Genomic DNA, 144179 nt, shown 5'->3' with positions numbered 1-144179 from the left:
AAAGAGCTCTGATATAGCAGGAACCACTAAATTATGAAATTGCTAAATTGGGAATTGTATTTCAACCCAGAACAAGAAATGTGCTTGAACGGACACTAAATAACTCGCCCAGCTACAGCACTAGGGACAGATTTAGCTGGATATAAATTTGAGGCCTAGTATTTAGGCGCTGGGTGACCGGTATGGATTTAGTGACAGAATTAGACTGGGATATGGCCAAAAAATGAACAGACTATTGCTGGTTAAATGCACTTGGTGTGACAGCTTCACCCTGATGTAGGCTTTAGCCAAAAAACAACCACACCATTGAGGGTTAAATGCACTTGGTGACAGGCGCAGCTTGCCCCTGATTTTGTATATGGCCAAAAAATGAACAGACTATTGCTGGTTAAATGCACTTGGTGTGACAGCTTCACCCTGATGTAGGCTTTAGCCAAAAAACAACCACACCATTGAGGGTTAAATGCACTTGGTGACAGGCGCAGCTTGCCCCTGATTTTGTATATGGCCAAAAAATGAACAGACTATTGCTGGTTAAATGCACTTGGTGTGACAGCTTCACCCTGATGTAGGCTTTAGCCAAAAAACAACCACACCATTGAGGGTTAAATGCACTTGGTGACAGGCGCAGCTTGCCCCTGATTTTGTATATGGCCAAAAAATGAACAGACTATTGCTGGTTAAATGCACTTGGTGTCACAGCTTCACCCTGATGTAGGCTTTAGCCAAAAAACAACCACACCATTGAGGGTTAAATGCACTTGGTCGCAGCTTGTGCTGGCGCACCACAAGACACAAAATGGCCGCCGATCACCCCAGAAAAATGAGACTGACAAACGGTCTGTGCAGCCTAAAAACAGTGAGCAATTGAGGATCAGCAGCTCAATGATCCACAGCTGCAGATCGATCAGTTAATCAAGTCCTTTGGAGGAGTTAATCTGCCTAATCTCGCCCTACTGTCGCAGCCGCAACCTCTCCCTACGCTAATCAGAGCAGAGTGACGGGCGGCGCTATGTGACTCCAGCTTAAATAGAGGCTGGGTCACATGGTGCTCTGGCCAATCACAGCCATGCCAATAGTAGGCATGGCTGTGATGGCCTCTTGGGGCAAGTAGTATGACGCTTGTTGATTGGCTGCTTTGCAGCCTTTCAAAAAGCGCCAAGAAAGCGTCACAAAAGCGCGAAGAAAGCGACGAACACCGAACCCGAACCCGGACTTTTACGAAAATGTCCGGGTTCGGGTCCGTGTCACGGACACCCCAAAATTCGGTACGAACCCGAACTATACAGTTCGAGTTCGCTCATCCCTAATAGGGACCCCTAATAAAAGTTGTTTCAAGGTTTGGAGAATTATACTATATAGGTACAAAAATGTAATATAATGTAATAAGGGAAGATATACTATATAAAAGATTTTACCAAAAATAATATATAAATATGGCAAGGGTAATGGATTGATATAAAAACATATATATATATATATATATATATAGGGCCCCCTGATAGGGGTAATTTCATGATTTGGGGAGTTATATTGTATAGATGATTTCATAAATCTACCAAAATATGGGAAGATATAATAATAATTTAATAATGATAATTTCATGAATTTAACACAGATATGAATATGACGAGGGCAATGGATGTATGGATAAAAACATAAAAATATATAAATAACTATGAAACGTATAAAATCTTTATATAATGATAATTAAAAAAAATAAATATATATATATATATATATATATATATAAATAAATAGATAAATAAAAAAAGAGGGGCACGGGTGATTGATACATTGGTGTAGAGGAACACAGAAGGGAGGAAAATATACCTATCATGATTATAAAAAATATATAAACAAAAAAATCCGTAAATAAAAATATATGTATAAATAATCAATATCATTAAATATAATCTTTTCCAAAATATATGAAATATAGAATATAAAGAAATATACACATAAATAGTCAATATTAACTATAATTAGATATAATCCTTTCCAAAGTGTATGGAATATAGAATATCAAGTAAAAATGATATGTCATTTACATCTTCAGATAAAATGTATGAAATGGTGTATAGACAACTCGTACAAAATTTTCTCAGGTAGATGTTAACTTTCTCGGTGTAGAAGCTAGTAATTAGCATATTCTAAGGCCTCATTTAGACCAAATGGGGAAAGTGTATTCAATTTATATATCCAAAACATCTCCTTTCTTGATAGTGTCTGATAGGATTGTGGAACCCATTCTAACGGAGTCACTTTTAGGCCCTTAGAGTCACCCTCATGGTACAGTGAAAAATGTTTAGATACACTATGTGTGATCACCTTCCGTTTTATGTTCGAGCGATGTTCATTCATACGCTCCCCTCAGAGCCTGTATAGTACGACCCACGTATAAAAGCTTGCAGGGACACTCTAGTAAATAAATAACATAGGAAGTATTACAATTCATTACTTGTTTTAAGGGAATCAGTTCTCTTGGTGGCGAGAGGATCAGTGTTTTTCCACAATATATCATTGGACAACACTTACACTTTCTTGAACCACATTTAGATGATCCTACATCGCTCATCGGACCTTTATAGTCTGTTTGTTTAATTTTCTGAGGTAATTTAGGACATGAGGGTACTAATATATTTTTTAGGGTTTTTGCTCTGCGAAACGTTAAAATAGGAGCTGATGGGATTGTTTTTTCCATAATTGGATCTTTCAATAGGATTTTCCAGTGCTTATTGATTATCTTCCTAATATCTGCGTGGCGATTATTGAAATTAGTAGTTAGGCTTACATTCGTATATTTTTGTTGGATTTCTTTTTTTGTAATTTTTGTAAGGCTCTCTTTTTGGCTTTCTTTCAATATTCTAGCTTCAGATTCCGATATTAATTTATTAGGATAGCCTTTCTCCTTAAATATCTCTTTCAGAATGTCTAACTGTTCTTTCATAGTAGCATCATCACTGCAATTTCTACGGATCCTTTTCATTTGGCCGTAGGGAATATTAGTTTTCCATCTCTGATGGTGACAGCTTTTAAAGTTAAGATAACTGTTCGTGTCGACTTTTTTAAAATGGGTTTTTGTGGTTATGGTTTCGTTGATGATCTCTATGTGTAGATCTAAAAATATGGCCTCCATATTGTGGTGGTCTACAGTAAACTTGAGGTTCCATTCATTGGTATTTATTTATCTACATAAGAAGTCAATTCCTTTTCTCCCCCATCCCAAATTAAAATAATGTCGTCGATAAAACGCTTATAAAACAGAATGTTTGGATGTGTCAAAAGTCCAAAGTCTCTCTCAAATCCCCCCATAAATAAGTTTGCGTAAGCTGGCGCGAATTTAGTCCCCATTGCCGTACCTTTTTTCTGTTGGTATATTGTGTTCTGGAAAGAAAAATAATTGTGTTTAAGGATAAAGTCTATGGATTTTAGTATGAATGATTTTTGTGTAATTGGCATCAGGGGATCTAGGTTAAGAACTTTTTCTATTTCTCTAAGCCCTAAATTGTGTGGAATATTGCTGTATAACGAGCATACATCTAGTGTGGCCCACAAGAAATGATTTTCCCACTTTAGAGTTTCCAAAAATGCCAGAAGGTGTGAAGTGACTCGTAGATAGGACGGTAGATTTAGAACATATTTTTGCAGGATTCCATCTACGTATTCTGAAAGATTGGTGATAAATGATCCTATGCCCGAGATGATGGGCCTCCCTGGAGGTTCTGTAAGGGACTTGTGTACTTTGGGCAGAAAATAAAATCTTGCGGTAGAGGGATAGTTGGTCTTAAGAAAGTTTTTTTCCTTCTTGTTTAGAATACCTGAATGGAAACCCTCATCTATCAGTGTTCCCAGTATCTTTTTGTATTCTGGAGTGGGGTCGTATAGTAAGATATCATAATACTCTTTATCTGCAAGGATACATAGGGCTTCCTTTTCGTAATAGCTGGAATTCATAATAACAATGCCCCCTCCTTTGTCTGCATTTTTTATCACAATATCTCTATTGTTAGTGAGGGTTTTAAGTGCTCTGGTTTCCCTTTCGTTTAGATTTTTACCGCCCATATCTGGCGGAACTTTTGAGACATTTTCTTTGAAGTCAGACATTACTAAATTATAAAAAGTTTCAATGTGTGGACCTTTGCTGTCCAGTGGATAGAAATTTGACTTGATTCTAATATTGGGTATAATTGGGGCAGTGGGTGTTTGGTCCAAATTAGGTTCTTGGGATTTAAGAGTCGGATCTCTAGGTTGTGTATCTATCTGTAGGAACTTCTTTATGGTGAAATGTCTATGTAAGGTTAGTTTACATACACAACCTAGAGATCCGACTCTTAAATCCCAAGAACCTAATTTGGACCAAACACCCACTGCCCCAATTATACCCAATATTAGAATCAAGTCAAATTTCTATCCACTGGACAGCAAAGGTCCACACATTGAAACGTTTTATAATTTAGTAATGTCTGACTTCAAAGAAATTTTCTCAAAAGTTCCGCCAGATATGCGGCGGTAAAAATCTAAACGAAAGGGAAACCAGAGCACTTAAAACCCTCACTAACAATAGAGATATTGTGATAAAAAATGCAGACAAAGGAGGGGGCATTGTTATTATGAATTCCAGCTATTACGAAAAGGAAGCCCTACGTATCCTTGCAGATAAAGAGTATTATGATATCTTACTATATGACCCCACTCCAGAATACAAAAAGATACTGGGAACACTGATAGATGAGGGTTTCCATGCAGGTATTCTAAACAAGAAGGAAAAAAACTTTCTTAAGACCAACTATCCCTCTACCGCAAGATTTTATTTTCGGCCCAAAGTACATAAGTCCCTTACAGAACCTCCAGGGAGGTCCATCATCTCGGGCATAGGATCATTTATCACCAATCTTTCAGAATACGTAGATGGAATCCTGCAAAAATATGTTCTAAATCTACCGTCCTATCTACGAGACACTTCACACCTCCTGGCATTTTTGGAAACTCTAAAGTGGGAAAATCATTTCTTGTGGGCCACACTAGATGTATGCTCGTTATACAGCAATATTCCACACAATTTAGGGCTTAGAGAAATAGAAAAAGTTCTTAACCTAGATCCCCTGATGCCAATTACACAAAAATCATTCATACTAAAATCCATAGACTTTATCCTTAAACACAATTAATTTTTCTTTCCAGAACACAATATACCAACAGAAAAAAGGTACGGCAATGGGGACTAAATTCGTGTCAGCTTACGCAAACTTATTTATGGGGGGATTTGAGAGAGACTTTGGACTTTTGACACATCCAAACATTTGTTTTAATAAGCATTTTATCGACGACATTATTTTAATTTGGGATGGGGGAGAAAAGGAATTGACTTCTTATGTAGATAAAATAAATACCAATGAATGGAACCTCAAGTTTACTGTAGACCACCACAATATGGAGGCCATATTTTTAGATCTACACATAGAGATCATCAACAAAACCATAACCACAAAAACCCATTTTAAAAAAGTCGACAAGAACAGTTATCTTAACTTTAAAAGCTGTCACCATCAGAGATGGAAAACTAATATTCCCTACGGCCAAATGAAAAGGATCCGTAGAAATTGCAGTGATGATGCTACTATGAAAGAACAGTTAGACATTCTGAAAGAAATATTTAAGGAGAAAGGCTATCCTAATAAATTAATATCGGAATCTGAAGCTAGAATATTGAAAGAAAGCCAAAAAGAGAGCCTTACAAAAATTACAAAAAAAGAAATCCAACAAAAATATACGAATGTAAGCCTAACTACTAATTTCAATAATCGCCACGCAGATATTAGGAAGATAATCAATAAGCACTGGAAAATCCTATTGAAAGATCCAATTATGGAAAAAACAATCCCATCAGCTCCTATTTTAACGTTTCGCAGAGCAAAAACCCTAAAAAATATATTAGCACCCTCATGTCCTAAATTACCTCAGAAAATTAAACAAACAGACTATAAAGGTCCGATGAGCGATGTAGGATCATCTAAATGTGGTTCAAGAAAGTGTAAGTGTTGTCCAATGATATATTGTGGAAAAACACTGATCCTCTCGCCACCAAGAGAACTGATTCCCTTAAAACAAGTAATGAATTGTAATACTTCCTATGTTATTTATTTACTAGAGTGTCCCTGCAAGCTTTTATACGTGGGTCGTACTATACAGGCTCTGAGGGAGCGTATGAATGAACATCGCTCGAACATAAAACGGAAGGTGATCACACATAGTGTATCTAAACATTTTTCACTGTACCATGAGGGTGACTCTAAGGGTCTAAAAGTGACTCCGTTAGAATGGGTTCCACAATCCTATCAGACACTATCAAGAAAGGAGATGTTTTGGATATATAAATTGAATACACTTTCCCCATTTGGTCTAAATGAGGCCTTAGAATATGCTAATTACTAGCTTCTAGACCGAGAAAGTTAACATCTACCTGAGAAGATTTTGTACAAGTTGTCTATACACCATTCCATACATTTTATCTGAAGATGTAAATGACAATGATAATGATCATAATTTTTACTTGATATTCTATATTCCATACACTTTGGAAAGGATTAAATCTAATTATATTTAATATTGACTATTTATATGTATATTTCTTTATATTCTATATTTCATATATTTTGGAAAAGATTATATTTAATGATATTGTCACGGCTGAGGATGGGGGAAACCCTCAGCCGTGAGATGCCAGGTGTTGTAGTGGCTACTCGGCCATGAGCACAGGATAGGGAGCAGGTCACCTCCTACAGCATCCCTACCCTGACCCTAACTCCTAACCTGCATGGGCCGACCTTTAAGGTAGGAGGTCCCATGCGCAGGAACCTCGGAGCCCTATCTTACCCTCCGCAGATCCCTGCGCTAGAAGCTGGGTAAGACGACCTACTCCTCCTTGACACGGAGGATCAGGAGTCTCAATGGCCAAGCTGTTGGGAAAAGGGGGACAGAAACAGCAATATGGAAATGGCAGGCGAACAGAAGTTCACCAACCTGCCACAGCCTTGCTGACTGGATCCCTAAACAGACAGGGATCCAGAACCGTATGCTGCACAGACACATATGAAAGTCCCAACAGAATAACATCCACCAACAACACACAGATGACAAAGATAGCAACAATACATTTTACCATCACATACACCTATGACCACAGTGGTGGCTCTCACAGGCAGAATGGGAAACACAGGAGGCTGCTCCAGCTAGCAAGGCTGCAGCAACCTACTGAGCCCTGCCAACGCCCCAGACTATATAGGCCAAGAAGCCACACCCACAGTCGGACACACCCAGTGACATCACACACGCACACATTGGGAAGGGAGTTAACCCTACAAACACCACAGAAGGGAAACTCACATAAAAGGGAAAGTGTCCAACAGAACACACTGTGGCTGTTACCGCTGGCAACGACATGGGTGGCAGCCGTCCAGGGAGTCAGCCCGAGGGCCGGGACAGTGCCACCACATGTACACAACAACCAAACGTCGCCACGGACAACCACAGTGCAGGGAATGATGTCCGTGCGCACACAAACATAACTCACAGTGCACACCAGACATACAAACAAAGTGCATCCACACACGCACACAACTCCCCGGGAACCACACACAAAGCTGTTGTCCGCGGCAACCGCACTGAGGCCAACTACATTATGCCTCAGCTGCGGTTGACACAACAACCACAACCGCGGGCAACTGTATGCGGCTCCCAAGGAGTCACGACCATGACCAAGGGTCGTGACAGATATTGATTATTTATACATGTTTTTATTTACGGATTTTTTTGTTTATATATTTTTTATAATCATGATAGGTATATTTTCCTCCCTTCTGTGTTCCTCTACACCAATGTATCAATCACCCGTGCCCCTCTTTTTATTTTTTTATTTATCTATTTATTTATATATATATATATATATTTTTTTTTTTTTATTATCATTATATAAAAAAAGATTTTTTGAAGATTTTATACGTTTCATAGTTATTTTATATATTTTTATTTGTTTTATTTGTTTTTATCCATACATCCATTGCCCTCGTCATATTCATATCTGTGTTAAATTCATGAAATTATTATTATTAAATTATTATTATATCTTCCCATATTTTGGTAGATTTATGAAATCATCGATACAATATAACTCCCCAAATCATGAAATTACCCCTATCAGGGGGCCCTATATATATATATATATATATATATATATATATATATATGTTTTTATATCTATCCATTACCCTTGCCATATTTATATATTATTTTTGGTAAAATCTTTTATATAGTATATCTTCCCTTATTACATTATATTACATTTTTGTACCTATATAGTATAATTCCCCAAACCTTGAAACAACTTTTATTAGGGGTCCCTATAAATAATTTTAATTAATCTGGTAGGAAGTAGAGATATATATATTTTTTATACCTCTTCTCCCCCCAGATCCCATCAGCAGGCGACTGGCAGAATGAGCTGGACGCCGACATTGCAAGGCGTCCCTCCCCCTTTCTTCTCTCCCCATGCCGGTGCGTTCCATTAGTTGGAGCACACAGGGACAGGAAGTGACGTTCCCCTGAGCCGGCATGCGTTCCACAAAACCGGAAGTCGCGGCAGATACGCGATTTCCGGATTCTGGATGCGTTCCACCGACCGGAGGCGGTGTTTGAACGCGATTTCCCGCTCTTTTTTGTCCCCTGAGCGCGGGATTTTGAGACATTGGTGAGAGGAATCTATTTAACATGTAAGTTTATTTGATTTTATGTATTACTGAATACCTTGCTCCTGAGGAAGGGGTTTTGCATAACCCCGAAACGCGTTGAGCCTTATTAAAGTACTTGAAGAAACCCATTTTAAGAGTGAAGACACTAATTTTCCAATTGAGGACCGTGAGAAGCAGACTCGGCCGGGGGGGGTACTGTCTCAGGTAACTTGCATTACACCTGTTTGGCAGCCCCCCAGTGAAGTGAGTAAAAACTGCCCTTTTTTGATTTACTTGTCTTCTCAAGTGAATTACAGCGACCCAGGCCAGGGGGGGTTCACTGTCCTAGGTAGTTGCGACACCTGACCTATGTGACAGCCCCCCCAGTGAAGTGAGTACCTTAGTTCACTTCAAAATACTAAACACTGATATTTATTTGTGTTTCTCTTACTTGGGGGGGTCACTGTTACAGGTGCATTTATACCTGTTTGACAGCCCCCCACCAAAGTAAGTTATCATTTATTATTATTTACGGCTATCGCTGTTTAATCGTCTTTTAGGGATATCGCTATATCCCATTGCGCTTTTGTACGTAGTTTTATGTTTGTGGGGATTAAGCGCTATCTATGTGTATCTAGAAGTTCTGAAGGTCATCAACATTATAGACCAAATTTTACACATAAATTCATCTTCTCGCTACCTAAGTGTTTAACCTGGTGTTAACACTAATCATTTTCCTTGTGTGCAGCCTCCCCTACCACTGTTGTCCTTACTACTCCAACAATTTATTTTTATTTTTTTCTCTCTCTCTTATCTCTTCTCTCCGCCTTCTTTTTTTCCCCTTTAGAAACAATATTCCACATTTTAATATCTCCTAGCCCCATCACCGTTGGCGCCTTGCGAGTGGGATTTTCCTTGTTTTAAGGTCTTCCTAACCTCCTTTCTTTTTTCTGTACTTTTCTGACACCTTAGAGCAGACGATAACTCTGGCTGTTAGGCTAGACCCACGTATTAGGGAAAGATGAGAACATCCGACCTTTCCACAGGTGGTGGTCATGCCAGACTCCTTACCCATGGGAGTCAAGGTAGAGAATTATCTTGAAGAACGCATGCAGCTTGGAATGACCAGAAGAGATCAGAGACGTCTAAGGGGGTGCCTACTTTTATTCCAGAGAATCTGACCACTGGGTACGACAATGCCCTAAGACTCCTCTCTCCCGAAGATCATCACGGCTGGACATCTTGAAGGTTAAGGTACTCCCTGAAGTGGGTAATAAGAAAGTATTAGTACCGGTGATTATTTCTTTATATAGGTTCTTGTAAGGGTTCCGGGAAGGCGTTTATTGACTCGGGGTCTGCTTCTAATTTTATTGACCATATTTTAGCACTTTCCATTGTGGTACCCATGTTGTGTCTTACTAACCCTGTCCATATTATTGGCATTGACTCTACTCCTTTGGTGGGCGGAACTGTGGAATTTTTTACTCTTGAAGTAACCTTGACCGTGGGGGCACTTCATACTGAAATTTGTTCTTTTTTATACTAGAAATTTTACCCGTGGAAGTAGTTTTGGGCATGCCTTGGCTCCAGATTCATAACCCAGTCATTAACTGGTCCACGGGTGAATTAGAGAAATGGGGACTAATGTAATGTAATTCATACTGTCTACCTGTTATTTAGGCTGGAATCACTGCTGAGTTGAAAACTGTAGATGCCCTATCCTGGAGTTTTTGTGCTTTTCAACCTCCTGATACTCCACCAGAACCTATATTACCAGCAGGTGTCATTGTCGCTTTGGTCTCCTCCGACCTGACAACTGAAATAACTGCGGGACAACACATGGCTCCGGTACAATATCCTGCTGATAAATTAGTTGTCCCCGGTCATTTACGTCTCTGACTGTTGGGCGAGTGCCATAATTCTGTGTTTAGTGGACATCCGGGTATTAATGCTAACAAGGAACTCATCTCCAGGTTTTACTGGTGGCCCACTTTGTCAAGAGGTGTCCACTTATATGTGACCTCATGTGAGGTATGTGCCAGGTCCAAGACTCCTAGGTCCTAGTCCGATGGGTGAGTTGCGACCGAGTAGACCTTGGTCCCATATCTCCATGGATTTTATCACCAACCTACCAGTTTTTGAGGGTAAGTCGGTGGTATGGGTGGTTGTTGACAGATTTAGTAAGATGGTGCATTTTTTTTCCTCTATAAAAACTGCCCAATGCTAAGACCTTGGCCTCCCTGTTTGTAGATCATGTGGTACGCTTACATGGAATTCCAGAGAATGTGGTTTCAGATAGAGGCGTTTAATTCGTCTCAAGGTTTTGGAGGGCTTTTTGTCATAAGTTAAATATCTCTTTGTCTTTTTCTTCGGCCTTTCATCCTGAAACCAAAGGTCAAACTGAATGTTTGAATCAATCTCTAGAACAATATTTGAGGTGTTATGTCTCTGACAACCAACATCAGTGGGTAAAATACTTGTCTGTGGAGTAATTCGCCATTAACAGGTGATTTCGTCTACTGGTATGTCTCCTTTCTAGGGATCGACCAATATAGATTTTTTCGATACCAATAATCTGTGAACTTTCAGGCCGATAATTTATATCTCATAATAAATATTATATTAGTTGGTAGTCACTGAGGTGGTGGAAATCTGCATTTGGCACTAGTATATTATAAATGTAAATTATAAATGAATAAAGCCCTTAGTTGGTAGTCAATTTATAATTTACATTTATAATATACTAGTGCCAAATGCCAATTTCCACACCATCCCCACCCTCCTCAGTGACTTTATTAACCCCTCTCAGACCTGCGATCAGCCCTTTATTAACCCCTATCAGACCTCAGATCAGACCTTTATTAACCCCTATCAGACCTCAGATCAGACCTCTTTAACCCCTATCAGACCTCAGATGAATACAATAAAAACCTCCTCACCTCTCCTGCGCCGCGGCTCCTCTTTATCTCCGGGTCCGGAGTCTTACTCCCTTGTGTTCTCCGACTCACGCTGCACAGTCACCTGATACCGTGCAGCGTCAGGTCATAGTGCGTTCAATACGTCCTGACGCTGTACAGGGTCAGGACAGTGCAGCACGGGCCCCATCAAAGAAGACCAGGGAGGGTGATTATCAGAAGCGCTTGCTGCGCTTCTTCCTTAATGGAAGTGCTCACTAGTATTCGCTTTATACGCATTATCGGTATATCGGCAAGGTTAGATGCCGCTAATGTACAAAATCCTGAATATCAGCCGATAATATCGGTTCTTCCAATAATCGGTTAATCCCTACTCCATTTCTTTTGTAACTTGATTTTCATCCGCAATTTAGTTCAGTTTTGCTGGTCTCCTCGCAGGTTCCTGAAGCTGATGTAGAAGTTAAAGAACTGTGCACAGTCTAGGCCTAGGTTCAGTCGAACCTGAAAAAAACTCAGGAGATTCAAAAAGTTAAGGTTGACAGGAGGCGCTCGCAAAGAGTGGATTTTGAGTTGGGAGATAAAGTGTGGTTGTCTACCAGGAATTTGTCTCGGAATGTACCTTCAAGTAAATTTACACCGTGCTTTATTGGTCCGTCTGAAATCATTAAAATCGTGAACCCTGTATCTTTTAAGTTACGGCTACCTGACTCCTTTCGTATCCATAATGTTTTCCATAAAGCATTAGCCAAAAATTATGTACCACCTGCACACCCTACTCAGGAATCTCTGCCGCCAGGTTGCCAGCCAACTAGAATTCAAAATTTCTAGAATCCTTGATGTGAGAAAGGTCTGGAATTCGTTGCAATATTTGGTTCACTGGAAGGGTTATGATCCTGAGAGGTCTTGAATACCAGCTAGCAAGATGAATGCTAAGAGGTTGGTAACATTTTTTAATTTAGCTCACCCGGAGAAACCCACTCCAGTGATTATGGGTCCGGTGGCCCCTCGAAGAAGGGGGGGTACTATCACAGGGAGCCGACAGCGCGCTCTTTATTCGCAGCACCACCGGCATCCCGCACATACAGCGGAGCATGGACGCAGTAGGCGTCACATGCCTCCTCAGCGTGGCCGGTGTTCTCCGTCCGCTGGACAACGAGCAGCAGGGGATCTGAGCGCTGATGTTAATGAATCGGCGCTCAGCTGTGTTATGAGCAATCAATCAGTCACATGACGCTGGCCACGTCACGTGACTCAGCTGTAGGGGTTATTTAAACAAGCAACCTGCTGGCCACAGGTTGCCTGTGATTGGTCTTGCTACCCACACCAGCATTTAGTATTGCGCCTTTCTGTGTGTGTTTGAACTTCGGCTCTGTTTTTTACCTCGAACTTGTGTTCTCCCTGGAATTGACATGATATCTTGGCTTCTGACTCCGGATTGTGTTTTAACCTAGTTATTGTATTGCTCTCCTGTACCTGCGTGACCTCTTGGCTTTGACGTTGGCTTTCTCGTCGCAGTCGGTTAGGACGGGCCGTGCAAGTAGGCAGGGACAGAGATGGGGTGGGGTTTAGGGTTGCACTTATCCCTACCCTCTGTTGTGACAGCTGCTGTCTGAGAGTGAGCTGTTCAAAAGGACATCCTCCCTGTGTCCGTCCAGGTCCTGCACCGGGTGGAGGACAGGGAGTCTGAAAGCTGGACTGTCCCGCCTAAAACTAGACCTCTGGCCACCCTAGGGGCAGGCAGCTGTGGAGGTCACAGTTAAGGGGACAGTCCACTATGGAGGTCAGTGTTAAGGGGCAGATTGCTGTAGGGGTCACTGTTAAGGGGACGGGGTGTTGTGGAAATCACTTATAAGGAGATAGGGTACTGTGGAGATCAATAATAATGGAGCTGCCGCTGTAGAGGTCACTGTTAAAGGGGCCAGCTGCCATGAAGGTCACTGTTAAAGGGGCGAGTGCTGTTGAGGTCTATATTAAGGGGACAGGGAACTGTGGAGGCCACAGTTAAGGAGGTGGGGTGTTGTGGAGGTCATATTTTAAGGGAACAGAGCTCTGTAGAGGTCACTGTTAACCCCTTAGGGACCCATGACGTACCGGTACGGCATGTTTCCCCAGTCCTTAAGGACCCATGACGTACCGGTACGTCATGAGTTTAAATTGAGATTGTGGCGCCCCAGGGGTTAATCCGCACAGGATGCCGGCTGAAATCATTCTGTCACAACGCCTGGGGGGGTCATATGACCCCCCGTATCGGCGATCGCAGCAAACCGCAGGTCAATTCAGACCTGCGGTTTGTTGCTATTTCTGATCGCCGCGGTCAGAAACTTTAGTGTGGCACAAATCTATAGTGATCACCCCCCCTGCACCCCTGCATGATTTTAGCCTGGTGGGAGGTGCAGGGGGGGTGTTGCGGGCGGTGCGGGAGGCGGGCGGTGCGGCAGGCGGGATCGCGATCCCCCGCCCGCCTCCCGCCGAATAATCGTTGGCTTCTAGTGGGTATACCAGGGTGCCAGCACATTGCTGGTACCCTGGTATAAACAGCTGACATCTGTGAATGGATGTCAGCCGTTTAACCCTTTCCATACAGCGGTCCGTACGGACCGCTGTATGGAAAGAGTTAACAGTAAGATGCGGCTCCCTCCCTCTCCCATCGGGGGGCTGCTGTGCCTTTGCAGCCCCCCGATGGGAGAGGGAGAGAGCCCCCAGACAGCCCCCCGAAGCCCCAGTCCTTACCCTTCCCCGTCTGCAAAGTTGTGGCAGACGGGGAAGGTTCCCATGGCAACAGGACGCCTGCTCAGGCGTCCTGCTGTCCATGGTGCTGAACAGATCTGTGCTGAAAGCATAGATCTGTTCAGTGTAAGTAAAATACAGTACAGAACCCTATATAGGTTCTGTACTGTATTATGCAGACACCAGACCCACTGGATCTTCAAGAACCAAGTGGGTCTGGGTCAAAAAAAAAGTAAGAAAAAGTGAAAAAAAAGTGAAAATCAAAAAACACATTTATCACTAATTAAAAATGAAAAAAATAAAATTCCCTACACATGTTTGGTAACGCCGCGTCCGTAACGACCTGATCTATAAAACGGTCATGTTACTTTCCCCGCACGGTGAACGCCATAAAAATAAAAAAAGAAAAACTATGAGAAAATTAAAATTTTGCCCACCTTACTTCCCAAAAAAGGTAATAAAAGTGATCAAAAAAGTCGCATGTACGCCAAAATAGTGCCAATCAAACCGGCATCTCATCCCGCAAAAAATGAGACCCTACCCAAGATTATCGCCCAAAAACTGAAAAAACTATGGCTCTTAGACTATGGAAACACTAAAACATCATTTTTTTTGTTTCAAAAATTAAATCATTGTGTAAAACATAAATAAAAAAAAGTATACATATTAGGTATCGCCGTGTCCGTATCGACCGGCTCTATAAAAATATCCCATGAGTTAACCCCTCAGGTGACCACCGTAAAAAAATAAAAATAAAAACGGTTTAAAAAAAGCAATTTTTTGTCATCTTACGTCACAAAAAGTGCAATAGCAAGCGATCAAAAAGTCATATGCACCCCAAAATAGTGCCAATAAAACAGCCATCTCATCCCGCAAAAAATGAGACCCTACATAAGATAATCGCCTAAAAACTGAAAAAACTATGGCTCTTAGACTATGGAGAAACTAAAACTTTTTTTGTTTTAACAATGAAATCATTGTGTAAAACTTACATAAATAAAAAAAAAGTATACATATTAGGTATCGCCGCGTCCGTGACAACCTGCTCTATAAAATTACCACATGATCTAACCTTTCAGATGAATGTTGTAAACAAAAAAAAAAACGGTGCCAAAAAAGCTATTTCTTGTTACCTTGCCGCACAAAAAGTGTAATATAGAGCAACCAAAAATCATATGTACCCTAAACTAGTACCAAGAAAACTGCCACCTTATCCCGTAGTTTCTAAAATGGGGTAACTTTTTTGGAGTTTCTACTCTAGGGGTGCATCAGGGGGGCTTCAAATGGGACATGGTGTAAAAAAACCAGTCCAGCAAAATCTGCCTTCCAAAAACCGTATGGCATTCCTTTCCTTCTGCGCCCTGCCGTGTGCCCGTACAGCAGTTTACGACCACATATGGGGTGTTTCTGTAAACTACAGAATTAGGGCCATAAATAATGAGTTTTGTTTGGCTGCTAACCCTTGCTTTGTTACTTGAAAAAATATATTAAAATGGAAAATCTGCCAAAAAAGTGAAATTTTGAAATTGTATCTCTATTTTCCATTATATCTTGTGCAACACCTAAAGGGTTAACAAAGTTTTTAAAATCAGTTTTGAATACCTTGAGGGGTGTAGTTTCTTAGATGGGGTCACTTTTTTGGAGTTTCTACTCTAGGGGTGCATCAGGGGGCTTCAAATGGGACATGGCGTCGAAAAAACCAGTCCAGCAAAATCTGGCTTCCAAAAACCAAACGGCGCACCTTTCACTCTACGCCCCGCTGTGTGGCCGTACAGTAGTTTACGGCCACATATGGGGTGTTTCTGTAAACGGCAGAGTCAGGGCAATAAAGATACAGTCTTGTTTGGCTGTTAACCCTTGCTTTGTTAGTGGAAAAAATGGGTTAAAATGGAAAATTAGGCAAAAAAATGAAATTCTCAAATTTCATCCCCATTTGCCAATAACTCTTGTGCAACACCTAAAGGGTTAACAAAGTTTGTAAAATCAGTTTTGAATACCTTGAGGGATGTAGTTTATAGAATGGGGTCATTTTTGGGTGGTTTCTATTATGTAAGCCTCGCAAAATGACTTCAGAGCTGTAGTGGTCCCTAAAAATTGGGTTTTTGTAAATTTCTGAAAAATTTCTATATTTGCTTCTAAAGTTCTAAACCTTGTAACATCCCCAAAAAATAAAATATCATTCCCAAAATAATTCCAACCTGAAGTAGACATATGGGGAATGTAAAGTCATCACAATTTTTGGGGGTATTACTATGTATTACAGAAGTAGAGAAACTGAAACTTTGAAATTTGCAAATTTTTCCAAATTTTTTGTAAATTAGGTATTTTTTTATGCAAAAAAAATAATTTTTTTGACTTCATTTTACCAGTGTTATGAAGTACAATATGTGACGAAAAAACAATCTCAGAATGGCCTGGATAAGTCAAAGTGTTTTAAAGTTATGAGCACTTAAAGGGACACTGGTCAGATTTGCAAAAAATGGCCAAGTCCTTAAGGTGAAATAGGGCTGAGTCCTTAAGGGGTTAAGGGGGCTGGTTATGTGGAAATCACTGTTAACGAACGCAAGGGCTTTAGGGATCTGGAACTGCTGCAAATAAAAAAAATCACTGCAGCAGTTCCACATGTTGTTGTTCTTTTCACAGGAAAAGCTCTGATCCCAGCAAGCAGCACAGAACCTCTCTGCATGCAGTCACCAGCTAGAACGGCTGCCTGCAGAGGTTCAGCCCTTTGCTGTGCTGCTATAGGGCTGCCATTGGCTGAGCTGACAGAGATGCCAAACACTGGTGTCCCCTGCCTGATCTTGGGGGACACAGGTGCTGACTTACACCCCCGCAGCTCCATAAATGGTTAAAAAACTATCTGGAGCTGCGATGGGCCGGTCTACAGAAACGGGGCTGCAGGTAGGTGGAAATACCTCCCTATGTCCTTCGTAAAAATGGCTGCCTGCAGTGCAGAAGAGTCATCATACCCCGGTAGCCAAGTGATTTCACCTGGGGACCAGGTGTACATTGCGCTGTAGCTGTAGGGCGCTGGGACTTAAGTCATAGCCTGCAGCGCCCTACAGCTATGGTGCTGGTATCCTGTGAGTTTAGCAACCCACAATAAATGGCATTTGTCCATGGTGTAAATGCTCAAAAAGCATGGTCAATTTGTTTGTGGCATCAAATTCCTGTATACCTGAAAGCACCGTTATGTAGTAGCTCAGTATAGAGTCCACGGGTGAGTTTTATCAAAACCCCCTGTGCCAGAATTTTTGTGCAGATCTAATTTTGAGGCAACATTTTCAGCTTTTTGCACCTTCTCTGTCACAATCACTATTGTTAATGCTAGGGCTACACGACAACATAATGGTGTCACTGTGACAACAGTTGGGAAAAAAAAATAAAAAAATCGATCCAAGTTGGATTTTTGTGCGACTGCCGCATCACGGCATGTTGCAGTGCAACACCATTGACTATCATTAGAAGAAATGCAGCGGTACACAGGTGCGACGTGTCTCCGTGTACTTGTACACTTTTTATCGCAACCTTCACCAGCTCCAGGCATGCACCTCTGCACTGGAGATAGACTTGATAAATCTTCCCCCATGGCTGCAGTGTCTGGACAGGGGTCTCCAAGAACAGCAGATCCTTTGTGATCAGCACAGCAAACATCTGCAAAAATGTATGCCAGCCTTAATCTTTGGTACCGGATATACCACAATTAAGGCCAGAATCACATTTGTGCTGTAAACTCTGGCATTCACTGTATACGGTGTATATACTGACTTTCAGTCAGACAACAAAAATATTACACAACTTTTATTTGTCCGGACGAAAGCCTGCACATATGCTGCAAACCGACAGGATCCCATTACAGTGGTGGTGTCGGCTATGCTGGATACAGTGAACTCCGGCAGTCTGTTCCTCCGCCGGAACAGAATGCTAGACTTCACAACGCAGATACGGCGCAGGAGTCTGTCACTAGCAACCATCCTATTAAACTAGGGGGTACAGACACATAGGTTTAGGGCACCCGATTACAGCACGGTTTGCCTTTTCTTGATAAAAAGCTCTATTCAAGAGTATTGAGGCTTTGTCCTAATATGCAAATCACATGTTTGGCCGAACACGGATTGCTATTGCTCTCATTGCACCAAAGCTCTGTTCCTTTCACTAACACTTCATGGTTCTGCAATCAAAGTAGGCTGGTCACAGAGAGGGTCCTGACGCAGAAAGGGAGGGTGGGCACATTAAGGAGCAGAGTTTTGGTGCAACAAGAATGGATGCCTGAAGTTATACGTTGCTGGTGACAGACTCCCTTTAATTGTTGTGTGTGTCATGCCATGAAATCTACACAAGCTAGGAGCGAGCACGGATTTCTGGTCTAATTTACACCAGTTTCTTTTCATAAACCACAATAAAATGCCCATTACTGCCTAGACCCCTATCCAGGCGCAGAGAGATAACTAAACTACAGAATTTCCCCCCCTAAACAAAGACTAATTTAACCTTTTTAATAAGGTACTTTTAAATCATAATGGTAAGTTATGAATAAAATATTTACTTCTATCTAAATTTGCTAGAGATACTTTTGTTTAAACTTTTCAGACTGCCGCTATATTCACCATCTGATGCACACACAAGGTAAATATACAGAAGCACTGGAATTGTCTGGCCTGAGATGTGATCGCTATACTTTGCATATGATACCGTTTATCCTGTTTTGGTGCTTTTTAAAATAATTATAAAACTATATATATCTACGACTCCAATGTGTTATGAAGTAATATTTTATTACAACGAAAAAAAATATTTACACTTTACAACGTATTAACACCTTAACTCCTTAAGGACCGGGCTCATTTTCACCTTAAAGGGGTTCTGCACTTTGTTTTAACCGATGATCTATCCTCTGGATAGATCATCAGCTTCTGATCGGCGGGGGTCCTCGGGTATCGGACCCCTGCCGATCATCAGTTAAAACAAAGTGCAGAACCCCTTTAACCCCTTAAGGACCAGGCTCATTTTCACCTTAAGGACCAGGCCATTTTTTGCAAATCTGACCAGTGTCACTTTAAGTGCTGATAACTTTAAAACGCTTTTACTTATACAGGCCATTCTGAGATTGTTTTTTCGTCACATATTGTACTTCATGACACTGGTAAAATAAAGTCAAAAAAAATATTTTTTTTGCATAATAAAATACCTAATTTACCAAAAATTTGGAAAAATTTGCAAATTTCAACGTTTCAGTTTCTCTACTTCTGTAATACATAGTAATACCCCCAAAAATTGTGATGACTTTACATTCCCCATATGTCTACTTCAGGTTGGAATTATTTTGGGAATGATATTTTATTTTTTGGGGATGTTACAAGGCTTAGAAGTTTAGAAGCAAATCTTGACATTTTTCAGAAATTTACAAAAACCCAATTTTTAGGGACCACTACAGCTCTGAAGTCACTTTGCGAGGCTTACATAATAGAAACCGCCCAAAAATGACCCCATTCTATAAACTACACCCCTCAAGGTATTCAAAACTGATTTTACAAACTCCGTTAACCCTTTAGGTGTTGCACAAGAGTTATTGGCAAATGGGGATGAAATTTGAGAATTTCATTTTTTTGCCTAATTTTCCATTTTAACCCATTTTTTCCACTAACAAAGCAAGGGTTAACAGCCAAACAAGACTGTATCTTTATTGCCCTGACTCTGCCGTTTACAGAAACACCCCATATGTGGCCTTAAACTACTGTACGGCCACACAGCGGGGCGTAGAGTGAAAGGTGCGCCGTATGGTTTTTGGAAGCCAGATTTTGCTGGACAGTTTTTTTGACACCATGTCCCATTTGAAGCCCCCCTGATGCACCCCTAGAGTAGAAACTCCATAAAAGTGACCCCATCTAAGAAACTACACCCCTCAAGGTATTCAAAACTGATTTTACAAACTTTGTTAACCCTTTAGGTGTTGCACAAGATTTAATGGAAAATAGAGATACAATTTCAAAATTTCACTTTTTTGGCAGATTTTCCATTTTAATATTTTTTTTCCAGTTACAAAGCAAGGGTTAACAGCCAAACAAAACTCATTATTTATGGCCCTGATTCTGTAGTTTACAGAAACACCCCATATGTGGTCGTAAACCACTGTACGGGCACACGGCAGGGCGCAGAAGGAAAGGAATGCCATACGGTTTTTGGAAGGCAGATTTTGCTGGACTGGTTTTTTGACACCATGTCCCATTTGAAGCCCCCCTGATGCACCCCTAGAGTAGAAACTCCAAAAAAGTGACCCCATTTTAGAAAGTACGGAATAGGGTGGCAGTATTGTTGGTACTAGTTCAGGGTAGATATGATTTTTGGTTGCTCTATATTACACTTTTTGTGCGGCAAGGTAACAAGAAATAGCTTTTTTGGCACGTTTTTTTTTTGTTATTTACAACATTCATCTGACAGGTTAGATCATGTGGTAATTTTATAGAGCAGGTTGTCACGGACGCAGCGATACCTAATATGTATACAATTTTTTTTTTTTTATGTAAGTTTTATACAATAACTTCATTTTTAAAACCAAAAAATGGTTTAGTGTCTCCATAGTCTGAGAGCCATAGTTTTTTCAGTTTTTGGGCGATTATCTTGAGTAGGGTCTAATTTTTTGCGGGATGAGATGACAGTTTGATTGGCACTATTTTGGGGTGCATATGACTTTTTGATCGCTTGCTATTACACTTTTTGTGACGTAAGATGGCAAAAAATAGCTTTTTTTACACCGTTTTTTTTTTTTTTTTTTTACGGTGGTCACCTGAGGGGTTAGGTCATGTGATATTTATATAGAGCCGGTCGATACAGACGCGGCAATACCTAATATGTATACTTTATTTTTATTTATGTAGGTTTTACACAATGATTTTATTTTTGAAACAAAAAAAATGATGTTTTAGTGTTTCCATAGTCTAAGAGCCATAGTTTTTTCAGTTTTTGGGCGATTATCTTGAGTAGGGTCTCATTTTTTGCGGGATGAGATGACGGTTTGATTGGTACTATTTTGGCGTACATGTGACTTTTTTGATCACTTTTATTACCTTTTTTGGGAAGTAAGGTGGGCAAAATTTCAATTTTCTCATCGTTTTTATTTTTTTATTTTTATGGACGTTCACTTGTGCGGGGAAAGTAACATGGCCGTTTTATAGATCAGGTCGTTACGGACGCGGCGATACCTAATATGTGTAGTTTATTTTATTTTTTTAATTTTTATTCAGTGATAAATGTTTTTTTTTTTATCTTAACTTTTTTCACTTATTCTTTTTATTTTTTGACCCAGACCCACTTGGTTCTTGAAGATCCAGTGGGTCTGATGTCTGTAAAATACAGTACAGAACCTATATAGGTTTCTGTACTGTATTTTACTTACACTGAACAGATCTATGCTTTCAGCACAGATCTGTTCAGCACCATGGACAGCAGGACGCCTGAGCAGGCGTCCTGTTGCCATGGGAACCTTCCCCGTCTGCTCAGTTATGGTCAGAACTTCGCAGACGGGGAAGGGTGAGGACGGGGCTTCGGGGGGCTCTCTGGGGGCTCTCTCCCTCTCCATCGGGGGGCTGCAAAGGCACAGCAGCCCCCCGATCGGAGAGGGAGGGAGCTCCCTCTTACTGTTAACCTTTTCCATACAGCGGTCCGTACGGACCGCTGTATGGAAAGGGTTAAACGGCTGACATCGCATCAACGATGTCAGCCGTTTATACCAGGGTGCCAGCAATGTGCTGGCACCCTGGTATACCCACTGTACACCAACGATTACGCAATAGGAGGCGGGCGGGGGATCGCGATCCCGCCTGCCGCACCGCCCGCCTCCCGCAACGCCCCCACCGCCTGCGACACCCCCCCTGCACCACCCGCCGCCATCAAATCATGCAGGGGTGCGGGGGGGTGTACTATATTGATTTTAGGCACTCTAAAGTTTCTGATCCCCGCGGGATCAGAAACTGCAAAAAGCGCAGCAAACCGCAGGTCTGAATTGACCTGCGGTTTTCTGCGATCGTCGATGCGGGGGGGGTCAAATGACCCCCCCCTGCATTGTTACAGGATGCCGGCTGAATGATTTCAGCCGGCATCCCGTTCCGATTAACCCCCGCGGCGCCGGCATCGCTATTTAAAGCCATGACGTACCGGTACGTCATGTGTCCTTAAGGACTCGGGAAACATGCCGTACCGGTACGTCATGTGTCCTTAAGGGGTTAAGGACCAGGCCATTTTTTGCAAATCTGACCAGTGTCAATTTATGTGGTGATAACTTTAAAACGCTTTGACTTATCCAAGCCATTCTGAGATTGATTGTTTTTTCGCCACATATTGTACTTCATGACAAAAAAAATACCAAATTTACCAAAAATTAGCAAATTTCAATTGTCACTATTTTGGGGGGGCATATGACTTTTTGGTCTCTTGCTATTACACTTTTTTATGATGAAAGGTGACCAAAAAAATAGCTTTTACGCACCATTTTTATTTTATTTTTTTGACTGTGTTCATCTGAGAGTTGTACAAGGCAACCTGTACCAAGTAGACCACAACTTTTTTTTGTACCATGAACGGGTTTTGCGCATGGCTTTATATGGCTTGAGGACTTGATCAGAGGACAGTACAAGGATATCCCTTTTGTACTTATACCGGACCAGCAACAGGTTTCCACTGGTAAGGGCACGGGTCTCACCCCTGGGGATAGGTACCTGGAGTGGGGGGGTAGTGAGGCCGCGTTGATTTTTCCGCACGGTCCCACAAGCAGAAGTGGATCTGGCAGCGAGGGGTGGGGAAAAAGGGTATACTAGTATAAAAAAGTTATCCATGTACAGGAGGTAACCCTTATCTAGCAGTGGGTGCATAAGATCCCACACAAGTTTCCCGCTAACACCCAGAGTGGGGGGACATTCTGGGGCTTGAATTACGGGAATCTCGCCCCTCGTACACACAAAACTTGTAAGTGTACCCTGAGTTTGTACAGCTTCATGTCATACCTCGCCTGCTTAGAGGGAACATACTGGCGGAAAAGGAGTCTCCCCTTGAAAGCAATGAGAGGTTCATGAACTGCGAACTCCCAAAACGTCCTCATCTCGGCTACACTGACCGGAGTCCAGCCACCAGCCCTAGCCAAAAAGGAGCCCGGGTGTTGGAGCAAACGAACCTATACATCCAACAGTTCATTGCTCACCATCAGGTTCACAAAGTGGTAACTGAAAGAAAAAACAAAACAAAAAAAATAGTCATAATCAGTGAAGCCCACTGTGGGAATCTGGATTCCTGCTTGGCCAACAAAATCAGGAATCACAGGCTCAAAATGCTGTGGGGTACACAAGACAAGTTCACCGGTAGGGGGCTCAGGTGGACTTAACTGGTGGGCCAGAAAACTAGTAAGAGCCCCAGAGCGGCTCATACTAGTGTTGGCCACAGGGTCCCTAGCATGGTGGTCCCCTGTCTACGCCGCCTTGGGGGCTCATAATCATCGCTAGATGATTACTCGGATGACAAAAGGAAAGTGGGGTCATCCTAGTCCTCACTGGGGCTCTCTGAGTCGGAGGCAAGCAGGGCGTATGCCTCCTTGGCCGAGAACGTCTGGCGCATCATAGGGGAGTGTGTGTGTGCATGTGTGGAAAACTTCAGTGTGCGGGGGACAGGCATTCACAGACTTTGCCCTACACCTAACAGAAAAAAATACAAATAAAATAAAAATAACTACAAAAATTAGAAAATCCCCAAAAGTGTAAAAATAAAATAAAGAATTGCGCCCCAAAAAAAGTGTGTGTGGGTGGGGAGACAAGCTGCAGCACCCCTGGGGGGGGGGTCTAGGGTCACACAGCTGAGACTACTTTCACACTTGCGTTTGGGGCTCCGCTTGTGAGGCCCCGAACGGATCCATTCATTCCCAATGCATTCTGAATGGATAAGGATCAGTTCAGAATGCATCAATCTGGCTCCGTTCCGCCTTCATACCGGTTCGGTTTGACGTTGACACAATATGGTGCAATTGCAAACGGATCCGTCCCCCATTGACTTTCAATGTAGGAGTCAGGAGTCCCTATTAATATACCATCAGATCAGAGTTTACTCCAATCCGATGGTATATTTTAACTTGAAGCGTCCCCATCACCATGGGAACGCCTCTATGTTAGAATATACCATCGGATTTGAGTTAGATTGCGAAAACTCAGATCCGACAGTATATTCTAACACAGAGGCGTTCCCATGGTGATGGGGACGCTTCAAGTTAGAATATTCTAAGAACTGTGTACATAACTGCCCCCTGCTGCCTGGCACCACCTGATCTTACATGGTGGCAGTGGCCACAGGCTAACAACCCCCCTTCACACCCCCGCCCCATCATTGGTGGCAGCGGAGCGGCATTGCCGATCTCAGCCAGGACGCTACTGCAGTCCTGGCTGCCATGGTTACTTAGCTTTTACTTACCTGCGCTGTCTGTGGCCGTCTGGCGCTCCTCCCACTGGTAAGTGACAGGTCTGTGCGATGCGCCGCATCCCCATCACCATGGGAACGCCTCTGTGTTAGAATATACTGTCGGATCTGAGTTTTGACTCCGATCTGAAAAAGCTGTTATGCAGACGGATCCGCACCTAACTCAAGTGTGAATGTAGCCTGAGTGCTGTGGACCCCAGACACCAGATCAGGTGCTACAGCACAGTAAACCCCCCCCCCCCAACTCTCCCTGCCTAATCTACTTCTCCAAAAATCACTGATGTGTGCCTGATGGACTGGTATGAGCTGGGAAAGGAGCTCCGGCAACTCAAAACTGCCGCTTCGCCTGCCCACCGACCAATCAGCAGCGATCCAACTCTCAGGATCGCAGGACGGCGATTGGTGGTGTGTTATCACACAACCGATCACCGTCCTATTCCGGGTTATTGGGGCACCAGAGACCCGAATAACCCGGAAATGCAGCAGAAAACATATGTGGGCTGCCATCTTTTTTCACAAGTCCGGCGAGGCACAGGTAAGCCCTTACCTGTGCCTGTGCACGAGCCTGTCTGAAAACAAGTGCGGTCAGTGGGAGCAGGCAGTTCCGAGTTTCAGACCGGCTAGCGGCACAGGCAAGGGCTTACCGGTGCCTCGCCGGACTTGTGAAAAAAAATGGCAGTCCGCATATGTTCGCAGGTGAACAATGCCGAACTGGCCATCACTGCCTTACATCACAAAAATTGCAACACCAAGCGATGAAAAAGGCGTATGCCCCCAATAATAGTACCAGTCACCTCATCCTGCAAAAAATGAGACCCTAAGACAAATCGCCCCCCCCCCCAAAAAAAAGTGCCTCTCAGACATGACAATAAAATATGATTTTATTTTTTTGGCCTAAAAAATGCTATTATTGTGTTAAAGTGAAATAAATAAAAAGTAGATGTTAGATCTCGCCATGTCCGTAACAACTTGCTCTATAAAAATATCACGTGACCTAACCCTTCAGGTGAACGCTGTAAAAATAAATAAATAAAAACGGTGCCAAAACAACCAATTTCTTTGGTCACCTTGCCTCAAAGTGAAATAATGAATGATGCACAAGACGATTGGCAGAAAAATAAAAAATATGGCGTTCAGAAAATGGAGACACAAAACAATTTTTTTTATTTCTTTTTTTGCAAAAATGCTTCTATATGTAAAGCCTCATTCACACGTCAGTGTTTCACGGTTGTGTGCTGTACATGTTCTCTAAGGACAGCACACGTCCCTATTCATTTTAATGTGTGTATTCACATATCAGTGTGTTAGCGCAGTCCGTGGGTCCATTTTTTTAGCACGGATGCATGCCTTATTTTGTCCGTGTTCACATAGAAACATAGAATGTGTCGGCAGATTAGAACCATTTGGCCCATCTAGTCTGCCCAATATACTGAATACTATGAATAGCCCCGGGCCCTATCTTATATGAAGGATGGCCTTATGCCTATCCCATGCATGCTGAAACTCCTTCACTGTATTTGCAGCTACCACTTCTGCAGGAAGGCTATTCCATGCATCAACTACTCTCTCAGTAAAGTAATACTTCCAGATATTGCTCTTAAACCTTTGCCACTCTAATTTAAAACGATGTCCTCTTGTAGCAGTTTTTCTTCTTTTAAATATTCTCTCCTCTTTTACCTTGTTGATTCCCTTTATGCATTTAAAAGTTTCTATCATATCCCCTCTGTCTCGTCTTTCTTCCAAGCTATACATGTTAAGGTCCTTTAATCTTTCCTGGTAAGTTTTATCCTGCAATCCATGTACTAGTTTAGTAGCTCTTCTCTGAACTCTCTCCAAAGTATCAATATCCTTCTGGAGATATGGTCTCCAGTACTGAGCACAATACTCCAAATGAGGTCTCACTAGTGCTCTGTAGAATGGCATGAGCACCTCCCTCTTCCTACTGGTAATGCCTCTCCCTATACACCCAAGCATTCTGCTAGCATTTCCTGCTGCTTTATGACATTGTCTGCCTACCTTTAAGTCTTCTGAAATAATGACCCCTAAATCCCTTTCCTCAGATACTGAGGTTAGGACTGTATCACTGATTTTATATTCTGCTCTTGGGTTTTTACGTCCCAGGTGCATTATCTTGCACTTATCAACATTACATTTTAGTTGCCAGATTTTTGACCATTCCTCTAGTTTTCCTAAATCCTTTTCCATTTGGTGTATCCCACCAGGAACATCAACCCTGTTACAAATCTTTGTGTCATCAGCAAAAAGACACACCTTACCATCGAGGCATTCTGCAATTTCGCTGATAAGATATTAAACAATATGGGTCCCAGAACAGATCCCTGAGGTACCCCACTGGTAACAAGACCATGGTCTGAATATAATCCATTGACTACAACCCTCTGTTGTCTGTCCTTCAGCCACTGCCTAATCCATTCAACAATATGGGAGTCCAAGCCCAAAGACTGTAATTTATTGATAGGCCTTCTATGTGGGACAGTATCAAAAGCCTTACTAAAGTCTAGATAAGCGATGTCTACTGCACCTCCGCCATCTATTATTTTAGTCACCCAATAAAATAAAATAAATCAATAAGATTAGTTTGACATGATCTCCCTGAAGTAAACCCATGCTGTTTTTAATCTTTTAATCCATGGGATTTTAGATGTTCCACAATCCTCTCCTTAAGTATGGTTTCCATTAATTTCCCCACTATTGATGTCAGGCTTAGTGGCCTATAGTTGCCCGATTCCCCCTTACTACCTTTCTTGTGAATGGGCACATTTGCTAATTTCCAATTTTCTGGGACAACCCCTGTTGCCAGTGATTGGTTAAATAAATCTGTTAATGGTTTTGCTAGTTCGCCGCTGAGCTCTTTTAATAGCTTTGGGTGTATCCCATCAGGCCCCTGTGACTTATTTGCATTAATTTAAATTTTAGACAGATGACTTAGAACCTCTTCCTCTGTAAAGACACATGCATCAAAAGATTAATTAGTCTCTTTCCTAACTGAGGTCGTTTTCCTTCATTTTCCTTTGTAAAAACTGAACAGAAGTATTCATTGAGGCTCCATCACGACAATTATAGTCTATGGGTCCGTGAAAACCACGGACGCCATCCGTTCTGCATCTGTGTTTCACGGATCATTAAGAAGAGATTCTTTAAAAATTATTTTTCAACTGTTCAGTGTCAGTGAAACACTGATGCAACACAGACAGCAAAAAAACGGACACACGGATCCATTTTAGAAACTACACCCCTCAAGTTATTCAAAACTGATTTTACAAACTTTTTTAACCCTTTAGGTGTTCCAGAAGAATTAAAGGAAAAGGAGATTACATTTTTAAATTTCACTTTTTTGGCAGATTCTCCATTGTAACCATCTCAGCCCCCCTAGCTTAACCGCCTCCGGACCGCCTAACGTAGATGTGCGGTCCAGAGGCGGCAGCCCTACGCAGAGTGACGCATATACGCGTCATCTCGCGAGGGCCGAGATTTCCTGTGAACGCGCACTCACAGGAACGGAAGGTAAGCGAGTGGATCTCCAGCCTGCCAGCGGCGATCGCTCGCTGGCAGGCTGGAGATGTGATTTTTTTAACCCCTAACAGGTATATTAGACGCTGTTTTGATAACAGCATCTAATATACCTGCTACCTGGTCCTCCGGTGGTCCCTTTTGTTTGGATCAACCACCAGAGGACTCAGGCAGCTGTGTAAAGTACCACAAAACACTACACTACACTACACCCCCCCCCTGTCACTTAACCCCTTATGAGCCCCTGATCACCCATGATCACCCCATATAGACTCCCTGATCACCCCCGTCATTGATCACCCCCCTGTCATGCTCCGTTCAGACGTCCGTATGATTTTTACGGATCCACGGATACATGGATCGGATCCGCAAAACACATACGGACGTCTGAATGGAGCCTTACAGGGGGGGTGATCAATGACAGGCGGGTGATCACCCATATAGATTCCCTGATCACCCCCTGTCATTGATCACCCCCCTGTAAGGCTCCATTCAGATGTCCGTATGATTTTTACGGATCCACGGATACATGGATCGGATCCACAAAACACATACGGACGTCTGAATGGAGCCTTACAGGGGGGTGATCAATGACAGGCGGGTGATCACCCATATAGATTCCCTGATCACCCCCCTGTCATTGATCACCCCCCTGTAAGGCTCCATTCAGACGTCCGTATGCGTTTTGCGGATCCGATCCATGTATCCGTGGATCCGTAAAAATCATACAGACGTCTGAATGGAGCCTTACAGGGGGGTGATCAATGACAGGGGGGTGATCACCCCATATAGACTCCCTGATCACCCCCCTGTAAGGCTCCATTCAGACATTTTTTTTGGCCCAAGTTAGCGGAAATTTTTATTTATTTTTTTTTATTTTATTTTTTTCTTACTAAGTCTCATATTCCACTAACTTGTGTCAAAAAATAAAATCTCACATGAACTCACCATACCCCTCACGGAATCCAAATGCGTAAACATTTTTAGACATTTATATTCCAGACTTCTTCTCACGCTTTAGGGCCCCTAAAATGCCAGGGCAGTATAAATACCCCACATGTGACCCCCACAAATTCTATGAACTCGCCATGCCCCTCATTGAATACCTTGGGGTGTCTTCTTTCCAAAATGGGGTCACATGTGGGGTATTTATACTGCCCTGGCTTTTTAGAGGCCAAAGCGTGAGAAGTCTGGGATCCAAATGTCTAAAAATGCCCTCCTAAAAGGAATTTGGGCCGCTTTGCGCATCTAGGCTGCAAAAAAGTGTCACACATCTGGTAGCGCCGTACTCAGGAGAAGTTGGGGAATGTGTTTTGGGGTGTCATTTTACATATACCCATGCTGGGTGAGATAAATATCTTGGTCAAATGCCAACTTTGTATAAAAAAAAAAATGGGAAAAGTTGTCTTTTGCTAAGATATTTCTCTCACCCAGCATGGGTATATGTAAAATGACACCCCAAAACACATTCCCCAACTTCTCCTGAGTACGGCGATACCAGATGTGTGACACTTTTTTGCCGCCTAGGCGGGCAAAGGGGCACATATTCCAAAGAGCACCTTTCGGATTTCACAGGGCATTTTTTACACATTTTGATTTCAAACTACTTACCACACATTAGGGCCCCTAGAATGCCAGGGCAGTATAACTACCCCACAAGTGACCCCATTTTGGAAAGAAGACACCCCAAGGTATTCTGTGAGGGGCATGGCTAGTTCCTAGAATTTTTTATTTTCTGTCACAAGTTAGCGGAAAATGTTTTTTTTTTTTTTCTTACAAAGTCTCATATTCCACTAACTTGTGTCAAAAAATAAAAAATTCTAGGAACTCCCCATGCCCCTCACGGACTACCTTGGGGTGTCTTCTTTCCAAAATGGGGTCACTTGTGGTGTAGTTATACTGCCCTGGCAATTTAGGGGCCCAAATGTGTGAGAAGTACTTTGCAATCAAAATGTGTAAAAAATGGCCTGCGAAATCCGAAAGGTGCACTTTGGAATATGTGCCCCTTTGCCCATCTTGGCTGTAAAAAGTGTCACACATCTGGTATCGCCGTACTCAGGAGAAGTTGGGGAATGTGTTTTGGGGTGTCATTTTACATATACCCATGCTGGGCGAGATAAATATCTTGGTCAAATGCCAACTTTGTATAAAAAATTGGAAAAGTTGTCTTTTGCCAAGATATTTCTCTACGCCACAAGTGACCCCATTTTGGAAAGAAGACACCCCAAGGTATTCCGTGAGGGGCATGGCAAGTTCCTAGAATTTTTAATTTTTTGTCACAAGTTAGTGGAATATAAGACTTTGTAAGAAAAAAAAAAAATCATCATCATTTTCCGCTAACTTGTGACAAAAAAATAAAAAGTTCTATGAACTCACTATGCCCATCAGCGAATACCTTAGGGTGTCTACTTTCCAAAATGGGGTCATTAGTGGGGGTTTTCTACTGTCTGGGCATTGTAGAACCTCAGGAAACATGACAGGTGCTCAGAAAGTCAGAGCTGCTTCAAAAAGCGGAAATTCACATTTTTGTACCATAGTTTGTAAACGCTATAACTTTTACCCAAAACATTTTTTTTGCCCATTTTTTTTTATCAAAGACATGTAGAACAATAAATTTAGCGAAAAATGTATATATGGATGTCGTTTTTTTTTGCAACATTTTACAGCTGAAAGTTAAAAATTTAATTTTTTTGCAAAAAAATCGTTAAATTTCGATTAATAACAAAAAAAGTAAAAATGTCAGCAGCAATGAAATACCACCAAATGAAAGCTCTATTAGTGAGAAGAAAAGGAGGTAAAATTCATTTGGGTGGTAAGTTGCATGACCGAGCAATAAACGGTGAAAGTAGTGTAGTGCAGAAGTGTAAAAAGTGGCCTGGTCATTAAGGGGGTTTCAGCTAGCGGGGTTGAAGTGGTTAAACACCCTTAACCCCTTAAGGACACAGGGCGTACAGGTACGCCCTTGTGCCCTGGTACTTAAGGACACAGGGCGTACATGTACGCCCTGTGCATTCTCAATCACCGCCGCGCGGCCGGCGGCGATCGGAACCCCGTGCCTGCTCAAATCATTGAGCAGGCACTTGGGGCAAATGCGTCGGGGGGTCCGGTGACCCCCCCATGTATGCGATCGCAAAAAACCGCAGGTCAATTCAGACCTGCGGTTTTCTGCGTTTCCGGGTTATTCGGGTCTCTGAAGACCCGATAACCCGGAACAGGATGGTGATGGTGGTGTGATTTCACTCCACCAATCACCATCCAGCGATCCTGAGTGGTGATGGTGACATCACCACTCAGGATCGCTTTCTGATTGGTCAGGGGGCGGTGCGGCGGCAGATTCAAAAGAGGCAGGCGCCCCTCTCCTCCTCCTTTTGTGTTCCAGCGCCGGAGGAGAGAGGAGCTGCCTGCTTGTGTCCACCATCGCTGCCAGCACCCCTGATCTGTGCCCCCAGGACCCGATCTGTGCCCCAGCACCCCATCAGGTACATAGGGACAGCTAGGGAAAGTTTGGGATAGGCAGGGAAAAAAAAGGGAAAGTTAGTTTTTTTTTACTTTTTATTGCATCACCCTAGTTAGGGTGTCTGGGGTCCACAGCACAGCTGTGTGACCCTAGACCCCCCAGGGGTGCTGCCACTTGCCCCCCTCCCCCTGCCACTTGCCCCCCCCCCCCCACCTTTTTTGGGGCGCTTTTATTTTTTTTTTATTTTTTTTTTTTTTGAGTTCGCTGACTGTGACCGGCACTTAGCGTCCGGCCACTGTAAGCGCATCGCACACCCCACCGCTGATCAACTTCGGACGGTTGATCAGCAGTTTTGAATTTTTTTTCCTCACTTTTTTGCCCTTTTTTTTAGTTAGTTTTATTTATTTTTTTCTGTTAGTTTTAGGGTGAGTTCGTGAACACCCGTGCCCCCTCACACACGCACACCAAATAAAGAGTTACACACACGCACATATACACGCAGACACACACTCCCCTATGGCCCGCCGGACGTTCTCGGCCGAGGAGGCATACGCCCAGCTTGCCTCCGAGTCCGAGAGTCCCAGTGAGGATGAGGATGACCCCACATTCCTGTTGTCATCCGCATCCTCCTCATCATCTAGCGATGATGATGAGCCCCCAAGGCGGCGGAGACGCCGCCAGGCGGAGCAAGGGGACCGCCATGTTAGGGACCCTGTGGCCCACACTAGTACGAGCAGCTCTGGGGCTCGTACTGGTTTCCCGGCCCACCAGTTAAATCCACCGGAGCACCCTGCCGGTGAACTTGTCTGGTGTAGCCCAGAGCGATACGAGCCCGTGATTCCTGATTTTGTAGGCCAATCAGGAATCCAGATTTCCACAGTGGGCTACACTGAATATGACTTTTTTTGTCATTTTTTCAGTGACTCACTGGTAAATCTGATGGTGGAGCAGACGAATCTGTACGCCCAACAGTTCGTCGCTCAACACCCGGGCTCCTTTTTGGCCAGGCCCGGTGGCTGGACGCCGGTCAGTGCAGCCGAAATGAGGACATTTTGGGGCCTCGTGCTGCATATGGGCCTGGTCAAGAAACCCAGTGCCAGGCTGTACTGGAGTGGGGACGTCCTATATCAGACCCCACTTTACAGTACGGTTATGACACGCTCCCGGTTTGAGGCCATCAGGAAATGTCTGCATTATTCCGATAATGCAGCATGTCCACCCCGAGGTGATCCTGCCCATGACCGTCTGTACAAGATACGGCCGGTCATCGATCACTTTGGGGCCAAATTCATGGAGGCCTATGTACCTGGAAGGGAGGTCGTGGTTGATGAGTCTCTCATTGCGTTCAAGGGGAGACTCATTTTCCGCCAGTATGTGCCTTCCAAGCGGGCGAGGTATGGCGTGAAGCTATACAAAATTTGTGAGAGTACCTCAGGGTACACTTACAAATTTCGTGTGTACGAGGGGCGAGATTCCCGGATTCAACCACCAGAATGTCCCCCCACTCTGGGTGTTACCGGGAAACTCGTGTGGGACCTTATGTACCCACTGCTGGATAAGGGTTACCACTTGTACGTGGATAACTTTTATACCAGTATCCCCTTGTTCCAGTCCCTTGCCGCCAGATCCACGTCCGCTTGTGGGACCGTGCGGAAAAATCAACGCGGCCTCCCTGCCCACCCCCTCCAGGTACCCATCCCCAGGGGTGAGACCCGTGCCCTTACCACTGGAAACCTGTTGCTGGTCAGGTATAAGGACAAGAGGGATGTCCTTATGCTGTCCACAATTCATGGTAACGGCATCACCCCTGTCCCTGTGCGAGGTACCGCGGCAACGGTCCTCAAGCCCGATTGTATCGTCGCCTACAATCGGTATATGGGAGGAGTTGATCTCTCGGATCAAGTCCTCAAGCCATATAACGCCATGCGCAAAACCCGGGCATGGTACAAAAAAGTTGCGGTCTACTTGGTGCAGGTTGCCATGTACAACTCTTTTGTACTATCCCGAAGCGCTGGCAGCACAGGGACATTCCTCCAGTTCTATGAGGCAGTCCTCAAGGCCCTGATCTTTTCGGACCGGGAAAGAGCAGGCCGGAGTACCTCGGGAACTGTAGGCGCCCGGATCGTCCCTGGCCAACACTTTCCAGGTGTGGTCCCCCATACTGGAAAGAAGGGACGAACCCAAAAAAAGTGCAGAGTGTGTCGCAGGAGGGGGATACGGAAGGACACGACTACTCAGTGCGACACATGCCCCGATCATCCGGGCCTCTGCATTGACGGTTGCTTCAGGGAGTATCACACTTCCATGGAGTACTAAATTTATATCCCAATTTAGGACTGACATGGGATAAAAAAAAAAAATGGTTCTCAGACTTGAGACACCCAAAAAAACTAAAATAATTTATTAAAAGTAGACATAGGTATTGCCGCGTCTGTAATAATCTCCTCTATAAAAATGCCCCATGACCTAACCCCCCAGATTAAGGCTGCTTTCACACTAGCGTTCGGTATTCCGTTCGTGAGCTCCGTTTGAAGGAGCTCACGAGCGGACCCGAACGCAGCCGTCCAGCCCTGATGCAGTCTGAATGGAGGCGGATCCGCTCAGACTGCATCAGTCTGGCGGCGTTCAGCCTCCGCTCCGCTCGCCTCCGCACGGACAGGCGGACAGCTGAACGCTGCTTGCAGCGTTCGGGTGTCCGCCTGGCCGTGCGGAGGCGTGCGGATCCGTACGGATCCGTCCAGACTTTCAATGTAAGTCAATGGGGACGGATCCGTTTGAAGATGCCACAATGTGGCTCAATCTTCAAGCGGATCCGTCCCCCATTGACTTTACATTGAAAGTCTGGACGGATCCGTACTAGGCTATTTTCACACTTAGCTTTTTTTTGCTAAAATAATGCAGACGGATCCGTACTGAACGGAGCCTCCGTCTGCATTATTATGGGCGGATCCGTTCTGAACGGATCCGCCCGAACGCTAGTGTGAAAGTAGCCTAACACGGTCCAGAAAAAAAAAAAAGGTGCAAAAAAAGTTTTTTTTTGTCACCTTACATAATAAAAAGCAAGCGATCAAAAAGTCATATAGCCCCCAAATTAGTGCCAATACAACCGTCATCTCATCCCGCAAAAAATGAGCCCCCACATAAGATAATCAGATAAAAAAAAAATTGAAAATGACTCTTAGACTTTAGAGATACAAATTTTTTTTTAGGGTATCAAAAAGGATAATATAGTCTAAAACCTAAATTATTGTAAAAAAAAAGTTGACTTATTAGGTATCGCCACGTCCGTAAGAATCTCCTCTATAAAAATACCCCATGACCCAACCCCCCAGATTAACACAGTAAAAAAAAATAAAAAATAATAGGTGCAAAAAATTTTTTTTTGTCACCTTACATAACAAAAAGTTTCATAGCAAGCGATCAAAAAGTCATATAGCCCCCAAAATAGTGCCAATAAAACCGTCCGCTCATCCCGCAAAAAATGAGCCCCCACATAAGATAATTGGCTAAAAGAAAATTAAAAAAATTACACTTAGACTTTAGAGATACCCAAAAAAAAAAGTTGTATCAAAAAAGATAATATAGTCAAAAACCTAAATAATTGTAAAAAAAAGTAGACTTATTAGATATTGCCGCGTCCGTAAGAATCTCCTCTATAACAATATCCCATGACCTAACTACCCAGATTAACACGGTTAAAAAAAAAACAAAAAAACGGTGCCAAAACCGCTATTTTTGGCACTTTTCCATTTCAGTCCGTTTTTTCCGGTAAGAAAACAAGGGTTAACAACCAAACAAAAGTTAAAATTTATTACCCTGATACTGCAGTTTACAGAAACGCCACATTTGTGGTCGTAAACTGCTGTATCCGTAAAAGGGAGGCTGCAAAAGGAAAGGACCGACATGGTTTCTGGAAGGCCGATTTTGATGGCCTTTTTTATTGACACCATATCCCTTTTGAAGCCCCCCTGATGCCCCCCTAGAGTAAAAACTCCCTAAAATTGACCCCATCTAAGAAACTACACCCCTCAAGGTATTCAAAAATGATTATACAAACTTTATTAACCCTTTAGGTGTTCCTCAACAGTTAATGGCAAATGGAGATGAAATATCAGAATTTCAATTTTTGGTAACCTTACCTCACAAAAATGTAATATAGAGCAACCAAAAATTATATTTACCCTAAAAATACTCCCCCAAAAAATGCCACCTTATCCCGTAGTTTCCAAAATGGGGTCACTTTTAGGGAGTTTCGACTCCAGGGGTGCATCAGGGGGGTTGAAACAGGACACGGTGTAAATAAACCGGTCCATAAAAATCAGCCCTCCAAAAACCAAACGGCGCACCTTTCACTCTACGCCCCGCTGTGTGGCCGTACAGTAGTGTACGGCCACATATTGGGTATTTCTGTAAACGGCAGAGTCAGGGTAATAAAGATACAGTCTTGTTTGGCTGTTAACCCTTGCTTTGTTAGTAGAAAACATGGGTTAAAATGGAAAATAAGGCAAAAAAATGAAATTTTCCAATTTCATCCCCATTTGCCAATAACTCTTGCGCAACACCTAAAGGGTTAACGACGAATGTAAAATCAGTTTTGAATACCTTGAGGGGTGTAGTTTCTTAGATGGGGTCACTTTTAGGGAGTTTCTACTCTAGGGGTGCATCAGGGGTCTTCAAATGGGACATGGTGTAAATAAACCAGTCCATAAAAATCAGCCCTCCAAAAACCAAACGGCGCACCTTTCACTCTATGCCCCGCTGTGTGGCCGTACAGTAGTTTACGGCCACATATTGGGTGTTTCTGTAAACGGCAGAGTCAGGGTAATAAAGATACAGTCTTGTTTGGCTGTTAACCCTTGATTTGTTAGTGGAAAAAATGGGTTAAAATGGAAAATTAGACAAAAAAATGAAATTTGCAAATTTCATCCCCATTTGCCAATAACTCTTGCGCAACACCTAAAGGGTTAACGACGAATGTAAAATCAGTTTTGAATACCTTGAGGGGTGTAGTTTCTTAGATGGGGTCACTTTTAGGGAGTTTCTACTCTAGGGGTGCATCAGGGGTCTTCAAATGGGACATGGTGTAAATAAACCAGTCCATAAAAATCAGCCCTCCAAAAACCAAACGGCGCACCTTTCACTCTACGCCCCGCTGTGTGGCCGTACAGTAGTGTACGGCCACATATTGGGTATTTCTGTAAACGGCAGAGTCAGGGTAATAAAGATACAGTCTTGTTTGGCTGTTAACCCTTGCTTTGTTAGTAGAAAACATGGGTTAAAATGGAAAATAAGGCAAAAAAATGAAATTTTCCAATTTCATCCCCATTTGCCAATAACTCTTGCGCAACACCTAAAGGGTTAACGACGAATGTAAAATCAGTTTTGAATACCTTGAGGGGTGTAGTTTCTTAGATGGGGTCACTTTTAGGGAGTTTCTACTCTAGGGGTGCATCAGGGGTCTTCAAATGGGACATGGTGTAAATAAACCAGTCCATAAAAATCAGCCCTCCAAAAACCAAACGGCGCACCTTTCACTCTACGCCCCGCTGTGTGGCCGTACAGTAGTTTACGGCCACATATTGGGTGTTTCTGTAAACGGCAGAGTCAGGGTAATAAAGATACAGTCTTGTTTGGCTGTTAACCCTTGCTTTGTTAGTGGAAAAAATGGGTTAAAATAAAAAATTTGACAAAAAAAAGAAATTCTCAAATTTCATCCCCATTTGCCAATAACTCTTGTGCAACACCTAAAGGGTTAACAACGTATGTAAAATCAGTTTTGAATACCTTGAGGGGTGTAGTTTCTTAGATGGGGTCATTTTTGGGTGGTTTCTATTATGTAAGCCTCGCAAAGTGACTTCAGACCTGAACTGGTCCCTAAAAATGTCGTTTTTGTAAATTGCTGAAAAATTTCAAGATTTGCTTCTAAACTTCTAAGCCTTATAACATCCCCAAAAAATAAAATATCATTCCCAAAACAATTCAAACATAAAGTAGACATATGGGGAATGTAAAGTCATCACAATTTTTGGGGGTATTACTATGTATTACAGAAGTAGAGAAACTGAAACTTTGAAATTTGCTAATTTTTCCAAAAATTTGTTAAATTAGGTATTTTTTGGTGCAAAAAAAAATATTTTTTTGACTTCATTTCACCAGTGTCATGAAGTACAATATGTGACGAAAAAACAATCTCAGAACGGCCTGGATAAGTCAAAGCGTTTTAAAGTTATGAGCACTTAAAGTGACACTGGTCAGATTTGCAAAAAATGGCCTGGTCCTAAGGTGTAAAAAGGCTGTGTCCCTAAGGGGTTAATGACCAGACCACTTTTTTTTTTTTTTTTTTTTTTATATTAATCTATTTTTGCAAAAAAAGTCATTTCACTTTCGGTTGTAAAATTTTTCAATTAAAACTACATTTCTATACAAATTTTTCTTTCAATTTATTGTTCTACATGTCTTTGATTAAAAAAATGCAATAAGTGTATATTTATTGGTTTGGGTAAAAGTTATAGCGTTTACAAACTATGGTGCAAAAATGTGAATTTCCGCATTTTGAAGCAGCTGTGACTTTGAGCACCTGTCATGTTTCCTGAGGTTCTACAATGCCCAGACAGTAGAAACACCCCACAAATGACCCCATTTTGGAATGTAGACACCCTAAGGTATTCGCTGATGGGCATAGTGAGTTCATGGAAGTTTTTATTTTTTTGTCACAAGTTATTCCACTAACTTGTGACAAAAAATAAAATTTTACATGAACTAACCATACCCCTCAAGGAATACCTTGGGGTGTCTTTTTTCCAAAATGGGATCACATGTGGGGTATTTATACTGTCCTGGCATTTTCGGGGCCCTAAAGTGTGAGAAGTAGTTTGGAATCCAAATTAGTAAAAATGCCCTGTGAAATCCTGAAAGTACTCATTGGAAATTGGGCCCCTTTGCGCATCTTGGCTGCAAAAAAGTGTCACACATGTGGTATCGCCGTACTCAGGAGAAGTTGGGGAATGTGTTTTGGGGTGTATTTTTACATATACCCATGCTGGGTGAGAGAAATCTCTCTCTTAGGCCTCATGCACACGACCGTTGTGTGCATCCGCGGCCCCATTGACTTTCAATGGGTCCGTGGAAAAATCGTAAAATGCACCGTTTGGCATTCGCGTCCGTGATCCGTGTTTCCAGTCCGTGAAAAAATATAGGACCTGTCCTATTTTTTTCACGGACAACGGTTCACGGACCCATTTAAGTCAATGGGTCCGTGAAAAATCACGGCTGCACACAAGATTGTCATCCGTGTCCGTTTTTTCCTATCATTTCAAAGGCAAACTTGACTTAGATTTTTTTTTTCATGTCCGTGGATCCTCCAAAAATCAAGGAAGACCCACGGAAGAAACAACGGACACGGATCACAGAACAATGGAAACAGTTTTTGCGGACCACAAAAAAAAAAAAAACATCCGTGTGCATGAGGCCTAAAAGTCAACTTTTCCCATTTTTTTTTTTAAACAAAGTTGTCATTATAGAGAGATATTTCTCTCACCCAGCATGGTTATATGTAAAAATACACCCCAAAACACATTGCCCTACTTCTGAGTACGGCGATACCACTTTTTTGCAGCCAAGATGCGCAAAGGGGCCAAATTTCCTTTTAGGAGGGCATTTTTAGATATTTGGATTCCAGACTTCTTCTCACGCTTTAGGGCCCCTAAAATGCCAGGTCAGTATAAATACACCACATGATACCCCATTTTGGAAAGAAGACACCCCAAGGTATTCCGTGAGGGGCATGGCGAGTTCATAGAAGTTTTTTTTTGTCACAAGTTAGCGGAAATTGATTTTTTATTTTTTTTTCTCACAAAGTCTCCCTTTCCGCTAACTTGTGACAAAAGATGCAATCTTTCATGAACTCACTATGCCCATCAGCGAATACCTTGGGGTGTCTTCTTTCCGAAATGGGGTCATTTGTGGGGTATTTATACTGCCCTGGCATTTTAGGGGCCCTAAAGCGTGAGAAGAAGTCTGGAATATAAATGTCTAAAAATGTTTACGCATTTGGATTCCGTGAGGGGTATGGCGAGTTCATGTGAGATTTTATTTTTTGTCACAAGTTAGTGGAATACGAGACTTTGTAAGAAAAACAAAACAAAAAAAAACAATTTCTGCTAACTTGTGCCCAAAAAATAAAAATCTTCTATGAACTCGTCATGCCCCTCAAAAGTGATCTTTTTATAGCGCCGCAGCAATTTTACACGTTTTTGCAGTGATCAGAAAAAAAAAAATTCTGTCACTGCGGTGGGGCGGACTGAACGCAAGTGTGCGCACAAGATCAGGCCTGATCGGGAGAACACTGCATTGTTTGTAGAGCCTATAGAACAGTGATGGCGAACCTATGGCACGGGTGCCAGAGGCGGCACTCAGAGGCCTCTCTGTGGACACCCGCGCCTTGGAAAAAGTCTATGGTGTACCAATATGCTTTAGACTTTTCCTGCCATTCATCAGCACAGGACGCACTATGAACAGCACAGGCAGCACACTGAATGTAGGCTAATAAGCTATTATAGCTAAATGATAAAGTACATGGAAGATATATTATATTGGTATTCAGGTTAAATTGCCGTGTTGGCACTTTGCGATAAATAAGTGGGTATTTGGTTGCAGTTTGGGCACTCGGTCTCTAAAAGGTTCACCATCACTGCTATAGAACATGTCCTATTCTTGTCCGCAATTGCGGACAAGAAAAGGCATTTTCTATATAGTTCTGGCAATGTGCGAATCCGCAAAATGCAGAAAGCACATTGCCGGTGTCTGTGTTTTGCGGATGCGCGGTGTCCGTGTTTTGTGGATCCGCAAAACACATACGGACGTCTAAATGGAGCCTTACAGGGGGGTGATCAGGGAGTCTATATAGATCCATGGATCCGCAAAATACATACGGACTTCTGAATGGAGCCTTACAGGGGGGTGATTAATGATAGGGGGGTGATCAGGGAGTCTATATGGGGTGGGGTGATCACCCCCCACGGATCCGCAAAACACATACGGACTTCTGAATGGAGCCTTACAGGGGGGTGATCAATGACAGGGGGGGTTATCAGGAAGTCTATATGGGGTGATCAGGGGTTAATAAGTGACAGGGGGGAGTGTAGTGTAGTGGTGCTTGGTGCTACTTTACAGATCTGCCTGTGACCTCTGGTGGTCGATCCAAGCAAAAGGGACCACCAGAGGACCAGGTAGCAGGTATATTAGACAATGTTATCAAAACAGTTAGGGGTTAAAAAAAATTAAATAAAAATCGCATCTACAGCCTGCCAGCGAACGATCACCGCTGGCAGGCTGTAGATGCACTTGTTTACCTGCCGATCCTGTGAACGCGCGCCTGTGTATTGTGCTGTATTGAACTGTCAGTGCCTTACACTGTAAGACGCTGACAGTTGCCTAGGAGACCCAGCCCTGGGACTGGATCACTTGGGCTTCCGTAGCTGGCAGTCTCGATGCCTGTACAAGGCATCTGGGCTGCCATAGCAACCATCAGGTCACTGCAGCACGGGCCCCGATAGGGATGTACAAGCTGCCGCAAACCCCCTGTATGCCGCGGTCAGTGTGACCGCAATATACAGGGGGTTAATCCGCCGGCATCAGCGTTTTCACCGATGCTGGCAGATACAGCAGAGGCCCGGCTGTCAGTATCAGCCGGGCCTCTGCTGCTGATCGCGGCAGCATGTGTGGGGCAGCCGGTTAACCCTAGGACGAGAATGCTCGTCCTAGGGTGTGCACATCTGGGTGGATGAATGCAGTCATATGACATTGCTCCAAGCTGATCTGCCGCACTAATACCAGGAAATGCTGGAAACAAATGTATGTATACCTAAGGAACCTGGCTTCTCAGTCCAGAAGTAAGAGTGCACTGTGGTTTGTCCTCTGTGCACTCAGTTGCTCACTTGCATAAAATATATATATATATATATATATATATAAATAACTTTCTCCACAATAAAGCAACCAATCTGCACTACTAAAAGTATTGTTTGAATCATCAGGATCAAACCTATCAGGCATTGTTCTTCTTTGTAGAAAGAAAGCGGGCGGCACTCACCTTCGTGAAGATATAAGATATTCCTTTATTGCCACATAAAGCAAGACACACGCGGCACCAGAGCTAGGAGGCATTGTGCATGGCTTAATAGGGTTGACCGTGCTGACATATGCCGTTAAAAAAACAAAACATGTCACCACAGAATGCAGTGCAATCTGCAGACAGCACATTATTAATACATTACCGGATAACCACTTTGCAACTATTCTCTTACAGGCCTTTCTGACCAAGCGTTTTTTCAAATTTTTTAAATGGTACCACTGAGTTTTTATGTTAGAAATTTTATGGTGTTTTTTTATTTATTTTTTTGGCATCAATAACTTAGCTTTATTTTCTGGGTCAGTAGAATTACAGCGATACCAAATTATACACGTTTACTAGTTTTGCACAATAAAAAAAATCCTTTTTTTTAATAAGAATAAAATATTTGTTATGTGAGGGCTTGATTTTTGAGGGACTTGTATTTTTCATTGTTATTGTTATCATTTTGGGGTACATAACCCTTTTTAATCGCTTATTAAATAAAATTTTGGTTGCTACTAAGCAAAAAGCAGCAATTCTGACTTTTTTACGGATTATTTATGCGATATTTGTGTAGTGCGGGTTGTTAGACAGGGTGATGCCCAACATGTAGGGTAGATTTTATTTAGCAATTTTTCCATTGAAAAATGTTTTTTCAATGGAAAATAAAGCATATTTTTTATTAGAATATTTTTTATTAAATATTTTGTTATTCTTTAACTTATTTTATTTTTTAAACCATTTAATAGTGCCACAAGGGGACTTTAACAGACGATCTGTTGATCGCTTCTAAAATACAACCCATAGCAACCAATCAGATTCCACCTTTCAGTTTTCTCAGTTCCTTTGGTTGCTATGGGCATTCTAATGTCAGTGCTATACAGAGAGGTGCAGCCTGCTGGGGAACACTGAGCTTGCATATACTGTACACACATCAGCACCCCGCAATCTCATTTGCAAGGTTCCAATGGGAAACAAAGGGAGTCCGCTCCCTCTGTAACCACTTACATGTGGCGAGCGTCTTTGCCTGCCGAATGTAAGGGGTTAAACAGCCTGGATCAGCACAGTTTCCTTTTTTTTTTTTAACCAAGACGACAAAGTTGGAAATCATACTTTTCCTCAGTCTGCAGCAGCTTGCATGGCATTCTGTAATAAATCAAATCTCTGCAAAACAGGCGCCATGTGCAGCGGCAAAGTCCTAAGGAAACAAAGTCTCTTCAATAACAGGAAAGGTTACATAGAGAGCAGCATTCTGCATAACTATCTGAAGCATAATGCACATATGATAACATGCCTTTGTGACCACCAATACACCTTTTTACCTTGGTCATGGAGGGGCCTCAGGCTGGCTCAGTCTAAGCACTGCCTGGGTGGACCACAGTGACAGGACCTTAGCTTTCAAGTTCACTGGAAAAAAGACAAAAAAAAAAAACTGAGCTGTGACTGCTTCACGTTAGGAAAAGATGACAATTACTTAAAGGGGTTGTCTGGGTTCAGAGCCCATAATTTCACCCAGGCAGCCCTCCTGATGCTAGCATCGGAGCATGTCATGCTCCGATGCGCTACCTTGCCCTGCACTGGATTGCGCAGGGCAAGGGCTCTTTTATTTACAATAACACACTGCTGGGCCGAGGCTTCCGCCCAGCAGTGTGTTCGGTGACGTCACCGGGCTTACGGCTGGACGGAAGCCTCCGCCTGGCAGCCCCATGGAGAGTCCACTACGTCACTGGAACGCCAAAAAAATGCCTTTGCTCTGTGCGATTTAGCAAACTGCTCCGATGCTCTAGTCAGGGAGCTGCCTGGGTGAAAATGGGGATATGTTCGGGTTCAGCTCTGAACCCGGACAACCCCTTTAACGGTAATTTGATTTTCCTCTCGCCTCCACAGCGGCACAGTACTACTAGATTACCCCGCCTCCCTAGGGACAGGAAGCAATGTGGAGATCTTTAAATAGCCCCCTCCCCTTACCTGCTCCAGTTAATAACCAAGAATTGATGCAAACAACTTATTTTAAATATTCAAACAGGTAAAGTTAACAATATCTGATACCATTGTGGATACATAGATGTGGGGGGGGGGGGGGACTTATGTGCTGCTGTGGAGGCTAGAGGAAAATCAAATTACTGTTAAGTAATTGTCACAGAGAAGACAAAAAAAATATTAGTAGGGTGGGACTACTGCAGATAACACTCTGCGAGTGAAGGACAAGTCCAGATGCTTCATGACATCTAACTGGTAATGCCTATAAAAGGTGGAAGGCAGATACAGGTGGTTGCCTGCCATATTTGTTCTAAAGGAACATGGGCTGATTCTGTCCATAAGGCTGCAACAGAACGAGTTTAATGGGCTTTGAGACCCTCAGGAGGCTTGATGTCCTTAGCGTTGCAGTACATCACAATTGTTGACCTGATCCACCTGCTTATGGACGTTTTGCTTGCTGCTTGCCCCTTACTGGCTCCTGAAAACTGGACAAAGAGCCGGTCCATCTTCCTGAGGGTTCTAGTTGCTTCAAGGTAGGTCAAGACACATGTACAGACATCTAGCATATGGAATTGAGCTTCCTTCTCTAAGCCTGATGGAGAACAGAACGATGGTAGCGATACTTCCTGTAGACAGTGAAATGTTGAAACTACCTTGGGCAGAAAAGAGGGAGAGTGTTTAAGAACTTTTCTGACATATCTTATAGTTAAGTAAGGAGGTCTGCATGAGAACGCCTATATTTCTCCCACTCTCCTGGCTGTTATAATAGCTACTAGGAACACTGCTTTAAAGGACAGCATCTTCAAGGGGATCTCTGATAATGGCTCAAAGGGAGGTCCTGTTAAAGGGGTTCTCAGGGAATTAAGAAAATGAAAAAACCTAAATATTACTTTATTATAAATATATTCCCAAATATCTTTCATTAGTTATAATGGCTCATTTGTCTGGGGAGCAATTAGGAGAAATAAAATATCTGCCGTCCTACACACAAAACCTGCCCTAATCACATATGCAATATTTTTCACCTGATGAAGGGGATTCTATCCCCGAAACGCGTAGTGTGGTTGCAATAAATATATCTGAAGATTCATCATCCTCATCTGGTTGGTTCCTTGCACCGAGTGATGCTCCTTTCTTCCACTAATCACATAGCAGGACACGGCAACAGCCCCACCTCCTCTGCACTTCATGTCTCCTCATGAACTCCATTGAACTATTAAACTGTATTCAGGATGATAATCCCTGGCAAGCAGAGTAGAGAGGAGGATGAGCCAGCTCTTTACCTCAGTTTTGTGAAGTAACTTGTCCTCCTGTGTGAATAGGACAGGTTTTGTGTGTACTAATAGGACCGCGGCTATTTTAATTCTCCTAATGATTGCTCCTCAGACAAAACGAGTCAATATAACTAATTAAAGGTATTTGGGAATATATTTATAATAAAGTAATAATTACATATATTTTTATTTTCTTAATTCCTGGAGAACCCCTTTAACCGCTTCCTGACCGCCTAACGCAGGGATGCGTCCTGCGGGCGGTCGGGTTGTTCCTCTTCGGCGCGTCATCTCACGAGACACGAGATTTCCTGTGAGCGCGCTCAACTGGTTTACCTTCCGATCCTGTGATCTACAGCCTGCCAGCGGCGATCATTCGCTGGCAGGCTGTAGATGCAATTTTTTAAACCCTTGAAAGGTATATCAGACGCCGTTTTGTTAACAGCGTCTGATATACTTGCTCCTCTTGTGGCCCCTTTTGCTTGGATCGACCACCAGAGGACACAGGCAGCTCTGTAAGTAGCACCAAGCACCACACCACACCACATCACTTATTAACCCCTGATCACCCCATTTAGACTCCCTGATCACACCCAGTCATTGATCACCCCTCTGTAAGGCTCCATTCAGACGTCCGTATGCGTTTTGCGGATCTGCAAAACACGGACACCGGCAATGTGCTTTCTGCATTTTGCGGATCCACACATTGCCAGAACCATATAGAAAATGCCTTTTCTTGTCCGCATTTGCGGACAAGAATAGGACATGTTCTATAGGCTCTACAAAAAAAAACAGTGTTCGCCCGATCAGGCCTGATTTTGTGCACACACTTGTGTTCAGTCCGCCCCGCCGCAGTGACAATTTTTTTTTCCTGATCACTGCAAAAACACCGTAAAATCGCTGCAACGCTATAAAGATCACTTTTGAGGGGCATAGCGAGATCAAAGAAGATTTTTTTTATTTTTTTTGCACAAGTTAGCGGAAATTGATATATATTTTTTTTTCTTACAAAGTCTCATATTCCACTAACTTGTGACAAAAAAATAAAATCTCACATGAACTCACCATATCCCTCACAGAATCCAAATGCGTAAAAAAATTGTAGGCATTTATATTCCAGACTTCTTCTCACGCTTTGGGTCCCCTAAAATGCCAGGGCAGTATAAATACCCCACAAGTGACCCCATTTTGGAAAGAAGACACCCCAAGGTAATTCGTGAGGGGCATGGCGAGTTCATGTAAAATTTTATTTTTTGTCACAAGTTAGTGGAATGAGACTTTGTAAGAGAAAAAAAAATCATTTTCCGCTAACTTGTGCCCAAAAAAAATTCTAGGAACTCGCCATGCCCCTCATGAAATAACTTGGGGTGTCTTCTTTCCAAAATGGGGTCACTTGTGGGGTAGTTATACTGCCCTGGTATTTTAGGGGCCCTAAAGCGTGAGAAGTAGTTTGGAATCCAAATGCGTAAAAAATGCCCTGTGAAATCCTAAAAGTACTCATTGGAATTTGAGCCCCTTTGCGCACCTAGGCTGCAAAAAAAAGTGTCACACATGTGGTATCACCATACTCAGGAGAAGTAGGGCAATGTGTTTTGGGGTGTATTTTTACATATACCCATACTGTGTGTTAGAAATATCACTGTATATTAAAACTTTAAAAAAAAAAAAAATTATACAAAGTTGTCAATTTACAGAGATATTTATCTCACCCAGCATGGGTATATATAAAAATACACCCCAAAACACATTGCCCTACTTCTCCTGAGTACGGCGATACCACGTGTGACATTTTTTTGCAGCCTAGGTGCGTAAAGGGGCCGAAAGTCCAACGAGTACCTTTAGGCTTTACAGGGTTGCTCACAATTTAGCCCCGTCCAAAACACCAGAACAGTAAACACACCCACAAATGACCCTATTTCGGAAAGTAGACACCCCAAGTTATTCACTGAGGGGCATAGAGAGTCCGTGAAAGATTGAACTTTTTGTCACAAGTTAGCGGAAAGGAAGACTTTGTAAAAAAAAGAAAAAAGATAAATAAATAAAAAAATTCTATGAACTCGCCATGCCCCTCACGGAATACCTTGGGGTGTCTTCTTTCCAAAATGGGGTCACATGTAGGGTATTTATACTGCCCTTGCATTTTAGGGGCTCTAAAGCGTGAGAAGAAGTCTGGAATCCAAATACCTAAAAATGCCCTTCTAAAAAGGTACACATTGGAATTTGGGCCCCTTTGTGCACCTAGGCTGCAAAAAAGTGTCACACATGTGGTATCGCCGTACTCAGGAGAAGTAGGGCAATGTGTCTTGGGATGTATTTTTACATATACCCATGCTGGGTGAGATAAATATCTCTGTAAAATGACAACTTGTATTAAAAAAAAAAAAAAAATAAAAGGGAAAAGTTGTCTTTTACAGACATTTATCTCACACAGTATGGGTATATGTAAAATGACACCCCAAAACAAATTGCCCTACTTCTCCTGAGTACGGCAATACCACATATGAGACTTTTTTGCAGCCTAGGTGCGCAAAGGGGCCCAAATTCCAATGAGTATCTTTACGATTTCACAGGGCATTTTTTACGCATTTGGATTCCAAACTACTTCTCACTCTTTAGGTCCCCTAAAATGCCAGGGCAGTATAAATACCCCACAAGTGACCCCATTATGGAAAGAAGACACCCCAAGGTATTCCATGAGAGGTATGGTGAGTTCATGTAAAATTTTATTTTTTGCCACAAGTTAGTGGAATATAAGACTTTGTAAGAAAAAAAGTAAAAATAAAATCATTTTCCGCTAACTTGTGACAAAAAATTTAAACTTCCATGAACTCACTATGGCCATCAGCGATTACCTTAGGGCATCTACTTTCCGAAATGGGGTCATTTGTGGGGTGTTTCTACTGTCTGGGCATTGTAGAACCTCAGAAAACATGACAGGTGCTCAGAAAGTCAAAGTGCGTAAATTCACATTTTTGCACCATAGTTTGCAAACGCTATAACTTTTACCCAAACCAATAAATATACACTTATTGCATTTTTTTTTAATCAAAGACACGTAGAACAATAAATTTAGAGAAAAATTTATATAGATATGTAGTTTTAATTGAAAAATTTTACAACAGAAAGTGAAAAATGACATTTATTTGCAAAAATGTCGGCCAATTTTGATTAATATAAAAAAAAGTAAAAGCTCTATTAGTGAGAAGAAAAGGAGGCAAAATTCATTTGGATGGCAAGTTGTGTGACCAAACAATTAACCGTGAAAGTAGTGTAGTGCAAAATTGTAAAAAAAGTGGTCTGGTCATTAAGGGGGTTTAAGCTAGGATAGCTGAGCTGGTTAAGGCAGATAATACAAAATTTAGGTCCCAAGGAGGAACTGTAAGCCTGACTTTCTCCGAACTCCTTTAACCACCTCCGGACCGCCTAACGCAGGATCGCGGTCCGGAGGCAGCAGCGCTGCGCAAAGTCACACATATACGAGTCATCTCGCGAGATGACGCGCTTAGCCGGCCTGCACATGCGCATCGCAGGCCGGCAAAAGTTAGAGGGGGGGTCACGTCACCAGCCTGCCAGCCAATGAGAGTTTTTTTTTTAAAAATCACCATTCAGAAGCCAGTTAACACATCATATTTGTAAATATGATGTGTTAAATGGATTCCCTGCTCCTCTGCTGGTCCTTTTCATCGGTTGGTCTCAGCAGAGGAGCAGGCATCACAGTGAGTAGCACCAAACACTACACTTAGCCCAGATCACCCCCTATCACCCCAATTAACCCCTTGATCACCCCTTCTTGCCCCTTTCAATCACTAGTGAAAGTGAAAAAAAGTGATCAGTGTAAACTGTCACATTTTTTTTTTCCCACTGGTATTGACTGTTAGGTTTTAGGGATAGTTTAGGCCCCTTGTTTAGGTAGTTTAGCGATCGTTTAGCGCCCATCCCACCGCAGTTACTTATTTGCTGATTAGCATATCGCTAATCAGCTTTTGTACTTTTATAGTATCTTTAAGTGATCAAAACTGATCACAGTCAGATCTATAATAGTATTAGTGTCACCTTAGTTTGCCCCCCACCCAAAACGCAGTGTTTGCCCGATCAGGCCCGATCGGTCGCCCACACATGCGTTCACCCACACCCGCCCCAGTGACAAAAAAATATATATTTTTTGATCACTGCACAATCACTTTACAAGCGCTGCGGTGATAAAAAAAAAAAAAATCAGTTTGGATATTTTTTATCAACCGCAGCGGCCTCCGGTACTTCGCTAGCCTCCCATTTGTAAGACAGGCTTGCTTTTTTTCTTGGGTAGTCTCAGGGAATACCCCTAAATTTAGTAGCCCAAATGTCAAACAGGGGGTATTCTTCTGAAGAGGCCTACAGGCTTCTGACCCAGTCGGATGAGGAATGGGAACCCTCATCTGATGAATCTAGCGGGTCAGAACATGAACCTGTAGAGAGCAGTCTGACACAAAGTTCGGACGAGGAGGTTGAGGTCCCTGATACCACCAGGCATGCCCGGCCCAGTGTTGCTAGACCACAGGTTGCGCAGGATCCGCTTCAAGGGCAGCAGAGTGGGGCTGGCGCTGTCGGATTACATGGTGAGGCATAAACCAGCAGCGCAGCCCTCCCTGGACCTAGTACCAGCACTGCCATACAACATGGTGAAGTGGCAAGCACCAGAAGGGCAGTTGAAGCTGGTACGGTGGCACGTGCAGTAGTTACACCGTCGCAGCCACCGCACAGACAGGCCCGTAGACCCCCTAGAATCCCTGAGGTGCTGGCAAATCCTGATTGGCAGTCCCCAACTTCAGCCGCACCATTAGTTCCCCCTTTCACCGCCCAGTCTGGAGTTCAGGTTGAGACAGCTCAGATCGGTTTGGCCCTGGGATTTGTTTGAGCTGTTCTTGACTGCGGAGCTCTTGGACTTAGTTGTGGCAGAGACAAACCGGTATGCCACTCAATTTATATCCGCAAACACGGGAAGCTTTTATGCCCAGCCTTTCAGGTGAAAACCAGTCCAAGTTTCCGAATTAAAAAAAAAATTCTGGGCCTTCTCCTCAACATGGGTCTAACCAAAAAGCATGAATTGCGGTCATATTGGTCCACGAACCCAATTCATCACATGCCCATGTTCTCTGCTGCCATGTCCAGGGCACGATTTGAGGCCATCCTGCGTTTCCTGCATTTTAGTGATAACACCACCTCCCGTCCCAGAGGCCACCCAGCTTTTGACCGGCTCCACAAAATTCGGCCCCTCATGGACCACTTCAACCAGAAATTTGTAGATTTGTATACCCCAGAGCAAAACATCTGCGTAGACGAGTCCCTAATACATTTTACCGGGCGCCTTGGCTTCAAACAATACATCCCAAGCAAGCGCGCCCGGTATGGGGTCAAATTGTATAAGCTCTGTGAAAGGGCCACAGGCTATACCCACAAATTTCGGATCTATGAGGGAAAAGATCAGACCCTGGAGCCGGTCGGCTGCCCTGACTACCTGGGGAGCAGTGGGAAGACAGTCTGGGACTTGGTGTCACCCTTATTTGGCAAGGGGTACCATCTTTATGTGGACAATTTCTACACAAGTGTGGCCCTCTTCAGGCATTTGTTTCTAGAACAGATTGGCTGCTGTGGCACCGCGCAAACTAGTTGCGTGGGCTTCCCCCAACGGCTCGTTACCACCCGTCTTGCAAGGGGGGAGAGGGCTGCCTTGTGTAATGAAGAACTGCTCGCGGTGAAATGGAGAGACAAGCGTGACGTTTACATGCTCTCCTCCATTCACGCAGACACGACAATCCAAATTGAGCGAGCAACCAGTGTCATTGAAAAGCCCCTCTGTTTCCACAACTATAATTTGCTCATGGGAGGGGTGGACTTCAATGACCAGATGTTGTCTCAGTATTTAGTTTCCCGACGCACCAGACGCTGGTATAAGAAGGTGTGTGTATATTTAATTCAATTGGCTCTGTATAATAGTTTTGTTCTCTACAGTAAGGCTGGGAGAACACGATCCTTCCTCAAATTTCAGGAAGAGATCATCGAGAACCTCCTGTATCCAGGAGGTTCCGTGGCCCCATCCACCAGTGTAGTTAGCCGTCTACACGAGCGACGTTTCCCCAGTGTCGTTCCTGGTACCTCAACCCAACCGTCGCCCCGAAAAAGATGTCGTGTCTGTAGCAGGAGTGGAATAAGGCGTGACACCCGCTATTTCTGTCCTGACCACCCTGCCCTATGCTTTGGAGAGCGTTTCCAGAAGTACCACACACAGGTACACCTAGCATAGGGATCACATCTCACAGGACAGGCACACAGGGCTATTAGGGCCCATTCACACACAGCTGCTGCAAACCTCTTTCACCTGGGACAAAGTGCATAACGCACTTCGCCACATCTTTGGGCGATTTGCGCTTTGCACATTGTCCCATGGGGAAGGAGAGGTAAAAAACAAACAAAAAAAAAAACACACCAGTAAGCAAAAAAGTTAACGTTCAGTTTCAAAAGTTAAATAAAGTTTATATGTTCTGTTCTAAAGTTATTATAAAGTTAATAAAATTTATTGCGTTGCGGCCTGGTTTTTTCTTTTTTGTTTTGTTTTTACCTTCCAGGTGGACCAACCGATCGACTAGCTGCAGCACTGATATGCATTCTGACAGAAGCATTGCGCTGCTGTCAGATTACACACAAGTCGGTGTATGCGGCGCTGCAAGACGAGATTTCTCCTCTGCAGTAAAAGATACGTTTGCCGAGGCATATGAGCTGAGGAAGTGGCAGTGTTCATATGCTTTGGCAAACACTTTGTGTATATAAAAAAATATAAAAAATCCCGGCAATGATTTATTCATCACATCGATTGATGTGACTGGAGAAATCGTGTTTGCCAGGGCATACGAGCTAAGTGGGTATGGATGTTGGGCTGAACGAAAAAAAATAATCTCATTACCTGTATGCTCAATATAAGGAGAATAGCAGAAACTCCTAATGCTGGCCATACATGTAATGATTGCGGAGACCCTCAAATGCCAGGGCAGTACAAACACCCCACAAATAACACCATTTTGGAAAGAAGACACCCCAAGGTATTCGCTGAGGGGCATATTGAGAGTCCATGAAAGATTGAAATTTTGGTCTCAAGTTAGCGGAAAGGGAGATTTTGTGAGAAGAAAAAAATAAAAATAAAAAATAATAAAAATTATATATATATATATATATATATATATATATATATATATATATATATATATATATATAATCAATTTCCGCTAACTTGTGCCAATTATTTTTTTTTTCTATGAACTCTGCATTTGGGCCCCTAAAATGCCAGGGCAGTATAACTTCCCCACAAGTGACCCCATTTTGGAAAGAAGACACCCCAAGGTATTTCATGATGGGCATAGTGAGTTCATGGAAGTTTCTATTTTTTGTCACAAGTTAGTGGAATATGAGAGTTTGTTAGAAAAAAAAAAAGTTATCATTTTCCGCTAACTTGTGACAAAAAAAATAGAACCTCAGGAAACATGACAGGTGCTCAGAAAGTCAGAGCTGCTTCAAAAAGTGGAAATTCACATTTTTGTACCATAGTTTGTAAACGCTATAACTATTACCCAAACCATTTTTTTTTACCCAAACTTTTTTTTTATCAAAGACATGTAGAACAATAAATTTAGCGAAAAATTTATATATGGATGTCGTCTTTTTTTGCAAAATTTTACAACTGAAAGTGAAAAATGTCATTTTTTGCAAAAAAATAGTTAAATTTCGATTAATAACAAAAAAAGTAAAAAGGTCAGCAGCCACATGTACTTTAATGGTACTGACTTTTAACCCCTTATCTAGACCTGCCTGAAGGAAATCTAGGATAACTGACAAATTTAAAGGTTTCTGATCTTCCTAAACTAACTTTAGAGAATTTTAGAAAAGCTTCCCAGGCTCTACGATATATTTTAGATGTAATGGGAGTCAGATTACTTAAAATGGTGGAAATTACCGCATCAGAAAGACCTTTCTTTCAGTAAATCCCGTTCAAGGTCCAGGCCGTCGTCAGGCATAGCTGTACTGTTCTGGGATGGACCAAAATTCCATCTTTGCTGAAAGAATTTTGAAATCTTTTTTTCCTATTAGTAACCTTCTCCAAAATATCATCTAGAACTGCGCCGAAAAGTGTATCCCCCTCACAAAGGATACCAGCTGCATCACCCGAACATGACCATAAACCATACCGCTCTCCTAGTGGCATTAGAGAGAGCTACAGATCTTGCAGCCAGCTTTACAGAGTCAGGGTCCATTCACACATCCAGGGTGTATTGCGAATCCGCAATACACCCGTACGGCACCTCCATACAACTGCCTACTCTTGTCCGCAATTGCGGACAAAAATAGGACATGGTCAAATTTTTGGGCGGAGCTGCAGCGCGGAAGTTCGGGGCCGCACTCTGGAAATACGGATAGCACATAGTGTGCTCTCCGCATCTCTTCCGGCCCCAGAGAACGAATGGGTCCGCACCTTCCCGATATTGCCGAACAGATGCGGACCCATTTGCGGACGTATGAATGGACCCTCAGCTGAAGCATCTGCCAGGAACTTCGCTGCCTGTTTTAACATAGGCAAAGATGCAATTATATTTTCTCTTTGAATTCCTGCCATTAGATGTTCCTCCATCTGACTGATCCAGATGGACATGGAATGTGCAGTATAAGTGGCTGCTACACTAGGTCTAAATATGACCATTGAAGCTTCCCAAGATCTTTGTAATAGGGCTTCACTCTTTGTCCATTGGATCCCTAAGAAGACCGACATCCTCAAAGGGGAGGCAGACAAGTTACTTTTTAGGGCATTTATCCCAGAGGATGGCATCTTCTGAGAAAGGATACTGTTTTTTTTTCTCTGGGTCCGCCCATTTTTTCTTTATAAGTTTTGTAATTTAAGAACGGAGAGGGAACACTTTCTCGCTTCCCTCAATCCTTTAAACATAAGGTCTTGAACTGATTTAGGCTGCTTGGAATCCTCTATGTTTCACCCTTTCAGGCCCGGAGTTAATTTTTTAGTTTTGCGCTCCCCGCCTTCCCAGAGCCATAACTTGTGTTTGTTTTAAAATAATTTTTATTGGTTTTACAACAGTTAGGACGTACACTCGTGTGCACTTCCGGTTTCAGTGCACTCAGATGCCGTGTTCAGGATTGACCCCCGGCATCTGAGGGGTTAAATGTCCACGATCGGCATTACTGCTGGTTGCGGACATGAGCTACGGGTGTCTGCTAAAAGAAGCAGGCGGCCTCCCACTCCATGAAATTCCTCCTCTTGAGGGTCTATTTCAGAAAGAGGGGATAACGCAGCAGAGGTGGAAGGTTTCTGACACATGGATGCTATCCTGCAATCCAATATAAGAATACATCTGATACAGTACAATCAAATGGGAAAAATCAAATCAAACAATAACAAAGAGAAACAAGGAGGGAGGTAGAAAGGTCTGAGGGAAGGCAACTATTATGTTACAGAAAGGTAGTACTGGGTCCAAAGTATTGCAACAATATCACTGATATTCACAAACCATATTGCTATTCTTTTCAGTTTGAAAAACCTCTATAATTCTTCCAAGGTTTCCAAATCGCCTCAAATGTGTGTGGTGTTCGGGCTTCCCAGTGAGCTATCTGCTCAAGGCGGTACAATTGATCACATCTATTAATCCATTGTTTTAATGGGGGTATCAGTCTTTTTCCAGTAAACTGGGATGAGTATTCTGAATGCTGCCAATAGAATCTGACTCAACCTTTGCGTGTCTCTAGGGCACCTGAAATCCCCGAACACCCCAAAGAGGCACACCTTCGGAGAGACCGGAAAAGGCAGCTTACAAACCTCAGAAATGACATTACATATCTTACGCCAGTAGGAAGCAATCCTAGTGCAGTTCCACCATAAATGGCTGTGGGTGCCTACAGTCATGTGAAAAAATTAGGACACCCTTTGAAAGCATGTGGTTTTTTGTAACATTTTTAATAAAAGGTTATTTCATCTCCGTTTCAACAATACAGAGAGATTAAAGTAATCCAACTAAACAAAGAAAACTGAAGAAAAGTCTTTTCAAGATCTTCTGTAAATGTCATTCTACAAAAATGCCTATTCTAACTGAGGAAAAAGATAGGACACCCTTGCCCCTAATAGCGAGTGTTACCTCCTTTGGCTGAAATAACTGCAGTGAGACGGTTCTTGTAGCCATCTACCAGTCTTCGACATCGGTCTGAGGAAATTTTACCCCACTCCTCAATGCAGAACTTTTTCAGCTGTGAGATGTTTGAGGGGTTTCTTGCACGTACAGCCCTTTTCAAGTCACCCCACAGCATCTCAATGGGATTCAAATCTGGACTTTGACTTGGCCATTCCAGGACTCTCCATTTCTTCTTTTTCAGCCAATCTTTGGTTGATTTACTAGTATGTTTTGGGTCATTGTCATGTTGCATGGTCCAGTTCCGCTTCAGCTTTAATTTTCTAACTGATGGTCTCACATGTTCTTCAAGCACCTTCTGATACACAGTAGAATTCATCGTGGATTCTATGATGGTGAGCTGACCAGGTCCTGCTGCAGCAAAGCAGCCCCAAACCATGACACTTCCACCTCCATGCTTCACAGTTGGTATGAGGTTCTTTTCTTGGAATGCTGTGTTTGGTTTACGCCAAACATGTCCTCTGCTGTTGTGTCCAAATAATTCAATTTTGGACTCATCTGTCCAAAGAACATTATTCCAGAAGTCCTGGTCTTTGTCAACTTTATCTCTGGCAAATGTCAGTCTGGCCTCGATGTTTCTCTTGGAAAGCAAAGGTTTCCTCCTTGCACACCTCCCATGCAAGTTAAACTTGTACAGTCTCTTTCTGATTGTAGAGGCATGTACTTCTACATCAACAGTAGCCAGAGCCTGCTGTAGTTCTCGAGATGACACTTTAGGGTTTTTGGAGACCTCTTTTAGCATCTTGCGGTCTGCTCTTGGGGTGAACTTGCTGGGGCGACCAGTCCTGGGCATGTTGGCAGTTGTTTTGAAAGCCCTCCACTTGTAGACTATCTTCCGGACAGTGGAATGGCTGATTTCAAAATCTTTTGAGATCTTTTTAAATCCCTTCCCAGACTCATAGGCTGCTACAATCTTTTTTCTGAAGTTCTCTGACAGCTCTTTTGCTCTCACCATGGTGCTCACTCTCACTTCAACAGTCAGGAGCACACCAAACTAAATGTCTGAGGTTTAAATAGGGCAAGCCTCATTCAACATGCAGAGTAACGATCTACTAATTATGTGCACCTGGTGTGATATACCTGTGTGAGATCTGAGCCAATTTAAGAGGGAATACATGTGAGGGTGTCCTATCTTTTTCCTCAGTTAGAATAGGCATTTTTGTAGAATGACATTTACAGAAGATCTTGAAAAGACTTTTCTTCAGTTTTCTTTGTTTAGTTGGATTACTTTAATCTCTCTGTATTGTTGAAACGGAGATGAAATAACCTTTTATTAAAAATGTTACAAAAAACCACATGCTTTCAAAGGGTGTCCTAATTTTTTCACATGACTGTATGTCCCGCTCACATCTCCAGCAGTTTGGGCTGCATTCAGGAAACATGCGGTCAATTCTTTGTGGCGTATAGTACCATTGAGTAAGTACCTTATAGCTATTCTCTTGTAGTTTGACACACCTGGACACCCTATGAGGAGCCTTCAGGACACTATGTATTTCCTTTGCTGAGAACTGGATATTTAGCTCACTCTCCCATTTTGATATGAAAGAAACCTTGTCCGGGCGTGATAGGGCCAATAGAAGGCTATATAATTTAGATACTTTTCCCTTTGAGTCTTTTAATTGCAGAGCCATTTTCTCAAAAACGGATTTTTCTAATGGTACATTGAGATTTTTAAGGTGGGATTTCATAAAGGGAATAAAATGAGCTTTTTGGTAACTTGAAAGGCATGCCACCGTAGGGTGTTTTTCCAGGTCTTCGAAAGTTGGGACATCATTATCTGGACATAGCGACAAAACCGGAGTGGCAACAGCTTTGGCTCTGTCAGATATGGTTTCCCAGAACTGGGTTGAGGAGTGGCAAAATACATCCCGAACTTGCATCAGGGCGAGATAATTAGTTAATAGATGTTTTTTACATTTAGAGTCTTTCCACATGTCCAAAGAATATTTAGTGATGATATTATATGTTTGTAATTTAGCATGTTTTGGGGATTGGTCCAAGAAAATGAGGGAGTGAAGTGGGAGATTTAACATACTATCTTCTGTAGTTAGGTCAAACCGTTCTGAATAGGGTCTTAGGCATTCTAGGCATCTAAGTGCAATGACTGCCTTATGGTAGGTATATAGATCTGGAATACCAAGTCCCCCGTTCCTAGGGTGTTGCACCATAAGAGTGAGAGGTAGCCTACATCTCTTACCACCCCATAGGAATTTTGATAAGATTCCTTGCATTTTTACAAAATAAGCCTTTGGGATTGGTATTGGCAATGCTTGCAGATAGTAAAGAACAGTGGGCAGCAGTATTGTTTTAATCAGTGTTCTTCGCCCGAACCATGAAATAAATGGAATATCCCAAGAACCCAACAGATCCTCTAAACGTTTTGGCAATGGTTGGAAGTTGTCCCGAAACAAGTTTGAGAAGTCCGGGGTCAAAGTTATCCCTAAGAATACTATAGATTCATTAGTCCATTGAAAAGGGGTGGTTTTTTGTAAAGAGGCCATAGTTTTCGCCCTCAGGGTCACATTTAGGACTGTGGATTTAGATAAATTCACCAAAAAATTGGATAGCGAGTGGTAGGTCTGGAGAGTAGACATAATTGCTGGAAAGGCTGGGTTGGTGATAAGTAGGAGTACATCATCTGCGATTGAAGAAGCTTTTCTATGACCAATACAAACAGTAAGGGAGAAAGGGGGCATCCTTGGCGTGTGCCGTTTGAGATTGCGAATACCGGAGATAGGGTGCCATTCACCAGGATGCACGCTGTAGGATTATAGTACATTGCCATAACCCCACGCATGAATGTATATGAGATTCCAAAGTTTGACAACGTTTGAGTCATAAAGAGCCAATCCACTCTGTCAAACGCTTTCTCAGCGTCCATACTTAATATAGCCAATGGAGAATTGGATTTGGTAGCTATTTGTATAATATTTATAACCCTGATTATGTTGTTTTTCCCTTCCCTACCAGGTATAAAACCCACCTGCTCAGCCAAAATAGAGCCATAACTTTTGCATATGATGTAGTGGGAAGCGGGAAATAAAAATTCCAAATCCGGTGAAGTTGCTAAATAAAAGCAATTTCACCAGTTTTACTTTATTTTTAAATTTACGACGTTCGATGTGTGATAAAACTGACCGGTTATTTTTATTCTACAGGTCAGTACTAATCCGGCGATACCTTATATGTATCGTTTTTCTTGCGTTTTGAAAAAAAAATAAAAATTGAAAGTAGGACAAAAAATATTTTTTTTTTTTGTCCCCATATTTTGACCCCTATAACTTTTTTGTAATTATGTGTACAGAACTGAATGGGGAAGGGGGGAGTTCATTTTTTGCAGGGTGATCTGAACTTTATTTATACCATTCTGGAGTATGTATGACTTTTTGATCACTTTTTAATATTTTGTTAGAAAATGAAGCGCGCAAAAACGGCGAATCAGCCATTTGGACACTTTTTTCTGTTTTGCCGTATGGGGAATATTTTATACTATGGGCGTTTTGGCACATCGCGACACCCATGATGTGTATTTTTTTTAGTTCTTTTATTTTTGGAAAAGGGGGATGATTTGAATTTATTTTTTTACACTATAACAATCAATCATCTGATTGCTATTATCATAGACTCCAATGCACTTACATTGGAATCTATGATGATTTTACTACTTTCCTATGGAGCCCTATTACAGGCAAGGGCTCCATAGGAAATACTATGCAGCAGCCTCCTGTCATTCATAAAGACAGGGGCTGTTGCATACAGGCTCCGGCTCCTCTGATCGCCACATGGGGGAGCCGAAGCACCACTGAAAGTGTGCACTTCCGGTTTAAGTGCACTCAGATGCCGTGGTCAGGATTGACCCCCGGCATCTGAGGGGTTAAATGTCCGCGATCTGCATTACTGCTGGTTGCGGACATGAGCTGCGGGTGTCTGCTAAAAGAAGCAGGCGGCCTCCCACTCCATGAAATTCCTCCTCTTGAGGGTCTATTTCAGAAAGAGGGGATAACGCAGCAGAGGTGGAAGGTTTCTGACACATGGATGCCATCCTGCAATCCACTGCGCTGGTTACTTGCTCCTTGATTATAGTTCTGATATTGTCTAATAAAGAGGGCGATTTTTCAGATAGTTTATCCAGACATTAGGAGCAAAGATTCAATGCGGAGTGGACGTGCCTAAGGCTCAAGAAAATAGGGCACAATAGGGTGGTACGTCCTAGCTCTTTAATAGGACCAAAAGTGCTTAGTGATTAGAGGCTCACATTTTATAGTTTTGCTATGGTAGGCACAACTCTACTGTAGTCATATCAAACAAAAAAAAAATAGGTGCCTTTGGGTGTGCAGCCGCAGGATGAAGATCCAATGTAGAAGGTTGTCTAGTCCCTCTTCACTGACCGTTGCATAAAAGACTGAAGAAAATGGTATTACTTACCGGTAATTAGATTTTACAGAGCCCATGACAGCACCCATGAGCATCCCATACTGCACGGGTGTTGTAAAAAAAAAAAAAAAAAAAAAATTATATATATATATATATATATATATATATATATATATATATATATATATATATATATAATATAAATATTTTTACAACACCCGTGCAGTATGGGATGCTCATGGGTGCTGTCATGGGCTCTGTAAAATCTAATTACCGGTAAGTAATACCATTTTCTTAATTCTTTTATGCAACGGTCAGTGAAGAGGGACTAGACAACCTTCTACATTGGATCTTCATCCTGCGGCTGCACACCCGAAGGCACCTATTTTCTTTGAGAGAACCCCTTTACCGAAGGAAGGATCACCAGAAAAGTTCGAGTCCAACCTATAGTGCTTAAAAAAGGTTGAAGGGGAACACCAGGTTGCTGTCTCATAAATTTTCTCAATAGGAACCGAGGACCTCTCAGCCCAGGAAGCAGCCACCGCCCTGGTCGAGTGGGCCCTCAGGCCCACCGGGGGAGATAACCATGAAGAAAGGTAGGATAAGGAAATGGCCGACACGACCCACCGAAATATAGAACTCTTTGAGGCAGCAGAACCTTTGTTCCTCCCCTGAAACTGCAGGAAGAGTGAAGAAGACTTCCGCCAGGAAGAGGTAGAGGACAGATAGGCCAAAAGGGCTCTCTTGGCATCCTCTGAGGAAGGATTTTGACAGAGAGTAGGAAGAATCTCCTGAGAGCGGTGGAATTTGGTAGCGACTTTTGGAAGAAAAGCCGGGTCAGGACGGATGATAACTTTGTCCTCTAAGATTAAAGTGTACGGAGGGTTGATGGAGATGGGTTGGATCTCACCAATCCTGCGAGCAGAAGTCAAAGCAATCAAAACGAATAGCTTAAGGGCAAGATGCTTCATTGAAATAGAATTAATGGGTTCAAAGGGGGGGGGGCCTAGATAAAGCTTTAAATACCACCTCTAGACTCCGGGGGGAGGTACCACTAAAGAAGACCTCTCCACGGCTCTAAAAAACCTGGAAACCCAAGGGCTACTGGCTATGTTGTGATTAAATAGAACAGACAGGGCAGAAACCTAAACTTTCAGGGTACTGACTGATAGACCCATTTCTAGACCCTTCTGAAGAAACTCAAGGATAGAATGTAAAGGAGCAACCAAAAGAATGTTACTTAACTGGATCTGGGCAAAATTTAAGAACTTGTGCCAAACTCAGCTATAAATCCTTACTGTAACCTCTTTCTTACTTTTTAGGAGGGTAGAAACTAAGGCATTTGAGAAACCTTCCTTTTCTAATAACCACCTCTCAAAATCCAGGCCGTTAAGTGTCCCTGGACCGTTGGAAGCACCCAGGGATCGGCGATTGACATGGTCCGGAGTCCCGTGAACCAGGACTTCCTGGGCCAGAAGGGGGCAATTAGGATTACTGTGGCCCGCTCTTCCGTAAAACCCGGGGAATCAGGGGAAGAGGGGGAAAGGCATAAGCCAGGCGGAAATTCCACTCCTGCGTCAGGGCGTCTATCCCACAGAGGGATCCCGCGCTGCTCAGGGAATATAAATTTGGCACCTTCTTGTGGGTAGCAAATAAGTCAATTTCGGAGATACCCCAAAGATCTACTATCCTCTGAAACACAATAGGGTCTAGGGACCATTCCCCCTGGGACAGGGTATGGCGGCTCAGGAAATCCGCCTGTTTGTTTTCTACCCCTTTGATGTGGACTGCCAATATAGAGGTGCATATCCTTTCTGCCAGACTCAGAGTGACATAAGCTTCTTCCATGAGAGCTCTGCATCTTGTCCCTCCCTGTCTGATTAAATAGGAGACTACAGTCCTGTTGTCTGAAAGAATCCTTAGGTCCTTTCCTTCTATCTTTGGGAGAAAGGCCCTCATCGCAAGGCTGTCCGCCATCAATTCTTTCAGATTGGAGGACTCTGCTTTTTGTAGAGGTTGCCAACGACCCTGGAAGGAAGTTCCCTGAATGTGGGCACCCCACCACCAAGGGCTTGCATCTGTAGTCAGGCACACTAACCTGTCCGTTCAGAGGCCGGTCATGTGACTTTAGGAGCGCTCCACGGCCTGCTCACAGCCGGAGCCGCTCCTCTACCTCCCCCTGGTGGCCGGCATCTTCATCCACATAACACGTGCCGCCGTCTCCAGTATCCCCGCACATCGATCGCCCCCTCCGGAGCTCAGCTGTGCTTCTGCCTGCCAGCGCACCACCGCTACTTACCAGGGATCGCAGGTTAGTGGGGAGCCACAAGAGGAAAGGATCCAGCATGTTGATACTGCAGGCTTCCCATCAGAGAAAGGAAACCACACTGAAGAGGAGGAGTATGTCCGCCCATTTTATCCTGCAGGTTTCCTGTCTCTGTGGGGCGGATCCTCCTCTCTCCGGTGGTGCTGTCATGGGCCATAGGGAAAATACTGCTTTTGGCGCTCCAAAACCAATCAAGGCAACTTGAGTTTCAAAACTTCTCTAACATGCTCACAGCAGTCGTTACACATTTCCAGGAGTAATAGAGGAACAAACTATCAAAACTTGTCGAATTCAGTACAGGTGTAATTGGAAGAGTTGATGGTCTAAATAAGGTTTTCACATGGAGTACTACATATGGTAGTTTTCTCATGCGCTGCACTGGGATCCTCAAGTTGCCTTGATCAGGGTTTGGAGCGCCAAAAGCAGAATTTCTTCATTAGGAGCAGAGACTTTTTATGTCTAGGTCGGAGATAGACTTTTCTTGCATATGGAACACTTTTTAATATGCTGAGATCCTTCAGCTGCCTTTTGAGCATCCCTGACCTATAATCAGGAGGAAGCAGCAGATAGCTAAACTAAGAGAAACCCCACCACCTTATGGTGTATTAGCATCATATCACCTCCACTGAGTGAGCAAATATAAGGTCACCAAGATACAGGGGAGGAGGATTCACCAGGCTGAGGGCCTTTGTCAGTTTTGCAGACTTGCACATGTTATCGGACTCACTGGGCCTCGACATCCCGAAGAAATGAGGAGACACTGCCAAGAGTCCTTTCCCTCCAGTTTTTAAACCGCTTGTTGCCTAGGGGGAAGTGACTGGTCCAGCAGTGCTCCTTGAGATCTCGAGCCCACCAAGAATCTCGTTTGCCCTCGCTCATGTGACCCGGCGTCCTCTTGCAAGATTTCGCACGGACGCTGCCCGTGGCAGCTTCCACCTGAGGATTTATGCCAAAGCCCAGGAAGGGCCGCACCACAAGCCCCGTCTTTGACTTTTCAGGACGGAGATAATACTGCAGCATGCCGCAGTTTTATCGCCGTCCAAAATTCTGGAACACTTGCCGGATGCAGCATTTTTCCCATTGACATGCATTGGGTGTTCCAGCTAAACAGATCTGGCATTGCGGTCTGCGCATGCTCATACCGGAAAAAAAAAATTGAAAAAAAAAAAATGCCAGATCCGTTTTTCCGGATGACACCGGAGAGACGGATCCAGCATCTCAATGCATTTGTCATACGGATCAGGATCCTGATCCGTCTGACAAATGCCATCAGTTTGCATGCGTTTGACTGATCCGAAAGGCAGTTCCGGCGAAAGAACTGCCTGCCGGAATCCTTTGCCGCAAGTGTGAAAGTACCCTATATTCACATCTCTGTGCTTTCTATTTTTATGTTCTATCAGATGATCAGAAGAACTAAAAAAAAATGGTTAAAGGGAGTCTGTCACCTACATAACATGTTTTAAACTGATGATATAGCTCTGTGGGAGGCAGATCCATAACACTGATGGTACCCATGTTTAGTTTTTCAGAGCCTCCAAAGTACCTAAAATGAAGTTTTAAAAATATGCAAATTACCTATCGCAAGTGCCCAGGGGTGGAGAGTGTGCTGCAAGTGCCCAGTGCTCCCTGCCTTACTTGCTCCTGTCTCCCCTCTGTATCGTCCGGCCAGCCCTGTATCCTTGCTGGGTCATTTTTGTCTCCAATAATCCAGAGCCTGTGCGCTTTACTGCCGGTGTACGTAACTGGCGCATGCACACGGCATATCAGTATGCCTCTGCCCACAGTGGGCAATGTACTGCGCATGCCTGGACCCGGCGGTGAAGCGAACAGGCACTAGATTATGAATGGTGATGAGAATGACGCCGCAAGGATACAGGGCTGGCCGGACGATACAGAGGAGAGTCAGGCGCAAGTAAGGCGGGGAGCACTGGGCACTTGCAGTACACTCTCCACCCCTGTGCACCTGCGATAGGTAATTTGCATATTTTTAAAACTTCATTTTAGGTACTTTGGAGCCTCTGAAAAACTAAACATGGGTACCATCAGTGTTATGGATCTGCCTCCCACAGAGCTATATCATCAGTTTAAAAACATGTTATGTAGGTGACAGACTCCCTTTAAAATAAAAAAAATAAAAATCCCAATTATGGGCAGTGAAGCTCCTGCCTACTGTACTTATTGATTCAGATGAGCTGAAAGCTCAACGAAAATGTGAATCCATAACGCGATTCTTCGATAACCCGAATTTTAGACGCCAAACTTAAAACACAAGTTCGCTCAACATTAATGCCCCCAGAATACACCACATGGCCCCTACTCATAGATTTACACCCCGTAAAGACCCCCCATGTCCCCAGAATAAACATGCGCCCTCGCGCACAGATTTACACCCCATAAAGCCCCCATACACAGACCTGCACCCTCGTGTCCCCAGAATACACATGTCCCTCCTCGCAGATTTACACCCCATAAAGCCCCCATACACAGACCTGCACCCTCATGTCCCCAGAATACACCATATGTCCCTCCTCACAGATTTACACCCCATAAAGCCCCCATACACAGACCTGCACCCTCGTGTCCCTCCTCACAGATTTACACCCCATAAAGCCCCCATACACAGACCTGCACCCTCATGTCCCCAGAATACACCATATGTCCCTCCTCACAGATTTACACCCCATAAAGCCCCCATACACAGACCTGCACCCTCGTGTCCCTCCTCACAGATTTACACCCCATAAAGCCCCCATACACAGACCTGCACCCTCATGTCCCCAGAATACACCCTTGTGTCCCTCCTCACAGATTTATACCCCATAAAGCCCCCATGCACAGACCTGCACCCTCGTGTCCCCAGAATACACCACATGTCCCTCCTCACAGATTTACACCCCATAACGCCCCATACACAGACCTGCACCCTCATGTCCCCAGAATACACCACGTGTCCCTCCTCACAGATTTACACCCCATAACGCCCCCATACACAGACCTGCACCCTCATGTCCCCAGAATACACCACGTGTCCCTCCTCGCAGATTTACACCCCATCCCATATTACACAGATCTGTCTGTAATCGCACCAAATTCCACTCCACCACCCAGATAGCCTGGAGTCCATGAGCCCCACTGCCCCCGAGTGCTTCACATGCTCTCCTTTCCTCCCCAGACCTGCACCCTGATATATGAGCTCCATATGCTGCCTCTCCTCTGTGTAGTCCGGGACGCACCACATCCTCCCTCACAGGGCTGCTTGCAGGCACGCAGCCCCTCCTCCTTCCACAAGCTCCTGCAGTCCGTGTTTGCCAGCGCTTCTCTCATTGGGTCATGTGACCACAAAGGAGCATGTGATCAGTGACGTCACGACCCTCCTTCGAACAACTCCATTCTAGCATCTACAAACCTCCATTCGGGAGGCATTTGTGCCTTGACTTTTGGAAGTGTCCTTCTTTGTGGTAGAGGAGCGGCTCCTGGGATCGTCCTCAGGAGTTTCTTGCTCCACGATAGAGCACTTGTCAGTCTGGGTGCAGCTGCTTGTAGAGACCCCTCTGAAATAAGTTATGCTTTGTGCTGCTCATAAATCACCATGAATGTGCTAAACGACTCTTGCGTGTCCATTAAAGACATTAAGACCGGGCAGAAAAACTTAAATGTCATCTTTATTGTCCTGGAGATAGGTAAGTGAGTGCCCCTCGTGTAGAGGGCCCGTGCTTAGCAGACACGTGGGCACAGCTGGCATCCCTGGCTGCAGCAGTCCAGCTGGGCCACCACTGCTGACTGCTCTTCTGGCTCATCAGACTTGTATTTCTATTACTAAATTCCAGTTTTGTTTTTCATGTCCATTTTTCACACAGGCAGAGTTACAAAAACTAAAGATGGTCATGAAGTGAGGTCCTGCAAGGTGGCAGATAAAACGGGCAGCATCACAGTCTCAGTGTGGGATGAAATTGGAAGCCTTATTCAGCCAGGAGACATAATTCGCTTAACAAGAGGGTATGTGACAAAACCTGGGAGGTCCGAGGCACCAGTGATAAAACCTGGGAGGTCCGTGGCGCCAGTGATAAAACCTGGGAGGTCCGTGGCGCCAGTGATAAAGCCTGGCAGGTCCTTGGCGCCAGTGATAAAGCCTGGCAGGTCCTTGGCGCCAGTGATAAAGCCTGGCAGGTCCTTGGCGCCAGTGATAAAGCCTGGCAGGTCCTTGGCGCCAGTGATAAAGCCTGGCAGGTCCTTGGCGCCAGTGATAAAGCCTGGCAGGTCCTTGGCGCCAGTGATAAAGCCTGGCAGGTCCTTGGCGCCAGTGATAAAGCCTGGCAGGTCCTTGGCGCCAGTGATAAAGCCTGGCAGGTCCTTGGCGCCAGTGATAAAGCCTGGCAGGTCCGAGGCGCCAGTGATAAAGCCTGGCAGGTCCGAGGCGCCAGTGATAAAGCCTGGCAGGTCCGAGGCGCCAGTGATAAAGCCTGGCAGGTCCAAAGTGCCAGTGCTTGGTCAGTAACTCAAAGTCACATAGATCATATTAGGAAAGGAAAAATCTCTTCAGAAACATACATTCTGCTGGGTGAAAGTTAAAGAGGACCCCAAGAAAACCTGGGGGATTCCTATTTTATATTATTATTTCAGATTCCCTAATGACTTGTTTGTGAAGTATGTTTAAGCTCTGGCTTAGTGACCGTGACCTGCGGGAGACAGAGATGGTGACAATACAGCAAGGCCTGTATTGTGGTGTGTCCCGACTCCTGACTGTCCGAGATGTGATAGTGCTTGGGCCCCATGGATTTCCTGGGGATGGGGGTGACTTTGTTCCCTGCAGTATTGTATGGTTATGTGTAACCTTTTCTTAAAGGGTTTTCCCATCTCATCCATAGATGGTATATCCCCAGGATATGCCACCAATGTCAGCTGCGGGTCCCACCGCTATCTCCAGAATGGGCCCCCAAAAGTGAAGGAGAGTTCACCGCACTTGTATGGATGCACTTCTGTGGAAATTTTGAAAATTGAGTAAGCACGTTCAGTTATTTTCAGAGATCCCATAGCGGCATCAAAAACGGCATCAGAAAAGCGCAACGTGTGGCCTTACCCTTAGGGCTCTTTCACACGAACGAGTTTTCCGCGTGGGTGCAGAGTGCATGATGTGAACACATAGCACCCGCACTGAATCCTGACCTTTTCATTTCGATGGGTATGTGCACATGAGCTTTTTTTTTTTCCACTCATCAGATCTGCTTTGCGTGAAAATCGCAGAGTGTTCTGTATTCAGCGTTTTTCACGCAGCCCTGACCCCATAGAAGTGAATGGGGCATCAGTGAAAAACATATTGCATCCGGAAGCAAGTGCGGATACAATTCGTTTTTCACTGATGGTTGCTAGGAGATGCTGTTTGTAAACCTTGAGTTTTTTTTATCACGCGCATGAAAAACGCATCAAAACTCATTGCACTCACACGGAAAAAAACAGAACAATTGCAGACAAAACTGACTGAACTTTCTTGCAAACTGGTGCGCGTTTCACTGAAAGCATATGAACCTAATCCATCACGCTCGTGTGAAAGAGGCCTTAGACTACCTGCTCATACTGTGGATTACGTGCATTTTTTTTGTGTGTGGATTCTTGTGCAGAAGACCCTCAACGTAATGTAGAATCCGCACCGTGTACGAGATTAGACAAATCTCATGTTCACTTTGCATTTTAATCCATGCGGATTTTGAAATTGTGCGAGTTTTGTTTGTGCAATGCAATAGTGAGATGTGCGGCAAATCCGCAACACAACCAGCAAGTAACACATGCATTTTTTGGGGCAGATTTGGAGTGGAAACTTACAGAAATCCACATGCACGGCCACCCTCCATTCATTTCTATGGGAGCGCTGAAAATAGCCGAGCAGATCACTTGGCTATTTTCGGAAGTCCCATTGACATTAATGTCAAGGGAGGAGGGTGGCCGCGCATGCACAGTGCCCCCTCCAGGACGGATCCGTTTTACAGCCCATAGACTTCTATTATGAAGGATTGAATAATGGAATGCCTCTAAAGGCATTCTGTCATAGAATTGCGTTATGGTCTGTTGTAACGCAATTCACCTTTTACCAGTAAACGAAGCGTGAACGAATTTCAAAATATGAAATTCGCTCATCTCTAATCATAATCATTGCAGACTGGGCCTGGAAAAGAGTCACTGCCACCTGAGAAGAGTCCTGGTTATTCATGAATTCCTGCCCACCTGCTGATGACTGACCGGCTTCTACCTAGTGTTCTCAGCAGATGGGCGGGGAGTGCAGGAGATTATGAATAACCATGATGACTCTTCTCAGGTAGATTTGACTCTTTTCGAGGCCGGGGCTGCAATGATTATGATGCTGGTTCTCAGCAGCCACTTACTTTTAGCTCATAAGTGACACACCGCTGCAATCAGCATTTCTGTCACTATTTTATGCTGCCCTCAGTGACGTCAGCATAAAGGTGATTCAACGTAACAGGCGGTGTTTCTCTATGAAAAACACAAAAGGTGCATCATAGGGTAGTACAGTCCAGATAAATAAACAAACAAAGTGCTCCAAATTGGAGGCTCACCTTAATGGGTTGTGCGATCAATAGGCACTGAAGGCTTGAAAGGGGTGTAATGGGTTCCCAGGGCAGATGGTCATGCAGCCAGGGATGTACGCATTTCCACGTAGGGATGCCTGGAATCTCCAAGAAGGCGGATAGATTCAAATAGAAGGAAGAAACTCCCACGGCGCAAAAGGGCCAATCTTTGGTGACGACACACAAACTTGATTTAATAGCTTAGCAGGTGGTACCACCTGCTAAGCTATTAAATCAAGTTTGTGTCGTCACCAAAGATTGGCCCCTTTGCGCCGTGGGAGTCTCTTCCTTCTATTAGCATAAAGGTGATGACAGGTTCCCTTTCACCACCTCCCATCCGCACGTTGAGTATAAGGCCTCTTTCACACGAGCGTGTCCAGATGCGTTGCGGCAAACCCGCGCAAGTAGGTACCCAATTGCAGTCAGTTTTGACTGCGATTGCGTTACGCGATAAAAACGGGAGTGCAATGTGTTTTGCACGCGCGTGATAAAAAACTGAATGTGGTACCCAGACCCAAACTTCTTCACAGAAGTTCAAGTTAGGGTTCAAGGTTGTGTAGATTGTATTATTTCCCCTTATAACATGGTTATAAAGGAAAATAATAGCATTTTGAATACAGAATGCATAGTACAATAGGGCTGGAGGGGTTAATTTTTTATTTATTTTTTTAACTCCCCTTAATCCACTTGTTCGCGCAGCTGGCATCTCTCCTGTCTTCTTTGAGGAATAGGACCTTTGATGACGTCACTACACGCATCACATGATCCATCACCATGGTAGAAGATCATGTGACGGACCATATGATGAGCGTAGTGACGTCATTAAAAGGTCCTATTCCTCAAAGAAGACGACAGAAGAGAAGCTGGGCTGCGCGAACAAGTGGATTAAGGTGAGTAAAATTTTATTTTTATTTTTTAACCCCTCCAGCCCTATTGTACTATGCATTCTGTATTCAGAATGTTATTATTTTCCCTTATAACCATGTTATAAGGGAAAATAATAAAGATCGGGTCCCCATCCTGATCATCTCCTAGCAACCGTGCGTGAAAATCGCACCGCATCCGCACTTGCCTGCGGATGCTTGCGATTTTCATGCAGCCTCATTCACTTCTATGGGGCCCGCGTTGCGTGAAAAACGCACAATATAGAACATACTGCAATTTTTATGTTACGCAAAAGTGATGCGTGAAAATCACCGCTCATGTGCAAAGCCCCATAGAAATGAATGGGTCCGGATTCAGTGTGGGTGCAATGCGTTCACCTCATGCAATGCACTCGCGTGGAAATCTCGCCCGTGTGAAAGAGGCCTAAACGTCCGGGAGGTGTATCTATATTTCTGAATAGGCGTTTCTGAATGTCCATTCAGAGATTGCAGCTGCATGCTAATTGTGCAGCTGCACGCTAATCGTGCAGCTGCAGATCGGGTTGCCTGCTGTCAGTGACAGCAGGGCAACCCTTAGAGAAGGCAGGGACAATTCCCAGGTGTCCCTGCCTTCTAGATAGCTGTATACACAGCGCTCACATGCGCTTCCTGTTCCGGCGCGGAGGTCATGTGACCGCCGGAGTCAGGTGAGTGCAGGAGCTGGCGGGTCTTTCACAGACCTCGATTAGCCCTGCACTGAGGCTGTACAGCGCTATATAGTGCTGTACAGCCTTTCTGGGGGGTGTATTTCCCCTGTAACTGGGACTACTATGTCGGCCCCAGTTACAAGAGAAATCAAGAAATCAGTAGTGGAAAAAAAGGGGAAGTTTAATGTCCCCCAGAGGTTTTGTATGACCTTTATGGGGGACGAAAAGGGTAAAAAAATAAAAAATAGGTTTCACATGTTAAAAATAAAATCTCCAAGTAAGAATAAAAAAAATATATATAAAAATAGACATATTTGGTATTGCCGTGTCCGTGATGGTCAGCTCTATAAATATATCACACGATCCACCCAGTCCGATAAACACCATAAAAGAATAAAAATAGAAACTGTGTAAAAAAAAAATATGCCATTTTTGTCACCTTACATCACGAAAAGTGCAACACCAAGTGATCAAAAAGGCGTATGTCCCACAAAATGGTACCAATAAAACCGTCACCTCATTCCGCAAAAAATGAGCCCCTATATAAGAAAATCGCTCAAAAAAAAAACAAAAAAAAAAACTATAGCTCTCAGAACATGGAGATACTTTAAAACATAATTTTTTTGGTTTAAAAAATGCTATTATTGTGTTAAGTTTAAATAAATAAGAAAAAGTATACATATTAGGTATTGCCACGTCCGTAATGATCTGCTCTATAAAAATGTCACATGAACTAACCCCTCAGGTGAACACTGTGAAAATAAATAAATAAAAACTGCTAAAACGACCAATTTTTGGGTCACTTTGCCCCATAAAATGTTATAATGAATGATCAAAAATACTACCAATAAAACTGGCACCTTATCCCCTAGTTTCCAAAATAGGGTCTTTTCTTCTGATCCCTGCCGTGTGCCCATACAGCAGTTTATGACCACATGTGGGGTGTTTCTGTAAACCGCAGAATCAGGGTAATAAATATTGAGTTTTGTTTGGCTGTTAACCCTCTGTGTTAAAGAAGAAAAAATATTAAAATGGAAAATCTGCCCAAAAAGTTACATTTTAAAAATTTGATTTCCATTTTCCTTGAATTAGTGTGAAACACCTAAAGGGTTAACAAAGTTTGTAAAATCAGTTTTAAAGGGAACCCGTCACCGGGATTTTGGGTATAGAGCTGAGGACATGGGTTGCTAGATGGCCGCTAGCACTTCGGCAATAACCAGTCCCCATAGCTCTGTGTGCTTTTATTGTGTCAAAAAACCGATTTGATACATATGCAAATTAACCTGAGATGAGTCCTGTATGTGAGATGAGTCAGGGACAGGACTCATCTCAGGTAATTTGCATATGTATCAAATCAGTTTTTTGACACAATAAAAGCACACAGAGCTATGGGGACTGGGTATTGCGGATGTGCTAGCAGCCATCTAGCAACCCATGTCCTCAGCTCTATACCCAAAATCCCGGTGACAGGTTCCCTTTAAGTAACTTGAGGGGTGTAGTTTCTACAATGGGGTCATTTATGGGGATATCCACTATGTAACCCCCACAAAGTGACTTCAGACCTGAACTGGTCCTTAAAGGGTTTCTACCACTCGCTTTGCACCCATTTCGTTTTCAGACACTAGTGATCCGCTAGTGTCTGATGTACAATACAAGCTAAGTATTATCTTATTCTGTTCGGCCGTTTTGTTTAAAAAAGCACTTTTATATTTATGCAAATGAGCCTCTAGGTGCTATGTGGGTGTCTTTTCAGCACCTAGAGGCTCCGTCTACCTTCATAAACTGCTGCCCAGCTCGTTGCTCCAGCACGCCCATCTCCTAGTAATTTCGATCCTCCCCCTGCTTCTGGCGTCTGAAATCTCGCGCCTGCGTTCGGTGGCATTCGGCGCAGGCGCAGTGGAAATGTCTGAGCAGGGAGCGGTCAGACATTTTCACTGCACCGAATGCGTATGCGGACAGCACATTCCGGCCCCATTGAAAATGAACGGGTCTGCACCCGTTCCGCTAAATTGCGGAACAGGTACAGACCCATTTTACGGACGTGTGAATGGACCCTTAGACATATTGGAGTAGGTCAGTACACTAGACGCTAGGGGCTGTTTTACTGTGCAGCAGATTTTTATTTTTATCTTCCTTGAGCTATAACTTTTTTATATTTTCATTCACATAGCTTATTTTGTGTGGGACAAGTTGTACTTTCTAATGCCACCATGTAATATCACATACAATGTAGTGGAAAGCGGTAAAAAAAATTCCAAATTCCTCCACAGTTTTACGGGCTTTGTTCCCACAGTGTTTTGTTTGCGGCAAAACCGACCCATACCACATATGTATAGGTTTTTTATGTCTAAATAGTGTAAAAATAAATTAAAACTTTTTGATTACATTTTCGGGGTAATAGAAGCAATGAAAAAATGGCAGTTACGCCATTTGCCCTATTCGAAAAATATTTTTTTATACTACTCATTTTATCCACTTGATTGCCCAGCTGGCATCGTCTTTTCTTCTTCTTTCAGGACCTGCAAAAGGACCTTTGACGTAATCGCGCTCACCACGTGGTGAGCTCGGTGACATCAGCGCAAGTCCTGCTGAATGGAGATAGAAGATCCTTCTATCTTCATTCAGCAGGACCTGCGCTGACGTTGCCACGCTTACCACGTGGTGAGCGCGATTACGTCATCAAAGGTCCTTTTGCAGGTCCTGAAAGAAGACGATGCAGGTTGCGCGATCAAGTGAATGAGAGGAGTTATGTTTTTATTATTTTTTTTAACCCTCAAATGACATTGTACTTAGCATTCTATATTAAAGAATGCTATTATTTTCCATTATAACCATGTTATTATGGGAAATAATAAAATCTACAGAACACCAAACCCGAACTTCAGTGAAGAAGTCCAGGTTCGGGTCTGGGTACCATATTGTTTTTTCTCACACGCGTGCAAAACGCATTGCACTCGCGCAGGAAAAAACAAAACATTGGAACGCAATCGCAGATAAAACTGATTGCAATTGCGTGTCTACTTGTGCACCCTGAACGCATCCGGCCTTCACCCTCGACGCTATGTGTAAAAGAGGCTTTAGGAGTCCGGTGGGTGGCCTTGCTCAGAGATGGCAGTCAATCACTGGTCGGGATTCTCCTAAGCATAGAATGAGCAGGGATTTAAATTAATAAGCTACACTTTATACTGAGTCAGTATAACACAATTCATAATTGACCGAAAAACTCAGTTTTTATGTATGGACTGTGCACTGCATGGTGTTGATATTTATGGGCGGTTGCTCCATTCTTGATTATTGGTTTAAATTTTTTGGGGTATAATGAGTCAGTATATATCAACCATATTGGCTTGTTCAGTTCTGCTTTTGGCAGATCAGACATGTTTCATAGTTCCTCCAAAGGCTTCTTACCCACTGCACTGTAATAATACATAGCTGCAAGTATGTAGTTGGGCCTCAGTGACATACTACAGTTCTATGATGGTGCGGGCTCAGGATCTGTGTCTGTGCCATCACTTGCAGGTGTTAGTTGTATCATACCAAAAACAAATAATGAATACATTTCCGCTCACCAATTTATGTCCATACTTGGTGTCCAGAAAAAGCTGATTTGGCAACAGGTTCAATGCTTCTCTAATAAGGCAAAAATGTTGGCACCCAAGCTGAACTATTAAAAATCATTATTTATTGAAAAGTCAATTTAATTTATTTTTTAACATGACACAGAGCCCGAGTCAAATAGTTGACATGTTTTGAACCTAGTGACTCATAGTCCGAATGAAAGGGGCAGCTCATAAAACTTTTTTTTCCAATTCCGCCCCCTTTGTAATTGTTTTTCCAGCTACCCACTACACCATATGTAAAGTAAACGGTGCCATTAGAAAGTAAAACTTGTCTCGCAAAAAACAAACCCTTATATGGCTATGTGAACAGAAAAATCAAAAAGGCTATGTTTCCAGGAAGTCTGGGAGCGAATAATAAAAAATCCTCTGGGATTAAAGGGGTTAAACAGAAAAATCTGCACCAAAAACCGCGCAGAAGACACACCAAAACTGTGATAAATAGTGCAGATTTCTTGGGTGTTTTTGACATGCGTGTACAGGTAGCCTCATAGGGAGGAGTGGTGCAGCTGCTGCTGTGTATCCAGGCAGGATCAGGGAAGCAGACAGTGAAGTACATTCCAGCGGGTTTCCCTATTATGGCAGCCTGGCATGAGTTAGCACATGTTAACAGGGCACACTAAGCCCATTCTTTGCGAAAAGAATGGCTTATTGTTTATTGCTGAACTGTAAGACCTGTACTGACTGGACTCTGCATGGACCTGTTTAGTTTCAATAAGTTTTTACTTTGGTTTATTCCATATAAATGCAAGCAAATACAAAAGAATAAAAGATAAATGCCTATAATAACCTAGACAAGGTCTGGTGTAAGCTTTCCAAACTGTAACAGGTAGGCATGTTCAGCGAGCATTAGCTCTGTTGGTCTCAGCTTGTCAACCTATGTGTGAACTTGTGGGTTTGTATAGAAAGAAGGACCTTTACAATACAGGATCCGAAAGTGGGAAGGCATGGCAGCCACTGATTATGAGACTGGATTCTAGATTCAATAGTAGGGGAGTAAAATGTGGCCACGGGAAGAAAAACGCGCTCATAGGGTAAATAAGTTAAAAGATGATCCTCCCAAAAAACAGGAAGAGTGGTACTGCTCACCTGTTGTTTGTTGCAACTGAAATGGAGGTGAATAAGAGTGATTACGTGTCGCTGGTTGGTGCTGCCGATTGCGTCCGCGTTCCCCTTTGGCCGGGGCCAAGCCGCCGTCTGGGTCAATGAACAAGGTATATTTCCACTGGACTTGGGGGTCGAGTGGAGGGGTGGACCGTAGGCGCAAAAACTCAACCAGAGTTTTTTTTACAAACAAATCGTTTTTTTTATTGTTATCGTGACAACGCGTTTCGGGGTTCTGCAGACCCCTTTTTCAAGTCTAAAAAACATATACACACAATCGCACAAATTAAGAACACACTGATGGGCCTCAGGTTACAAAAATGTATGATAAGAGATAATAATAGATAATAAAAAATGATAGTAATAATAGTGATAACATGCTCAAGGGTACATAAATGCGTAAATGCAAATAAATCAATGGAATAAGGAATCAATAAATAGAGATTAGAGAATAGATATGAATTGTAAAAACAAAACACAAAAAAAATGTAATAATATATATACTGCTCAAAAAAATAAAGGGAACACTTAAACAACAGAATGTAACTCCAAGTCAATCACACTTCTGTGAAATCAAACTGTCCACTTAGGAAGCAACACTGAGTGACAATCAATTTCACATGCTGTTGTGTAAATGGGATAGACAACAGGTGGAAATTATAGGCAATTAGCAAGACACCCCCAATAAAGGAGTGGTTCTGCAGGTGGTGACCACAGACCACTTCAGTTCCTACGCTTCCTGGCTGATGTTTTGGTCACTTTTGAATGCTGGCGGTACTTTCACTCTAGTGGTAGCATGAGACAGAGTCTAGAACCCACACAAGTGGCTCAGGTAGTGCAGCTTATCCAGGATGGCACATCAATGCGAGCTGTGGCAAGAAGGTTTGCTGTGTCTGTTAGCGTAGTGTCCAGAGCATGGAGGCGCTACCAGGAGACAGGCCAGTACATCAAGAGACGTGGAGGAGGCCGCAACAACCCAGCATCAGGACCACTACCTCCGCCTTTGTGCAAGGAGGAACAGTAGGAGCACTGCCAGAGCCCTGCAAAATGACCTCCAGCAGGCCACAAATGTGCATGTGTCTGCTCAAACGGTCAGAAACAGACTCCATGAGGGTGATATGAGGGCCCGACGTCCAAAGGTGGGGGTTGTGCTAACAGCCCAACACTGTGCAGGACGTTTGGCATTTGCCAGAGAACACCAAGTTTAGCAAATTCGCCACTGGCGCCCTGTGCTCTTCACAGATGAAAGCAGGTTCACACTGAGCACATGACAGAAGTGACAGAGTCTGCAGACGCCGTGGAGAAAGTTCTGCTGCCTGCAACATCCTCCAGCATGACCGGTTTGGCATTGGGTCAGTAATGATGTGGGGTGGCATTTTTTTGGAGGGCTGCACAGCCCTTCATGTGCTCGCCAGAGGTAGCCTGACTGCCATTAGGTACCGAGATGAGATCCTCAGACCCCTTGTGAGACCATATGCTGGTGCGGTTGGCCCTGGGTTCCTCTTAATGCAAGACAATGCTAGACCTCATGTGGCTGGAGTGTGTCAGCAGTTCCTGCAAGACGAAGGCATTGATGCTATGGACTGGCCCGCCCGTTCCCCAGACCTGAATCCAATTGAGCACATCTGGGACATCATGTCTCGCTCTATCCACCAACGTCACGTTGCACCACAGACTGTCCAGGAGTTAGCAGATGCTTTGGTCCAGGTCTGGGAGCAGATCCCTCAGGAGACCGTCCGCCACCTCATCAGGAGCATGCACAGGCGTTGTAGGGAGGTCATACAGGCACGTGGAGGCCACACACACTACTGAGCCTCATTTTGACTTGTTTTAAGGACATTACATCAAAGTTGGATCAGCCTGTAGGATCACCTCGGGGGGGGGGGGGGGACGACGACAATCTGCATTATCGGAATAATGCAGACATGTCTGGATGGCCTCAAACCGGGGATGTGTCATGGTCATACTGTACAGTGGGGTCTGGTATAGGACGTCCCCACTCTAGTATTGCCTGACACTGGGTTTTTGGATTAGACCCATATGCAGCACAAGGCCCCAAAATGTACTCATCTCGGCTGCACTGACCGGCGTCCAGCCACCGGGTCTAGCCAAAAATGAGCCTGGGTTTTGAGCGACGAACTGTTGGGCGTACAGATTCGTCTGCTCCACCATCAGATTCACCAGTGGGTTACTGAAAAAAAAACTAAAATAGTCAATTTCAGTAAACCCCACTGTGGGAATCTGGATTCCAGGATTGCCAGCAAAATCCAGAATCTCAGGCTCAAAGTCCACTGGGGGACACCAGCTAAGTTCATCGGCAGGGGGCTCCGGTGGACTTATTTGGTGGTCCGGGAAACCAGTACGAACCCCAGGGCGGCTCGTACTAGGGTGGGCCACAGGATCCCTACTATGTGGGGCCCCTGGCTCCGCCTGGCGGAGTCTCCTCCGCCTTGGTGGCTCATCGTCATCCGATGATGATGAGGAGGATGCGGATGACAAAGGGAACGTGGGGTCATCCTCACTGGGGCTCTCGGAGTCGGAGGCAATCTGGGCGTATGCCTCCTCGGCCGAGAACGTCCGGCGGGCCATGGGTGTGTGTGGGGGCAACGGATGTTCGCGTACTAAAAAAGGAAAAAAAAAGGGGGCAAGTGTTAGGGAAAAAAAAAATCGCGAATTAAAGCCATGACGTACCGGTACGTCATGGGTCCTTAAGGATTCGGGATCCATTCCTTACCAGTACGTCATGGGTCCCTAAGGGGTTAAGGCCCCTTTTACACGGCCGAGTTTTCCGCGCGGGTGCAATGCGTGAGGTGAACGCATTGCACCCGCGCTGAATCCGGACCCATTCATTTCTATGGGGCTGTGCACATGAGCGGTGATTTTCGCACATCACTTGTGCGTTGCGTGAAAATCGCAGCAAGCTCCTCTTTCTGCGTTTTTCACTTAACGCAGGCCCTATAGAAATTAATGGGGTTGCATGAAAATAGCAAGCATCCGCAAGCAAGTGCGGATGCAGTGCGATTTTCACACACTGTTGCTAGGAGACGATCGGGATGGGGACCCGATCATTATTATTTCCCTTTATAACATGGTTATAAGGGAAAATAGCATTCTGAATACAGAATGCATAGTACAATAGGACTGGAGGGGTTAAAAAATAATTTAGCTAACCTTAATCCACTTGTTCACGCAGCCGCCATCTCTTCTGTCTTCATCTGTGAGGAAAAGGACCTTTTGATGACGTTACTACGTTCATCACATGATCCATCACCATGGTGATTGATCATGTGATGAGCGTAGTGACATCATCAAAGGTCCTTTTTCTCACAGATGAAGACAGAAGAGATGGCGGCTGCGCGAACAAGTGGGTTAAGGTGAGATTTATTTATTTATTTTAACCCCTCCAGCACCATTATACTATGCATTCTGTATTCATAATGCTATTATTTTCCCTTATAACCATGTTGTAATGGGAAATAATACAATCTACACAACCTTGAACCCAAACATGAACTTCTGTGAAGAAGTTCGGGTCTGGGTACCACATTCAGTTTTTTTATCACGCGCGTGCAAAATACATTGCACCCGCGAGATAAAAACTGAACAACAGAACGCAATCTCAGTCAAAACTGACTGCAATTGCGTTCCTACTTGCGCGGGTTTGCCGCACTGCATCGGGACACATCCGGACCTAATCCGGACACGCTCGTGTGAAAGAGGCCTAAGAGGCGTGTATCTCTTAGAAATTCAGCTGCATCTTAGGAACTGTTTGCATCACATTTTTCCCTATGTTTAACATATATATATATATATATATATATATATATATATATATATATATATATATATATATATATATATATTGGGAACAAAGGATGCAAAAGCATCATATTGATTCTGTTTAAATCCTGCAGAAAAAAGATTGGCCAGTACTACTTATGCAGAGATTCTGCGGTAAGGATGTCTCCAACAGTGCTTGTAGCTGCATACGGCTCTGCTATGTACATAAAGCCTAAAACGTGGTGGTCATCTTGTGACTGTAGGACATCTGCTTGGGTCCTGTCAAGTGACATTCATACTTCTTTCTGCCATTTCATGATGGGGGATATAGATCTGTCTGGTCAGCTATACTTGCACTCTCTCCTCATAATGAGTAATAAGCAGTAACTGTCGGACACCCTGTAGTTTTATGGAGTAGTCCTTCAAAGCCTTGAATATTTTGCTGTTGTGTCAGATCTGAATTCCTGGTTTTGTTCAGCTTTTTGAGAGAAACTGGATCCAGGGGAGGAAAGAAATCTTTTTGAGAAACTGGATTCAATACAGTACAATAATTTCTATTTTTATTTAAGTGTACATGTTCTTGTTTATAGTGCTTTTGTATCTTTTTTTTTTTTTTTTTTCTTTATCTTTTTAAGGTATGCATCAATGTGGAAAGGATGTCTAACACTGTATAGTGGAAGAGGAGGGGAACTTCAGAAAATAGGAGAGTAAGTACATGTCTTCTTCCTTCACCTACCATCGCCTTGGTGATGTTTTTTCTTTTCTCTAACCAAACCAGAAGCTCTTCTGTCAACACGGCGTGTACATGGTGCCAGTTTATTCTAAAGCATTTCTGTAACCTCTGGGAATAAGCTCCAGATATTCATTTATTACATGTTTTTTATACAGTACGTATGAGTTACTTGTCGCTCAGTGACTTTCATCACATATATGTAGAAACAGTTTACCATCTGCCATATTGTGAGAAACAAATGTCTCAGTATAATGTAGTAGCAAAATTATATAAAAATGAGCATAAGCCACAAAAAGTGGTATTGCAGCGTTATTCAGGGTATTAATAATGTTATTTAGTATTAAAGCGCCATTCATTACATGTAGCTGTATGAAAAGGGATGCACATACATAATTTAAAAAAAAGTACAATAAGAACGAACAAGACAAGTTACAAACTGGTACAGAAGGAGAGAGGACCCTGCCGCAAGGGCTTACAGTCTACAGGGGTGTGTGATTATTGTCTGATAAATTGGAGGGGGCGGTCTCCTGACATTTTGGCAGGATTGGGCTACAGTCTTGCTGTCTCTCACCAGTGCAGTAATATGCTTTGCAATATCCCATGTAATCTCTATGGGATTGCATGATATCACATATGTATAATTCCATAAACCCAATTAAATATCCTGCAGATATCTCCAGTAGCATATTGAATATGAGATTATGATGCAAGCTTACATAATACTGCATCTTAAAGGGGTTGTCCACTTTCTTATATTTTCTAATATAAGATCAGCAGGGTCTGAATCCCGGCCTCCCCTGTTAATCCTGTGAGGGCTGCATTCTCTTCACTGTTACCTGCTCGCCTATCTTGAGGGTAGGTCGTCAATTTGACAAAAGCAGAAAACCCCTATTAAGGGGTTGTCTCATTAAAACAACTCCTCTTCTATCTGCAGGATAAGAGGATAAGTGTCTGATCAGTGGGGGGCCAAGTTTTAGGAGCACGTGTCGACCTCAAGAATGAATGCCTGTCTACCGCTTCATTCAAATGAAGAACACAGTCAATTTTCTTGTGATCGGCACTCCGCCGATCAAACGCATGCTCTATCCCAGGGATGCTCAACCTGCGGCCCTCCAGATGTTGCAAAACGACAGCTCCCAGCATGCCTGGACAGCCTACAGCTATCAGTCTACAGCAAGGCATTGTGGGAGTTGTAGTTTTACGACAGCTGGAGGGCTGCAGGTTGAGCATGCCTGCTCTATCCTGTGGATAGGAGGCAAGTTGTCCTCATGGGACAGCACCTTTAGCAAGCCTGAGTTGACCTGTTATTTTGTGATTACCAAAGATACATATTTATTGGGAATGACACATCTACAATACAAGGTGCGGTCTTGTCCGCACAGTTTATGTGCTAGTTCAACAGTGGGATTATTCTCTCCCATTGCATGAATAGAATAAATATAACTGAATGCTGTGCATGGGACATAGGCCCACTAAAGTACATTGCAAGGTCAGTCATAGCAAATGCTGACTGCACTCACTCCTGTCTCTGTTCCTGGTTTCTGACGTTTAATGTGCCTGGTTTGTGACTAGACTAGCCTCCTGTTTAGTTTTGCAGGGTACTCATGTTCCTGCTGTGCTGGTTTCTTCTGAATAAGAAGCACAATACATGCGTAGGCAATAAGTTACCGTACCTTCTACGGGTCTGGCACCCTTTTGAGCAGCGTGGAATTATTTTTTATTTCAATGTATTAACACTTTAGCCTTATCTCCAATGGCAAATCTGAAACACAGGACACACAAGCAGTTTTTGTTAAAATCTGCCAGCACAAAATGTACTGCGGTCTACAGGCAGCATGTTATAGTACATGAGGCGCTGAGCAGATTGATATATAGTTTTATGGGAAAAGATTCAGTAAAACTTGTACTTTATACATTTATATCTCTGCTATTTCTGATTTCATTGTACATGGGGAGGTGTAGTCAGTGATTGATAGCATTCTCTGTGTAAGTGTGTATACAGACATAGCTGTCAGCCACTGATAACTGTACACAGGGGAGGTGTTATCAGTGATTGCATTCCCTGTGTAAATGTGTATACAGAGATAGCCGTCAGTCACTGATAGCTGTACACAGGGGAGGTGTTATCAGTGATTTATAGCATTCTCTGTGTCACTGTATATAGTGATAGCTGTCAGTCACTGATAACACCTCCCCCATAAACAATGAAGTCAGAAATAGCAGAGATTTAAATGTATAAATTAGGGTAGGTTCACATACGCGGCAACCAACTCTATTAGTCTGTGCCAGCAGAGAAACAGACTGCTGGAGTTTAATATGTCTGGCATAGCCCAATACTGCTGCACACTGCCAGATCCCCATTGATTATAATGGGATCCAACAGGGATCCAGTTGCTTTCGGGCATAAATATAGAATTTTTGGACGAATACCATTGCATGCAGGAACTCTTGGTGTTTTTTTTTTTCCCCATAGAATGTCAAATCATCCTGTAGACCTAAGAGTTAAAATGCCTTTTGCCGTTTGCAAAAAATCTTGAACGCAACAAAGGTTGCCCCTGGGGAAAAAGCCAGACACATCAGGATGGATTCACACCTGCAGCTTTAGTGCGGTTATTTTTTTACTGCAGTTGGCCAACAGAGAGAGAGAGGAAAAATATCAAAGGACTTTGTTGCACCTCCCTTTTGTATCTACACCTGCATAAAAAAAAATTATATATGGGGGAGTCCAAATATAGGTAGATTTCGGATAAACTCAGATCTAGGTGTTGCAGCATTCTGTGATGGGGGTGGTGGAAAATGGGCCTGGGTAACTTCCTAAGCTGGACAGAAAATGGTGACTTTTGGTCCTTGCAGTCCTGGCATTTTGTGGCTTCACCCGGTGGCTCATGCATAGACCTGGATGCAGCGTTCGAGAACTTAGAGGTTATCCGAGACTATAAAATGATCCCCCATAGGCCGGGCCCCTCACAATAAATATAAATACCTGACTCCCTGTGTCGCTTCTGGTCCTGCTCTTGCTTCTCCCTATGCACGGATGAAAACATCCAGTGTCGGGGGGGTTGTAGTCAATGGCAGGTGGGGACAGGGATGAGCCTCCCTAGCATCACCTGCGATGCTAGGGTGGCTCGTCCGGTCCCTGCCTGCCAATGTGAGGGACCCAGGCATATGGGAGAGCTTTTTATCGTCTTGGATAACCACTTTAAGCTCCACCTCTCTATGCAGTGGTAACTCCAGACTGCTCCAGCAGGAGACAGTAAGCTCATAGTGGCTACAGTTGTGGTGTGCTCCTCTAGCATCTTGTATGTAGTTTCCCTGCCATCAGAGAGCTGCAGTGACTGCTGGCTAGTTTTCGGAGCATAACTCCTTGATTATAGAGCCTAATAACATCATCTCTGCTGGTAGTGGATCTGCCAAAGTTATGTAGAGGCGCCGGCGCATACACTGCCGGTCTAAATCTATGCCAGCTTCTTTGCTGGCATACTTTTAGAACATTTCTACGTCTAAAACGGGTAGAAAATAATAAATGAGATTAGCCTGCTGGCCCACCCTCATAACGCCCCCTTTTTAGACCTGACTTGAGCTTGTAAAAGTCGCAGATTGCAGTGCAAGGGTAATCTGTGAAAGATATATGCCAGAAAACTGGCATCTATCAGTTGGTAAAAGGCCCCCTTTGTCCCTTCAGGATGTACTTGGCTTTGGCTTATGGGAGTGGTAATTTATCACATCACTCCCTTCTACGTTTGTCCCTGCACTGTGATGCTCCCATCCAGTTGTGGAGCAGAGAACATCAGCTCAGGCCCATTCACTTAGGTTCCCATGCACAGTGCTTAGTAGGGGTCATAAACTAAATAGACCTTGTTCTTGTGATTGGTAAAGGTCCCAGAGCCTGAACTCTTCTAGATCACTAGGATATTCCACAATATTATATGGAAGCACCCCTTTAAATGTAAATGCATGAGAAACTGCACTATGTGAACTTTGCATTTAGAGGAAATGCTAAATCTTAAAATATATGTATTCCTCCTACAGGTATTTGTGCAAGATGTGTACATCTTAACACTCAATAGCTTAGTAATCTGTGCTTCAAGGGTTTGATACCTAAATTCTAGGTGGCATCTGAACCTACTTTTGCATGTAACATTTTGTTAATGTTATTTCAGCATTTTCTTCACTGTTTGTTCTGGTTTAAGGACTGGCAGCCTGGAAACTCAAGTCCTCTATTTATTCACAGGCCAGGTACGGTGCAGGCAGCCGCAATGCGAGCTTCCACACACTACCCTGACCCGAGGGAGCCCCCTCTAGGGCTGTGAAAAGGTAAAGCCATGCTAGCTCTGTCCTATTTCCGCTGGATGATTTGCATGACGGACAGGTTTTGTTTTTTTGCTTCGTTGGCAAAATTTGGTTCCATTTCATGTAAAAAATAAATTTAAAAAATGACAAAAAAAGTAAAATGTATACTGTACGTATTCAACGTTTGTGGACAGAAATAGACATGTAGGTAACTTCTCCTGCCAGAGAAGTAGTCCTCTCCTACAAGTGGGCAGAAACACTGTGGCAAAAATGTATAGAAGATAACAGAAGTAGGGGCATTAAATGGGTAATCTATAATTATAAAAAAAATGGCCTTCCCCTTTAAAGTATATACAGCATTTAGGATACTTTGATACAGCACTTAGATGTCTGGAAAAACTTGTGCTAAATGATACAGATTAGAAAAAATAGCAATGAAAATGCTTCAAATGGTAAGCGGGTTTTACATGCGTTTTACATGCTGCTGAAAAATACTTCAGTAATGAGTCTGCACCAATGTACACTGTGTGAATACCCCCTAACCTTTGACATCTCCGACTTTTTATACATGCTCCCTCATGTTCCGATCTAAAGTTAGTATGAGTTTGGAACTTTTTTTGCTGCAGATTTGTAATTAACTGCAGTAACCATAACGGCAGATAGGCATTCTGGTCAGCAAGATATGAAATGCTGTAAAATATGTTGTGTGTATGCAGAGTATAGAAAAACATTTACATGTGGGAGGGCACACCCTTACTATTTCTACTTGCAGTACTATACAAATGCACGGCTCTGATAGCATTTTCTGCGTTCTTTAAAGGATCCACATGCCCTAAGAATTGCATTTTTGAAAGTATGTACCTTTTACTTCTAAATTTCCTTGCTATTAGGCTTCTTATAGATAAGCGTGTCCTTTGCGGAAATCACGCTCTGTGTGTGAGCATGTTTTCTCGTTATGGACACTGTTCGGTACAGCATTATAATGATTTATAATGTTGTGTGTCTCTGCATGATCTACTTCTACTGACTTATATTGACACCATTATTCCAGTACAAGCAACGTCAAGCAGACACAAATCATGATAATGCTATGCACACAGCAAAACGAGCAGTGTCCATAATGAGAAATCACGCTCATACACGGAGCATGATTTCCACACACGCTCATCTGAAAGAGGCCTTAAGCATTATTCTCATGCTTATTAAATTGCAATACTAAAGAATCTTTTCTTTGCTTTGTATCATTCGTTTGTTATTCCTCATGGAAATGTATGAATAAGGCTAGTTTCACACTAGCGGCAGGGGACTCCGGCATGGCTGTTCCAGCGGGTGAACAGCTTGTCGGATCCATCCTGCCGCTAGTTCACGTGTGCCCCCGGACTGCCGCTCTGTCCCCATTGACTATAATGAGGACGGGAGCGGAGTTCCAGCGGCAGCACGGCAGCGCACGCTGAGAAGCAGCCGGACTAAAAGTACTGCATGCACGTGTGTTTCAGTGGAATAACAATTCTGGAGGATCTTTTCATATAACTATGTTCCTCTATTATTCTAGAAGTTTATGAATTATTTGAAGCATGTGCGATATAACTATATATCGCAATATATTATTTTCTTCTGTATGTATATAAATGACATGGCCATCATCAGCCCCATGCCATTGTCATATCATCCATGTCCCCCAGCCAGCGCCATCAGCTCCATGCCATTGCCACCATCATTATGTCCTCCTGCCAGCACCGTCAGCCCCATGCCATAGCCATCCACCCCCGGTAGATTCAGGCCCCTGCTAATATACTTAACTTTCCTGCAGGGTGCACTGCTCGCTGATGGAGTCCGCAGGAGACGGACCATGTCTTCTTTCCAGCATGCAGAAACAAAACGTCCCACGGCGCAAAAAACGTCCACAGGTCACCAGGATCAGGAGTACAGTATTTTATTGCAGCAATACACAAACAATTGTTTCCAGCATGCACTGGGGAGGGACCTGACATCACACACAGCGCCAGCCAGCGCGCTGACTATGTGTGCATGCAAGGCCCTGGGCAGTGCAGGGCAGTGTGGAGTCGGGGGGACACAGAGTGGTGAGAATCTTCTTCAGTTCACTACCACTTCGTGGTCATCTATCACGATATGGCGATATAGCTAAAATCTATATATTTGCCCGAATTTATGGCGATAATATCATATATCGTTTATATCACCCACGCCTAACTGATAGCACTGATTGGATAGTGTTAGATGGTGCAGAGACCCTTCTCGAACTGGTAAACACCCAGCTGGACCTTTACTGCAATAATTATAGTGGATGGCACTCCTTATACGGCTATTGGTGCTCAGTGGAGATAATCAATGAGATTTATGAAGTAACCACGGCACTCAATGAGTGCCGTGGTTACTTCGTGGACCTTTACTGCATACTCCTGGCAATTCATTCATAAATGTCAGAGTATGTCTAGGATTAATAGAGGAATTTTACTCTTATGGTGCTGACATATTCCGCAGCGCTTTACAGACATTACCATCACTCAGTCCCCAATGGAGCTCACAATCTTAGGCTAGTTTTACACTAGCGTTGGACATCTCCGGCAGGCTGTTCCAGCGGTGAACAGCCTACCGGAGATGTCTGGAGCCTGCCATTGATGTGGATGTCTGGATCCGAATGATACTTGACACTCACCAACCCCTTTCACTGCCAAACATGCTGAGAATCAGTTGGACAAAAAACTGCTGGGAGCAGTAGTTTTTGTCCAGCCTGTTCTCAGCATATTTGCCATGTTGCTGTTCCCCATTATAGTAAATGGGGTTAGATGGCAATGCGGTAACTTACAGCAGCCTGCTGGATCTAAAAATGCTAGTGTGAAACTAGCATAAATTCCCTCCAGTATATCTTTGTAATGTGGGAGAAAACTCGAGTACCCGGAGGAAACCCACTAGTGCTAACCACTGAGCCACTGTGCTGCCCACACTCATTCAATTCTGGCTCTGTGGGTCCCTGGTTGTCTTCACTGCACTTCTGGTCCCGGCAGCATGTAAACTTTATGCACTACTGGATCAAATGTAGTGCTGCAGCCAATGACTGGCTTCAGCAGGGACTTGCCACCAAGGGGAATGTGATCCAGCAGTCATGTACCAGTAGGGGACACATCACTGCAGAGGCCAGCTATTGGCTACAGCAGTGCACATGACCCTGTCTGTACAGGACGGGTAATGCAGTGAAGGCCACCTGGGAGCCAGAGCATAGCAATGGGGAGCAAGGTAAGTTTATTTCCCTTCACAGGTCCTGCTGAGTATATGTTTGTCTGTCTGTGCGTGTGTATGGGGGGTGGGAATAAAAAAATGTTTTGGGGGGTTTGGTGCCAGTAATGGGGTACTCCTTGCTGTACAAAGTATGAAAGCCAGACAGTCTACTAGGTTGAGTCCTCACATTCCAAAATTTTATATTTATCAGGAAAGTGATTTACCTTTTAAAAATCTTTTAGACCTAAGATATGTTGGGAATAGGATCTGTGTGTATTATTATTTATTTTTTTACATAATGTGGAGCATTGTTTTGTCGTCATAATGTGGATGATTAGCCCTAAGCTTCACAAAATAACGCCCCGTTTGTGGCCTTATAACGCTTAGGTTTCTTTCATAAATGAGTGGCGTTACCTGTCTTTTTAGAGTACTTTCTTCCTTTTAATTTTGTGTCTTTTTCACTCTAGATTTTGCATGGTGTATTCAGAAGTGCCAAACTTTAGTGAACCAAATCAAGACTTTTCCAACCCACAACAGAAAGCAAATCCAAATAAAACTGTAAGTTATGTTTGTGTACTGTAGGTTTAAAAATGGATGACCTGGCCTAGGATAGGCCATCAATATTATATTTGTACGGTCTGCACCCATGGTGATCAGCTCTTTAAAGCGACCATGGGGATCGCCTAGTGGTCCATACTTTTCATAGCAGCTGTGGTCCCTTCTAGAAGTTAATGGGCAGGGCGAAGAGTCAGATACTACTGATATGTTATTGGTGCCTTCTCCTAAGGATAGGCAATGAATTGTAATACAAACCTGGATTGGCCATTTAAGACCATGTTAGAGCTAAGTAAATATATTTGTATAGAATTTCTAACTGGCTGCAGGTAACAATTAACCACTTCACATCCGCCCATAGGATATAAACGTCCTATGGGTGGATGTTTATCTCCGAATGGACGTTCTGGAACGTCCATTCAGAGATGGCAGCTGCACACCAATCTCGTCAGTGACAGCAGGGCAACCCAGAGAGAAGGTAGGGACAGTCGCGGTATACACAGCGCTCAACGAGATCAGGAGGCGCTATGCACTTCCTTTCCCGACTTGATGGTCATGTGACTGCTGGGGTCGGGAGAGTGCAGGTGCTGCGGGTCTTCCATAGACCTCAATCAGCCCTGCACTGAGACTGTACAGCCTCTCTGGGGGCTGTGATTCCCCTGTAACTGGGGCTACTATGTCAGCCCCAGTTACAGGAGAAATCAATCGAAAAAAAAAAAAAAATGTGAATTTAAATGTCCCCCAGAGGTCTTGTATGACCTTATGGGGGATGCAAAGTGTAAAATAAAAAACAAAAAAAAATTGTGTTAAAAAAAAAAAAAAGTTTCACGTAATAAAATATAATTCCTTAATTAACCACCTCAGCTCCCCTAGCTTAAACCCCCTTAATGACCAGACCACTTTTTACAATTCTGCACTACACTACTTTCACGGTTTATTGCTCAATCATACAACTTACCACCCAAATGAATTTTACCTCCTTTTCTTCTCACTAATAGAGCTTTCATTTGGTGGTATTTCATTGCTGCTGACATTTTAAAGCGAACCTTTCACCACATTTTCACTTTATAAACTATCAACAGTACCTTATAGATTATCTTGAGTGTGTAGTTATCCATGTTAGTCCCGCTCTCCTGCGCTGTTTATTCATAAAAAAATCTTCTTATAAAGTTCAAATTTCTTGCTCAAACAGTCAAGCAACAAGTCAAGGGGGTAGCCCTTCCCTCTCCTCTGGCCGTACCGCCCCTGCCCTAACGCCGCCTCTATGCCTTTTAATTGACAGCCGGCTCAGTCGCCGGGACGGCGGTTCTGAATCCTGCGCATGCGCCGTCCGCCTCCGCCGCTCGTTCCCGTCTTTCGGGCGTACACAAGCGCGACCATGTAACAGAATCGCGCATGCGCCGTACGCGATGCCTGCCTGTCTGCGCTCTCACTCCCGTGCGCGCGCTCCACTATCTTCAGGCTCCAAGTGCCCCACGTGATCACTGAAGTCTACAGTGATCACGTGGGGCACTTGGAGCCTGAAGATAGTGGAGCGCGCGCACGGGAGTGAGAGAGCAGACAGGCAGGCATCGCGTACGGCGCATGCGCGATTCTGTTACATGGTCGCGCTTGTGTACGCCCGAAAGACGGGAACGAGCAGAGGAGGCGGACGGCGCATGCGCAGGATTCAGAACCGCCGTCCCGGCGACTGAGCCGGCTGTCAATTAAAAGGCATAGAGGCGGCGTTAGGGCAGGGGCGGTACGGCCAGAGGAGAGGGAAGGGCTACCCCCTTGACTTGTTGCTTGACTGTTTGAGCAAGAAATTTGAACTTTATAAGAAGATTTTTTTATGAATAAACAGCGCAGGAGAGCGGGACTAACATGGATAACTACACACTCAAGATAATCTATAAGGTACTGTTGATAGTTTATAAAGTGAAAATGTGGTGAAAGGTTCGCTTTAACTATTTTTGTTGTTATTGAAATTTACCGATTTTTTTTTATTTTATTTTTTTGCAAAAAAAATGTAATTTTTCACTTTCGGTTGTATTTAAAAAAAAAATAAAACTACGTTTCTATATACATTGTTCTCTAAATGTATTGTTCTACATGTCTTTTGATAAAAAAAAATGCTATAAGTGTATATTTATTGGTTTGCGCAAAAGTTATAGCATTTACAAACTATAGTACAAAAATGTGAATTTCCGCATTTTTAAGCAACTCTGACTTTCTGAGCACATGTCATGTTTCCTGAGGTTCTACAATGCCCAGACAGTAGAAACACCCCACAAATGACCCCATTTCAGAAAGTAGACACCCTAAGGTATTCGCTGATGGGCATAGTGAGTTCATAGAAGATTTTATTTTTTGTCACGAGTTAGCGGAAAATTATGATTTTTTTTTTTCTTGCAAAGTCTCATATTCCACTAACTTGTGACAAAAAATAAAAACTTCCATGAACTCAGTATGCCCATCACGAAATACCTTGAGGTGTCTTCTTTCCAAAATGGGGTCACTTGTGGGGTATTTATACTGCCCTGGCATTTTAACCACCTCCGGACCGCCTAACGCAGATGTGCGGTCCGGAGGTGGCAGCCCTGCGCAGAGTCACGCATATATGCGTCATCTCGCGAGGGCCGGGATTTCCTGTGAACGCGCGCGCGCTCACAGAAACGGAAGGTAAGCGAGTAGATCTCCAGCCTGCCAGCGGCGATCGCTCGCTGGCAGGCTGGAGATCCGAATTTTTTAACGCCTAACAGGTATATTAGACGCTGTTTTTAGAACAGCGTCTAATATACCTCCTACCTGGTCCTCTGGTGGTCCCTTTTGTTAGGATCGACCACCAGAGGACACAGGTAGGTCAGTAAAGTCGCACCAAACACTACACTACACCCCCCCCCCCCCCGTCACTTATTAACCCTTTATGAACCCCTGATCACCCCATATAAACTCCCTGATCACCCCCCTGTCATTGATCACCCCCCTGTCAGGCTCCGTTCAGATGTCCGTATGATTTTTACGGATCCACGGATACATGGATCGGATCCGCAAAACACATGCGGACGTCTGAATGGAGCCTTACAGGGGGTGATCAATGACAGGCGGGTGATCACCCATATACACTCCCTGATCACCCCCCTGTCATTGATCACCCCCCTGTAAGGCTCCATTCAGACGTCCGCATGTGTTTTGCGGATCCGATCCATGGATCCGTAAAAATCATACGGACGTCTGAATGGAGCCTTACAGGGGGGTGATCAATGACAGGGGGGTGATCAGGGAGTCTATATGGGTGATCACCCCCCCCTGTCATTGATCACCCCCCCCTGTCATTGATCACCCCCCCTGTCATTGATCACCCCCCTGTCATTGATCATCCCCCTGGTAAGGCTCCATTCAGACATTTTTTTTGGCACAAGTTAGCGGAAATTTTTTGTTTGTTTTTGTTTTTGTTTTTTTCTTACTAAGTCTCATATTCCACTAACTTGTGTCAAAAAATAAAATCTCACATGAACTCACCGTACCCCTCACGGAATCCAAATGCGTAAACATTTTTAGACATTTATATTCCAGACTTCTTATCACGCTTTAGGGCCCCTAAAAAGCCAGGGCAGTATAAATACCCCACATGTGACCCCATTTCGGAAAGAAGACACCCCAAGGTATTCCGTGAGGGGCATATTGAGTCCATGAAAGATTGAAATTTTTGTCCTAAGTTAGCGGAAAGTGAGACTTTGTGAGAAAAAAACAAAAAAAATCAATATCCGCTAACTTATGCAAAAAAAAATAAAAAATTCTAGGAACTCGCCAGGCCCCTCATTGAATACCTTGGGGTGTCTTCTTTCCAAAGTGGGGTCACATGTGGGGTATTTATACTGCCCTGGCTTTTTAGGGGCCCGAAAGTGTGAGAAGAAGTCTGGGATCCAAATGTCAAAAAATGCCCTCCTAAAAGGAATTTGGGCCCCTTTGCGCATCTAGGCTGCAAAAAAGTGTCACACATGTGGTATCGCCGTACTCAGGAGAAGTTGGGCAATGTGTTTTGGGGTGTCATTTTACATATACCCATGCTGGGTCAAATGCCAACTTTGTATAAAAAAATTGGAAAAGTTGTCTTTTGCCAAGATATTTCTCTCACCCAGCATGGGTATATGTAAAATTACACCCCAAAACACATTCCCCAACTTCTCCTGAGTACGGCGATACCAGATGTGTGACACTTTTTTGCAGCCAAGGTGGGCAAAGGGGCACATATTCCAAAGTTCACCTTTCGGATTTCACCGGTCATTTTTTACACATTTCGATTGCAAAGTTCTTCTCACACATTTGGGCCCCTAAATTGCCAGGGCAGTATAACTACCCCACAAGTGACCCCATTTTGGAAAGAAGACACCCCAAGGTATTCCGTGAGGGGCATGGCGAGTTCCTAGAATTTTTTATTTTTTGTCGCAAGTTAGTGGAATATGAGACTTTGTAAGAAAAAAAATTATCATCATTTTCCGCTAACTTGTGACAAAAAATAAAAAGTTCTATGAACTCACTATGCCCATCAGCGAATACCTTAGGGTGTCTACTTTCCAAAATGGGGTCATTTGTGGGGTTTTTCTACTGTCTGGGCATTGTAGAACCTCAGGAATCATGACAGGTGCTCAGAAAGTCAGAGCTGCTTCAAAATGCGGAAATTCACATTTTTGTACCATAGTTTGTAAACGCTATAACTTTTACCCAAACCATTTTTTTTTTTTTTGCCCAAACATTTTTTTTTTATCAAAGACATGTAGAACTATAAATTTAGCGAAAAATTTATATATGGATGTCGTTTTTTTTGCAAAATTTTACAGCTGAAAGTGAAAAATTTCATTTTTTTGCAAAAAAATTGTTACATTTCGATTAATAACAAAAAAAGTAAAAATGTCAGCAGCAATAAAATACCACCAAATGAAAGCTCTATTAGTGAGAAGAAAAGGAGGTAAAATTCATTTGGGTGGTAAGTTGCATGACCGAGCGATAAACGGTGAAAGTAGTGTAGTGCCGAAGTGTAAAAAGTGCTCTGGTCATGAAGGGGGTTTTAGCTAGCGGGGCTGAAGTGGTTAAGGGCCCTAATGCGTGAGAAGTAGTTTGAAATCCAAATGTGTAAAAAATGCCCTGTGAAATCCTAAAGGTGCTCTTTAGAATTTGGGCCCGTTTGCCCACCTAGACTGCAAAAAAGTGTCACACATGTGGTATCGCCGTACTCAGAAGAAGTAGGGCAATGTGTTTTGGGGTGTCTTTTTACATATACCCATGCTGGGTGAGAGAAATATCAAAAATTGCTTTATTATGTAAAACTGAAACAAAGATATCATTGTGTCCGTAACAACCTGCTCTATAACAATAGCACATGATCTACCCTGTGAATGTCGTAAAATAATAAAAACTGTGCCAAAACAGACATTCGAAAATTGGGTCACTTTTTTGGAGTTTCTACTGTAAGGGTGCATCTGGGGGGCTTCAAACAGGACATGGCATCTAAAAATCCAATCAGGCCTGATCGGGAAAACACTGCGTTTTGGGTGGAGGGCGAGCTAAGGTGACACTAATAATATTATAGATCTGACTGTGATCAGTTCTGATCACTTACAGATACTATAAAAGTACCAATGCTGATTAGCAATACGCTAATCGGCGAATCAGTGACTGCAGTGCGCTGGGCGCTAACCGACGCTAACTACCTAACAAAGGGGCCTAAACTATCCTAAAATCTAACCGTTAATACTAGTGGGAAAAAAAATGCTTTATTATGTAAAACTGAAACAAAGATATCATTGTGTCCGTAACAACCTGCTCTATAAAAATGTCGTAAAATAATAAAAACTGTGCCAAAACAGACATTCGAAAATTGGGTCACTTTTTTGGAGTTTCTACTGTAAGGGTGCATCTGGGGGGCTTCAAACAGGACATGGCATCTAAAAACCAGTTCAGTAAAATCTGCCTTTCAAAAACCATATGACTCTCCTTTTCTTCTGCGCCCTGCTGTGTGCCCTTAACATCTGTTTCCGACCACATGTGGGGTGTTTCTATAAACTGCCGAATCAAGGTAATAATTATTGAGTTTTGTTTGGCTGTTAACCCTCGATGTGTTAAAGAAAAAAATGAATTAAAATGGAAAATATGCCAAAAAGTGAAATTTAAAAATGTCATCTCCATTTTCCTTTAATTCTTGTGGAACCACCTAAAGGGTTAGCAAAGTTAGTAAAATCAGTTTTGAGTAACTTGAGGGGTTTCCACTATGTAAGCCCCACAAAGTGAATTCAGACCTGAAGTGGTCCTGAAAAAGTGGGTTATAGACATATGGGGAATGTTAAAGGGGTTGTCCGAGTTGATAAGTGTACCCGGACATACCTCCATTTTTACCCAGGCAGCCCCCCTGACTTGAGCATCAGAGCAGTTCATGCGCCGATGCTCTCCTTTGCCCTGCGCTAAATCGTGTAGGGCGAAGGAATTTTCAGGAGTTCCGGTGATGAACCGGGCCAGTTAAACGGCTAGGACAGTGCTAAAGCACGCCCATCAGAGCCGGTGACGTCACCGAACACACTGCAGGGCGAAATCTTCCACCCGGCAGTGTGTTATTATAAACAAGAGCCCTTGCCCTGCGCTATCCAGTGCAGGGCAAAGGAGATCATCAGAGGTGCTGCCTGGGTGAGAATATGGGTATGTCCAGGTTCAGCTCTCAACCCGGACAACCCCTTTAAGTAATAAATATTTTATGAGGTATGACTTTCTGTTTTAAAAGCAGAGAAATTTAACCTGTTTCCCGGTCCTTAAGGACACGTACGTCCTATGTACAGGGAGTGCAGAATTATTAGGAAAGTTGTATTTTTGAGGATTCATTTTATTATTGAACAACAACCATGTTCTCAATGAACCCAAAAAACTCATTAATATCAAAGCTGAATATTTTTGGAAGTAGTTTTTAGTTTGTTTTTAGCTATTTTAGGGGGATATCTGTGTGTGCAGGTGACTTACTGTGCATAATTATTAGGCAACTTAACAAAAAACAAATATATACCCATTTCAATTATTTATTTTTACCAGTGAAACCAATATAACATCTCAACATTCACAAATATACATTTCTGACATTCAAAAACAAAACAAAAACAAATCAGTGACCAATATAGCCACCTTTCTTTGCAAGGACACTCAAAAGCCTGCCATCCATGGATTCTGTCAGTGTTTTGATCTGTTCACCATCAACATTGCGTGCAGCAGCAACCACAGCCTCCCAGATACTTTTCAGAGAGATGTTCTGTTTTCCCTCCTTGTAAATCTCACATTTGATGATGGACCACAGGTTCTCAATGGGGTTCAGATCAGGTGAACAAGGAGGCCATGTCATTAGATTTTCTTCTTTTATACCCTTTCTTGCCAGCCACGCTGTGGAGTACTTGGACGCGTGTGATGGAGCATTGTCCTGCATGAAAATCATGTTTTTCTTGAAGGATGCAGACTTCTTCCTGTACCACTGCTTGAAGAAGGTGTCTTCCAGAAACTGGTAGTAGGACTGGGAGTTGAGCTTGACTCCATCCTCAACCCGAAAAGGCCCCACAAGCTCATCTTTGATGATACCAGCCCAAACCAGTACTCCACCTCCACCTTGCTGGCGTCTGAGTCGGACTGGCGCTCTCTGCCCTTTACCAATCCAGCCACGGGCCCATCCATCTGGCCCATCAAGACTCACTCTCATTTCATCAGTCCATAAAACCTTAGAAAAATCAGTCTTGAGATATTTCTTGGCCCAGTCTTGACGTTTCAGCTTGTGTGTCTTGTTCAGTGGTGGTCGTCTTTCAGCCTTTCTTACCTTGGCCATGTCTCTGAGTATTGCACACCTTGTGCTTTTGGGCACTCCAGTGATGTTGCAGCTCTGAAATATGGCCAAACTGGTGGCAAGTGGCATCTTGGCAGCTGCACGCTTGACTTTTCTCAGTTCATGGGCAGTTATTTTGCGCCTTGGTTTTTCCACACGCTTCTTGCGACCCTGTTGACTATTTTGAATGAAACACTTGATTGTTCGATGATCACGCTTCAGAAGCTTTGCAATTTTAAGAGCGCTGCATCCCTCTGCAAGATATCTCACTATTTTTGACTTTTCTGAGCCTGTCAAGTCCTTCTTTTGACCCATTTTGCCAAAGGAAGTTGCCTAATAATTATGCACACCTGATATAGGATGTTGATGTCATTAGACCACACCCCTTCTCATTACAGAGATGCACATCACCTAATATGCTTAATTGGTAGTAGGCTTTCGAGCCTATACAGCTTGGAGTAAGACAACATGCATAAAGAGGATGATGTGGTCAAAATACTAATTTGCCTAATAATTCTGCACTCCCTGTATTTCCGATCACCGCCACTTGGCACCTTGGCTAAATGTGAGAAGGGAAGGGGGGGTCCCATCAATTCAGATCTGCGTTTTTACCTTGTGTGGCGGGCGGCGGTGCCATCGGGTCCCCTTGCGGCTGTAGGGGGACCCGATGGCATGGAAGGCAGCGTGATGCCTTCCTAAAGCATCTGCGCTGCCTTCTGGTGCCGAGCCTGTGAGATCCAGACACCTGGATCTCACAGGCCGGAAGCTGTACGAGTAATAGACACAGTATTACTCATACAGCAAATGCATTCCAATACAGAAATATTGGAATGCATTGTAAAAGGGATTAGACCCCCAAAAGTTGAAGTCCCGAAGTGGGACCAAAAATTAAGTAAAAAAAAAGTTGAAAAGATAAAGTTTTTCCCCCAAAAAAATTAAAGTAAAAATAAACAGACATATAGACATATTGGGTATTGCCACGTCCGTATCGACAGGCTATATAAAAATATCACATGACCTAACCCGTAAGATGAACACCGTAAAAAATAAAAACTGTCCTAAATAAACAATTTTTTTGTCACCTTACATCACAAAAAGTACAACAGTAAGCGATTAAAAACGCGTATGCCCACCAAAATAGTACCAATCTAACCGTCACCTCTCAAAAAATGAGCCCCTACCTAAGACAATCGCCCAAAAAAAAAAAAAAAAAAATATGGCTCAGAATATGGAGACACTAAAACCTAATTTTGTTTTGTTTTAAAAAAGCTGTTATTGTGTAAAACTTAAGTAAATTAAAAAATATATACATATTAGGCATCGCCGCGTCTGTAATAACCTGCTCTATAAAAATATCACATGAACACCGTAAAAAACAAACAAAAAACGGTGTCAAAAAAGCTATTTTGTTGTCATTTTACATCACAAAAAGTGTAATAGCAAGCGATTCAAAAGTCATATGCACCTTCAACTCATCCCAGCAAAAAATGAGACCCTACCTAAGATAATCGCACAAAAACTGAAAAAACTATGGCTTTGTCTATGGAGACACTAAAACATGATATTTTTTTTGTTTAAAAAATGTATATTATTGTGTAAAACTTACATAAATAAATAAAAAGTATACATATTAGGTATCGCCTCATCCGTGACAACCTGCTCTATATAAAAATACCACATGATCTAACCTGTCAGATGAATGATGTAAATATCAAAAAAAGTGCCAAAACAGCTATTTCTTGTTAACTTGTCTCACAAAAAGTGTAATATAGAGCAACCAAAAATCATATGTACCCTAAACTAGTACCAACAAAACTTTCACCCTTTCCCGTAGTTTCTAAGGCTACTTTCACACTTGCGTTCGGAGCGGATCCGTCTGGGGTCTGCACAGACGGATCCGCTCCTATAATGCAGACGATGGGATCCGTTCAGAACGTCTGCATTATATATTAGAAAAAAATTCTAAGTGTGAAAGTTAGTCAGACGGATCCGTCCAGACTTTACATTGAAAGTCAATGGGCGACGGATCAGTTTGAAAATTGAGCCATATTGTGTCAACTTCAAACGGATCCGTCCCCATTGACTTACATTGTAAGTCTGGACGCATCCGTTTGCCTCCGCATGGCCAGGCGGACACCCGAACGCTGCAAGCCTGCGGAGCGGAGGCCAAACAGTGCCAGACTGATGCATTCTGAGCGGATCCGCATCCACTCAGAATGCATTAGGGCTGGACGGATGAGTTCGGGGCCGCTTGTGAGAGCCTTCAAACGGAACTCACAAGCGGAGCCCCGAATGCAAGTGTGAAAGTAGCCTTAAATGGGGTCACTTTTTTGGAGTTTCTACTCTAGGGGTGCAACAGGGGGGCTTCAAATGGGACATGGTGTAAAAAAAACAGTCCAGCAAAATCTGCCTTCCAAAAACTGTATGGCATTCCTTTCCTTCTGTGCTCTGCCGTGTGCCCGTACAGCAGTTTACTGTAAACTACAGAATCGGGGCAAATATTAAGTTTTGTTTAGCTGTTAACAATTGCTTTGTAACTGGAAAAAAAAATTAATTCTGAAATTTCATCTCTATTTGCCAATAACTTTTGTGAAACACCTAAAGGGTTAACGACGTTTGTACAATCAGTTTTGAATACCTTGAGGGTGTAGTTTCTAGAATGGGGTCATTTTTAGGTGGTTTCTATTATGTAAGCCTCACAAAGTGACTTTATACCTGAACTGGTGCTTAAAAAGTTGTTTTCCTTATCATCCACCATGACGGCTACCATGGAGAGATGACCCTTGACCTCTATAGGGGCAGGAACACAGAGAGTTTAAAAGGCCACCACCCACTCTCACCCTCAGTTTTTTCCTGCCCCTATGGAGGCACCTACACAGAGCAGCTCCGGAAGGATGTATTGTTAATACTTGGATGAAGATTTTATCCTGAACTCCCTCTGCCCTCCTGCAGTGTATTCCAATGCTGGGCAGAGGTGGAGCAACGGGGAGTTAACTCGTCCTCCGCTTGGGGTCCTTTTTTCCTCCACAAAAAACCCGGTGTCTTCCTTCCTTTCCAGACGAGGAAGCTGACCGTAGATCCAGCGCTGCACGCCGGCCTTACCATTGCCGCTGGCCGGGTGGGGGCGGAGTTAGACGCAGTGGAACACATGACGCCGGGCGCGCTGTGTTGATGTCAGACGCTGCTCGGCTTAAAGAGCGGCACTTTCAAATCACACAGCCTCAACTGTGAGTCCTCCCTGCTTGTCTACTCTGGACACCCCAGCAATCACCATGGATCAGGCAGAACCCCCCTCGGCCACTCCAACTGTGAGTTACCCTGTGGGGGTCATGAAACAAATGTATCCTTCCTTTATATTTGGGCTAATGTATAGCTGCTCCTCTTTTATAGGGAGCAACGGCAAAGATTAAAGCCAGAAACACAAGATGTGCCACTTGTGCTAAAAGGCTGCAAGAAGGTTATGCAAAAAAACTTTGCAAGCCATGTATTTATGCCCTAATGAAAGAGGAACAGCCGTCCATCCTAACGGAGGTTAAATCGATGATACAGAATGAAATCAAATCCTCGCTAGCCTCCCTTAAACCTGTTTCCGCACCTCCGCCAAAAATGTTAATTCCATCCTCCTCTGATCTAGAGGACATGGATTTGGGCCCTTCCGAACCTAGACTAATTGAGGGTGATGAAACTCTGTCAGAAGGGGGCATTATTGAGGATGATAGAAAATATTTCTTCTCATCCGTGGAAATTAAAGACCTATTGACAGCTGTACAGTCTACTATGGGCATAGAGGATGTCCAGAAACCTAAATCGGTTCAGGATGAAATGTTCGGTGGGCTCAGAACAAAAAAATTAAAAAAAATTTCCCTGTGAATGAGAACATTAGAGACATGATCTTAGACGAATGTAGTGATCCTGAGAAGAGACTAGGAGTCTCCAGGGAATTTAAGCAAAGATTATTGTTTGACCCAACAGAAACAAAAATATTTAATGACACGCCTAAGATCGACATACAAGTCACTAAAGTGGTAAAAAAGACTTCCTTGCCATTCGAGGACCCTTCTCAATTGTCCGATCCTATGGAAAGGAAAGCCGATGCCCTGCTATGTTGAGAGGCTTCTATGTATGGTATCAAGACCAACATCGCCGCCACATCTGTCGCCAGAACCATGTATATCTGTCTAAATGAGTTTGAAAACCACATAAAAAATAAAACCCCTAGGGAGGAAATCTTAGGTTTAATTACTTTACTGAGGTCTGCCATTTCCTTTTTAGAGGACGTTTCCGCAGAATCCATATGTTTTGCTGCCAAGGATGCAGCTCTATCTAACTCCGCACATTGCGACTTATTGGGTGAAAACCTGGGGAGGACACAGAACATCTAAAGCAAAACTTTGCTCTATTGCCTTCTCCGGCAATGTGTTTGGTCCTGTGTTGGACACAATGCTGGAAAGGGCAACAGACACAAAAAAGGGTTTTCCTGAAGAGAAAAAGAAAAAACCCTTTTGTCCCTTTCCCTCTCAGTCGAAATCATATAGAGGCAAAGGTGAAACGGTGGCGTTATCCCAAAGGGGACAGGGGCAATCCACAGAATAAACAAACCGAAAAACTATTACTCCAAAGTAGGGGGCGGATTGAGGAATTTTCTGTTACCCTGGCAGGAAGTAACCCAGAATCCTTGGGCCATAAACTTAATCCAAAATGGATATCGTATAGAACTTTCCTCAATCCCCCCCAAGAAGGTTTCAACTAACCTCACACAACCTCAAAACATTGCAAAAAATCTGGCAAGGAGTCCTAGATTTAAAATCAGCAGGCGTAATAACGGAGGTCCCCAACCCCGAAAGAGGGAGGGGTTTTTAGTCAAGTTTATTCCTGATCCAAAAACCAGACTGATCCTCCCGTACTATAATAAATCTAAAAGGATTAAATCGACACATATTATACCGGAAATTCTAAATGGAGTCCATTTCCTCCATCGTTCCACTAATCAAAAAAGGTTCATGCATGATGTCCATAGACCTAAAAAACTTGTATTATCGCGTCCCCATACATCAGCAGTCTCAGGCCTACTGAAGATTCGCCCTGCAAGACGAAAAAGGCATAATAAATTACAGCTTTACCCTTCGGCATCTCCTCCGCTCCCAGGGTATTTACGAAAATTGTAGTAGAAATGACCGCCTTTTTCAGACTAAAGAAAGTAAAAAATGTTTCCTACCTAGACGACTTTCTGATCGTAGGAGACTCATCAACAGAGACACACAATATAACCGACTACGTCTTAAAAGAAATGTCAAAACTGAGCTGGATAATAAACATAAAAAAATCTTTTTTAACTCCAAACACCCAAATAAAATTTCTGGGAGTACTTCTGGACTCTGTGACCCAGTCATCATCCCTCCCCATAGAAAAGCTGGTGGTTTTCAGGGAGAGTACAAAAATTCCAGGCTCAGAAAAAGTGCTCGATAAGAGAAGCCATGAACATCCTGTGTCACTACGGTGGCTTGGGCCCAAGCCTGCTCCAGAACAATGCTGGCCTGGATCTTAAAGAACTGGGACAGAAAACTGTCCTTACTGGACAGGAGAATATTAATTCCACACCACGTAAAATTAGATCTAAACTGGTGGAAGTTAAGGAAAAACTTGTTAAAACATGTAGCCTGGGAAACAACCCCAGAGGTCCAAATCATAACGGACGCAAGCAATCGGGTGAGGTGCCAAAGTAGACTCCTCAAACTGGCAAGGCAAATGGTCAGACGCAGCAAGTATGAAATCTTCAAATTACAGAGAACTGCGTGCAGTGTGGGAAACCTTAAAAGTAGCCCAGGGCCGACTTCTAAAGAAACACCTAAGTATTTTCGGACAATACGTCAACAGTAGCCTTCTTAAAACTCCAGGGCGGCACAAAATCCCAAGGTTTAATCCGGTTGGCAGAACTAATCTTCCAGTGGGCAGAAGAACATGTCCTATCTATAACGGCGGTCCACTTAAAGGGCTCAGAAAACCTAGAAGCGAACTACCTGAGCAGAAAAACTATAGATCAGGGAGAGTATGCCTTCCTAAAAATTTGCAAAAGGTGGGGAACTCCGCAGATAGATTTGTTCGCGTCAAAAGAAAACGCAAAGGTCAAATGCTTCTGCTCCCTGAATCCCATAGACCGACCGTGGGCAATCGATGCGTTCTCAACCAGGTGGACATGGAACCTGGCATACGCTTTTCCTCCCTGGTCCATAATCCCCAGGGTACTTCAAAAAATCAAAAGGGATCCAACAACAGTAATACTGTTGGTCCCTTTCTGGCCAAAAAGAAGCTGGTTCTCCATCCTGAAAGACCTAGCCTTAGAGGAACCTTCCGAAATCCCATACCATCCGAACCTGCTGTCAAAGGGCCCAATCAATCATCAGAACCCCAGCCTGTTCCTTCTGTCAGCTTGGATGCTGAGGGCGAGCTGCTGAATAGTAAAGGTCTCTCAGGGAAAGTCATCAATACCCTAAAATTGAGCCGTTAAAAAGTAACCACGGCCATTTATATGAAAATATGTAAGAGGTACTGTTCCTGGCTAGGGGATAACTGCCCTAACAAATCACCACCCTGCATCCAGAAAATTCTAGATTTTCTCCAAAAGGGCCTAGACATGGGGCTTGAACCTAACACATTAAAGGTGCAAATGTCGGCCCTAGCAGCATTCTATGATTCCGCCCTATCAAACCACAGGTGGATTAAATGATTCATGAGAGCGGCTTCCAGAATAAGACCATTTTTTTACGAATAAAGTACCACAATGGGACTTAAATCTGGTATTAAGAGGACTAACAAAACCCCCGTTCACTCCTTTGTCAGACATCTCATTAAAACATCTATCATACAAAACCGCTTTTCTGATCTCCATAACATCAGCCAGACGCCTAGGGGAGCTCCAGGCCCTCTCATGTAAAGAACCTTACCTCTGTCTTTCCAGATAGGATAGTTCTAAAATTAGATCCCGGTTTTCTCCCCAAGGTCGTATAAAATTTCCACAGGGATCAAGAAATTATTTTGCCATCCTTTCCTGTAGATGTCATTCAGCCGGAAGAATCTCAATTCCATCTCCTTGATGTACAAGACACCATCGTGTTATACTTGGCCACTACTAAAGAATTTAGGAAAGACAATAACCTCTTAGGGCCCTTTCACACTTGCGCTGTCCGGATCCGGCGTGTACTCCACACGCCGGATCCGGAAAAATGCAAGTGTACTGAAAGCATTTGAAGACGGAGCCGTCTTCAAAATGCGTTCAGTGTTACTATGGCACCCAGGATGCTATTAATGTCCTGGTTGCCATAGTAGGAGCGGGGAGCAGGGGAGCGGTATACTTACAGTCCGTGTGGCTCTCGAGGCGCTCCAGAATGACATCAGAGCGCCCCGTGCGCATGGATGACGTGTTCCATGTGATCACGTGATCCATGCGCTTGGGGCGCCCTGACGTCACTCTGGAGCGCCCGGGAAGCCGCACGGACGGTAAGTATGCTGCTTCCCCGCTCCCCACTACACTTTACCATGGCTGCCAGGACTTTAGCGTCCCGGCAGCCATGGTAACCACTCTAAAAAAGCTAAACGTCGGATCCGGCAATGCGCCGAAACGACGTTTAGCTTAGATCCGGATCAATGCCTTTCAATGGGCATTAATTCCGGATCCGGCCTTGCGGCAAGTCTTCAGGATTTTTGGCCGGAGCAAAAAGCGCAGCATGCTGCGGTATTTTCTCCGGCCAAAAAACGTTCCGTTCCGGAACTGAAGACATCCTGATGCATCCTGAACGGATTTCTCTCCATTCAGAATGCATTAGGATAATCCTGATCAGGATTCTTTCGGCATAGAGCCCCGACGACGGAACTCTATGCCGCATTCGGACAACGCAAGTGTGAAAGGGCCCTTAGTCCAGTTCGCTGGTCAGAACAAAGGGAAAAAAGTGTCAAAGGCCTCCATTGGTAGATGGATTAAGTCTATCATCGCATGCTGCTACTCCATGGAGGGCCTGAATAGCCCAGCCAACATTAGAGCCCATTCCACTAGGGCTATGGCATCTTCCTGGGCAGAGAAGCCCGGTGTTTCACAGGATACCATATGCAAAGCGGACACTTGGTCAAATATAAATACCTTCATAAAACACTATCATCTGGATGTTTCAGCCAGTGCAGACCTGATGTTCGAGCGCAAGATTCTCCCCCCCCACACCTAGTAATCTGGTAGTGCTTCATGGTAGCCGTCATGGTGGATGATAAGGAAAACCGTAATTAGACTTGCCGGTAATTTTGTTTCCTTGAATCCACCATGACGGCTCAGATATTTCTTCCCTATGTAAACTTTATCAGAGAGTATGAAGTAATACACTTTATTTTTTTATTTTTATTTTTTTTAAATTGGTGTCACTGGTGGCTGAAGGGTCATCTCTCCATGGTAGCCGTCATTATGGATTCAAGGAAACAAAATTACCGATAAGTCTAATTGTTTTTTTTTTCATTCTTCAAGATTTACTTCTAAACTTCTAAGCCTTGTAACGTCCCCCAAAAATAAAATCTGATTCCCAAAATGATCCTAACATGAAGTAGACATATGGGGAATGTAAAGTAATAACTATTTTTGTAGGTATTACTATGTATTATAGAAGTAGATAAATAGAAATTTTGCTATTTTTTTTAAACTTTTTGGCAAATTTGGTATTTTTTTTTTTTTTATAAATAATTTTTTTAAATTTTTTACTCCATTTTACCAGTGTCATGAAGTACAATATGTGACGAAAAAACTATCTCAGAATGGCCTGGATAAGTCAAAGCGTTTAAGTTATCACCACTTAAATTGACACTGGTCAGATTTGCAAAAAATTGCCTGGTCCTTAAGGTGAAATGAGCCTGTGTCCTTAAGGAGTTAAATTTCGAAAATTGCAAAAAAAACATTTTTTTCATTAACACTGTCATGAAGTACAATGGGTCACAAGAAAACTGTCTCAGAATGGCTTGAATAAGTAAAAGCGTTCCAAAGTTATTACCACATAAAGTGACACGTGTCAGATTTACAAAATTAGGCTCTTTCAGGAAGGGGGGTAAATGGCCCGGATGTGAAGTGGTTAAAGGCTATGTGATCCGGCAAAACATATGCCAACTGATGGCATTAGTAAGACTGATCAAGATCCTGATCAGTTTTAGAAATGCCTGATCAGTTAAAAAAAAATACATTGAAATGCGGATCCGTCTTTCTGGTGTAATCCGGCAAATAATAAATAATAGATAAATACGGTAGATAATGGGTAAAATATTTATAATTTATTAAACACGATAATAGATAGTATGATAGATAATAGGTAGCTAGATAGATAACAGGCATAAATATAGATATATAGATTTTGGGCTAGATAGATGGGTAACTAGATAAATAAAAGGTATATAGAAAGATAAATTGGGTGGGTAGATAGATATTAGGATGTGTCCGGACATGTTTTGACAACTATTTGCTATTGTCACAGCTGCTCGTAGTAACACGTATAAATAGTGTGGACTTCTGAATTATGTACGTGTTTGTACAAATTGATGGACAGACGGCGTATTAATAGATAGATACTTGTTATCGGCACCGGGAAAGTTGGGTTCAGCAGTTAGCTATTGTTAATATTTATAAATGCTACATATCATTTTTTTTTTTTCTTCTTAATGCCTGGCCCTGTAAAAGTGCACATGATGCGACAGTTGCAGAGAAAGGGGAGCCTGCAGGAGTAACTACAGTGCCCTCATTGCTCCTTTACATATAGTAAAACATAATTTTTCTCAGCAATGTGAGCACATATGAACATGAGACCAACACAGATGCCTTCATCTGCCAAGCGCTCATGCAAAAGGTCAGCCAGTTTTATCGGTACAAATCTGCTGAAAGATGCGTGCTGGCAACGTAATATAATGTCTGTAGATTGGTGCTAAAGTCCTTGTTAGCATGTGCCAGTTTCCCCGGGCCGTGCAGTGTTATTAATTGGAGGCCACTGATGAACGGGTCTGGTCATACGTCCCACCGTTATCAGCCATCTTCAGGCCAGGAGAGCTGTACAATTAGATGCAGGTTGGAATAAACAAGCAGATGGCGGTATGCTAATCAGCACTTTGACAAATCTTCTGTGGACATCATATTGGTAAACATTTACTGTTTCCAACATGAGTGAAAATGTGTGGCCAACCCCTTTAATCTATAAAGTATTGCATAAAATAGGGATTGCATGTACTTATAAAAGCAAATTTCACAGGACTCACAAAATGCATGTTGTCTTCCAGGTGCATATGGATCAAAGCAGTAACTCCCCACCAAACACGGGTAAGTGCATTAACTTGTTGGGGTTCACAACTGAGAATTTCAGATGCTGGTCGCCCTAAGAAATCCAGTACTTGGTCCAAAATTTGTTAGCCCGTGCGCTTTATATACTAAGTGTAGCGATATAGTATACAACATTTAGTATTCGGCGCAGGAGAGCGCCCTTCAACCACTGCGCCTGCACCGAATCTATCTTTCCCTTCTATCTACCTGTTATTTATCTAGTTACCTATCTTGTCTAGCCCAAAATCTATATATCTATCTAGCTACCTATTATCTATCATACTATCTATTATCGTGTTTAATAAAATATTATAAATATTTTATCTATTATTTATCTATAAAATACTATAAATATTTTATCTATTATATAGCTATCTGTTATCTATCTATCTATAATCGTGCTTAATAAAATACTATAAATATTTTATCTATTATATAGCTATCTGTTATCTATCTATCTATAATCGTGCTTAATAAAATACTATAAATATTTTATCTATTATATAGCTATCTGTTATCTATCTATCTATAATCGTGCTTAATAAAATACTATAAATATTTTATCTACTTCCTATCTATCTAGCTGTTATCTATCTACCCATTTATTAAACCCCTTTTTATATCTTTTTACATTTTATTTTAGCATTTTTCTTTTTATTGTAGCACTAGTCTATATTTTTGCACTTTATTTTAAAAAAAAATCATTTACTATAGCATAATGGTACTGTCACACTTGCGTTAAACTTTTCCGGTATTGAGTTCCATCCTAGGGGCTTAATACCGGAAAAAAACTGATCCTAATGCATTCTAAATGGAATATGTAATTGTAGGGGACAAACAGCTGACATAAATATTAAGGTGTCAGTTATTCATTTATGTCTTAATCTATATCTTTATTATTTTATTAAGCAGGTTTATAGATAGAAAATAGATACATAAATAGATAATATTCAGTGGGTTGTGTAGATGCTCACCTGTCTAATATCATGCAAGGTGTTCTAGGTCTAACTGGCTCACCCAGCCAGTGACAAGATTACGTGAAGATAGGTTTGATAGACAGACTGGCACACTAATATCTGGGATCCAGTGAAAGGCAAAGAGTAGGAGCGGAATGAGTACGTGTATAAAATCTAATTTATTGCCCTTAAAAATGGGTTAAAAGGTAAAAAGTACAAAAAAATGATAAAGTGGTACAGAGGATAGTACAATTATCCGGATTGAAATAGTCTTATGGTGGTACAGTTCCCCGGAACTAAAAATGTGCAGTATTCCGGAGGAAAATGAAGTGTCTCAGTCTATCAGCCGTGCCTTAGTTGATTGACGGTCAATGTGTTCTGTGCCTGTACGGCCAGGGATAATCCACTGTATAGTGTGCTGGAGCAGTGGGTCCCTTTCCACAGAGATGGTGATGTTGGCCTTATGAGAAATAGCTGGTTGTAGTGCACAACATAGTTGTTGATGTTGGCACTATGGTAAAAATGGCTGGTTGTGGTGCACAACGTTGTTCACATTAGTTGGCGATTCAGCAGATATATGATGTTGTTCACATTGATTGGGCTACTGTTAGTCCATGTGAAGATTACACGTTTAGGTCAATATTCAGATGCTGAGTATATTCATGCGTTAGTATGTTCATTCACATGGATGATAGCAATGTGGAATTTAATAACTGGCAATTTTGCGGCACTAGTTTAGGGAGGGTGCTAATTTAAAGAAGCAAAGTCTATAGTATGTGTGAGCTGTGCTACTTGATAGTTTATAATATGTTCATACTAAAGCCAGGTGAATTTTGCAGGTTAGGCTACTTTCACACTTGCGTTCAGAGCGGATCCGTCTGAGACGGATCCGCTCATATAATGCAGACGGTGGATCCGTTCAGAATGGATCCGTCTGCATTATATTGTAAAAAAAATTCTGAGTGTCAAAGTAGCCTCAGACGGATCCGTCCAGACTTTACATTGAAAGTCAATAGGGGACGGATCCGTTTGAAAATTAAGCCATAGTGGGTCATATTCAAACGGATCCGTCCCCATTGACTTACATTGTAAGTCTGGACGGATCCGTTTGCCTCCGCACGGCCAGGCGGACATCCGAACGCTGCAAGCAGCGTTCAGGTGTCCGCCTGCTGAGCGGAGCGGAGGCCAAACGCTGCCAGACTGATACATTCTGAGCGGATCCGCATCCACTCAGAATGCATTAGGGCTGGACGGAAGCGTTCGGGGCCGCTTGTGAGAGCCTTTGAACGGAACTCAGAAGCGGAGCCCTGAACGCTAGTGTGAAAGTAGCCTTACTCACAACTGCGATCCTCTCTGCGGGATTCTCCACCACTTGTGTGTGTCCTCGCTGTGTGTTTCTTGCTCGGATTGCATTACTCACAGCTTGCTCAGAACAAACTCGGGGGCTATACTCACCAACGCTTTGGAACACAAGCGCACCAACCCTCAGTCCTGCTATAGCGCATTATGCCGATCTGTAATTGTTTGACTTGTACATAAAAAGAGATCGCCATCCTCAATGTCCTCCTGTCGGCTCTCAAAAACTAAACTAGGCGCTTTTCGAAACGGAGCTTGTTTCTTCCTCAGTGGAATGTTTTAAAAAGAATATAGACCCAGGATTCCATCTTGGGTCTTTTTGTCTTCATCAAAGTCAGATCAAATCCATTGCCTGGGTTATCTCTATAGATAGCTTGGATCACTCAAATAAATGTGTTAATAATAATCAAATTTAAAACGTAATATGGGACATATTCACAAAAACATATTCACAAAAACAAAACCAGACGCGTTTTGAAACAGAGCTCGTTTCTTCCTCAGTGGTATGCAAATCCATGGCCTGAGTCATCTCTATAGATAGCTTGGATCACTCAAATAAATGTATTATTCACATGCGTTAATAATAATCAAATTTAAAACATAATATGGGACATATTCACATTTCATAAGATACACATTAGCGGTGACCAACATTAAATACTAATATATACTAAGTGTTGCGATATAGTATACAACTTTGTCTATTAGCATATACATCTCCATCAGTTGTAATGTATTACCACATAGTTATTCATATAGACCTCTCATACTTGGGATATATATATATGGTCATATAGTCATGGTATACCCAGATCACAGTTTGCAATACAAGTGTTTGCAAATCAGAGGTAGAACTTAATCTTGACCATTCCCATGACTATATATCCATACATAGGAGCACATGGCAGACTATTACATCACATATATAGTTTATCCCCCCCCCCCCCAAAAAAAAAAAAAATATATATATATATATATATATATATATATATATATATATATATATATATATAATAAAAAATTGTATATTATTGGATGCATTGTTTGATATTGAGCACTGGTTTACAACACTTCAAGTAAAAAACAATAGTAGCTTCAATACGTCAATGGTATGCCGCAGCGATTCCCAAGAGTGAAGTTGGTACATGTCACAGTTCAGTACATGCGTTTTTGAGGGACCATGCGTTCCCTATCCAGAAGAATAAACCTCTTCAAACTTGACCCATCCAATTACGGAGACCTAAGAAATTTATCAGGTCCCACTATCACCAATTCAGGGCTCCTGTGGGATGTCAGAAAATACGCAAATAGTGAAGCACTATAAGTCACCAGCAACCGTACCTGCGTGATTGGTATACAGCAGCTCGGTATACAGGCACATCACACAAACGGCAAGGCTTTCCTTCTTATCTTTGGTCTTCTCTTCACCACTGCTAAAAAACATTTAATCGCTCCAATAGTAAAGCACCACTTGCAAAATCAGCATATATAAGGTTTAATATACTCACAAATGTAAGACAAAAGTAAACAGTCTTTACAATCCTGCCCGACCCGGGTTTTGCTCCACGCTTCGGCAGAGGCGTAACAATCTTTTTTCCACAAGCATTATATACCCTCCCTCCCCTCCCCCATAAAACATAACTTTTCAAACACTTATAAAACACTTATGTCCAGCAAAGTAACAATCCCCTTCCATGTTCTAAATGGGTGACTCCCTCCAATATTAACTTCTCATGTTTTACACGTATCTCTCCAACTTCAACTCAGATCTGAGCTCGATCAGAGAAATGAGTTGAAGGTTGGAGAGTTGCGTGTAAAACGCGAGAAGGTAATATTGGAGGGAGTCACCCATTTAGAACATGGAAGGGGATTGTTACTTTGCTGGACATAACTTTTCAAACACTTATAAGACACTTATGTTTTATGGGGAAGGGGAGGGAGAGGGTATATAATGCATGTAGAAAAAAGATGGTTACGCCTCTGACGAAGCGTGGAGCGAAACCCGGGTCGGGCAGGATTGTAAAGATTGCTCTGACTGTTTACTTTTGTCTTACATTTGTGAGTATATTAAACCTTATATATGCTGATTTTACAAGTGGTGCTTTACTATTGGAGCGATTAAATGTTTTTTAGCAGTGGTGAAAAGAAGACCAAAGATAAGAAGGAAAGCCTTGCAGTTTGTGTGATGCGCCTGTATACCGAGCTGCGCTTGTGAGTACAATCACGCAGGAACGATTGCTGGTGACTTATAGTGCTTCACTATTTGCGTATTTTCTGACATCCCACAGGAGCCCTGGATTGATGATAGTGGGACCTGATAAATTGCTTAGGTCTCCATAATTGGATGGGTCAGGTTTGAAGAGGTTTATTCTTCTGGATAGGGAACGCACGGTCCCTCAAAAAACGCGCGGTTTACCACAGTGTTCCCATATTATGTATTGAAAAATATCCCATCAGCAGTATCTAAGGCTACTTTCACATTTGCGTTCAGAGCGGATCCGTCTGAGACGGATCCGCTCATATAATGCAGACGATGGATCCGTTCAGAACGGATCCGTCTGCATTATATTGTAAAAAAAATTCTGTGAAAGTAGCCGCAAACAGATCCGTCCAGACTTTACATTGAAAGTAAATGGGGGACGGATCAGTTTGAAAATTGAGCCATATTGTGTTAAATTCAAACGGATACGTCCTCATTGACTTGCATTGTAAGTCTGGACGGATCCGTTTGCCTCCGCACTGCCAGGCAGACACCCGAACGCTGCAAGCAGCGTTCGGGTGTCCGCCAGCGGAGCGGAGCCCAAACGGTACCAGACTGATGCATTCTGAGCGGATCCGCATCCACTCAGAATGCATTAGGGCTGGACAGATGCGTTCGGGGCCGCTTGTGAGAGCCTTTAAACGGAACTCACAAGCGGAGCCCCGAACTCAAATGTGAAAGTAGCCTAATTGGCATCTTGTCTGCTGGTTGTTTTAAACCCATTGTCTAGAATGTTTTACCAATTGTCAAAATTGCAGACAGACAAGTTTCCAAAGGAGAACAAATATAGTGAAATCTACAGTTCATGATTACCAATGGAAAATAAAAGAACTACTTACATGTAGTAGTAAGTCGGTCATATATATTGAAGTGTCCTTGTCGGAGACACAAATGCACAAATATCTAGATGTGAAGCCAAGAGAATTTGCAAATTAGGATGCCTAGTTCCAAAAGGCCTGAATGCTGAGCTGGAGATTTTTGGATTTTTATAGAGGATGGCGGGACAGTGTGCACAAGACGTCGGTGTAGTGTTTAATCATACACTGACGCTTCCTGCGTCTGTCCCCCGATCCTGTACCTTCCGGCAACCTAAGTAATACATCGTAATATAATAGTACCATACAGTTAGAATGAGATCATACTGGTATCATACAAACAATTTCACAATAAGATATGGTAACATCTGTGTTATTTTAGGTGGTAGAATCGCATGGTGTGAATTGCACCAAAAACATAAGAGATAATAGAACCCAATGAGTTTAAAACAACCAGCAGACAAGAAGCCAATAAGATACTGCTGATGGGCTATTTTTCAATATATAATATGGGAACACTGTGGTAAACCAGTGCTCAATATCAAACACTGCTAATCTAATAATATACCATTTTTTATTATATAGTATTTTTTATTTTAAGTTTTTCGTTTTTGGGGGGTAAATTATATATGTGACGTAATAGTCTGCCATGTGCTCCTATGTATGGATATATAGTCACGGGAATGGTCAACATTAAGTTCTAACTCTGATTTGCAAACACTTGTATTGCAAACTGTGATCTGGGCATACCATGACTATATGACCATATATAGACCAAAATTTTGGACCTTCTCATTCAAAGAGTTTTCTTTATTTTCATAACTATGAAAATTGTAGACTCACACTGAAGGCATCAAAACTATGAATTAACACATGTGGAATTATATACATAACAAAAAAGTGTGAAACAACTGAAAATATATAATATTCTAGGTTCTTCAAAGTAGCCACCGTTTGCTTTGATTACTGCTTTGATTACTGCTTTGCACACTCTTGGCATTCTCTTGATGAGCTTCAAGAGGTAGTCACCTGGAATGGTCTTCCAGCAGTCTTGAAGGAGTTCCCAGAGATGCTTAGCACTTGTTGGCCCTTTTGCCTTCACTCTGCTCTCCAGCTCACTCCAAACCATCTCGATTGGGTTCAGGTCCGGTGACTGTGGAGGCCAGGTCATCTGGCGCAGCACCCCATCACTCTCCTTCATGGTCAAATAGCCCTTACACAGCCTGGAGGTGTGTTTGGGGTCATTGTCCAGTTGAAAAATAAATGATGGTCCAACTAAACGCAAACCGGATGGAATAGCATGCCGGTGCAAGATGCTGTGGTAGCCATGCTGGTTCAGTATGCATTCAATTTTGAATAAATCCCCAACAGTGTCACCAGCAAAGCACCCCCGCACCATCAAACCTCCTCCTCCATGCTTCACGGTGGGAACCAGGCATGTAGAGTCCATACGTTCACCTTTTCTGCGTCGCACAAAGACACGGTGGTTGGAACCAAAGATCTCAAATTTGGACTCACCAGACCAAAGCACAGATTTCTACTGGTCTAATGTCCATTCCTTGTGTTCTTTAGCCCAAACAAGTCTCTTCTGCTTGTTGCCTGTCCTTAGCAGTGGTTTCCTAACAGATATTCTACCATGAAGGCCTGATTCACACAGTCTCCTCTTAACAGTTGTTCTAGAGATGTCTGCTGCTAGTACTCTGTGTGGCATTGACCTGGTCTCTAATCTGAGCCACTCGTTTTTCTTTACTTAGCTGCTTTTTTCTTTCCATAAGGCCTCATGCACACTGCCGTGTTTCACGGCCGTATGCGGGCCGTGGAACCGCGGCCTGGATCCCTCCTGAGAGCAGGAGCGCACGGCGTCACTGGTTGCTATGACGCCGTGCGCTCCCTGCTGCCGGCACAGTACAGTAATACACTGGTACGATCTATACCAGTGTATTACTGTACTGTGCCGGCAGCAGGGGGCGCACGGCGTCATAGCAACCAGTGACGCCGTGCGCTCCTGCTCTCAGGAGGGATCCAGGCCGTGAAACACGGCAGTGTGCATGAGGCCTAATACAAATTCTAACAGTCTATTCAGTAGGACTATCAGCTGTGTATCCACCTGACTTCTCCACAACGCAACTGATGGTCCCAACCCCATTTATAAGACAAGAAATCCCACTTATTAAACCCGACAGGGCACATGTGTGAAGTGAAAACCATTTCAGGTGACTACCTCTTGAAGCTCATCAAGAGAATGCCAAGAGTGTGCAAAGCAGTAATCAAAGCAAAAGGTGGCTACTTTGAAGAACCTAGAATATGACATATTTTCAGTTGTTTCACACGTTTTTGTTATGTATATATTTCCACATGTGTTAATTCATAGTTTTGATGCCTTCAGTGTGAATCTACAATTTTCATAGTCATGAAAATAAAGAAAACTCTTTTTGAATGAGAAGGTGTGTCCAAAATTTGGGTCTGTACTGTGTATCCCAATTATGAGGTCTATATGAATAAATATATGGTATTACATTACAACTGATGGAGATGTATATGCTAGTAGACAAAGTTGTGTACTATTTTGCAACGCTTAGTATATATTAGTATTTAATGTTGGTCACCGCTAATTCATCAGTGTATCTTATGAAATGTGAATATGTCCCATATTATGTTTTAAATTTGATTATTATTAACGCATGTGAATAATACATTTATTTGAGTGATCCAAGCTATCTATAGAGATGACCCAGGCCATGGATTTGCATACCACTGAGGAAGAAACGAGCTCTGTTTCAAAACGCGTCTGGTTTTGTTTTTGAGAGCCGACAGGAGGACATTGAGGATGGTGATCTTTTTATTTACAAGTTAAACAATTACAGTCATAAGGCGCTATACCGGGACTGAGGGTTGGTGCGCTTGTGTTCCAAAGCGTTGGTGAGTATAGCCCCTGAGTTTGTTCTGAGCAAGCTGTGAGTAACTCAATCCGAGCAAGAAACACACAGCGAGGACACACACAAGTGGTGGAGAATCCCGCAGAGAGGATCGCAGTTGTTAGTAACCTGCAAAATTCACCTGGCTTTAGTATGAACATATTATAAACTATCAAGTAGCACAGCTCACATATATCATAGACTTTGCTTCTTTAAATTAGCACCCTCCCTAAACTAGTGCCGCAAAATTGGCAGTTATTAAATTCCATATTGCTATCATCCATGTGAATGACCGCATGAATATACGCAGCATCTGAATATTGACCTAAACGTGTAATCTTCACATGGACTAACAGCAGCCCAATCAATGTGAACAACATATAGGCATTTAACATTTGCTGAATTACCGTCCAAAAAGTACAGTTTAAAGGGAACCTGTCACCAGTTTTATGGTGTCCTAACTAAGGGCAACATAAATAAGTGACTGATTCTCTTAGCAAAATGCTGGGTCACTTTCTTTAATTGATCCAGTCAATCTGCCAACATCTTGTATTGAAAAGCTCCAGCTCATAATGATGAGTCCTGAATATTCATGAGCTCCTGAATCTTCCTACCTGCTGCTGATTGACAGCTATTTTCGATATGAATCAGCTGCAGGTGGGCAGGGGAGTGGCTATAGCTCTGAATTAAATAAATGCTGGACTCAATGACATCACGCTGGACTCAAATCGGCTCATTAGCATGCGGCATGTGGCATCTTTGTGTGTATATTATGAGGTAACCATCTGTCACACCAGTAAGTGAATACATCTAAGGCACTTTTTAGTAGTTACGGTAATGATTGTATATAATTAGTTAGGTTATATTCAAATATCCACATGACAGGTTCCCTTTCTCACCCGCGTTTTGGCTTTCTGTTTGTGAGATCCGTTCAGGGCTCTCACAAGCGGTCCAAAACGGATCTGTTTGCATTCTGAATGGAAAAGGATCCGCTCAGGATGCATCAGTTCAGTCTCCATTCCGCTTTGGAGACGGACACAAACGCTGCCTGCAGCGTTTTGGTGTCAGTTTGATTAATCTGAGCCAAACAGATCCGTCCTGGCACACAATGTAAGTCAAGGGGGACAGATCCGTTTTCAATGACCCAATCTGGCACAGTAGAAAACGGATCTGTCTCCCATTGACTTTCAATAGTGTTCAAGACGGATCCGTCTTGAGCGTGAAAGTGGCCTTAATATACCAGTTTGGCCATTTTTATTTTTTTTATTTTTTTTATGCGTGAGCTCCGCATATTATAAGCCTGGATCCCCAAATAATGTATTTTTAATATTTTAATGTATGTTTATACATAATATGGATTAATAAAATACAGGAGATGTGTTCAGAGCCTGTCATATAAGTGAATTATTTGGAGTTTTTGGTACCGTGGGGTGAACGGTTGACTGGGCTCCACACTAGCTGGTGAGCTCCCTCAAAGAGTTGATATTATTTTATTAAGCATGATTATAGATAGATAACAGTTAGATAGCTGTATAATAGATAAAATATTTATAGTATTATTTTATAGATAAATAGGTAATAGATAATATATAAAATATTTATAATATTTTATTAAACACTATAATAGATAATAAGTAGCTAGATAGATAACATCTAGATATATAGATTTTGGGCTAGATTGATTACTAGATAATAGGTATATGGAAAGATAAATTGGGTAGATAGATAATAAAATATTTAGCTATTAAATGGGTAGATAGCAGATAAATTGATAGATATTATATAGATGGATAAATATTAGGATGTGTCCGGACATGTTTTGACAACTATTTGCTATTGTCACAGCTGCTCGTAGTAACACATGTATAAATAGTGTGGACTTCTAAATTTGGTAGGTGTTTGTACAAATTGATGGACAGGCGGCGTATTAGAAGATAGATACGTGTAATTGGCACCCGGGAAAGTTTGGTGCCGCAATTAGCTATTGTTAATATTTATAAATGCTACTTATCTGTGTTAGATAGCTATGTTGAATATCTGTGATAGATGCGGCTATGAAATAGGACAAAATGGCGGTCATCAAATATTTTGCTTAAATCACGGACGCCTTCGGAAAGGGGCGTGTCCACCTGTCACTTTTGATTTTCCAAACCATCCAGCCCTATACTACTGATGTAATTTTTTTGTATGCTGTATTTTAAAAGAAAAACACATTTGACCCAAAAAAACTGCACCTCAACGGTGAAAAAAATGGCGATACAAGATAATGCCTATATGTCCTACACTTAATAATTTTCTTTGACTTGCATGCAGCATCTGAAACTGACATTTTTTCCAACTTGGGGTACTTTCACACTAGCGTTATTCTTTTCCTGTATTGAAAACCGGTGAAGGGTCTCAATACTGGGAAAAAAATGCTTCCGTTTTGTCCCAATGCATTCTGAATGTAAAGCAATCTTCAGTATGCATCAGGATGCCTTCCTTTCTATACCTTGTATGGTATTTGACTGGACAAAATACCACAGCTTGCTGCAGTATTTTTTGCGGCCAAAATTCCGGAACATTACCGCACTTGCCGGATCCTGCATTAATTTCCATTTAACGCACGCACAGTTCTTTCTAGCTTGGAAAAAGATTAAATACCGGATCCGTTATTCCAGATGATACCAGAAAGACGTATCCGGTATTTCAATGAATAAGTCTGCTCTAACTGATCCGGAACCGGAAAAAAAAAATATCCGTTTGCATACAGAGGTCCGGATTCGGACGGCAGGTCCGCCAATGGAACTGCCTGCTGAATTCTAACAACGTTAGTGTGAAGGTACCCTTAATTGTACAAAAAACACATTAAAAGTATTTATTTAGTATCCTGTAATTGTACTGACCTACAGAATAAAGGTAACATGTTTATGCTGCATGGTGAGCAGCTTGTAAGCTTTAACATACAGAAGCAGGATTACTTTTGTTTTCCATTCCCTCTCTAAACAGTTAATGAAAATTAATCACTATGTACTCACAAAACGGTGCTATTGAAAAATAAAAATTGTCCTACCAAAAAAAAAAGCCCTTGGACACTACTTGTGTATGAAATTTCAGGATGAATCTAAAATGCACTTAACGTTTACAGGTGACCTTCTCTAAACTTTTGAATGCACATTGCTGTTCTCTAATAAGAATCTTAACTGCCAAATTTACAGCGGGTGTTTGATCCGTGAATCGCCCAATAAATGTCCTGGTTCAGTTAGAATTGGTATTTAAACAGTCTTCCTCCTCATGCTGTTTACATTTTGACATCATGAGACCAAGATGACACCTAACAATCGATCAACAGTACCTCGCGAGGCTTCAAGCAGGATGTTCTCAGATGGAAGTGACCACTGAGCTTAGGGTGTCATCAGCAGGTTGCTTGAAGAATATGAAACTACCTTGCGACCAGATGAAAGAGATCAAGATTTTCAACCTTTCTAGTTATCAATTGAACCAAGAAGAAATTAAGGTTCTATCCAAAGGTCTCTTATTCTGCCCGTCTACGAAAGCTGACGGATTTAACCTCTTTCTTGACTTACACAACTTTATCAGAAACCTTACTCTGAAGAGACATTTCAATATCATAGCCAATCATAGAAAAGAGGCGGACCCACCGGAGGAGTTGGCAGACTCCACACCAAAAGGACAGTACATCAGTACTGATCTGAGACCACGATAAAATTTTTATCCCCTACACCATAGGGGAAATTTTATAGAAACCTTTTATGATCTAGTTCTAGATGATTTTAGAGCCATCGATAAAATACAAATTGAAAAACATAATCTTAACACGAAAGAGAAGAGAGCCATCAAACAATTACAGGACAACTCGGGCCTAATAATCCGCAACACAGATAAAGGGGGTGGCATTGTATTACAAGATAGGAATGACTATACCAAGGAGGCGATACGCATACTGTCTGACACGGATTACTATCAACAGCTGGATGAGAGCCCTCTAAAAGAACACCAACACTCTTATCATTTCAAAGCTCTTATCATTTCAGCGTCCCACATTCTCAGTAAAAAGGAATATAAATATATTCATGTTAGACGCAGTTTTGGCCACTTTCTATCATTTACTGAAAATTCATAAAAACACTTCCAACCCTCCCGGCCGTCCAATCATTTCAGGCATTTCATCACTTACTTGCAACCTATCCCACTATGTCGATATTCTTTTACAAAAATATGTAGTGCAATTACCATCATATCTTCTAGATTCTACAACCCTAATACAGCTCTTACAGAATGTTAAATGGAAAGACAAATACAACTGGTTGACCCTGGATGTCACATCCCTCTACTCAAATATTCAGCATGATTTGGGTATTAACTTTGTAAAGGGATTTTTAGATGGTGATGATCAACTACCATCGGAACAAAATGATTTTATTTTAAGGAGCATTCATTTTATTCTTACTCATAATATTTTTAAGTTTAAAGATACCGTCTACTTACCGACAAAAGGGACCGCGATGGGCACGCGTTTTGCGCCCAGTTTTGCTAATCTTTTTATGGGGGCTTTTGAGGATGCTTTTATCTACAAATCGAAATATTGGACGCAAAACATAATATTCTACTGTCGTTATATTGACGACCTGATTCTGATTTGGAAAGGGGACCTTTTAACAATAAACAATTTTATCGAATACCTCTACTCCACTAGTTTGGGTCATAACCCTTTCAGGCACAAGCGATAAGTTTACTGCAGAATATCGCAACTTGGAACTAAGTGCAAATAACGGAACAGTCAACACACGAACATTTAAAAAAAAAGTTGACTGCAATAGTTACTTAATATTCAGGTGAACATTTTAAAAAATGGAAGAAAAACATCCCGTTTAGCCAATTCAAGCGAATTAGGCGCAATTGTTCCAGAAACTATGACTTCATCACACAAAGTGGGGTAATTAGATCCAGATTTTTACAAAAGGGCTACACAATAGACATTGTAGATGCAGCCCTTAATAAAGCCAAATCACTCACACCGTCAGACTGTCTGTTAGGAACAGAATGACAAGAAACGCAGCAATACTAACTTTTTAACTACCTATAATAGTAATCATACGGATATCCGGAGAGTCCTATCCAGACATTTGTATATTCTGAAAAAGGATACTTTCCTGAATACAGAATTAACCAAAGAACCCACTTTAATTTTCAGAAGGGCGAGGACATTAAAAAATATGTTAGCCCCTAGCAAATTGAAGAGTAAGCCGGAACAAGTGGCCAGACCAGTCAGCTCCAGGATACCGGGGAGTTATATGTGCAATCATTGGAGATGCTTGTGCTGTAAATCCTTAAATATCACCACATTTTTCATGGGCCCAAATGGCGAATCTTTCGTGATCAAGGATGAATTGAACTGCGGATCAATGACTATTATTTACCTAATTACATGCCCATGCAGTCTTCGCTATGTGGGGTGTACTATCGACTTAACAAGCACAGATCCAACTTTAAGAAACGGTTCCTTCAACACAGCATCTCCAGACATGCTACTTACTATTCATCATCATCGGCAAGTTCACTCTGATCGAACAAGTTCGATCAAATGGATATAACATTATCCGGACTGAGAAAACGTGAGATGTTCTGGATCTATAAATTGAACTGTCTCAATCCATATGGCCTTAATGAAGCCTTTGAAATTAACCTATGAAATCCCCTCTTTCCTATTTCAGTTCCATTAAAATATTGCCTCTAACCCCTTCATATGCCCCCCTCCCTTAAAACGCCACCACCCGATACCATCACTCGGTGCACATGAGGTCCCCTACACACACCCCATACATCATGCCTATTTCAAGACGTCTACATAGATTTCACTATATATATATATATATATATATATATATATATATATATATATTTTTTTTTTTATATATATATTTATAATATTTAATACATTTATAACATTCACAACATTTTTATTTTATATTATGAATACCATTTTTTTTTTATTACATATAGGATGTATTCATCTACCATGGGATTTTATCAACATTATATACCCTATTCCATCTAGTTTTTAATCAATATCAATTTATCTATTTATTGTGTTCTATTTTCCCTTTTTTATCAATTAAATAACTGTATGATAACACACTCCACCTATTCTCTACTGTATCAGTGCACTACTTCCAAAATAACATTTATTTGTACCCAAAATATTCCTCATTGCATAAGCTAATTATTTCCAGAATACAGTTATCATTTTAGATAGATTATACTCTATTTAGCTTTTAGCACATTGACATGTATCCCAAGTCATAAAAAAGTCTAATGCATCCTATATAATCAGCTGTACCCAACCCACTGCAGCGATTTGAACGGACGTAACTCCACACTCCCCACCTCTTAGGTAGCCATAGCATTTGGTTGCTAGGATATGGGCTGACGTGTGTAGCCGCCAGATCACGTGGCCGGCCGCCTCCCGATATAGCCAGTCTTCCTGATGTCTCGGGATGCAGGAGGTCACGTGCCGCAAAACAGGTCATGTTATCGGCTCACATGACCCTCCCAGGTCCTGCGACCATAAAAACAATCAGGAATTAGTACTCCTAGTAAAAAGCTAAGAAATAAGGATCGCACCACAGTTTTGTTATTAAATACCTAAAAGGCTATCTAGAAAAAAGAAATTTTCTGTCTCCTGTATATTTTCTTTTTTAGCAATCTTTGTGAGCTCTCTCAGTACCGCCCACTGACCCACCCCCTTTGTTTTTGGCGTTTTTTTGCAATGTATTTAAATGTATGTCATTTGCTTTTATGTATGCAAGTCAATTTGTACCTGAAGGGGTATATCCCCGAAACGCGTTGTACAGCTTGCTCTGATAAAACTCTTAATCTTACCACTGGGTGGTTTTTGCGCTGTGGGACATTCCTATTTTCCACTGAATCAGCAGGTTGCAACAGAGAGAGAATGACTGGAAGAGTCACAGAAAGGCATAGAACTGGACATCCTTTGGCCACATCCCACACTGATGACTCTTCACTGTGAACAATGCCCTGCGGAACCGGATAATGAATGCCGCACAACTCCAGGCACATTTAAGGGAGGTGAGAGGCACCCAAGTGTCACGTCAGACCATTAAAAACCATTTACATCAGTGTGGTCTGTGTGCTAGACGACCTGCAAGGGTACCCGGCCACACCACCAGGCACAGGCGTCATTGTTTTGCATGGGTCCGGGAGCATCTACTCTGGACGAGGGACCAGTAGGCCTCAGTGCTGTTCACTGATGAAATTCGATTCACGTTGATCAGAAATGATGGCGGCCAACGATGTTGGAGACGTCAAGGAGATAACTTTGTATCAGCCACTGTTGTCACCAGACAACACTGGTGTTAGTGTGGGCAGGTGTGTCTAGTCAACTGTCCTACACTTTGTGAATGGTACAGTGACAAGCCCATACTACTTGAATAACATCATTAATCCAGTCAACGTGCCTTTGCATCAGCAAAACACAGGCCTAATTTCATCTTCATGGACGACAATGCGCCAGCTAATCAAGTTTGCATCATTAGGGAATGGCTGCTGGAGACTAGGGTACCTCCAGACCTAAATCCCATTGAAAACCTATGGGATCAGCTTAGTCGCCGTGTAGAGGCTCATAACTCTGTACCCCTAGAACCTCAATGAGGTTCACTCAATGAGTGAGGGCTGCCCATTATTTGTGGGGGTATGCCCACCACTGTTATTGGCCTTTGTGTCAATAAATGGTTTGAGATGAGGAAATCACCATTGCATGCTTCTACCTACATGCTCTACTTTCATCGTATAATATCACTGCGTGAACTTTTTACATTTTCCATAAATTTCACTCGGAAGCCAAATATCACTATCTTTTTGTGAGTAGTGTACGCTAACCGAGGGGATTTAGATGTCTGTATCAGAAAAAATGGGGTCCAACCACCACAGAGATGCATTTAAAAGAACACGGACAGAACGGTGTATTTTTACTACATGTTCAAAGTTTAAATTTATTTTTGAAAGTTTAGTTTGGCGGTTTTCCGAGATTTATTTTTTTATTTATTTATTTATTTATTTTACTGATGGATATGTCATCAGCATTTGATTGTTGGGATTCGCACACCCAGGACCCCTGCGGATCAGCAGTTTGAGAAGGCAGCGGCACTCCTATGAGCACTGAGGCCTTCTCTCTCCTTTTCCTAGGCCCGTGACAAGACGTTAATCGATTTTGTGGCCTAGGAGCAGCTCAGCCTCTTTCAAGTGAATGGGACTGAGCTGCAATACAATGTACAGTCGTGGCCAAAAGTTTTGAGAATTACATAAATATTGGAAATTGGAAAAGTTGCTGCTTAAGTTTTTATAATTGCAATTTGCATATACTCCAGAATGTTATGAAGAGTGATCAGATGAATTGCATAGTCCTTCTTTGCCATGAAAATTAACTTAATCCCCAAAAAAAACTTTCCACTGCATTTCATTGCTGTCATTAAAGGACCTGCTGAGATAATTTCAGTAATAGTCTTGTTAACTCAGGTGAGAATGTTGACGAGCACAAGACTGGAGATCATTATGTCAGGCTGATTGGGTTAAAATGGCAGACTTGACCTGTTTAAAAGGAGGGTGATGCTTGAAATCATTGTTCTTCCATTGTTAACCATGGTGACCTGCAAAGAAACGCGTGCAGCCATCATTGCGTTGCATAAAAATGGCTTCACAGGCAAGGATATCGTTGCTACTAAGATTGCATCTCAATCAACAATTTATAGGATCATCAAGAACTTCAAGGAAAGAGGTTCAATTCTTGTTAAGAAGGCTTCAGGGCATCCAAGAAAGTCCAGCAAGCGCCAGGATCGTCTCCAAAAGAGGATTCAGCTGCGGGATCAGTGTGCCACCAGTGCAGAGCTTGCTCAGGAATGGCAGCAGGCAGGTGTGAGCGCATCTGCACGCACAGTGACGCGAAGACTTTTGGAAGATGGCCTGGTGTCAAGAAGGGCAGCAAAGAAGCAACTTCTCTCAAAAAAAACCCATCAGGGACAGATTGATCTTCTTAAGAAAATATGGTGAATGGACTGCTGAGGACTGGGGCAAAGTCATATTCTGCGATGAAGCCTCTTTCCGATTGTTGGGGCATCAGGAAAAAGGCTTGTCTGGAGAAAAAAAGGTGAGCGCTGCCATCAGTCCTGTGTCATGCCAACAGTAAAGCATCCTGAGACCATTCATGTGTGGGTTGGTTCTCATCCAAGGGAGTGGGCTCACTCAAAATTTTGCACAAAAACACAGCCATGAATAAAGAATGGTACCAAAACACCCTCCAACAGCAACTTCTTCCAACAATCCAACAACAGTTTGGTGAAGAACAATGCATTTTCCAGCACGATGGAGCACCGTGCCATAAGGCAAAAGTGATAACTCAGTGGCTCGGGAAACAAAACGTTGACATTTTGGGGCCATGGCCTGGAAACTCCCCAGATCTTAATCCTATTGAGAACTTGTGGTCAATCCTCAAGAGGCGGGTGGACAAACAAAAACCCACAAATTCTGACAAACTCCAAGAAGTGATTATGAAAGAATGGGTGGCTATCAGTCAGGAATTGGCCCAGAAGTTAATTTAAAAGCATGCCCAGTCGAATTGCAGAGGTCCTGAAAAAGAAGGGCCAACACTGCAAATACTGACTCTGCATAAATGTCATGTAATTGTCGATAAAAGCCTTTGAAACGTATGAAGTGCGTGTAAGGTGTTTTTGGTAATATGCATACCTATTTTTCTTGATCTCACAATTCTCATAATACTACATTTATATTATCTTTATGTAGCCTTTATTTCTTTTTCTCGTCCAATTCATTGGGGGACACAGGAACCGTGGGTATAGCTTATGTCCTTTAGGAGGCGTTGACACTAGTAAAAGCTGTTAGCTCCTCTCCTGGCAGCTATACCCCCTCCAGCCTGGAGAGAGAACTTTTCTAGTGTCAATAGGAGGCAAGACACTGTGAAGATTTTTTATTTTCATTTTCCAGATGGGAAAACAGTGGACGCCACGCCTCCCTGTTCTCCCGGGGTCTGCACCAGTGCCGGTCACCCGCACTGCTGCCTCCCCCACAGAAGACAAGGTGGACCAGGGCAGCCTCGCTCCCCTGCATCCCGCCAGCCAAGGTGGTCACCCATCCAAGCCCCCCTTTTCCAGCGTTCTGCCACTACGGTGCCAGTAGCTGAAGGGGTGACCCTGCTGGCCCAGAGGAGGGGTGAAGATAGCGGCAGGAAAGAAAAGAGAAGATAGGTGAGTATGTTAACCCTCCTGGCCCTCCCTCACTCTTGGTGGTAATAGTCTTCAACAACCAGGTGCATGCTTATCCCCTGAGTCAATTTCCCAGCTCCCCTGAAGCCATCAGCACCCCTCTTGTCATTCCCTTCACTCCCATTCTTGTTGTCTCCAAGAAGGGACATCGGCACATGGGGGGTTAATACCGCCGCCCGGAGCCCACATGCAGAGAGGGGAGCACAGGAGGCTCCCGCTCCCCGACAGTAATTTTCCACATACGGAAGGGCCGGCGCCATCCACTATTGCGGCACCTACCTCATCGCCACCCCTTTCAGGAGCGGACGCCGGGCACGTTGCTCCAGAGGGGGTTAACTGCATACGTTCGGCCGGAACCGCATCGGTGTTCCGGCCGCGATATTCTTTGCCTGGCCCACACTGGTGTCCGCCCGGGGTGCAGCCCCCGTCCGTTGCCGGGCAGGCACATTCGCCCGCTGTTCTGCTCATGTGGCCGGCCGATGCAGGGCTACCATTCCCTAATCGGCTGTGCGCAGGGGCTTGGTTCGCCATTTTGCAGCCTGCTAGGCTGCAAACTTCGTCCCCTGGAAGGCGGGGGAGGCCTCTCTGGCGCAAATTATTCCCGCCCTACTCGACCTCCCCCAGAAACATGCTGAGCTCCGCCCCCGGTCCTCAACTGGCCTTAACCCTTTCTGCAGCCACCTCTAGGCCGGCATATCTAGGGATCTGCTCTAGTGCAGGTTTTGTAATGGGAAAAAACGTAACCCCTTCCTGCCTCTGGTGCGCTTAGGCTGGCACCTTATTTATTTATTTTTTTATAAAACAGATGTGCGCCATATGGGTCCCCCTCCTCTGCCCTCACTACTGCAGGACTACCCTGTCTGTTGGTATCATGCTGGGCCCGTGTCATATCGGACAAGGAGGACCTCTTATAGTTCCCAATCCGCCCTCTGGGGCCGTTTGGTTGATAATTTCCACCTGCGCAGTTCAGTGAAGGACCTCTGCAGGATTTCCAATCTGTCCTCTCCACCTCCGCAATCTGTCCTTCTCCACCTCCGCAATATAGTGGAGAGCCCCTGGAATTCCCAATCCACCCTCCAGGGTCGTTTGGTTGATAATTCTCCACCAGCGCATTCAATACAGGACCTCTGACATTCCCAATCCACCCTACTGGGTCGTTGTGGTTGATAATTCCCAGCTACGCAATCCATTGGGGGCTTGCTCGAACTCTCAGTCCACCCTCTGTGGTCGTTTGGTTAATATTTCTCCGCCGGCACGGTTCAATTAGGGACCTCTGTCCTCCCAATCCACCCTCCCGGGTCGTTTGGTTGATAATTCTCCACCTGTGCGAACCACCCTCCGGAGTCGTTGGATTGATAATGCACCGCCTGCACGATCCGGTGGATAGACCTCTAGAATTCCCATTCCACCCCCTGGGTCGTTTGGTTGATAAGGCCCCACCTGCCCAGTCCGCAACTGCCAAGGGCGATATTCTGAAGGGTAGACCTGCGTGCTAGCGGACCACAGCAGGTCATCTTCCCCTCAGATATCTCCACACTCCCTCCCTTCCTCCCAGGGTCACGCTCAGGCGCACCCTCTCACAGGAGCGGGTCCGTCCGAGGGGGGGGAGGCGAATCACTGTTTCAGACCCTGACATGAATACGAAGCAATCTCCTAAGATTGCGTTTACGGTGGCCAGCAGCACTTGTCGTAGGCATTACCCCCTTCCTTAGGCAGAGTAATTGCACTACTTTGGGATACAGTACTGACCTTATACATTGTCCCCTGCCATAGGTGGACTAAGTACAATAACACTGATTTCACGTATGGACGTATGCATTCACCTTTCTGTAGGTGGCGGAATTGCATCTCCACTGGGTTCAGTACCTGCTGTATTCTTTAGCTCCTTTCATAGGTGGCGGGATGACATTATCACTGGTTACAAGGTGTGCTGTATTCATTCCCCCCTTACTTAGGTGCTAATTGTACTCCCACAGGGTACAGGACTCGCCATATGCACTAGTTTCTCGCTGTGGGCATTAACCCCCTTCCCTTCTTAGGTGGGGTATTTTCCCTACCACTGGCTTAAGTACTCTGTACGCATTCCACCTTTCACAGTTAGAGTAGTTGCACCACCGTTGGATACGGTCCGACTGTCACACTATCCTTCCATAGGCAGAGTGTTGCACATCACTGTGCTTCCTGCCTGCCCCCCCCCCCCTTTCGCAAGTGATCTACTAGCGGGGAAAAACTGAACATCTTCAGATACGGCAATTCAACAGTCGGTATTCAACGGTGCCCGGTACTCTTACTCTAGTGCTATATGAGTGATGCCAGTGGATACAGTGGCTATTCTTCAATGTGTTCTTTTGGTGCTGGTTTTGGCCATGATTATAACACCTCTGTCTTCTCAGGGGGTTTACTAGCATCACTTGTGTCCTAGAGACTCCCGTCTCCATGGGCCTCCATTGTTCCAGTCGGTCATGATCTTGTCTGCATCAGTAGTAGTGCGTATACCATTCCACATATATGGTGAGTACGTTCCAGCGAGTCAAGTGTTTCACTGACTGTATTCTCTATCCACCACTTCTCCTTCTCTGGGAAAGTGGTTATGCTGGCACTCTGGTAGCAGCTACAGCGTGTTCTCCTCCAAAGGTGCAGCCTTTCGCTAATGCTGGAGTTCGTGGTCGCTGCAGTGGGACATCCCCTCAGGTAGGGGCTCTATCCTGGCGCCAGCTTGGCAGTTGCTCCTGTTAAGCACTGTTCCAGGTAGAGTTTTTAAGGTTGCTCTACTTAAACTGGGGCAGTATGGTACGTGGCTTCTACGGATAGTCTCAGGCCTCCCTCAGTTTTTGCACTGACTGGGCAAGTGCTGGCTACTACTGTGAGAGCGGTATTGCGTTACCACTACATACTTGGGTTCTGTCTGTTCAGCTCTTTCGTCAGGTGATGGACTCTTTTAGCACTAGATTCGGTGGCCTTTGCGGGTGGCCTCCTCTTCTGCTGGGGTATGGGGCTAGCAATACAGTGTGACCCCCCCTTGCCCGGCTTCCTCCTCAGGCAGTTTTTTGCGCAGCCACTTAATCCTTGGCTACTTCTGTATAGCGCCAGTCTCAGACGGGAAATGGGCTTGGACTAGCCTATTCTTCCCCTGTCCTTTTCCTCCTCTGGATCATAGTTCTGACACCCCGCATGCCTTCCCTCATCTGCATTGCACGGGGTATTCTTTTGGTGGCCTTCCATTCCAGACACGCTCCGTTCCCGACTGGTGGGCTGTGGCGCCCTACACATCCCTTCTTCTATGGGGACTCCTTCCATGGGTGTGGGTGTGCTAATGGCATCTACACGAAAGCTCCCCACCTTCTCTCCCGAGCAGGAGCTCCGTAAGCATACGACATGGATGCCCTCACATCTCTTTGGTGGGAGTTCTCCCTCCCTACGTGTTTCTTCTCTCCTACCGAAGGTTCTACGGAGGATCAGATGGAGGGTATTCCGACAAATCCTAGTTGCTCCGGATTGGCCCCGTCGCGCGTGGTACGCCGACCTCGTTCTCCTTCCAGGAGATGTCCCTTGTTACTGCCACTCAGAGACGACCTTCTTTCAGGGTCTGGTCTTGCATCGGCATTTAGGGTCTTGGTTGACGGCATGGCTACTAAAACTGCATCCTGAGGTGGAGGAAGTTTTTTTCGGCGGACGTCATCCGCACTATGATTCAGGCCTGTACCGCCCAGGACCTATTATTATAGGACCTGGCGGTCCTCCTAGGCTTCTGTGAAAGCTGGGACATTCCCTCACTCATTTTTTTTTTTTTCTCTCTCCACGGTCCTATCCTTTCTACAATCAAGGTGGACCTTGGTTTTGCCCTTAGTTTTCTTGATGGATCAGGTGTTGGCGCTTCTATCCTGGGGCAGCTTCCAGCGTCCTCTGGTTCCTCTGGTGCCCATGGAAACTTTCCTTCGGGGAGTGGCACATACAGTTCCTCCATACCGTCCTTTACCGCTTTGGGATCTAAATATAGTTCTCCCAGTCTTCTCCCTTTGAGCCCTTGGGGAGAGCTCTCTCCGGCTCCTGTCCTAGAAGGTAGGTTTTTCTTGTGGCTATCACATCCACCAGACGGGTGTCCGAGTTGGGGGTGCTCTCTTGCAGAGAACCCTTCCTGGGTCTTCACAAGGATAAGGCAGTTCTCCGACCCATTCCTTTTTCTCCTGAAGGTGGTCTCTGTACTAGTGTCAACGCCTCCTAGAGGACATGGCTATACCCACGGTTCCTGTGTCCTCCAATGAAGAGCGAGAAAGAGATTTTACTGGTAAGTTATGCAAAACGTCATTTTTTTACTTTTTACTTCTGGTGCATTGCAGTGAAGTCCATATCTGTTGGCCTGAGGAAGGAGGCGGACCGTCTCCGAAACGTGAAGCCTTCTGCTTGTCTATTTTTATAAAATTAGTTTTAGAATCCAGCTCCCTAGAAGACCATTTTTTTCTGTTTTCGTTTGCACTCACTTTATATGGAATAGAGTAGTCAATTAAGCAATTCCATACCGAGGACTAAAGAACGCTCTTTTGCCCCATGTTGGGAAAATCACGCACTGTGGCTATCCCAGGACCATATGATAACTGAGCTAATATCCAGATTTCCAAGTTTTAGCAACAGTCTCAGAAAGACCACTGAGCTGTAAACCAGCTTTCTGACTGCTCTGGTCAGTGCAGTCTGAGGACCCAGTAAAGTTATGGGTGTATAACAGCATTTGGGTGTGGAGTAGTGTGAAAAGTTAGGGTGTTCAGGTAATCGGCACTGAGGCTCCTGTCTTTAGAGTGAAGAAGCCATTTAAGGAGCAGGAAGGACAGAGACATGTGTTCACTGTGGGTATGGTATGGTGAGCCAAGCACAACGTTTATTCCCTGTACACAGGGGTCTTTCTTGGTGGTGCTGTGATCTGTCCCTGGGTCGTGTTCAATAGGGGCACTCATATACTTCTTATATTATACTAATCTAAGGCATAGCACCCTGGGGAGGACCTCCCACAAGATACATTGCATTAAATTAGTTATGAAAGAAGCAATCAAGGCTTTTTACATTATACTACCAGTTTGGCTAGTTGCAGACTAGCTTTCAAGATCCGACAGGTAACAGCCTGCTAGACCATTGCGCACTCTGGCATTGCTGGAGGTTTGTAAGACTCCATCCGGACCCATTCACTATAATGGAGATTTGCTGGAATGCGATGGGATCTCTGCCGGTCCGCATTATAGTGAATGGGGCCGGACAGTGCCCAACAAACTTCCAGCAGTGGCGGAGTACGAGGAGGTACCGGAACAGCCTGCCAAATCTCTGACACTAGTGTGCAACTAGCTTAAGTCACCAGCCTTAACAGAGTGTTAAGTCATTGTCTGTGCCGTGCTAATTGAACACACTGAGGAAATTGGATACAACACAGGAACAAGTTTCATATTTATTAAATAAAAATGTTTTTATATTTATTTTTTTTAATTACAGATCATAGTCGCCTATTGCTCCTTAGGCCTTCTGCACACAAATTTGTGTGCCCTGTGGCCGTATTTGCGGGTCCGCAATACACGAGCACCATTCCATGTTCATTCCGCATCACGGATGCCGACCTATTCACTTCAATGGGTCTGCAAATTCGGAGATGTGGAACAGAACCCCACGGGAGCACTATGGAGTGCTTCCATGGGGTTTCGTCCCGTGCTTCCATTCCGCAAAAAGATAGAACATGTCCATCTTTTTGCAGAACGCCCGTATCGCGGTCCCATTACAGTGAATGGGTCCGCGATCTGCTGCGGCTGTCCCACGGACGGTGTTTGTGCATTGTGGCTCGCGTTTTTTGGGCCGCAGGACAACCATGGGGCACACATGCTCGTGTGCAGGAGGCCTTAGTACGTGAAAACAAGTGCCCCTTTAAGAAATTGATCGCTGCAAAATATTGGACCTTTAAAACCTCATGTGGTGCACTTCCATATTACTGTTGTACAGGATTTTTATATAGATGGCCCATCATAAGGATACGCCATCAATATCGGATTGGTGGAGGATCAGACACCCCCATCTTCCATGAACAGCTGTGTCAGTTGTATAGTGGACGGAGCTGGTTACTGCAGCTGTTACCATTCTCTTCAATAAGGGAAGTACTGCACTTACCAGTTGCACCCACTACACAATGGACACAGCTGTATAGTTTTGGTAACATCTGATCGTAGGGGAGCAGTTCTAACAAGTTATCCTCTATCCACAGGATAAGGGGATAGCTATTAGATCGGTGGGGTCCTAACTGCTGGAATGCACTCCAATGAACAGGGGCTTTGTACCCCATAGAGCAACCCTAAAATGGACAGAGTGGCTGCATGGAAAAACAAGCTGTTGCTTCTTTCCTTTCTATGGGAGCATTGGATATAGCGGAGTATGTTGCTGGTCTCCGGTGCTGCCATAGAAATGCATGTAGCGGCGACGTGCTTTTCCACCGAGCAACACTGTCCATTTCAGGGTTGCTCCACGGGGTACAGGGCCCCTGTTCTCGTGATCCTATCGCTGGAATCCCCATCGATCTGATAGTTGTCATCTTATCATTGTGGATAGGGGATAACTTGTTGTCACCAGAATACCCCTTTAAGGCTGTTTACACATTCAGTGGGCTTTCTCTGCTGCATAATTTGCTTGTGTTGCATAGTGATTTTGCCACAGATTTAATCAATTACATAACTGCGGTTGAAATCTGTGGAGAAATGAATAAGGCTACTTTACACTTGCGTTTGGAGCGGATCCGTCTGGTGTCTGGACAGACGGATCCGCTCCTATAATGCAGACGATGGGATCCGTTCAGAACGGATCCGTCTGCATTATATTTTAGAAAAAATTCTAAGTGTGAAAGTAGCTTCAGACGGATCCGTCCAGACTTTACATTGAAAGTCAATGGGGGACGGATCCGTTTGAAATTGAGCCATATTGTGTCAACTTCAAACGGTTCCGTCCCCATTGACTTACATTGTAAGTCTGGACGGATCCGTTTGCCTCCGCACGGCCAGGCGGACACCCGAATGCTGCAAGCAGCGTTCGGGTGTCTGCCTGCTGAGCGGAGGACAAACGGAGCCATACTGAAGCATTCTGAGCGGATCCGCATCCACTCAGAATGCATTAGGGCCGTACGGATGCGTTCGGGGCCGCTTGTGAGAGCCTTCAAACGGAACTTACAAGCGGAGCCCCGAACGCAAGTGTGAAAGTAGCCTAAAGTGTACACATAATACAGTGTGAAGCTGAATATCTAATTATTCAAGTGTGTGGTATTTGCCAAAATGGCAGTCAGGCTTCTGGTAGGAATGTGTCTTCATGCTGTGCAATTCCTAAATCACACATTTTTAATGCTTGCTTCCCTTCTTGCAGGTAATGGGCCACAGCATGTGCCAGGATCTTTAAACTCGTTTCCTAATCATGTGCCTTCATATAGTAACAATGGTAGAACAAATGGGCGAGGACCCATAAACCCGCAAACAACTGCTCCACCGGCTAATCCTGCTCAGCAAACAGTTTCCAACATCAGCAATGGAAGAGACCCAAGAAGAGCAAAGAGATGACATGTATATGCTAATGTGTACCCTGCTAAATGACATCCCACACTCTTTAAGTTGTCAGCAGCCTGTGGCTTTCCAGTTATGGCTGAACTACACTTTCTAGCATGACCTGCCAGGACACAGTGGGAGTTGTAGTTCTGCAACAGCTGGAGAGCCACATTGCAGACCACTGCTCTACTTGAACACTTAGTGCACTTTTATTTATGGTTAATGTGAAGAGTTTGATCTCTTAACCTATTTTGTATCTCATAGTTGCGTTTCCAGATGGTATATCCAATAGCTGAGTAATCATCAGGAGAATATTGATGTATAGAATTTTGATGAACTGCCACACTGGACCAAATTGGACTTGCAGAGTGAAGTCTGCATTCACCTGGGGATTGCAGGGAACATTTATTCTCCTTAATTATGCCCAAGTTCACACTTAAAGGTGTTGTCCCAGTTTTTATTTCTTATTTAAATTCCACATCCAACAGGACCTGTGAAGGGAAGTATACTTACCGTGTCCCTGCTGTTCTGTCTCTGAGGGTCCCCGGCTGCCTTGACTACACTTCTGGTCAGCTCTGCAGCCACTGATGTGCTGCCTGGAGATGCGTCACCACTGAGGTCAGTCAATGGCAGCAGTGCCACAAATGACCCAGTCTGCGCAGGAAGGGGACATTTGGGGACCGGAAGTGGAATAAACATGGAGCTGGAATCCAGCAGCAGGGAGCAGATAAGTACACTTTACAGTTTCCACTATGTGGGGGAATTACAAATTGAACAAAAAAAAAACAGGGTAACTCCTTTAAGAACAATGCTTAAAGTGGCAAGCAATTATATACGGGTTTCCCTCATTAAATGTTGTTGGAAAATCTATAAAGGTTTTTTGTTTTGTTTTCTTACTCCAAGTGTACTTGAAACTCATTTAATTGAACATTGGGTAAGGTGCATTCTTCGTCTTGTAATTAAAGGGAACCTGACCATTTAACATGGCGTTTAAGCTGCTGACAGAAGGTTTTAGAGCAGGAGGAGCTGAGCAGATTGATAAATATTTTTGTAGGAAAAGATTTAGTGTAACTTGTATTTTATTTTAAATTCCTGCTCATTGTGGGCTTTGAAGTCAAGGAGGAGGTCCTATCAGCCCAGAATGAGCAGAAAATTTAATTCATGAAATGCAGGTTATACTGGAGCTTTTCCCACAGAACTGTATATCAATCTGCACAGCACTCTCTGCTCTATAACATGCTACCTTCAGCTTACATTGCATTTTTCATGGTGACGGGTTCCCTTTAATTAAAGGTTAGCCCAACTCGGTTATCACCTGTAGCTTAGACCCAAAATCTTAGAGAGGACCTGTCACCTTTCCTGGGAGGTTTGTTGGTAAATCCTTCTATTTCTCTTAATTCTCCAACAGCTTTTTCTATTTTTATTACACACTCGCACTCTGTCCAGTCAATGCTGGCAGTAGGGATATGTTCCTTTTGACAATGGTTACACCCAGTTGTCAATTTATTAATACATTTCTGGGGGCAATAAAATGGGGAGGAAAGCCAACAAGTCCTCTTATTTATTATTATTATTATTTTTTTTTTTTTAAGTGAGTATCCACCCTTGAACATTATATATATTTTTTTTGTTTTAGGTATGTTCAAATAGGTTCTTTAAATAGGTAAAACATTTCTTGCTGATTACTTTAGTATATTAACCCCTGCTCAACAGTAGAGTTAAGCGGACACCTGGATGTTCGGGTTCGAGAAGTTCGGCCAAACTTCCCGAAATCTGGACAAGGGACGGACAGGTCCTGTGGGATCCATGCCTGGTTCATTTTTATGAACGTCAGCTTGTCCACACTGGCTGTAGACAGGCGGCTGCGTTTGTCTGTAATGACGCCCCCTGCCGTGCTGAATACACGTTCAGACAAAACGCTGGCCGCCGGGCAGGCCAGCACCTCCAAGGCATAAAAGGCTAGCTCTGGCCACGTGGACAATTTAGAGACCCAGAAGTTGAATGGGGCCGAACCATCAGTCAGTACGTGGAGGGGTGTGCACACGTACTGTTCCACCATGTTAGTGAAATGTTGCCTCCTGCTAACACGTTGCGTATCAGGTGGTGGTGCAGTTAGCTGTGGCGTGTTGACAAAACTTTTCCACATCTCTGCCATGCTAACCCTTCCCTCAGAGGAGCTGGCCGTGACACAGCTGCCTTGGCGACCTCTTGCTCCTCCTCTGCCTTGGCCTTGGGCTTCCACTTGTTCCCCTGTGACATTTGGGAATGCTCTAAGTAGCGCGTCTACCAATGTGCGCTTGTACTCGCGCATCTTCCTATCACGCTCCAGTGCAGGAAGTAAGGTGGGCACATTGTCTTTGTAGCGTGGATCCAGCAGGGTGGCAACCCAGTAGTCCGCACACGTTAAAATGTGGGCAACTCTGCTGTCGTTGCGCAGGCACTGCAGCATGTAGTCGCTCATGTGTGCCAGGCTGCCCAGGGGTAAGGACAAGCTGTCCTCTGTGGGAGGCGTATCGTCATCGTCCTGCCTTTCCCCCCAACCACGCACCAGTGATGGGCCCGAGCTGTGATGGGTGCCACCCCGCTGTGACCATGCTTCATCCTCATCCTCGTCCTTCAGTAGTGGGCCCTGGCTGGCCACATTTGTACCTGGCCTCTGCTGTTGCAAAAAACCTCCCTCTGAGTCACTTCGAAGAGACTGGCCTGAAAGTGCTAAAAATGACCCCTCTTCCTCCTCCTCCTCCTCCTCCTGGGCCACCTCCTCTTCCATCATCGCCCTAAGTGTTTTCTCAAGGAGACATAGAAGTGGTATTGTAACGCTGATAACGGCGTCATCGCCACTGGCCATGTTGGTGGAGTACTCGAAACAGCGCAACAGGGCACCCAGGTCTCGCATGGAGGCCCAGTCATTGGTGGTGAAGTGGTGCTGTTCCGCAGTGCGACTGACCCGTGCGTGCTGCAGCTGAAACTCCACTATGGCCTGCTGCTGCTCGCACAGTCTGTCCAGCATGTGCAAGGTGGAGTTCCACCTGGTGGGCACGTCACATATGAGGCGGTGAGCGGGAAGGCCGAAGTTACGCTGTAGCGCAGACAGGCGAGCAGCGGCAGGATGTGAACGCCGGAAGCGCGAACAGACGGCCCGCACTTTATGCAGCAGCTCTGACATGTCGGGGTAGTTGTGAATGAACTTCTGCACCACCAAATTCAGCACATGCGCCAGGCAAGGGATGTGCGTCAAACCGACTAGTCCCAGAGCTGCAACGAGATTTCGCCCATTATCGCACACCACCAGGCCGGGCTTGAGGCTCACCGGCAGCAACCACTCGTCGGTCTGTTAATCTATACCCCGCCATAACTCCTGTGCGGTGTGGGGCCTGTCCCCCAAACATATGAGTTTCAGAATGGCCTGCTGACGTTTACCCCGGGCTGTGCTGAAGTTGGTGGTGAAGGTGTGTGGCTGACTGGATGAGCAGGTGGAAGAAGAGGAGGAGGAGGAAGCCGAGAAGGAGGAGGTGGCAACAGGAGGCAAAGAATGTTGCCCTGCGATCCTTGGCGGAAGGACGTGCGCCAAACAGCTCTCCGCCTGGGGCCCAGCTGCCACTACATTTACCCAGTGTGCAGTTAGGGAGATATAGCATCCCTGGCCGTGCTTACTGGTCCACATATCTGTGGTTAGGTGGACCTTGCTACAGATGGCGTTGCGCAGTGCACACTTGATTTTATCGGATACTTGGTTGTGCAGGGAAGGCACGGCTCTCTTGGAGAAGTAGTGGCGGCTGGGAACAACATACTGTGGGACAGCAAGCGACATGAGCTGTTTGAAGCTGTCTGTGTCCACCAGCCTAAATGACAGCATTTCATAGGCCAGTAGTTTAGAAATGCTGGCATTCAGGGCCAGGGATCGAGGGTGGCTAGGTGGGAATTTACGCTTTCTCTCAAATGTTTGTGAGATGGAGAGCTGAACGCTGCCATGTGACATGGTTGAGACGCTTGGTGATGGAGGTGGTGGTGGTGTTGGTGGTACATCCCCTGTTTGCTGGGCGGCAGGTGCCAACGTTCCTCCAGAGGCGGAGGAAGAGGCCGAGGCGGCAGTAGCAGAAGAGGTAGCAGGGGGAGCCTGAGCGACTTTCTTGTTTTTAAGGTGTTTACTCCACTGCAGTTCATGCTTTGCATGCAGGTGCCTGGTCATGCAGGTTGTGCTAAGGTTCAGAACGTTAATGCCTCGCTTCAGGCTCTGATGGCACAGCGTGCAAACCACTCGGGTCTTGTCGTCAGCACATTGTTTGAAGAAGTGCCATGCCAGGGAACTCCTTGAAGCTGCCTTTGGGGTGCTCGGTCCAAGATGGCGGCGGTCAGTAGCAGGCGGAGTCTCTTGGCGGCGGGTGTTCTGCTTTTGCCCACTGCTCCCTCTTTTGCTACGCTGTTGGCTCGGTCTCACCACTGCCTCTTCCTCCAAACTGTGAAAGTCAGTGGCACGACCTTCATTTCATGTGGGGTCTAGGACCTCATCGTCCCCTGCATCGTCTTCCACCCAGTCTTGATCCCTGACCTCCTGTTCAGTCTGCACACTGCAGAAAGATGCAGCAGTTGGCACCTGTGTTTCGTCATCATCAGAGACATGCTGAGGTGGTATTCCCATGTCCTCATCATCAGGAAACATAAGTGGTTGTGCGTCAGTGCATTCTATGTCTTTCACCGCTGGGGAAGGGCTAGGTGGATGCCCTTGGGAAACCCTGCCAGCGGAGTCTTCAAACAGCATAAGAGACTGCTGCATAACTTGAGGCTGAGACAGTTTCCCTGGTATGCATGGGGGTGATGTGACAGACTGATGGGGTTGGTTTTCAGGCGCCATCTGTGCGCTTTCTGCAGAAGACTGGGTGGGAGATAATGTGAACGTGCTGGATCCACTGTCGGCCACCCAATTGACTAATGCCTGTACCTGCTCAGGCCTTACCATCCTTAGAACGGCATTGGGCCCCACCATATATCGCTGTAAATTCTGGCGGCTACTGGGACCTGAGATAGTTGGTACACTAGGACGTGTGGATGTGGCAGAACGGCCACGTCCTCTCCCAGCACCAGAGGGTCCACTAACACCACCACGACCATGTCCACGTCCGCGTCCCTTACTAGATGTTTTTCTCATTGTTATCGTTCACCACAACAACAAAAATATTATTTGGCCCAATGTATTGTATTCAAATTCAGCTGAATATAAATTTGAGGCCTAGTATTTAGGCGCTGGGTGACAGGTATGGGTTTACTGACAGAATTAGACTTGGAAATGCACAGTAGCGTGTGTGTGAAGTTATTCTGAATGACCCTATGTGCACCTTGAATATTATATACCCTTTTAGGGATAGATTTCAAATAGCTCTGATACAGCAGAAACCACTAAATTAGGAAATTGCTAAATTGGGAATTGGATTTCAACCCAGAACAAAAACTGTGCTTTGACGGACACTAAATAACAGTACAGCAGTAACGACAGATTTAGCTGGATATAAACTTGAGGCCTAGTATTTAGGTGCTGGGTGACAGGTATACGTTTACTGACAGAATTAGACTGGGATATGGCCAAAAAATAACCACACTATTGCTGGTTAAATGCACTTGGTGTGACAGCTTGACCAACCACACTACTGAGGGTTAAATGCACTTGGTGACAGGCGCAGCTTGCCCCTGATGTAGTATATGGCCAAAAAATAAACAGACTATTGCTGGTTAAATGCACTTGGTGTGACAGCTTCACCCTGATGTAGGCTTTAGCCAAAAAACAACCACACCATTGAGGGTAAAATGCACTTGGTCGCAGCTTGTGCTGGCGCACCACAAGACACAAAATGTCCGCCGATCACCCCAGAAAAAAGTGACTGACAAACGGTCTGGGCAGCCTAAAAACAGTGAGCAATTGAGTATCAGCAGCTCAATGATCCACAGCTGCAGATCGATCACTGGATGGAGTCTTTTGGAGGAGTTAATCAGCCTAATTATATACAGTGAGCGGGGCCCATGTAGTAGAATGCAGTCACTGCACGGGCCCCGCTGTCGTTATAAAACCAGATGTGACCCCCACCACCTGTATTGGGGGTCATTCACACTACGGGGACACTGTTATGGAGGGGATTTGTGGATGACACATAGCATAAGCTGCTATATATGTGTCATCCACAGATCTCCCCCCCCCCCCATAACAGTGCCACCCAGAGATCCCCCCATAACAGTGCCACCCAGAGATCCCCCATAACAGTGCCACCCAGAGATCCCCCCATAACAGTGCCACCCAGAGATCCCCCCATAACAGTGCCACCCAGAGATCCCCCCATAACAGTGCCACCCAGAGATCCCCCCATAACAGTGCCACCCAGAGATCCCCCCCATAACAGTGCCACCCAGAGATCCCCCCATAACAGTGCCACCCAGAGATCCCCCCCATAACAGTGCCACCCAGAGATCCCCCCCATAACAGTGCCACCCAGAGATCCCCCCATAACAGTGCCACCCAGAGATCCCCCCCATAACAGTGCCACCCAGAGATCCCCCCATAACAGTGCCACCCAGAGATCCCCCCATAACAGTGCCACCCAGAGACCCCCCCATAACAGTGCCACCCACAGATTCCCCCCCCAAAACAGTGCCACCCACAGATCCTACCCCCAAAACAGTGCCACCCACAGATCCTACCCCCATAACAGTGCCACCCACAGATCCCCCCCATAACAGTGCCACCCACAGATCCCCCCCCCCCCCCATTACAGTGCCACCCACAGACCACTATTAGTTCAAAACCCACCAAAAGCATTTTTGGTTAAAAAATTTTTTTCTCATTTTCCTCCTCAAAAACCTAGGTGCGTCTTATAGGGCGAAAAAAACTGTATTACTCAACATTCCCCATATGTCTACTTTTATGTTGGCATCTTTTTGTAAATGTAATTTTATTTTCTAGGACGTTAGAAGGCTTAGAATTTTAGAAGCAATTTCAAAAGCCCACTTTTTAAGGAACCGTTCAGTTCTGAAGTCACTTTGTGGGGCTTACATAATAGAACCAACCCATAAATGACCCCATTTTAGAAATGACATCCCTCAAACTATTCAAAACTGGTTTTAGAAATTTTGTTTACCCTTTAGCTATTCCACGGGTCGCCCTATTCCAATTAAAGCAAAATAGGTGAAATTTCAAAATGTCATTTTTTTGTGTGCAGATTTTCCATTTTAATAAAAAAAAATAAAAAAATTGGGAACACATCAAGGGTTAACAACAAAACAAACCTCAATATTTATTAACATGATTCTGATTTAACCAGTTTGCAGAAACACCCCATATGTGGTCGTATACCGCAGTTTGGGCACACAACAGGACACAGAAGGCAAGTAGCGCCATATGGTTTTTGGATGGCAGATTTTGCTGGAATGGTCTTTGGGAACCATGTTGCATTTGAAGATGCCCTAAGGTAACCCCACAGTGAAAACCCCCAAAAAGTGACCACATTTTTTTAAAACTACACAACCCAAGGAATTTGTAAGGTATGTAGAGAGCACTTCACTCAATAGCTGTTTTATAGAATTTTTAACACTAAGGGAATTAAGTAATGTCATAGCCAGACCCTTTTTTCTGATATTTGCGGACTTTATACTGACGGGGAATGTCCCACAGGATTGGCGCATGGCAAATGTGGTGCCAATATTCAAAAAGGGTCCAAAAACAGAGCCTTGAAACTATAGGCCAGTAAGTTTAACATCTGTTGTGAGTAAAGTGTTTGAAGGTTTTCTGAGAGATGGTATCTTTAGAGCATCTCAATGGAAATAAGCAAATAACGCCATATCAGCATGGCTTTGTGAGGGATCGGTCATGCCAAACTAATTTAATCAGTTTCTATGAGGAGGTAAGTTCTAGACTTGACAGCGGTGAATCAATGGATGTCGTATATCTGGAATTCTCCAAAGCATTTGACACTGTACCACATAAAAGGTTAGTATATAAAATGAGAATGCTCGGACCGGGAGAAAACATCTGTATGTGGGTAAGTAACTGGCTCAATTATAGAAAACAGAGGCTGGTTATGAAAGGTACACACCCAGATTGGGTCACTAGTGGGGTACCTCAGGGGTCAGTATTGGGCCCTATTCTCCAATATATTAATGATCTTGTAGAAGGCTTGCATAGTAAACTATCAATTTTCGCAGATGACACTAAACTGTGAAGTAATTTACACTGAAGAGGACAGTATACTACTACAGAGGGATCTGGATAGATTGGAGGCTTGGGCAGATAAGTGGCAGATGAGGTTTAACACTGACAAATGTAAAGTTATGTACATGGGAAGGAATAATGCAAGTCACCCGTACATACTAAATGGTAAAACACTCTGTAACACTGACATGGAAAAGGATCTAGGAATTTTAACCACTTCAGCCCCCCTAGATTAAACATGTCTTTGATAAAAAAAAAAAAAGTTTGGGTAAAAAAAAAATGGTTTGGGTAAAAGTTAGAGCATTTGCAAACTATGGTACAAAAATGTGAATTTCCGCTTTTTGAAGCAGCTCTGACTTTCTGAGCACCTGACATTTTGGAAAGTAGACACCATAAGGTATTCGCTGATGGGCATAGTGAGTTCATAGAACTTTTTATTTTTTGTCACAAGTTAGCGGAAAATGATGATTATTTTTTCTTCTTTTTTCTTACAAAGTCTCATATTCCACTAACTTGTGACAAAGAATAAAAACTTCCATGAACTCACTATGCCCATTATGAAATACCTTGGGGTGTCTTCTTTCCAAAATGGGGTCACTTGTGGGGTAGTTATACTGCCCTGGTATTTTAGGGGCCCAGATGCGTGAGAAGTAGTTTGAAATCAAAATCTGTAAAAAATGCCCTGTGAAATCCGAAAGGTGCTCTTTGGAATGTGGCCCATTTGCCCACCTAGGCTGCAAAAAAAGTGTCTCACATGTGGTATTGGCGTACTCAGGAGAAGTTGGGGGAATGTGTTTTGGGGTGTCATTTTACATATACCCATGCTGGGTGAGATAAATATCTTGGTCAAATGCCACCTTTGTATAAAAAAAAATGGGAAAAGTTGTCTTTTGCCGAGATATTTCTCTCACCCAGCATGGGTATATGTAAAATGACACCCCAAAACACATTCCCCAACTTCTCCCGAGTACGGCGATACCACATGTGTGACACTTTTTTGCAGCCTAGATGCGCAAAGGTGCCCAAATTCCTTTTAGGAGGGCATTTTTAGACATTTGGATCCCAGACTGCTTCTCACGCTTTAGGGTCCCTAAAAAGCCAGGGCAGTATAAATACCCCACATGTGACCCCATTTTGGAAAGAAGACACCCCAAGGTATTCAATGAGAAGCATGGCGAATTTCTAGAATTTTTTTTTCCATTTCAACCACCACGACAGGCCCACATTGAGATTGATCCTTGACCTCTGTAGGGGCAGGAACACATAGAGAGTTTAAGAACCCCCCACCCCTCCACCTCCTCAGTGCTTTCCTGCCCCTACAGGGGCCAACACGTGGAGATGATCCTCCTTTAAGGAGGATAACAACTTTATTTCCTTACAGGTTTCTCCAGCTGGCCTCCGGCGGCATGGGCTAAGGCTGGCCAGCTTGGAGCATCAAGGACCCTCGTCTTGGCCTATGCCGAGGCCTGCCGTCCTCCCATACCTTTGAACTTCCTTCCCTCCTTGGGGAAGCAGTCGGGGGTGCCGGCTTCACTGGACATCTCGCATGCTGCGCTCGGCGTCCCTTCCTTCTGGAGGCGGGCCGAGCGCTTGTGACCGGCAGGGGGAGCAGGTGCGGCGCATGGAGCGCTTCAGGAGGCGGGCTGGGCGACGCACGTATCCTCTAGTAGGCTGGTGCGGCGCAGGCCCATGCCGTCACCAGGGGCGCAGCTAGATGACGTTGGACGCCGGGTTTAAAAAAAAAAAGAAAAGACCGCGGTTCCTTCCGGCCCTTCGCCTGCTACACTGCGATGTCTGAGACACCTGCTCCCTGCCAGGAAGGTCCTGATCCTACTGCCACCAGTACCGTGAGTCCCCTTCTGGGGGGTGTATATTTCAGATTCTTTATCTTGAAATACTAATTTTGGCATATCTGGTTGCTTCCTCACTCCAGGGCAGCAAGGAGTCAAAATCTAAACTCTAAATCTAAAAATGCTGTGCTTGTTCCAAGCGTCTCCCTGAGAACTACAAAAAAAAAGGCTGTGCAAATCTTGCACAACGGAAATATGGAAGGAAGAACAACCAGATATACTCTCTGAAATGAAGTCCTTTATAGCGGATGAGATTAGGTCTCCTTTAGCCACCTTGTCTGCCCCCGCTAGTAACCCCAACCCTACTAAGAAACGCAAACTGTCCGTTATCTCCTCTTCTGATGGTGAAGGTGTTGAAGTGGCCTCCGCCTCATCCAGACAATTTCCTAATGAGGAACCCTTGTCTGACGGGGAAATTTTGGACGAGGACAAAGAATCAAAAAAGAAGCCCTTTCGTCAATTCCAGCCTCAGCAGAGATCCTACAGGGGGGAAGGGAAAACTGGCCGATGGAGCTATCCAAAAGGGGGGAGAGGAAGAGGCTTCATCCTCAATCCCCAATATAGACAAAATAAACAGCAATGACGCCAGAGTAGGGGGGTGACTGATGGGTTTTCTATCTTCCTGGAAACAGGAAACCTCAAATCCCTGGGTCTAAACGTAATCTCTCAGGGCTACAAGATAGAATTAACATCAGTCCCCCCAAGAAGATTCTGCATCTCACCCCAGCGCAAATCAGAACTTCTGAAAATTTGGCAGGGCGTCCAGGACCTCTTAGATCTAGGGGTAATTCAAAAGGTCCCTATCCCAGAGGAAAGGAGAGGGTTTTATTCCAGCCTCTTTTTAGTAAAAAAAACAGACCAATCTTTTCGCACTATAATAGACCTAAAACCCTTAAACAGGTCTATTCTATACAGTAGGTTCAGGATTGAAACCATCCCATCCACAATCCCTCTGATCCAGAAAGGGGCATCCATGTCGTCAATCGATCTAAAGGACGCTTACTACCATGTCCCTATTCATCATCTCTCCCAGAAATATCTAAGATTCGCTCTAAGGGGACCGGACAGGTCGATCCATCACTTTCAATATGTTGCCCTACCTTTCGGTATTTCCTCGGCTCCCGGGGTCTTCACAAAAGTCGTGGTAGAGATGGTGGCCTACCTTCGTCAGGAAGGAATTATAATCATCCCATATCTCGACGACTTCTTAATTCTGGGCAAGACAGAACTGGACTCATCCCTGTTTGAAAACCTTCCTCCCTCAGGACAAGGCTACTGCGCTGACAGAAAAAATCTGAACGTTCCAGAGGGCTCGCAATTGCTCCATCAGAAAGGCCTGCATTCCCTCGGTTACATGGTGCCAAAGCCACACAAGGGTGATCCAGAGTTGGATCTTAAGTATTTGGGACGGAAAGCAAGTAAGTTTAGACAGGAATTCCCGGATCCCACAGGCCGTAAAAACAGATTTGGATTGGTGGAAAGTTAAAAAGAAGACTGCTCGGAGGCCTACAGTGGCAGAACCATCCGGCCGTTCAGGTAATCACGGACGCAAGCCTCGGAGGCTGGGGAGCAAAGATAGGAGATCATCTTCTGCAGGGTACCTGGCCAGCCGAGATAAGAGATAGATCCTCCAACTACAGAGAGCTGTACGCAGTCCTGGAAGCGTTATTAAAAGGAGAGAGTCTTTTAAAAGGGCGACACCTAAGAATAATGTCCGACAATACCACAACGGTGGCTTATCTGCGACACCAAGGAGGGACAAGGTCACGGCCTCTGGGTGCGATAGCAGGAAGAATCTTCTCCTGGGCAGAAGAGAACACTTTATCTCTCTCCGCCATCCACCTAAAGGGCTGCGAAAATACAGTAGCAGACTTCCTGAGCAGAGAGACGATAGATCCAGGAGAATGGTCTCTGAACAGGAATATTTTCCAGAAGATCTCAGAATGATGGGGCCATCCGGAGGTAGACTTATTCGCCTCCAGAAGAAATACGCAGGTAGAATGTTTCTGCTCCCTAAACCTAGAAGACAGACCATGGGCAATCAATGCCCTGTCAATACATTGGAATTGGAAACTAGCCTACGCCTTTCCCCCAATACCTCTATTACCTCGGGTTATCCAGAAGCTCCTAGGGGAACCAACTACTCTCATCCTAATAGCCCCTCTATGGCCAAAGAGGAGTTGGTTCTCCACTCTAAAACAGCTATCGCTGGAAGATCCGTGGGAGATTCCTTTCCAGAGGGACATTCTAGTCCAGGGCCCTCTTCATCCAGACCCAGGTATATTCAAGCTGTCAGC

The 144179-nt window shown here is 43.6% G+C and overlaps 1 protein-coding gene across 2 annotated transcripts; it reads left to right on the top strand.

Annotated features, from left to right (window-relative positions):
• Positions 1–65444: 65444 nt before the first annotated feature.
• On the top strand, positions 65445–132711 carry NABP1 (nucleic acid binding protein 1). 2 transcript variants are annotated; one of them, XM_044302871.1, is made up of 6 exons: positions 65445–65761; positions 65939–66077; positions 79366–79437; positions 87458–87548; positions 105658–105697; positions 131666–132711. In XM_044302871.1, exons 1-6 carry the CDS (start codon positions 65671–65673, stop codon positions 131854–131856), a joined length of 624 nt encoding a protein of 207 aa, XP_044158806.1. In that variant the 5' UTR covers positions 65445–65670; the 3' UTR covers positions 131857–132711. The 2 variants fall into 2 exon arrangements, with proteins under 2 accessions (XP_044158806.1, XP_044158808.1); XM_044302873.1 differs by lacking the exon at positions 79366–79437.
• The last annotated feature ends 11468 nt before the right edge of the window (positions 132712–144179 follow it).

The sequence above is a fragment of the Bufo gargarizans genome, chromosome 8 (assembly GCF_014858855.1).
Source record: "Bufo gargarizans isolate SCDJY-AF-19 chromosome 8, ASM1485885v1, whole genome shotgun sequence".
Classification (NCBI taxonomy): domain Eukaryota; kingdom Metazoa; phylum Chordata; class Amphibia; order Anura; family Bufonidae; genus Bufo; species Bufo gargarizans.
The sequence above is the reverse complement of the archived record's forward strand: the minus strand, read 5'-3'. Positions and strand labels throughout refer to the sequence as shown.

Bases quoted from the DNA above. Each gene is read 5' to 3' on its own strand.
- NABP1 (XM_044302871.1), top strand. From the start codon at position 65,671: ATGAATGTGCTAAACGACTCTTGCGTGTCCATTAAAGACATTAAGACC. The intron at 65,762-65,938 runs GTAAGTGAGTGC...TTTTTCACACAG, and splicing joins CTTTATTGTCCTGGAGATAG to GCAGAGTTACAAAAACTAAA. The intron at 87,549-105,657 runs GTAAGTTATGTT...GTTGTCTTCCAG, and splicing joins AAGCAAATCCAAATAAAACT to GTGCATATGGATCAAAGCAG.